The 103,713-nt window shown below is 39.1% G+C and overlaps 1 protein-coding gene across 1 annotated transcript; it reads left to right on the top strand.

Moving 5' to 3' along the window:
* The first annotated feature begins 18,785 nt into the window (after positions 1-18,785).
* rock1 (Rho-associated, coiled-coil containing protein kinase 1) lies at positions 18,786-96,695 on the top strand. The gene is made up of 33 exons (XM_002934134.5): positions 18,786-20,176; positions 50,864-50,945; positions 54,312-54,412; positions 56,761-56,898; positions 59,341-59,516; positions 60,882-60,966; positions 61,613-61,757; positions 62,889-63,027; positions 64,165-64,256; positions 66,974-67,133; positions 67,219-67,285; positions 67,582-67,670; positions 68,719-68,767; positions 71,164-71,299; positions 74,224-74,315; positions 75,312-75,558; positions 76,503-76,609; positions 77,503-77,653; positions 78,283-78,443; positions 79,279-79,463; positions 79,702-79,771; positions 80,582-80,685; positions 82,843-83,008; positions 83,713-83,806; positions 84,088-84,173; positions 84,751-84,939; positions 85,901-86,066; positions 90,368-90,438; positions 90,673-90,761; positions 91,795-91,873; positions 92,309-92,570; positions 93,027-93,234; positions 94,093-96,695. The coding sequence occupies exons 1-33, from the start codon at positions 20,084-20,086 to the stop codon at positions 94,094-94,096; spliced, it is 4,083 nt and encodes a 1,360-aa protein (XP_002934180.3). The 5' UTR covers positions 18,786-20,083; the 3' UTR covers positions 94,097-96,695.
* Positions 96,696-103,713: the final 7,018 nt, after the last annotated feature.

Raw genomic sequence — 103,713 nt, 5'->3', positions numbered from 1 at the left:
TGATTAGGGGGTGGCTTCATCATCATCTAGGACTCAGTGTGGAGTATGTTGTGAATGGGGGGGGCTGAGGTGGCTGCTCTGGACACTGGGCCTGGGTGCAGACACACAGTGGGTTTTGTAAAACCTGGAAACACGTAAGCAGCCAGGCCCTAATATGTGGCGAGGCTACAAAGGCTAGGGTGGCACAAATTAGGGGCAGCATGCCGCCCCGCCACACCAAAATTTTGCTCCCTTTGTGGTGAACGGGGGCGACTTCTGGGCGCCCGGCCATACACACACCGATAATATTGTCGAGCCGCCATAGACACACCGAATATCATACGAAACGAGGTTTTGTACGATATTCGGTGTGTGTATGGCGGCTCGATGACACAACCGATATATCAAAAGGCTGCGGATATCGCCCGACTCAATCGGTCAGGTTAAAAGGATTGATTGGGCGCCATTGAAGGCGCTTGATGATCTAATCGGATGAAAAGTGTCACTTTTTTTCCAGAACCTGATTACTTGTGAAGTAACGCATGCAGAGCAAAAAAAACAAAGCGATTTACATGGGACTATGGATAGCTGTAAATGAGCGTAATAATGTTTGGGGGCTTTTGTTGTCATCTAATACATTCAGAAGGAATACTTAACCAACAGATAAGTTATATAATAAATGACCTATTAAATAATTTAACCCAGCAGAAATATACATATCAGTTAATACTGCCCTTTTACGTTTTCCCCCTTGACCCACCCGTTTGTCAGGTTCTGACTACATGACAAGAATCAATGCAGGTTCTGCAACTGTAACAGGAGGAAGTATAAAAGATTCAGCTCTGTGCATTTATTGGCTGATGTAACCTGGCATGTATTTGTGCACTTGGTTTGTGTGTGAGCACAGTGCCATGTATGAGTCAGAGCAGTGGCGTAGCGAGGGGGGTGCCGAGGGGGCCATGGCCCCGGGCGGCGTATCAGAAGGGGCGGCGGCGGCTCCTTCTCTCTTACAGGCAACAGGCGCTTTTATAAGGTTGCGCCCGTGCGTATGACGTCACACGTCAGCGACGAGGCGCAACCTTATAGAAGCGCCTGTTGCCTGTAAGAGAGAAGGAGCCGCCGCCGATGGTCTGTTGGGGGTATGTACTATGGGGGAAATTGGGGGCACTGTGTGGGGGCTACTGTCTATGGGGAAATTGGTGGCACTTTCCATGGGGGGGGGGCCAGGTCTTTGTGGGGTATTGTGTATGGGGGCACTTCCTATTGGGGGCACTGTGTATGGGGCAATTGGGGCTCTGTGTATGAGGGCACTTTCTATTGGGGGGCAAGGTCTTTGGGGGGTATTGTCTATGGGGACACTGTATGGGGCAATTGGGGCACTGTGTATGGGGGCACTTCCTATTGGGGGCACTTTGTATGGGGCAATTGGGGGCACTGTTTATGGGGGCACTGTGTATGGGGGTACTTTCTATTGGGGGAACTGTGTATGGGGCAATTGGGGCACTGTGTATGGGGGCACTTTCTGTGGGGGGGGGCAAGGTCTTTGGGGGGTACTGTCTATGGGGGAACTGTGTATGGGGAAATTGGGGCACTGTGTATGGGGGCACTTCCTATTGGGGGCACTGTCTAAGGGCAATTGGGGGCACTGTGTGGAGGGGGCTGTCTATGGGGACACTGTGTATGGGGCAATTGGAGGCACTGTCTATGGGGAAATTGGGGCACTTTCTATGGGCAATTGGAGGCAATGTGTGTGGGGGGCACTGTGTATGGGGCAATTGGGGGCACTGTGTATGGGGGTACTGTCTATGGGGCAGTCGTATGGGGGGACCGTGGCCAGAATAGCGTTAGGGGGGCCTGGCCAGCATAGTGTTAGGGGGCACTGTGGTAGGGTGACCCTAATACTTTTTATGTCTGTGTGTCCTGTACTGATGGGAGGGGCCCCGTGATTTCTGATGGCGGCCCTGCCATCATGGGCAGCCACGGACGCACAGCTGAATCCACTTTTGACAATTATGACATGCGCACCGCATTTCAAATTCAATCAAAAAAAATAAAAAATTTAATGCTGCTTTTTTTATTTTGTCTATTTTTTTTAAGAATAACTAAATAGAGGGGCGGCAAATTTCCGGTCGGCCCCAGGCGACGAAAGCCCACGCTACGCCACTGAGCCAGAGCTTTATTACAATGGCAGTGTATCATTAAAAGTATTTTTCACAAAAAGTATGTATTTATATGAAAATGTGGGATATGTCCATGTGGATATTTGTTAGTGACCAATGTTACACCGTAAAGGGATAGTGTCTTTTTACACATTTATCAGAAACATTAATTAATGTACACATGTATGGGGCAGTTTCATCCTCCATCTGACTTTTTGGTGTTCCATAATCTTAGGAATAAATTGTCTTTAATCTGAAAGCAGTGGGAAAGTAAACTGATGCATTTACCATGGAGGGCCAGTAACACCAAAAAGGTTTCATATTCATTTAAAAATATTGTACTGTTATGCATTACTTTCAGGAGCTATTATATAATGTAGATAAATACAAAGTTGCAATTGGCTTTAGTTTATATTTTTAATTGCTGACATATAAACAGAAAGCAGATTCAATGCAAAGTTATTTACTCTTAATATATTTATATGCTACTTTTATTTCAAACCAGACCCCCCCCCCCCATTTGTATTCATTTCCTAGTCTGTCATTCAACCTTCTTTCATTTGCAAGAATAAATGGGGCCCTAACAAAGAAATAATAGTTTAGATTTCTTGGAGAAAAAAAATCAATTGCAAATATTTTTTTAGAATACCACTGTGTACATCCTACAAAAAGAGTTTTTCAAGGTAAACTGTCTATTTTAACAGTAACATGTAGTGCAGTGCTAGAAAATGCCACAAGATGTCCACATAAGGAAGCTTAATTATCTATTACCTGACCTCTCTCAGAAACTCATTTATTACTTCCCCGGTGTTACTGGTCTTTTAAAAATGAAAGGTTACCATACAAAAAAATTTTGTTGGCAGTATTATTGTTACATTTAACTATAAAGTGCCAGCTTATTCTGCAGAGTTGTAAATGAGGGTACATCTGGCACAGACAAACCAATATAGTAGGTAATCTGAGCTGTGCTTGGAAGAGCTTACAGTATCTAAAATTTAATAGGTTAGTGTGTAGGTATGGCAGAAGAGCTAAGTTTTAAAGGAAAATTTAAACTCTAGGGTAAGCAATGTCTGACATGGTCTAATGAATTCCACAGGTAGAAAGTGTTCTTAATACGTCCTAAAGACTTGTTAGGAGGTTACTAGAGAAAAGGAATGTGTAAAACTATTGTTTTTTTTACTTATTTGTATATATAACTGTTATTAAAAGCAGTGTTTGCCTGTCCTTTTCTATTCCCTGCCCTGGCATTTGAAACAATGTAACACAATGCAACAGACTGACTGACCTGCCTTGCTGGAGGAGGCACTTGCAACATTGTTTAAAAAGTAACAACCTGAAGTTCAACAAATACTGCTTTCTATAGCAATTACATTTACAAATAACTTTTAAAGCACTAATAATTTTGAGTAAATTGATATTGGAAAGCTGCTTGTAATTATTTTCTTTTATTAGGTCAAAAAAATATTTTTGGGGTTGACAAAATTTGATATGAGAACATATATACCTACTTATATGTAGCCCATCTAGGGATTTTCAAAAAGGTGCAGAGGTAATACTATGGGTATTGGTTTTATTGTACCAAGGGAAAAGCAAGTAACTGGCAGGCCAATAAGCAAGAGGCTGCAATAGTCTAGGTGGGGGATTATTAGTAACTGGACCAGTGTAATACTGTATGAAGAATGAGAGTGAATCAAATATCTGTCCACACAGCAAACTTGTGAACTGGAATGAATGATAGTGTTGTTTACAGTGACCAACAGGGTGGGAGTATATAACAGAGAGGCAGCTGGATGCCTGCAATATGACAGAAGATGATCATTTGAGTGTCTGTAGTAAAAATAAAGTACTGGAAGATAGAGCAGCTGATGAGTTTGCCAACAGATGCAGCATATAGTGAGAAGAATAGGGGTCCAGCAACTTGTACAATCACAACAAAGAGTACTGCATTTGTGCCTCGATATACAGTACATTCAGACCAGGATCAGTGCACTTGCCTCACATAAAAGAACAGGGAATTAACCTTTATCTGAAATACTTATTTGCTCGTAGTAAAACGCTGTTTCATGAGGTTTTTGTATCATTTAGGCTAATGTCCCATAGGGAAATTAGTGGTTCGCAAAAAATCTCTGATATTGCAGGCGACTAATCCCAAATGCCTTCCCATTGGCAATAATGTGAACCGCCAGTAGACAGGCAAACACATTGCTTAGTCACCTGAATTTTTCTCGCTAAGAATATTAGGCTTAGCTATGCTAGCTCTGGTTAAGGGTGAAGACACACAGAGCTACTAGTAGTAGCTACTTGTCGTGGCTACTAAAATAGACAACGCTGATCATTTACTGACCAAGAAATGTCTAATAGACAGTCTAAAAGACAGAAAGGTTGGGCCCCATTCAATATGTGCTAGCAATTTAATAAATACTGGGTATGCACCAGCTATGCACAGTATAGGACTTGCCCACATAATGGCACAGGGAGAACTACAGAAGCAGGCAGCCATCACTATTTGCTACATGTAACTAAAACTATTATTTCTTGTCTAATTTATATTGGGTACAAGGCCATTTACATGGAAATGTATCCCTGAATGCCTCTGACACCTCCCCTAACCTAGAGGTACCTTCAGAAAAAGAATATCATGCTGTATGGGTTCTGATTGTGCAAGGGGAACCTGCCATTCTGGGTAAACCACTCAGAATGCTGGGAAATATATTATAAATGAGCAATATTTGTGCAACTTTGTGTTTATCAACTTTGTGCATTATTCACTTCTCATATAGTGTCAAACACAACTGGCAATTAAACCTGTACAGGAACACCAGCCTGGCAGTCTTTGGACTCATTTAAAGGGGAACTGTCATGAAAAATGTTTTTATAATATTGAAAGTATAAAGTATAGACAAACAATATGACAATTTATAGCTTTTAAAAATTTAGCAGTTACAAAGTTATGACTAATTATTAATGCAGCCTCCCATCTCCTACCCTCCAGAAACTCTGGCTCCCTGGTGTGTTAGTGAAGCAGAAATGTGTGAGTGACAGAATACAGTGAAAGCTGATTTGCTGTGGCATGTCATGAGGCCACACCTCTCAGCAGCAAACATGTGCAAAGGGAAAGTAAAGGAATGGAGTCGGGCTGAGCTAGGTGCTGATGAAGCTGCATTTGTACAAAGGCCCGGGCCTAGGACAGCATAAACTTAGGGGCGAAATGCTTGCGCGCGGGAAGGGGGGTCAGGGGTACACCTGAAGTTGAAATCCGGCGCTGTTTGTACATATAACAGTAAAGCAGCTTTATATCCACATATACACAGCACTTCAGGCTCTTTTGCATTCTGTTTTTTTGCTGCCCACCAGCAGGCTTAGATCCATTGCCAGTCACCCTCCTGCAATTTACACACACAGATACAAATCTTACTTCAATTGCCAGATACAGGGGTAAAAAAAGAGAGTATAAGAGATTTCCTCCATACCAGTGACCGTGAGAGATCAATTGCAACAATATTACAGACCTCTCTGCAGAGGTAACTGTATGTGTACAGGCACATAGATTTCTGTATGTTGGATTCACACCTCTCTATGTCTCTGTCAGAGCTCTCCTGTAGACTAACTAGCCAAGCTTTCAGGCTTCTTGATTAGCCAGCTAAGTCTAATCAGTCCCACTTGGTCAGCCTGTAGCAATTACTCTGCTATAGCCAGTCCATGTATTCTTAAGGCTACTGCCACACACGCTGAAAAGTCTCACATTTTTTGGTGGATATCAGCTACATGTGCATGCATCCAAGCGTATTCAATGTTTTCAGGTGCAGGCACAGGTAGGAGGATTTTCATATATAGGGGTGTATTCTCAGCAAGCGTTTTTCAGTTTGCCAAAAATATGCTACGTCTGGGATTAGCCTAAGAAATGGCTATATATTCTGCTATCAATTAGCTTGCATACATATAAAGAGTGACTACAATTTTATTGCACAAACAGTAAATTGTTTTACAAGAATAAAATTCCCTAAAGTTATTGTTTCATTACAACTCCCAGTATCACCTACCAGCTCACTTAGCATGTATGTTTCAAATTACTAGGCCTTTGTTGCAAATAACTAGATTGCTGCTGCTCAAAAAAGCAAGTGATATGTGGCTTCTTTCATGTTTTTCTCATAAATTGGGTTGAGTTTTTAGACCTTCTTCAATGTCTTTTCCAGGTTTTCTATCAGATAGGGTCTGGTCAGTACACAGAACCGCCTGTCAGAACTGAGCCAAGTTAAGCAGGTTCCCATCCATGACAGTTCCCCTTTAATGATGCACACAGCAGATTCAGTGGGGCTGTACAACACAGTCAATGGCATTCCAGTAGGAACAGGGATAACTGGGAACTACAGTTAAAAATTATGTACCAATTTTTTAATAATAAAGTTCATCTTCACTAGCCCCCACTCAACAATATGTCTCTATAGAAGCACCTTTATGTCCCTTGGTGAATACATACCGATGATGTACTTGATATAACTGTCTTGCAACTCATGCATGTAGAAAGACAGATTGTAAAGTAAGAATAGGGTAAAGTTACTTGATTATTTTTCGAAACAAAACAAATTTTTTTTATTAATTACACTAATAAAGTTTCTTATTTTAATTTTCACAATATGAATAAATAATGATACCTTCCTTTAAACTGAACTGAATCGGTAAATGAGGAGGGGTATTTTTGTAATAGGAACAATAATATGCGATATATGGGGACTGTATCAATTAAGGTACTGGGCTATTAATTCTCCTTCTTCCTACACCTTGGCTCAGTGCGGCCTTCACTTATGATTGATTAACAGATCTTACATGTACATTAACAATTGTGACATATAAGAGGCACTTATGATTAATTCAGCAGTATTACAGGTTCATTAGCAATTGTGTGAAGTATGGAGAAAGCCTCTTTTGTCTAACATATACCCCTCTGGCATTAAACACAATAAACCTGCAATAGCTCTTATTAAAGATAAGTGCTAACAAAACACACAATAGAATTGTATCACGCCCATAAATTAAAGCTACTGAGGTAGCAAATATCAGCATGGTATGAATAAGTATCATGGCAGGGAGCATAGTATTTACCTAAGGATCACAAAACGTATACATAGCTTACTTGTATGACTTTTTAGCAATCCCACGATAAGAGGAAAGTAAGATGCCAGTCATCAGATAGTTAATGCTTTCACTATACTTGGCATCAGGGAAAAACTGCAGATTCTACTACACAACATTTTCACAGATATCTATATAACCATTGATTTGTTGTAAGATTATTAAAAGTGGTACAGATTTATGGGAGGAGAGGAGATTATTAAAAAAGCACTGGTACTACACCTAGAATATGCAGTGCAGGTTTGGTCTCCAGTGCTCCAAAGGGATAGTACTGAAGATAGAGAAAATATAGAGGAGAGAAGAAAGACTAAGCTGAGGGTTTGGAAGGTTGAAGTTATGAAGAATGACTAACCAAGCTGGGATTGTTTACTATAGAAAAGCGAATAAGAAGGTAATACATATACAATATGTATTGTAAGGAAACCATACAATAAATTTCCTGATGCATTATTCAACAATAAATCTTTCCAGCAGACACAAGGGCATCCACTGAGATTAGTAGAAAGTAGGTTCCATCTCAAAGTGGATATAAAGGAAAAAATCCTTTTGTGGGTTATTTAGACCAAATTAAATACATTTGCAATATAAACCCATTAAACATTCTCTACCATTTTTAAAAAGCCTTTGTATTTCGCATCTTATCCTATTTGCCTAAACTGAGCTCTGATCACAGTTTCTGAAAACCTACACGGCCAGTGGCCATCCTGATGTGAAAAAAGCAGGGGACTGCACTGTACCAGACTTGAAAAAAAAAAAAAAAAAAGCAGGGACTGTCCTAGATCAGACTTGAAAAAAAGCACAGGAGTTTGATTACTGGATTGTCATTGGTCAGTTGCTGATAAGAGCAAATCAGGCACAGATAAGGCAGGAAAATCTGAGCAGAGAGTGAAATAAGCCCAATCCTCATTCAGCTGCAGACAGAAGGAATACAGAAGGAATCCAGTTAGCTGTGTTTTAAATGCTTTGCAATCTTTTTTTTGAACAAATCTGTTATAGTGCTTTCCCATCTTAGGGCAGTGGCACATGGGGAGATTAGTTGCCTGCGACAAATCTTAACAATTGCAGGCGACTAATCTCCCCAACATACCATCCCACCGGCAAGAATGTAAATCGTTGGTGGGGTGGCAGACTCAGCGCCCAAAATTTCCTTGTGAGGCAACTTCGGGCAACCAAAGTTATGTGCATACCATCCCACTGGCAATTTACTTTCTTGGCGGTGGGATGGCATGTTGGGGAGATTAGTCGCCCGCATCCCCTTCAAGGTATGAAAAGGGTTTCTTACAGGAAGAGATGTGAGTTGCGGTGTTTTCTTTCTTTACATTAATTAGCTTCAAGAAAGCGATGGATGCCTTTGTAGAAACTACTAAAATGAACTAAGAACGAGTTGATCCAGGGACTGGTCAAATTGCCCTCTGGGGGTCTGTAAGGCATTTTTCCACCCTCTGTGGCAAATTGCAGATGGCTTTAGATTATCAGCTTCCTCTGGATTAACTAGCAGTTAAGCAGGTTTTATTTTGCCAAAAGGTTGAATGTGCTGGACCTGTTTTTTCAACTTAAAAGTACTATGTTAACTATGTAAACTATGCATCTTTCCTGCACAGATACAAAATCACTAAAAGTCATTGTCTTTTTATGCCACTATAGAAATCACACTTGCTAATGTACATGTGAACTTTCTTATCCTGTTCAGGTGCAGTGCAATGTGAACATTTCAGATAGAAATTGCCATTTTTTACGCACAAAATTGAATTTTTTTTCAGAACAAATTTTAACAGGCTTAATACAACTTTTAGGGGATGTAGATTTTGCCTAGAACTGATAACTGATTGCAGCACAAATAAAATACAAACAAAAAAATTACTTTGGCACAAATCTAACATGCAGAGAGACAGAATTTCTGGTGATTTACATCTGATACAGAACAGGTTTAACCACAGGTGTGCCATTACCCTTACACTAAATTAGAAATATGTTTATTATAAATAATAAATAGATAAAATTAACACAAACAGAATACTGGCACCGCACCAAACAGAACCATGAAAGCATCATTCTTGTTGGATGCACTAGAAAGCAAAGTACAAGTAAAGGTGGCCACACACGTGGCGATTTTCGATCTTTCGTGCGACCATCGGTCGCACAAAAGATCGGTCAATCTGCCACTAACGTTCAGGGCTGAAATGGCAGATAAGGAGGTAGAAACAATAGGATTTCTACCTCCTTCTGCTGATTCAGCCCTAAAGGCAGATTTTGCTCAGGCGCCTTCTATGGCGCCCGATCAAAATCTTTTAACCCACCCGATCGGCGAGTTGACCGATATCAGCAGCCTCCTGCGATATTGGACGACTCGCCGACTTGCCATACACGCACTAAATATCGTACGAAACGAGGTTCCGTACAATAGTATCGGTGCGTGTATTGGCAGCTAAAGACTTCAGTGTTCAACATTAACATCTAACCTCACAAATACTCTTCAGGCTACTGAAAGCCAATCTAACTAAATACATTCCAACATCTATTGGCCCTCCCCTTGTTTTGGAAGTGTTGGATAGGCAGGTGTCTGAATACTTTTGTCAAATACCTCCTAGTATGTATTTTAGAGGAGAAAGAAAGTTTAAATAATTGTGAGTGTCAGAAAACTAGGAGAGAAACTGGGGCCATGTACTTCTAAATGAGCAACACAGAATCTTCTTCCCGCTGGGTATGCATTTGCAGTAGAAAGAAAAAACAAACTTGATGCACATGCACAGCACGGGATTTCTTCTGGCGGCCCGCAATCCCTCCCCTGCGTGTACACCCCCCCCCCCGCAAACGAGCACGTGCATGCTCCAAAGTTAAAACTTCCATACGGAGCGGGAGTGGGGAGAGGTCCCCATTGCTCCGTATGTGAGCAAAATTTGTGGGATTAACTGCCCCCCTCCTTTGTTCACACTTCTGATTTAGGCTGTAATCCCCTTTATCGTTTACACCTTTTGGTCCCTGCATTGTTCAAAATTTAGGCTGACTGTGCCACATTGTTCACACCTCAAACTGTCATTGTATGAACTGCCTGTCCTATGCTGCCTGTGTGGATGTCATACTCTGCCTGCCCTACGCTGTCTGTGTGTACCATATTTTGTCTGCCTTATGCTGCGTGTGTGCCATTCTCTGCCTGTGTGCCATACTCTGCTTACCCTATGCTGCCTGTGAATACCATACTCTGTCTCCCCTCCGCTGCCTGTCTGTGCCATACTCTGCCTGCCCTATTCTGCCTGTGTGTACCATACTCTGCCTGCCCCCCGCTACCTGTGTGCCATACTAACCCTACCCTGTGCTGCCTATGGGAGGTAAACCTGGTAGGGGTTTGTTAGCATTAGGAAATAGTTATTATATTATAGTCATATATATGATGTAATTATGTGCTGGGGGTTGTTGTGCCCTGGGTTTTTGCTGCTCTACCACCATTAATGTGGGTGTGGTCTTAAAAGCTCTTGTGATAACATGGGTGTGGTTTGAAGTGTAGTTTAAAAAGCAGGAGTGTCAAAACTGGCTTCCAGTATCGACCCTCCACTATGTAGACCAGAAAAATTCCGGCGCTCAGTACCACAGAAGTTGGAAAAACGGTGTTCTACATATGAGATAAGTAACTATAATCACTGGAGGGTACCCAACATTTGACACCTGTTGTGCCTTAACAGGGTACGATTGTAAAAATTCTGATTTGATATAAACTTCATCTAATGTAAATAAAAAGTGTTCTACATATGAGATAAGTAACTAAAATCACTGGGGGGGGGGGGTTACCCAACATTTGACAACTGTTATGATTTAACCCTTCTTTTCCTTTTTTTTATTTTGTCATCATTAGATATAGTTTTCACCGCATCCCAGTATTAATTACAAATTATTTAATATAATCACCATTAAAACCAGGTTCCATTTCCTTAGTATGTCAACCTATGCATTTATAATATATTTTTTTTGCCTAGGTAAGGCCTAGCCTTATGGCTTGACTAGGCCTAGGACAACTTCTACGGACTTCTATAGAAACTTGCAAGCTTTCAGATGACAAATTTTTACATTTGAGTTTTCAGGGGTTTTTTTTGCACCTAAATATCAGTCATGCAGCTTTAGCTCCTGTTCATCACAAATACATCTACAGTATGTCTATGAAGGTTTTCATTTACCCATGTCATAGTATATCTAGAAGTAAATCTCAAGTCCAGTTGCTCTAGATTTACTTCTACTAGATACAGTGGCTTGCAAAAGTATTCGGCCCCCTTGAACTTTTCCACATTTTGTCACATTACAGCCACAAACATGAATCAATTTTATTGGAATTCCACGTGAAAGACCAATACAAAGTGGTGTACATGTGAGAAGTGGAAGGAAAATCATACATGATTCCAAACATTTTTTACAAATAAATAACTGCAAAGTGGGGTGTGCGTAATTATTCAGCCCCCTGAGTCAATACTTTGTAGAAGCACCTTTTGCTGCAATTACAGCTGCAAGTCTTTTAGGGTATGTCTCTACCAGCTTTGCACATCTACAGACTGAAATCCTTGCCCATTCTTCTTTGCAAAACAGCTCCAGCTCAGTCAGATTAGATGGACAGCGTTTGTGAACAGCAGTTTTCAGATCTTGCCACAGATTCTCAATTGGATTTAGATCTGGACTTTGATTGGGCCATTCTAACACATGGATATGTTTTGTTTTAAACCATTCCATTGTTGCCCTAGCTTTATGTTTAGGGTCGTTGTCCTGCTGGAAGGTGAACCTCCGCCCCAGTCTCAAGTCTTTTGCAGACTCCAAGAGGTTTTCTTCCAAGATTGCCCTGTATTTGGCTCCATCCATCTTCCCATCAACTCTGACCAGCTTCCCTGCCCCTGCTGAAGAGAAGCACCCCCAGAGCATGATGCTGCCACCACCATATTTGACAGTGGGGATGGTGTGTTCAGAGTGATGTGCAGTGTTAGTTTTCCGCCACACATAGGGGCACATTTACTAAGCCACGAACTGGCCGAATGCGTCCGATTGCGTTTTTTTCGTAATGATCAGTATTTTGCGATTTTTTCGGAAAATTATCGCGACTTTTTCGTTACCAATACGATTTGCGCGTAAAAACGCAAGTTTTTCGTAGCCATTCCGAAAGTTGCGCAAAATCTACCGATTTTTTCGTAGCGTTAATACTTGTGCGAAATGTCGAGTACGAAAGATTCGGATTCATTCAAGCTTCAGTAGGGTGACTTTTCTTGGACCAGGTTGGAGCTGCAGGGTGGCTTCCAAAATCATGCTAAGGACCTGATTCACTAAAGTGCGATAAAAATTTAAAAACGGAAAATAATTTGCGCGCGATTCACCATAGTATTATCGCGTGCGAAAAATCGCAATTTTCGCATGGGTTATTTCTCGCGCAAGTTTTAGCGCATGCGTTAATTTCCGCACTGAAAAGAATACGATCGCATGATTCACTCTAACTTTTGCGCGCTAAATATCGCATTCGGCTATGCGAAAATTAACTCCTACTACAGGCAGGCGAAAAATTATAGAAAAGTACAGTAAATGAGTTTTTGGCAATAAAATATGGACTTACAGTGTTATTTATTCAAGTATGTGTCTTTTTACTCAATTTTACTAAAGTCTTGGCATGTATGGAATTTCGCTACTAATATACAGTACTATAGCGGTGAATATGTTGTCGCCAAAATATACAGTACTGTAGCGGCGAATATTTTTTTCGTGCAAAATACATTACTATGCATATTTTGGCGATTTTTTTTACGCGATTTTGTAATCTCGCGAATTGCGGACATTTTGTGGCGATTTTGTAATCTCGTGACATGTGCGACTTCGGGCCATTTTGTGTCATTCAGCCTGGAGGCAGCAAAGGTGAGGATGCCTGGGGTTTCAGACTTGCTACCAGGGGAGAGGCGCTATATAATCAGCGTGCTCCTGCGTGCAGGATATGACCAGCCAACGCCGGGGGACATAGGGATCCACGAGAGGAAGAGGGCAATCCTGGCTGAGCTAAGAGAGGGTTTGCTCGCCAGGTTTGCCCTTGATGTGGGCCCCCACCAGCTCCGGCGGCTGTGGTCCGACCTTAAGCGCAGGAGCCCAGAACTGGTCGCTGAAATTAGAGAAGGTAATTATTGTACTTTATTATGCTGTTACAGTATACGTTCAGTAAAAGATTTAGCAAGTAATTTGAACTAAAGGTACAAATGTAAGAAATGTCAGGGATGATGAAAGTAACATAGTAACATAGTAAGTTGGGTTGAAAAAAGACATACGTCCATCACGTTCAACCATAATGCCAGTGAGGAACTGAAACGTTGGTCACAATAAACCTCTGAATATTATTTCACATATTTGTGACTCCTTGTCAAAATCCTGTGTGTGCTGTCACCCCATGCCTGTCTAGATTTTGTTTTGCCACAGGCACCCAGGTATTATTGTTCCTTATGGTGTGCAGCTTCCCAGCACTTCCTATTGTATATATATATATATATACACATCTATTGTCAAATACATATGCATAAATGAGTTTAAAGCAGGGGGGAAGCAGCAGGGAGCGGCCCATAGTGTGAGTCATTTGGGGGAAGGGCCACGAATGTTTTAGGGGGCCCTGGCTAACAATGTTTGTGTGTCCTTTGTATTGATGTGAGGGTTCACAGGGGGAGGGGCCATTGGGGCGTGGGAGGAGGGGGGCCCAAAAAATGTTGTTGTGAGGGGCCCCGTTATTTATGATGGTGTATGAATGTATATATATATATAATATATTACACAAAATAACATCTTGCAATACTATTTCACAGAACTTCAGCTGGCGCCTCCTCCCCAGGCCCAACCCCAGGCCCTCCAGCCTCTACCGGCCCCAGCGGCCCATCCACCGTCCCCCGAGGCCCAACTATTGGCCCCAGGACCCAGCCAGGCCCCAGAGGCCCCAGCCAGGCCCCCGAGGCCCATCCACCGTCCCCCGAGGCCCAACTATTGGCCCCAGAGGCCCGAGGACCCAGCCAGGCCCCAGAGGCCCCAGCCAGGCCCCAAGACCCAGCCAGGCCCCAGACTCAGATGAGGCGGAGGAGGCCGCCGAGGCCGAGGAGGCCATGGACACCCCCCCTTTACTCCTCTCCCAGTTTGTCCCCGAGTTCCCCTCCCAGCCCCCAGGTTCTCCTGCTGACGAGGGAAGATCACGGTCCATGCAGGAGGACCTGGACAATGTGAGGGCTGAGGTGGCCCAGCTCCGGGGGGAAGTTGCTGAACTGAGGAGGGAAGTCACCGAACTCAAGGGCAGCAAGCCCTAAGTTTCCCCCCCCCCCTTTTTTTATTTTATAAGTAAAAGTTTTTAGTTTTATACTTTTGAACTGAGTAATGTCTCATTATTTATCCTTCATTGATATGGTATTCTATACTTTCATGTAGTTTCTCCTACACTCTTACATTTATCAGTAACACATCAATATGCTATATGGGTTAAATGTTTGCAAATATTCTGGCAACAATTTTGTCTTGAGGCCATTTTGCTGAATAGTAAAACTTGCGTTAATAAGTAGCGTATTTTCTGGCGAGTGTGATAACTGCCAATCCAATGTTTTGTTGCCAGAATAATTGCAATATTATATTTGTCCCCGTTTAATAAAGTGCCCATAACATATTTGCCATTTATTCTGTGTCTAAAATCTCTAACTTAATTTAAGCCACTTTAGCAAACGGACCCCTAAGTATTTGGCTAAATATTCTTAAATGCCCCCCCCCCCGCCCATTTTATTATCTCTAGCACTTCTTTTTTTTTCTTACTTAGATTTTTATAATTTTGGGGGGTTTTTTTGCAAATAAACTTTTATACAGCACCTCTTTAGCACTCTGTGCTCTCCCAGGGCAAAATGTCGCCATTTTTATGCTGCCGATTGTCGCGTTTTTCATGTAATAGGTTTGTTGCGACAATTATTGCATGAAATACCGCGCGTAAAAAAGCGCGAGTATGCTTATAGTGAATCGTGCGAAAAATCCCCAAAATTAAGACGCGGTAAAATTTTTACCGCACGTTATAAATAGCGCACGTTTTATCGCACTTTAGTGAATCAGGCCCTGGGCCTGATTCACTAAAATGCGATAAAACGTGCGCTATTCTTATTGTGCGCTAAAATTTTTACCGCCTCTTAATTTTGGCAATTTTTCGCACGATTCACTATAAGCATACTCGCGCTTTTTTACGCACGATATTGCATGCGTTATTTAACTCGCAAAGACTATTTCAATGCGGTATTTGCTGGTACATGTGCTAAATTACGCACACGAATAGTCGCCGCATATGAATGGTAGCTTAGAAATAGTGTATAAAGATTGCCGCTGCATATAAATGGTGTATATAAATATTAGCCACATATAAATGGTATCATATAAATAGTAGATGCTTATAAATAGTAGCCACTAGTGATGAGCAAATGTGTTCTGGAATATCCAAGGCTATTGTGATACTAATATCTACAGTTAGTACTAGTGGTTGTATTTATAGTTTATGTATGTGAGTATAGATTGGTAGGTGTGGGTTAGGTGTGCTGGGTTTACTTGGATGGGTTGAACTTGATGGACACAGGTCTTTTTTCAACCCTATGTAACTATGTAACTATGTAACTATCTTTGGTGAAAAATTAGCAAATCTTTCTTTAGATCCCCGAAACGGCAAAAATGTTGTGCGGGCAAAAAAATTGTTGCCCGTGACTATTATTTTTTGACGTGCGGTGAATTTTTGCGTTGCGAATTTTTTCATGCGTTTTGCCATTGGCAGATTGTTTTGCAAAACAATGAATGAAATGAAAAAATCTGCCGTGAAAAAATTCAACGCACGTGCAAAAATTCGCTGCAAATCCATGCCTGGCAAAACATTTCATCACTTGTAGCCAAATATAAATAGTCGCGCAAATGAACGCACGCCATGTTAGCCATACACGCCAATACTGTACACGCCAAAATTACTGTATTAAAAATGACCATTTCCCTGCAAACTGGCGGCTGCGTTACTCTGGGGGAAACACATACTTGAATAAATAACACTGTAAGTCCATATTTTATTGCAAAAAACTCATTTACTGCACTTTTCTATAATTTTTCGCCTGCCTGTAGTAGGTGTTAATTTTCGCATAGCCGAATGCGATATTTAGCGCGCAAAAGTTATAGTGAATCATGCGATCGTATTCTTTTCAGCGCGGAAATTAACGCATAACGGTAAAACTAGCGCGAGAAATAACCCATGCGAAAATGGCGATTTTTCGCACGCGATAATACTATGGTGAATCGCGCGCAAATTTACCGCGCAAAAGCGTGCGATAATTTTTAACGCACTTTAGTGAATCAGGCGCCAGGTTGGAGCTGCAGAGTGCCATTGAGTCCTATGGGAGGCTTCCAAAATCATGCTAAGTCTGAAAGTTTCGCCCGCCGCTTACGAGCGCTCAATACGAAAAAGGCGCAACAAGATACGAGCGCATCGTAACGGCTACGAAAAACTCGCGTTTTTTCGCGCAAATCGTATTGGTAACGAAAAAGTCGCGACAATTTCCGAAAAGTCGTAAAGGCGCCGAAAAAATCGCAAAAAATACGAAAAAGTCGGAAAATGTTCGTTTTCCAATCGGATTTTTCCAATTCGGATTCGAAATCGTGTCTTAGTAAATCAGCCCCATAGCGTTTTGCATTTTGGCCAAAAAGTTCCATTTTGGTCTCATCTGACCAGAGCACCTTCTTCCACATGTTTGCTGTGTCCCCCACATGGCTTGTGGCAAACTGCAAATGGGACTTCTTATGGTTTTCTGTTAACAATGGCTTTCTTCTTGCCACTCTTCCGTAAGGCCAACTTTGTGCAGTGCACAACTAATAGTTGTCCTATGGACAGATTCCCCCACCTGAGCTGTAGATCTCTGTAGCTCGTCCAGAGTCACCATGGGCCTCTTGGCTGCATTTCTGATCAGCGCTCTCCTTGTTCGGCCTGTGAGTTTAGGTGGACGGCCTTGTCTTGGTAGGTTTACACTTGTGCCATACTCCTTCCATTTCTGAATGATCGCTTGAACAGTGCTCCGTGGGATGTTCAAGGCTTTGGAAATCTTTTTGTAGCCTAAGCCTGCTTTAAATTTCTCAATAACTTTATCCCTGACCTGTCTGGTGTGTTCTTTGGACTTCATGGTGTTGTTGCTCCCAATATTCTCTTAAACACCCTCTGAGGCCATCACAGAGCAGCTGTATTTGTACTGACATTAGATTACACACAGGGGCACTCTATTTAGTCATTAGCACTCATCAGGCAATGTCTATGGGCAACTGACTGCACTCAGACCAAAGGGGGCTGAATAATTACGCACACCCCACTTTGCAGTTATTTATTTGTAAAAAATGTTTGGAATCATGTATGATTTTCATTCCACTTCTCATGTGTACACCACTTTGTATTGGTCTTTCACGTGGAATTCCAATAAAATTGATTCATGTTTGTGGCTGTAATGTGACAAAATGTGGAAAAGTTAAAGGGGGCCAAATACTTTTGCAAGCCACTGTACATCTACAATATTTCCTTTTCTAAGTAAATGCCACTTTAAATGGTAAGATGTGTTGCCCGCAGCTAAATCTGGCAAAAAAAATCTCTCCAGAATGCTTTCCTCTCAGCGATATAGTGAATTGCTGGTGGAAAAATATATCTGTATATGTTTTGCCACCGGTGATTCACTTTATTGCCAGCGTAGGCCCAACCATATGTTTTGTACCCTTACTGAAGCTGATAAGTAACAATAAAATTAAAAACGATAACATCCACAATGTTGAAATGTTACATCAGCGCTGGGAACGATTGTGAAAATTCTGATTTAATATAATCAATCTTAAACTCTGCTGCCAGGATCCTCCTGCTCTCTCCTAAGAGGGATCCTGCTCAGCCTCAATTAAGCTCACTAGCATGGCTGCCTGTCAAACAAAGGATAGCTTACAAAATCCTTCTGCTGACATTCAAAGCCCTTCACTCCTCTGCTCCTCACTACATTTCTTCACTGGTCTCCCTACATGTTCCTGGTCGTCTCCTCCGCTCCTCTCAGAGCCTCCGTCTTTTTACACCATCCACACCCACTGCGCTCTCCCGTCTTAAACCTTTCTATCTCGCTGCTCCTTACCTCTGGAACTCTATCCCTGAATCCCTCCGTAGGGAAAACTCACCCACTCTCTTTAAGAAAAAACTCAGCTGTTACCTTCTGGAGCACTAAAACATTATTTTGCCCAGTCCTGCGCTTAAGGGCAAATGCCCATACCTGATGCACTCTTACCTTCCAATGTGTGCCTGTATGTTACCCAACCACTCAGATTGTAAGCTCTACAGGGCAGGGACCTCCTTCCTACTGTGTCTCATACCACATGGCACTTATATAAATATATATGTATTTATTATATCACTCGTCCTCCCTGTGTGTAATTTTGTATTCTGTAAGACTGTACAGCGCTGCGTACCCTTGTGGCGCTTTATAAATAAAGTTTTACATACGCTTCATTTATTAGGTGACTTAACATAGTTTATATTATCTGTTGGTTAAGTATTTGGGGGTATAGTTTTCCTTTAATTGGGCTGCTGAGGGGTTTTGGCCATCTATGTACAAATGTACTTGAAATGTCAGGGCCTATTCTGAAGCCCAGTTCAGACCTGCTCTTCTACCACTTTTCCCATTTTTTCTAGCAAAGTTTCCCTTTTGTTCTAGGCTTTCCCTATTTTATTCGGATTTCCTCCCATACGGCGGATTAGTTGCTGCTAAGAAAGCAGGGCAAGCCTCATGTAATGAAAGGTTGCAGCTACCGGCTCATTCCCTTTTCACGCTGCCGCCCAACTCTGTGACACTCCTTTCTTCCCGCCCGTCACGCTTCCGTTCCAGCAGCCAGGCCCAGGTGGCTGAAACATTACCACCTTTTCCTGCCGAATTGAGCGTTCATTGAAAACTTGTGAGCTACTGCACGCAGCAGATTGAAGCCGTGTGGCGACTCTATAGAGAAACGTGCGTTCCGAATTAGTCGCTCGCACAAGTGTTCCAGTCAGCGCAATACTGATTTCTAATGTAGAAGATCCGAGCGGCGGTTATATGTTTTTGCTCTTAGTTGGTTAGTATGGTAGTGACCGGCACTTTTCTTCCTGACTCTGCTTCCGAGATTTCGTCGGCTCCGCCTTTCTGCCTCCCCCGCAGCTACTCCTAAGTTTTGGCGCCTGCGCAAAGCAGCGCAGCTTCCTTCCAACCGCCAGTGTCTGTTTGAACAGGAAGGCGGACATGTTTGTAGAGATTCTGTGAGCCAGGGCGATCGGTGCCGCAACGCTGTACAGTAAAGGAAATACCAAGATTTCTTTCAGGCCCTGTACAACGTGAGGCGGGGGAAAGAGCGTGGCAAGAGCTGGTGGCAGTGCAGGCCTAAGGAGACATGATGAGGCGGCGGGGAGGCCAGTGAGAAGGAGAAGAAGGAGGGGGCACAGATCACACTAGGGGGTGCTGCTTGCGGGTGACAGGGCTCTCTGAATTAAGGCCGGAGCTGTCACGGAGCGCTATTTCAGCTGTCACCTGCTTTGCGTTCTTCTCGCAGCTCTCGGGGTGTGACTATCCCCGGGGCGGGGAGGGGTTGGCCCAGGCCTGTGTTTATGTGTCCGGAGGCCCTAGGAGAGGATGCCGGGGCCCATCACACCACACAGCCGGGCCATGAAGCGGGGGTGAGGGACGCACGGACATTAATCTCAGTAATAGGAGGGAGGATCGGGGAGAGATACGCACATAGATACATATACGGGCGCACCCACATATAGTGCCCCCCTGGCACAGCCCATTCTCACCATGTCTACAGGGGACAACTTCGAGTCCCGCTGCGGGAGGATTGATGGCATCTTACGAGATCCCAAGTCTGAGGTTAACACCGACTGTCTGCTGGTGAGTGTCTTCAGCCCAATAAGTTCAGCTTGTGCCAGTGCTACTGAACTACAACTCGGAATGAGGGACGGGTTAGGGTAGGATAGAGAGGGCATTTATTACTAGGCATTAGCAGTGTCCCAGCTGCAGCCCTTGTTAAACTCCCACTCCCAGTTCAGAAGCAAGCTAAAGGTCTACGGGTCATTCACATTCCCCCACAAAGAAATTCCATTAGCAGGCCTTGCCATTTCTTCCTCTGTGGCGTCTGGGAGTTGTAGTACAACAGCAACTGAGAAGCAGTCAATGGAATTTACTGTTTGTATTATATGGCAACCACAATGGAGCAATAAGCAGTGTTTGTGTGTTGGTTATCCAGGACCAGGTTGTGTAAGTCTGTTGGACTGCTAGAACTGGTGTATGGCCATGTGTAGCTTCACAAGCTGTAAATGTAACCGGGTTGGATCCCATTTTGCCTTTTCCATTAAGTTGCACATGAATTTTTGCAGATGCTGTCAGCTGGTTTATTCTTGCAAGGATTTCATTGTTAATCATGGTTTCGTTGTTAATCAGGGGAGAGAAGGTATTTGGACCTGCCTACTTGTACTGGGGATATCTGTCCCATAAGGCTTATGATGTGGGGCATCTTTAATTTAGCATAGAAGAACCAGACACTAGAGGACAAATTTCTGACCAAAATCTGCCTGTCATCTCTAGCCATCTCTATCTGTAGGAATCTCTAAGGCCTAATACATTTGGGGTATTTTGTATGCCCTGTATTCCACTGGAAAACAGTGGCTAAATGCCCTGCTCCACCTGTCACTGCTTGGGAAGTTTGTTTACTATTAAGCGCTCTCAGCTGATGCGCACGGTGCTATGGGGACTAGTAATGTGTGGTTCAAAAAACTTTGATCCATGTGAACAGTGTTCCCCATCAAGCCTGCCATAATGATTTATATACCTGCATCCAACCTGCTCTGACATCACTGGGGGTGGATCTGAGCATGTAAATAACAGTGGCAATCAGTTTCTCAGGAGTGGGGTTGGGACAGGGCAGGAAAGAAGCTGGGCCACCAGTGATCCCCAACCAGTGGCTCGGGAGCATCATGTTGCTCACCACCCTCTTGCCCATTTTTACATTTCTGGCTTGGAGGCAAGTTTGGAAGCACAGAGCCTCCACATGGGGCTACAAAATAGCCAATCACAGTCCTCATTTGACATCCCCAAATAACTTTTTTCACGCTTGTGTGACTCACTAACACTTTTTACATCTGAGTGTGGCTCACGAGTAATAAAGGTTGGAGATCCCTGGTTTAAACTCTCCTTTTCCATGGTTTTAGGGGCAACTCGTTTATCATTAATATTAACCTCTGTGCACATACAATAACTTGATTTTTTTTTTTGTAAAGTGGTCTGCTAGCCTGAGCAAAATTACATGCAGTGACAGACTAAGGCGTTTAGTCCACCACTGCTAGATATCAGTGGCTTTCCAACTGCCCCATGTTCCGTTAGCCCTAAGGGCTGTGGCACATGGGGAGATTAGTCACGGGCAACTAATCTCCCCGAAATTCCACCCCACTGGCTAAAATGTAAATTGCCAGTGGATGGCATATGAGGTGCCGCGATCGATTTCAGGAAATCGCCACGTATGCCATCCCACCGGCGATTTACATATTAACCGGTGGGATGGCATTTTGGGAGATTGGTCGCCTGCGACAAGGGAGATTTGTCCTGCGGCGACTAATCTCCCCGTGTGTCACAACTCTAAGAAGATGAGTGGTGATTTGCTTATCATTCTATTGGGGATGGTCAGGCCAGTGTTGCAGCATGTTGCTTCTTCATAGGTCACTGTCATGGCGTTGTAGCATGTTACTTTCAGACACATCCAGTTCATATGCGTAATGGTGGCACTTATTATGCCTTATCAGTGTACTTGGCCTGAAAGAATCTGATGAATGTTTGCACTGTCATATGGTTGAAAACAGCAGCAATAAAAACGGCCCCTCTTCCTCTGTCACCACTACTAATGTTAAACAAGCACAGAATTAGCCCTAGCAAATCCTGGTGTGGATGGGTGTAATGTAGTCAGTAGTCTTTCCCAAATGTTGCTTGAACTATAACACATAAATAAACTGCAGGAAGAAGGTGCCTTTATTTTGGTCACAAAACAACGTTTTACCATATTTTGTGCTTCATCAAAGAAATTGTGCTGCTGTTGATTTGGCTGCTTTACTACTGCTAACGTTATTGAATCAAAAGTTTGTTTCTGGAGCACATAGAGTGGTGACAGACATACCTCTGCTTGCGTTAGTGTTGTCTAAATGCACGTGTGATTTAGGCTTTATGATCATGTACCATGACCACCAACCTCATTCCATTTTAAGATTCTTGTTACTCCCACTCTTCTTTCTGCAGTAGCTTATTAATATAATCTGTTTAGAATGTCAGTCACAGCTGGGAAGCTAGAGTTGGGTGACCAACAAATACCTATATTTAAATACTCCTATCAAAGGAAATAGAGTATTCATGGGTTGTGATAAATGAGGTGTCATTAGCGAGGTGACATTGATGATGTTGGCATCCACTTAGTGATAACAGAGCTGTAATGGAGGTAAACACTTGAGTTTTTCCTTGCGCTATACTTTGGGTACAGCTTTACCCACCAGTATTTTGAGTCTGTTACCATAGTTACAGCTTCCAGCCCACCTCACCAGTTGTTAAAACTTGGGGCGGGGGGTGCTGTTGTAGTGCAGCAACTGCTTTAGGGCCAAAGCATGAACATCTCTAAACCAAAGCCTTTCTGTGCAGTCCATAGTCATCTCATATGTGTTCAGCTCGTTGATTCTAAAGATTTATAATACTAATAATTATGGTTAACTGCAGTTGTCTAGACAAACTTTTTAAAGGTGAGGCCATACTTACAATCCTTCTTAAAATCCACATTTATTTTCTTTATTCTGTCCTGAATGGGTATTATTCCTTTTGTGTTGTTTGCAGTATACGTTAAACTTTCAACAATAGTAATTACAGTAAATAATGTAGCACTTGCACCAATTTTTTTTTTTTGTTGTAATCTCTGACATTACTCTTAATAGTGCCCAAAACATATCTTTCTCCCTATTTTCAGTCTGTTTCCATTTCCAAAGCTGGCCATACACGCACCGATAAAATTGCACCAAACATAGTTTAGTATGATTTTCGGACCGTGTGTGGCTCCGAATTATTACCATGGTGATCGGTCATTTAGCTCAGTGCTGTCCAACTGGCGGCCCGCGACCCCCCTCTGTGTGGCCCCCCACCTGTCTGGCTGCTTTGATGGCTTACTCTTGTGTAAGCTTTAAATGGTATCAGTACTGTGATTAACTGCCCCCCCTGCATGGTTCTCACCTCAGATTCAGGCTGTAATCAGGCTGTATTGTTTAAATATGTAATTCCCTGTGTTGTTCACACCTGTTAAACCCCTGCAGTGTTCACACCTTATGCTCAGGCTGTAATCACCCCCATTGTTCCCCTGTTCACACCTCAGGAGCAGTAGAAACCCACAAATAATCCCTGCACACTACAAAAAGAACATATACTGAGGTGGTACTGCAATTAAAAAGTTTTTTAATATATAGTTATTGTGCAGACTGTAGGAGCAGTGCCAGCATTGTGTCACTGTAGGCTGCCTGTGTGTGCCATACACACAGGCATCATAGGGCAAGCAGAGTATGGCATACACAGGCAGGGTAGGGAAGGCAGAGTATGGCACACACAGGCAGAGTATGGCACAAACCATCCAAGAATGGCAAACACAGTGAAAGTATGGCATACGCAGGCAGGGTAGGGAAGGCAGAGTATGGCACACACAGGCAGGGTAGGGCAGGCAGAGTATGGCACACACAGGCCAAGTATGGCACAAACCAGCCAAGTATGGCACACAGGCAGGGTAGGGAAGGCAGAGTATGGCACACACAGGCAGGGTAGGGAAGGCAGAGTATGGCACACACAGGCAGGGTAGGGAAGGCAGAGTATGGCACACACAGGCAGAGTATGGCACAAACCAGCCAAGAATGGCAAACACAGTGAAAGTATGGCACACGCAGGAAGGGTAGGGAAGGCAGAGTATGGCACACACAGGCAGGGTAGGGAAGGCAGAGTATGGCACACACAAGAAGGGTAGGGAAGGCAGAGTATGGCACACACAGGCAGGGTAGGGCAGGCAGAGTATGGCAGGTTTTTGCTGTACTACAACCATTAATATGGGTATGGTCTGTGATAACATGGGTGTGGTTTCAAAAAGGGGAGTGGTCAAAACTGGCTTCCATTATCGGCCCTCCACCACGTAGGTCGGAAAAATTCCGGCCCTCGGTACAACAGAAGTTGGACAGCACTGATTTAGCTGATTGGCCAGGTTAGAAAATTTAGGTCGGAAAACAATAAAATCTGTGCATGTATTGTGTATCTGATGATATCCTTGGGGGACCTACAATGCATTTACAGGAAATCACTTTTGTACGATTGCTGTCTGCCAACTATTTCATGTTCAGAACATCCTCTGATGTGGCTTTATCCTACAATTTCAATCTGAATTTTAGTTTTAGATTGTTGCATTTAAACATAAGATCGATATCCTAGACTAAAGTCTGAACATGTATGGCCACCTTTTCAAAGCTCTAAACTGCAGTTCAGATCAGTCACTTCCTGATTTAGTGTGAAGCTCTGCCCCCTTTGAAGATGGTCAAAGCGTTGTCTCCTGTGCATGCCTAACAGCGCTGGTCAAGGAGCCAGCCTGCGCTAGCAGCTCTTTTTCCAAGCATGCTCCTGTTTGTCTACAAGATTCATACACATCCTGTGCAGGAAAGAAGGACATGCACGTCTGCTGCACAGTGCGCATTTATTACATTGCCTGCGTGTACCCTTGAAGGGTGGTGGGAACCTGCTTCTTACAGGGTACCATGAAGCTTAGCAGTGGACAGAGACTCCTGCTCCTATGCTGGATGATTTTAAATATGGCAGCTATGATAGGAAAAGAGTGGAGAAGCGCCATGTATAAATTAATATGCTTGGTAGTGGATTATATCATTTTAACCTATTGTGTGCTGTACTATAGTGGCTGAAGTAACATAGGTAGATTCTACTGGGCAGATCACCTGCTTTAAGCAGCTGCTGTTTTTTTTACACAGGCAGAGGAAATCTGAATGTCATTCGCTCTTACATGTGACCCCATTGATAAAAATGGCGTCGGCCTGTGTGTAGCAACACTGAGCGGATATCAGTGTGAACATAAAAGTTAGGTGCCAAAATTCACTTAGGGGCTGATTTACTAAGACACGAATTCGAATCTGAATTGGAAAAATTCAGATTGGAAAACGAACATTTTGTGACTTTTTCGCATTTTTTGCGATTTTTTTCGGCGCCTTTACGACTTTTCTGAAATTGTCGCGACTTTTTCGTAACCAATACGATTTGCGCGAAAAACGCGAGTTTTTCGTAGCCATTACGACTTGCGCGAAAAACGCGAGTTTTTCGTAGCCATTACGATTCGCTCGTATCTTGTCGCGACTTTTTCGTATTGAGCGCTCATAAGCGGCGGGCGAAACTTTCAGACTTAGCATGATTTTGGAAGCCTTCCATAGGACTCAATGGCACCCTGCAGCTCCAACCTGGCCCAAGAAAAGTCACCATACTGAAGCTTGAATGAATCCAAATGTTTCGTACTCGGCACGAAAGCTGCGAAAAAGTCGCGACTTTTCGCGCAAGTTTTAATGCTACGAAAAAATCGCAACATTTTGCGCAACTTTCGGAATGGCTACGAAAAAGGCGCGACTTTTCACGCAAGTTTTAACGCTACGAAAAAATCGCAACATTTTGCGCAACTTTCGGAATGGCTACGAAAAAGGCGCGACAATTTTCCGAAAAATTGCAAATACCGATCATTACGAAAAAAACGCAATCGGACGCATTCGGCCCGTTCGTGGGTAAGTAAATGTGCCCCTTAGTGTTGCTCCACACAGGTTGATGCTATGCCTGTCGGAGAGGCTACATGAAACAGCAGATGATAGCTGATCTTCACACTTCGAATTCACGGATCTTCGAATTACGGGAAGGCCATCTCCCATAGACTCCATATTAATTAAATAATTCATTTTAAAAAATATTTTATTTTCCCTCTGTGATACTAAAACAGGGATATAATTAACCCTTATTGGAGGCAAAACAATGCTGCCGGCTGAATTCTCTGGATGTGCAGGGGAGCCAGCGGCTCTCGGCACACTGCACTGTAGGACAGGAGCCAATCAGCAGCTAGGCTGACCTGATAGGGAACTGAAGCCTGTCCTTGCTTGTGTGGGTGCAAGGCTGTGATTGGCTCTCCCCCTGCTACTGTGCTTCTGGCAGGGACTGTTAGTGCACGCCCGCCCTTCATTACCAACACAGACAGAGAACTGATAGGATCTATAGGGAGCTCCAATAAAGGGCCATTTTTACAGACAGGATTAATGTTTAGCCCAAAGTGAAACCAGCATCATATATTATTCATAATTGCCTACAGGGTTAGGGTTTTTCTCATTTATCCAATATGTCTCTTTAAACCCTTGGATATAGATACTACTTTGCAGTTTATATGAATCTTTGTTTCATTTTGTATCCTGCAAGTATACAGGTCCTATGGCATCGGAGGTGCTGCAGGAAGATCTACCAGTAGCCTGTGACATTCTCATGCAACTTATTGCTACAGCTAAAATGATTGAATTGGTACACAGCAATATTAGTACAAATCATTTCTAATTTCTATTTGATGCTCTGTGTAAGGTCACTTCTATGCAAGTGACCTCACTTTAAAAATCTGAAATATTAAGGCTTTTTTGCTGCGTAAAGCTGTTGCTCATATTGATCTCAACACACCTCCCATTAAATAAAGGTCCCCATACACGAGCAGATCCGCTCGCTTGGCGATGTTGCCAAGCGAGCGGATCTTCACCCGATATCCCCACCTACGGGTGGGCGATATAGAGGAGCGTTTAGGTACAAAAAAAAAATAATTAGATCGGATTATGTGGGCGGCAGTGGGGCAGTCGGTTCGGGGACCGCATCAACGAGCCGATGCGGTCCCCGATCTGACTGAATTTTCTAACCTGGCTGATTGATATCTGGCCAATTTTAGGGTCGGGTAGGCCCCTCGTTTCTGCCCCTATGCGGGCCGATAAGCTGCCGAATCGGTCCAAGGGACCGACATCGGCAGCTACTATCAGCTTGTGTATGGGGACCATAAGCCATTGGAGGTAGACAATTATTGCAAAATATATGTATATGTCAAGTGAGGATCTTTCACAACCGTCTGGCCCTTACACATACAGTGGTGTGAAAAACTATTTGCCCCCTTCCTGATTTCTTATTCTTTTGCATGTTTGTCACACAAAATGTTTCTGATCATCAAACACATTTAACTATTAGTCAAAGATAACCAAAATAAACACAAAATGCAGTTTTTAAATGAGGGTTTTTATTATTAAGGGAGAAAAAAAAATCCAAACCTACATGGCCCTGTGTGAAAAAGTAATTGCCCCCTGAACCTAATAACTGGTTGGGCCACCCTTAGCAGCAATAACTGCAATCAAGCGTTTGAGATAACTTGCAACAAGTCTTTTACAGCGCTCTGGAGGAATTTTGGCCCACTCATCTTTGCAGAATTATTGTAATTCAGCTTTATTTGAGGGTTTTCTAGCATGAACCGCCTTTTTAAGGTCATGCCACAACATCTCAATAGGATTCAGGTCAGGACTTTGACTAGGCCACTCCAAAGTCTTCATTTTGTTTTTCTTTAGCCATTCAGAGGTGGATTTGCTGGTGTGTTTTGGGTCATTGTCCTGCTGCAGCACCCAAGATCGCTTCAGCTTGAGTTGACGAACAGATGGCCGGACATTCTCCTTCAGGATTTTTTGGTAGACAGTAGAATTCATGGTTCCATCTATCACAGCAAGCTTTCCAGGTCCTGAAGCAGCAAAACAACCCCAGACCATCACACTACCACCACCATATTTTACTGTTGGTATGATGTTCTTTTTCTGAAATGCTGTGTTACTTTTACGCCAGATGTAACGGGACACGCACCTTCCAAAAAGTTCAACTTTTGTCTCGTCGGTCCACAAGGTATTTTCCCAAAAGTCTTGGCAATCATTGAGATGTTTTTTAGCAAAATTGAGACAAGCCTTAATGTTCTTTTTGCTTAAAAGTGGTTTGCACCTTGGAAATCTGCCATGCAGGCCGTTTTTGCCCAGTCTCTTTCTTATGGTGCGTCGTGAACACTGACCTTAATTGAGGCAAGTGAGGCCTGCAGTTCTTTAGATGTTGTCCTGGGGTCTTTTGTGGCCTCTCGGATGAGTTGTCTCTGCGCTCTTGGGGTAATTTTGGTCGGCCGGCCACTCCTGGGAAGGTTCACCACTGTTCCATGTTTTTGCCATTTGTGGATAATGGCTCTCACTGTGGTTCGCTGGAGTCTCAAAGCTTTAGAAATGGCTTTATAACCTTTACCAGACTGATAGATCTCAATTACTTTTGCTCTCATTTGTTCCTGAATTTCTTTGGATCTTGGCATGATGTCTAGCTTTTGAGGTGCTTTTGGTCTACTTCTCTGTGTCAGGTAGCTCCTATTTAAGTGATTTCTTGATTGGCACAGGTGTGGCAGTAATCAGGCCTGGGGGTGACTACAGAAATTGATATTGAAATTGAAAATTGAAATTGCTAAACCACAGTTAAGTTATTTTTTAACAAGGGGGGCAATCACTTTTTCACACAGGGCCATGTAGATTTGGAGTTTTTTTTCTCCCTTAATAACGTAAACCTTCATTTAAAAACTGCATTTTGTGTTCAATTATGTTATCTTTGACTAATAGTTAATGGTTTTTGATGAGCAGAAACATTTAAGTGTGACAAACATGCAAAAGAATAAGAAATCAGGAAGGGGGCAAATAGTTTTTCACACCACTGTAAGTTCTTAACTGCCTTCCCCTGTGGTTCATCTTTCATGCATTCCACCTCAGAGGATCGCATGAAGAAACAAAGCCTCTACTTTCCAATCCCTGTGCACTCATTGAAGTGCTGGCAAGCGCAGAACACAGGTGGAACATAACTTGATGCCCACAATGTCCCTTCTCCTTTCCCTCATATTATTGAAATACTGTATTGGTTTCAGTTCTCCTCCAACGAAGACCTCCGTTCCTACAGTGCATTGAATATCCCATTAACATACCTGAGAATAAGGAGAGTCCAAGGAATTGTGGCAATTGGAGTCATTACAGATGCATTAAAATCATTAAAAATGTTAAAAATTAAGTTGCTTTAATGCATTAATAAAGTTATTATTTTGTTGGGTGCCCCCCTAAATTGCACCTATCACCCTCTAATTGTTTAACCTACCAGATGTGCAGGTTAATAGGACCTGCATTCCAGCTGGGGAAAACAATAGTTTAAAAAAATAAATAAAAAAATACTGCCCCTGCCATTGCTAGGCTGCCCACACTGCAAGGAGCTCCCAGTGCGGGCAGCCATGTTGGTTTCAACATATGCGCTTAATGAGCACGGCTCCCTACTTGCTTATAATGTGCATGAGCTTGATGTAGTAGCGGTGGATGCAGTTCACCCCCCTACGTTAAACGCATGCACATAATAAGCGAGTTGTGGCACTTGCATGCACATAATGAGCGAGTGTCACAACACTCCCTTCTGGTGTGGGCTGCCTAGGGCTGCCTATTTTTTTTTCTTGTTTTAAAAGCTATTGTTTCCCCCAACCAGAGTGTTTGCTCTGTTAGCCCGAACCTTTGGTGAGGAAACAGTTTTACTATGACAGGCGCCCTTTATGTGTTAGAAGAATTAGTCATATTCAGAGTAAAAACATACACACATTAATATTTGCAGTATTAACATTAAAAGACCTTTAACTTGTATTTCTTTGATTATTGCACAATAAGATGATGAAAGAGTGAACGGAAGTATATTACTGTAAGAGAGAACACTAAAGCAGACACAGACCATGACAATGTGATTTATCATTTTAATGGATTTGATGTTATCACTTGGAAGGCATAAAATAATCAAACAAATAACAAATAATAAACAAATGCTGAGCATACAAATGTTCTATATGGGAGTGTGTTAAAAGTTGCAAAGTAACAAACTATTTGGAAATTTTCTTAGTTAAAGATTAAGGCCTCTCAGATTTGGTATTTGTTTACTGGCTGAAATGTAACTACCACTCTTAAATGCCATCCACCTGTCGCTACTCTCACAGGACTGATTTCTACCTGTAAGTGCTGCACAGTGCATTTTTGAGTCAACATTCATTGAGTGTGTGCACAGTGATTGGCAGATGACAGTTTAATCACTGCTTAAAGGACATGTCAACCCGAAAAATAATTTTTTGCCTAATAAAAGAAAACATAATTCTATATTAATTCCTATATCAATTTATTAAAAATTATTAGTGCTTTAAAAGTTATTTGTAAATGTAATTGCTACAGAAAGCAGCATTTGCTGAACTCCTGGTTGTCACTTATTAAACAAGGCTGCAAGTGCCAGGCTCCTCTTACAAGACATGTCTGTAAAATCTGCTGCCATGTGTTACATTGTTTCACACACTAGCGCCCCAGGGGTACCTGCAGCAAGCACTTTCTTCTGTTGTCAAAATCCCTGGCACATGAGCAGTAGAGTGAGTAGCCGACTCGCTACTCGCAGGTACCCCGGGCTGTTGCGGTTTTCTCCTAACTGGGGCACTAGCCTGGGGTAAAAGGTAAGCGATTAAAGGAGAAGGAAAGGCTAATAAAAAGGAGTTCATCTCAAGCTGCAGGCATACCTTCAGTTGTCTCAATAAGTCTCCCCATATTTCACCTGTTCAGATGATCAGAAGCCAAACCGGAAGAAAAAGCGCTGAGCTGTGTAAAGAATGTTCCCATAATGCCTCACTTCTGCACCTGCTCAGTTTGTAAGACTGTGAGTCAGCTTCCTGCTGATTGGCTCAGATCCACATTCCTAAGGGGTGGGGGGAGTGAGGTCTTAGCATTCTTAAGGGAGGGCAGAGCAGGAGAGGGGAGAGAGCAGAGAGCTGCGTGTCTCTGGCACATGAATTACAGACACAACAAATGTTTTGACAGAGAAGTCAGTGCAGCGTTTCTGTGAGTGGTTATGGCTGTTTTTACATAGACCTTTTTGATAAAGCTTACTTAGTTTTTACCTTTCTTTCTCCTTTTAAGTCACTGGAAGGTGCCTAACATTTTGGCACCCCCTAGTGACTTAGCCTTTCCTTCTCCTTTAAGTGTATACCATGCAACCTAGTAAGAATACATTTCTTGTTTCATTGTGCATAGGGCAGTGGCATATCTGTGTTTAATATTAATCTTAAAGGAACAGTAACACCAAAAAATTAAAGTGTATAAAACTAACTAAAATATAATGTGCTGCTGCCCTGCACTGGTAAAAGTTGTGTGTTTACTTCAGAAAGTCTACTATAGTTTATATAAATAAGCTGCTGTGTAGCCATGGGGGCAGCCATTCAAAGGAGAAAAGGCACAGGCACATAGCAGATAACAGATAAAACACCATTGTATTCTACAGAGCTTATCTGTTATCTGCTATGTAACCTGTGCCTTTTCTCCTTTTTTCCAGCTTGAATGGCTGCCCCCATGGCTACACAGCAGCTTATTATATAAATTATAGTAGGGTTACTGTAGCAAACATACCAATTTTACCAGTGCAGGGCAACAGTACATTATATTTTTATTAATTTAAAGCTCTTTTATTTTTTGGTGTTACTGTTCCTTTAAAGGAAAGGCTAAGTCGCTTGGGGGTGCCAAAATGTTAGGCACCCCCAAGTGACTTCAGTCGCCTACCTTGTACCCCGGGTTGGTGCCCCTGTTAGGAGAAAACAAGACTTCTCGGTTAAAGTTCAGCTTTTCACTCTACTGCGCATGCGCGCGCAAGCGAACACGGAAGGAAGAAGCGCTGCAGCTACCCCGCTATCGCAGCTATCACTGTTGTAGATTGTTTTATTTTATTAGACTAATGGAGGGAGGGAAGGTCTGGTAGTTTAATGTAGTTTTTTATTCTACATATGTGGCACAGTCTCCAAAATCATTGTTTCTCATAGATTTTAATGGCATACATCATGGTTTAGTTCCAGTCAGTTCTGATGCTTTTAGGCTACTGCCAAAGGGTTAGATCATCTTTAAATTAGCTCTTATCTTGTAAATCCTCTTATGAGAAACCAAAACAAGCCTGAACAAGTTGCCAAGGGTATGTGACAGCTCAGAACACATTGTCCCAGCAAAGACTAAGGGCAGTGGCACATAGGGAGATTAGTCGCCCACAATAAATCTTCACTATTGCTGGTGACTAATCTCCCCTACATGCCTTCTCACCAGCAAGAATGTAAATCGCTGGTGAGATGGCATATGCCTTGCTTCGATTTTCCGAAGTTGCAAGGAAACTTTGGGCTACTTTGGTAAACCAAAGCAACACTAAGGCTAATGTCCCATGGAGCCAGTTAGTTGCCCGCGATAGAAGTCTGCTACCGCGGGCGACTAACCACTCTGAAATGCCTTTCCACTGGCAACAATAGGAGTCGGTGGTGGAAAGGCCTATGCATCACTTCGGAAAGCCGAATCGGTGTGGAGGCCTTTCCACTACTGACTCCTATTGTTGCCACTGGAAATGCATTTTGGAGTAGTTCGTCGACTGCAATAGATCTCTGCTAACTTGCTCTGTGGGACAGTAGTCTTAGGCTGATGCCACACAGGGCTGATTCTCAGCTTGCAGAAAAATGGGGCAATCAGCCCCTAACCTGACATGGGAACTATTGTGTCTGCTCAGGTGCAGACATATGTAGCGGATAAATGCTCTGAAATGCAGTGTTTCAGTGCTGATATCCGCTTGCTTGTGCCTTCACCCGGCATGGCACAATGGTTCTGGGTGCTGGCAGTGAAGCAGGCTGGTGCCAGTGTAGGGGTTGATTCTTGGCATGTGGGTTTTCCACAGGTTGAGAATTGACTCCGTGTGGCATTATGCTAAACAAATGAGATATTGCAGAGGCATTAGTCTACGCAGAGACCTAGGTGCCCATTCATTAAAGTACGAATGCGAATCACGAAATACAATTCTTTTCGTTTCAATCTGGAAATTTCGGAACTTTCGTAGTTGTGACAAATCTGATTTTGTTGCACGAAAATCCGATTTTGTGGCACAAATTGTTGCAAAGTACGAAAAAGCTGTGAAAATTTACGAAAAGTTGCAAAAAATATGCACAGTATGAAAAAATAAAATTTTTTTGCAATCAGAAACAATCGTACTTTGATAAATGTGCCCCTAAGGGGTATATTTATTATGCTGTGTAAAAAGTTGTGTGAAACATTACCAGCGATGTTGCTCATAACAGCCAATCAGATGCTTTGCATTGGTTTTCTAACTGTTGAAATCTAATTGCTGATTGGTTGCCCTGGGCAACATCACTGGTAATACTTCACTCCCCTTTTTGCCTTTTTTGCCTGCCCTGAAATTGCCTCCCATGTGGGTGGAAACATCCCTTCATACATGCTCATTAAAGCCCTTTTGATCTGATTATAATGGTAATGATTGTTTTGTCCCAGATATTTTGTTGCCCAGGCAGTATTAATTTAACCAAAATGTGCCTTGAAATGCCCTTCTTGGTGCCTTCCTACTTGCACATCTGTTGATGTCCTAGGCTTGTCTGTGCAGTAGCCTAGCTGTCTGTGAACATAGCAGCTTGGTCTCTTTTACTGGTGTAGTTTTACCATAGACTCCTTCAAATCACGCAATGACACTCTGTCTTGACCATTACTGTTCTCAGATGAAAATCTTAAAATGACCCAAACCACCTGTGATGCTTCCCTTGCCAATATATAGCAAAACATACTGCTTGAGGCAGACAGGTGCTCTGCTGGCATATTACATCCATCTGATAATGTTTCTGCCAATTGGCAACCACCTGCACTACTGCTGTTAATGTTTTTTTTTGACAGTTTTTGTTAAAATCCTTGGACGACATACGATACAACACTGCTGCAAAGGCTTTAGGCAGCAAAGAAACCAGGACCTCTCAGCATTCTTATCATTTCCTTGTACAGCAACAATACCTTGGAATTCATGGCCACCTAGAATTCATAAGGCTATGGCACATGGGGCATTTTCTTCTCCAGCCACTTCAATTACTTTTTTTGACACTGTCAGTGCAGGTGCTTCTTCACCTCAACAGACACATTTGTAGCTTAAAGGTGTCCATACACAGGCTGATAAAAGCAGCCAGTGGACTAAGTCAGCAGCTTATGGGTCTGTATAGGGCCCTCCGATAGACCTACCCAACCAATATCTGGCCACAACTCGGGCAGATATAAAAATCTTGTTGGGGAGGGGACCACATTGATGACCTGTATCCCTGCCATTTTTATCAGATTGAGGGTCAAGATAGGGTCAACCCAATATTGGCCACCTCAGGATCACCATATAAGGGAAATATCTGATAGTTTGATAACTTCGTAAGTAGAGTTTTTTAAAGCTGGCCATATACGCACCGATATCATTGTACAAAATGAGGTTTTGTACAATATTCTGTGCGTGTATGGCAGATCGACAAGAAGATCTATGGTCGTAGGAAAGGTCATAATTGTAAGGTGTATGGCCACCCTTACACAGCAATGGGATTGACTGTAGACTGCTTCATCCCTCCAAAGCCAAGTGCTGGGATGGAGGGCTCCCTATGCAGGAGAATTTTGCTTAGCATAGAAAATTATCCCCTGAACTTCCCTCATTGCACTGGGATTTGCTGGAGAATGAGATCAGATAAGAAAATAAGGGCAGTGTGGGCTGGGCTGCTAATGCCAGGAAGGGGCTGTACATGTTACAGGTAATGCAGTAGGACCGTTATAGAATTCTAAGGGAAACATCCTTAATGTCCATAGGCATGTTTCCCAGTTAGTACAGTCTAATTAAACAGAATGTAACTTCTCCTTCTACTGTTAGCACCATAACTTTTAATTAAGCAGTTAAGTAGCAGTGTATTTACAGTAGGTGTGTGTTCTCTTCCTCTTCAAAAGGGAAATATTTTTTAGTTGATGTCTGCAATAGTTAAGTAAAGAAGAAATGCAATGAGTCCCTAACAGACCTCATCAAGAACAGTAAGTTTGTTGTCTCTGGGGAGATGCATGTGTTTATAAATAGCATAATGGGAAGCACATGAATTGGTGCAGATTAGTTTTCCTTCTTGCTCTCTGGATTCTTTGTTAGAAAAGGCTTTGTAGATTATTCTGACTCTAATACAGTTTTGTAAGCTGGGACAAGACATTAATAAAGTGAACAGATTTTCAGGATTTCATTTTTAGCAGTTATTTTGTAACTGAATCTAAAAAAAAAAAAACTTAAGCAACACAAGTACTAGTATCTGTTATTAAATCAACTGAACATTTGTCATATTAACAGCTGATAGTATTAAAATATTGGAAGAATATATTTTTGCAAGGGTCTTAACCTATGGCTAAGAACCCATCTGAGATCTATCGTGGGCTACTAACCGCTCAGAAATTACTTTCTGCACCCTGCTTCCCCCTCTGTTTTTTGTATTTTTATGTTAAATTGAAAAATGCAAAAATAAAAACTTTAAAAAAAAAAAAATGACTTTCCGGGAAAGCCCTTTACATTGCTTCCGTATTTAGAAGTCGTGCAAAGTTTCCTTCTGCGGGCAATTTTGCGCGGCTTCAGAAAACAAAGTGATGTGAACTCCTATTGTTTCTGGTGGAAACCCATTTCGGGGCGGTTAGACGTCCGTGATAGCAAAGATCTATCACAGGCGACTGAACCACTCTGTGGGTCCATACACTAAAGGTGGCCACACGTGGCGATCTGCGATCTTTCGTGCGACCATCGATCGCACGAAAGATAGTCAGACCCGCCACTAACCTTCAGGGCTGAAACGGCAGATAAGGAGGTAGAAACAATAGGATTTCTACCTCCTTCTGCCGATTCAGCCCCGACGGCAGATTTTGCTCAGGCGCCTTCTATGGCGCCCGATCAAAATCTTTTGACCTGGCCGATCGGCGAGTCGACTGATAGCAGCCTCCTGTGATAACAGCCGACTTGCCATACACGCACCGAATATCGTACGAAACAAGGTTTCGTACGATATTATCGGTGCGTGTATGGCCAGCTTAAGGGTTCTGTGAGGATTTAACCGTGTGGCCGTATAGCCTAAACTTTGTTTTATTGGGTAGAAAGTGGAAAGAATGTTGATTATCGTTCTCCATTAATTGTTCTTTGGTGGGCTGCATACTGAATATAAATGTTATCTTCAGGGAGCCAATATATTACTCTCATGCACTTTCATATCTCTAATTGTGGGGAAAAATGCTTTGTGACGTAAGGGTGGAATATGTAGAAACCTGCTATTTGTTAACACTAGCAAACGTCACAGGATGTGGGTATAAGCTCTAGTGGAGCGAGGCAATGCCTTTACTGCGTCTCAGTGCTTTTCTATAGCATGTTTCGATGGGTGTGTAATTTCAGAAGAATCACTGCATTAAAAACATTACATTTTAAGGAGTTTTATTTTTAAATGGAGATGATGAGCATGGGGATTATGGACTATATAACCTTACTCGACAGGCTTTGTGCAGACTTAGGAGTGTAATGTATTCTAGTTTAATTCAGATTTTATAGGCTATAATATTTGTAGGTGGGTGTGTAGATTTGGATCAGAAGCTATAAATAAGAATATAAAAATGCAAACAAAGCTCATTCATAAAATTCAGGATGTTAGGAAGCGAATTGGGGTATAAACTGAAGGCTAAATAGGGTGTAACTGGGTTGGATGCTTATTTACTGTCCTAAGTATTTTCAAAGTCGGATAAGATAAGTTATGGCAGTGATTTCATATACAGGTGTGGGATCCCTTATCTGGAAACCCGTTATCCAGAAAGCTCCGAATTATGGAATGCCTGTCTCCCTAGACTCCATTTTAATCAAATAATTCAGAATTTTGAAACTGATTTCCTTTTTCTCTGTAGTAATAAAACAGTACCTTGTAATTGATCCCAACTAAGATATAATTAATCCTCATTGGATGCAAAACAATTCCATAGGGCATTCTGGATAATGGGTCCTATACCTGTACAAGAATTGAACCTTGAAAGGAACATGTCTAAAAACCAAAATTTGTTCAAATTTTTTAAAATTTGTTTTAAAGGAACAGTAAAACTAAAAAATAAGTGTTTTAATGTAATTAAAATATAATGTACTGTTAAAAGTTGTGCATTTGCTACAAAATAACTTCTATAGTTTATATAAATAAGCTGCTGTGTAGCCACGGGGGCAGCCATTCAAGCTGGGAAAAAGGAGAGATGGCACAGGTTACATAGCCGATAACAGATAAGCTCTGTAGAATACAATGGCATTTTATCTGTTATCTGCTGTGTAACCTGTGCCTTTTCTCCTTTGAATGGCTGCCCCATGGCTATATAGCAGCTTTGTATGTATAAGACTATAGTAGGTTTCTGTAGCAAACACACCAGTTTTATCAGTGAACTGCAACAGTACATTATATTGTGATTACTTTTATACACTTTTTCACAAGTTTCTTTAAAGGGGAAGGAATGGCTAAGTCACTTGGGGGTGCTAAAATGTTAAGCACCCCCAAGTGACTTGAATCGCTTACCTCGTACCCCGGCTGGTGCCCCTATTAGGAGAAAACCGCACCAGCCCGGGGCACCTGGGGCGATTCGCTTCCTCCTTCCGCCTCCCTTTCCCCTGGACTCCGAGTCCGGCGCATGCGCAGTAGAGTGAAAGAGCCGACTTCTCTGTTAAAGTTCGGCTTTTCACTCTACTGCGCATGCGCGCGCAGCGAAAGAGGAAGCGATCGCTGCTACCCCGGGCTGGTGCTGTTCTCTCCATACAGGGGCACCAGCCCGGGGTAGAAGGTAAGCGATCTAAGTCACTTGGGGGAGCCTAACATTTTGGCACCCCCAAGTGACTTAGCCTTTCCTTCTTCTTTAAACTGTTTTATTGGCTACAGAAATCTGCATTTATGGCTGGTTTGTAAAATATAAGCTAGTTTAAAATGTGCAGTCACTTGATTCACTTTCTTATTTGCCAGTAGAATCAGTACCTTCTGCCATTTGTGAACTTTGCTCAGAGATACCTTTTGTGTATACCTATGCTGGACTAGATTCACCAAAAGAAATGCTTTGACTCTAAAAATCTGGTTGCTAAGGTTCAGTTTGCTATAGCAGCCTGCTCTGGTTTGAATACAACACTGGAAAAACTGCTTACAAGTATATTTGTAGGCAGTTAAGGTTCAGTAGTGATGGCATATCATTGGTTTTTCTAATGAGTCAGTATGCCTTTAAGTCAGATCGGGTAACTTCCTTATACAGATTTAAGCTATAGGCGTAATGGTTGTATACACTGTTGCAGAGGCTTTAAAGTGCATTAGTTAACTTGAATTCATTTTATGTGTTTAACAGAATGTTGCTATTTGCTATTCTGAATTGTTTCTGCATATTTGAATCTTTATAGGCCTTCCACATGTAACATTAAATCTTGTTTTCCATGGGAATTAGTCATATTTTGTTTTTAGTAAGATTATACACCAGTGATGTGCTTTGGGAACATTGTACATCATTACCTGTCACAACTACCAAACACACTCACTAACCTTTAATATCAACAGGAGCCAATTAAGCTGTTTTTGAAGTGTAGGAAGAAACCGGTGTAACCAGTGTAGACCAATACAGACACAGGAAGATCTAAGTGCAAATAATCTTCCAGTTTTGCATGTAGCCGTTTCCCCCCCTCTAAGGATGAAGACACACGGGGCAATTAGTTGCGACAACTAATTGGCACAGCGAAATGTCTTTGTGATTAGTCTTCGCGACAGACTTAGTTAAAAGTCGCGGCAACTAATCGCTCCATGTGTCTTCGCCCTACATTTTAGGTTTTTCTGCAGGTTCACAAAGAATTTTTCAGTGTTCCTTACTCTATGGTGGTGTAAGCCATTGTCAAATGTGACAAAAAGAAATTAGCAGTATCACACGTAAAATATTTGGTGCACAAAAATTCATTATAACACACAAAATTACAGCGGTATCCTAGTGCTTTAAAGGAACAGTAACACCAAAAAATGAAAGAGCTTTAAAGTAATAAAAATATAATGCACTGTTGCCCTGCACTGGTAAAACTGGTGTGTTTGCTACAGTAACACTACTATAATTTATATAATAAGCTGCTGTGTAGCCACGGGGGCAGCCATTCAAGCTGGAAAAAAGGAGAAAAGGCACAGGTTACATAGCAGATAACAGATAAATTCTGTAGAATACAATAGTGTTTCATCTGTTATCTGCTATGTGCCTGTGCCTTTTCTCCTTTGAATGGCTGCCCCCATGGCTACATAGCAGCTTATTTATATAAATTATAGTAGACTTTCTGAAGTAAACACACAACTTTTACTAGTGCAGGGCAGCAGCACATTATATTTTAGTTACTTTTATACACTTTCATTTTTTGGTGTTACTGTTCCTTTAAGGTGCCTGAGCTGGTCTCTCCTAAAATGTTTCTTGCCTTTGGTCACTTCATCAGATCTATGATTTGTTTAGGGTCTGCAGCAGTATTTTGCACATTTGCTAGATGGCTTTCTCCTAAATGTTACTGCTTGTAACATGTAGCATGATTTTTAGCTTTTTATTGCAATAGCATTTAGAAAAGCAGACAGTTTTTCTCTTGAATTGTAGTAGTTTTGCTATGGGCAGAATAAATCTTTGCATGGAAAAACATTGCAGGGAAATGTATGTCCCACCAGGTCACAATACTGCAAAAAATGCTGCATTTTGGAAAATACTTTAAATTTTATGTATTAGGGATGCACTGAACCCTCTGATAATCAGCCTAATCCTCCTCAAGGGATTCACCTGAATACCAAATCCACTGTGCTGCTAAAAATTCCCAGCGCAGAAAAGGAAAAACCCAGGGCCTGCGCAAACCGTGACCCCAAATTGTGCTAGTGAAGCTGGATTCAGTATGGCCAGGCTCTTGTACTCTGCTGAATCCTGCTAAAGGCTAAGATTTGGTTGAATCCCAAACCAAATCCAGGATTCGGTGCATTCCTAGAATTTATCCCCTTGCCTTTACCTCTAAAGAGGTAAGAATACTGTATTGCAGTCTCTCTCATATACAGTGGAGGTTCTTCGTAAGGCTTTGGAAAAATGCAGATACCAGCTCTATGTGCATTTAGAATTCAATCAAATAGCTGCAACTAAATGAAGTAGAAGCCACTGGACTAGTAAAGGACCACGTCACTGAGCCATTGCGGTCAACTCTCCTGACAATATTTGACTTCTGATTGACATCTGGACGGTTTTCTATCGGCATACCTTTCAGATTGCCCTATACATGGGCAGATAAGCTACTGAATCAGCAGCCTGTATATGGCCACCATAAGAAAGCTTGCAATTAGTCCTTTTTTTTATTTTTTGTATCTTTAACTATTTACCTAGTCTATTCTTTAAACTTAAGTCCTGAAATTTTAGCTGCTATGTGCATTTCTATTAACCAGGATCAGTTAGCTTCATAGGAGAGAAACTATAAAAGAAAGGTAACCACTTTAAATTAACAGAAGCTACAAAACTGAACACTCTCATTTGATCTGTGTTTTGGATGCTCTGGTAAGTTTCCCTGACAGCCAAACAGCGTTTTCAGTTGTAGTCTGGTAATAGGCTTAATAGGAAAGGTAATAATCCAAGAAACCTACAAAATAATGAAGACCAGTTGGATAAGATGCTTAGCATAGCTCCATCTATAACATTCTTAAAGTTTAATGTAAAGGTTACCATTCCTATTTACCCCCAATTTATTAAAATAAAAAAAATGTAATGAAAGCCCATTTAGTGATGAAACATAGGCATTTATATATATGGTAACATAGTTATTTAGGGTTGCAAAAAGACCTAAGTCCATCAAACTCAAACCCTTTCAAGTGAACCCAGCACACCAATACTGACCTATCTATGCACTCGCATACATAAAACATAAATACCAATATCAATACTAACTGTAGATTTTAGTATCCCAATAGCCTTGGGTATTATGCTTGTTCAAGAACTCATCCAAGCCCCTCTTATGGCATTAACAGAATCTGCCATTACAACATCACTAGGAAGGGCATTCCCCAACCTCACTGCCTTCACCGTGAAAAACCACCTATGCTGCTTCAAATGAAAGTTCTCTTCCTCCAATCTAAAGGGGGGCCTCTGGTGCGCTGATCCTTTTTATGGGAAAAAAGAACATCCCCCATCTGCCTATAATCCCATCTAATGTACTTGTACAGAGTAATCATGTCCCCTGGCAAGCGCTTTTTTTTCCAGAGAAAACAACCCCAACCATGACAGTCTCACCTCATAGTTTAAATCCATCCCCTTTTACTAGTTTAGTTGCACGTGTCTGCACTCTCTCCAGCTCATTAATATCCTTCTTAAGGACGAGCCCAAAACTGCACCGCATACTCAAGGTGAGGCCTTACCAGGGACCTATAAATAGGCAAAATTATGTTTTCATCCGTTGAGTCAATTCCCTTTTTTATACAAGACAGCAATATATTTGCTTTAGTAGCCACAGAATGACACTGCCTGGAACTTGTTATCTACAAAAAAAAACAGATCCTTCTGAATTAAGGATACCTCCAACACACTACCATACACATTACCATACCATTTAGTGTATAAATCACATTTATATTATTCCTACCAAAGTGCATAACCTAATTTTCCATTTTGCTGCCCTGTTTTTCAATTTTCTCAAATCATCAGCAAAAATAAAAAAAGTACTATCTATGCCCACCTGCATTACTAAACAAGTTAAAAAGCAAAGGACCAAGGACAGACCCCTGCGGTACTCCACTAACAACACTGGCCAATTAGAAAATGTTCCATTTACCACCGCTTTTTGTAATCTATCCTTTAGCCATTTTTCTATCCAAGTACAAATATTATGTTCCAGGCCAATATTCCTCAATTTTATGATTAACTTTGTGCGGTACTGTATCAAACGCTTTAGCTAAATCTAGGTAGATGACATCCACTGCCATTCCAGCATTAAGGTTCCTGCTCACCTCATAAAAGACAATTAAATTAGTCAAGATCTGTTACGCATAAAACCATGCTGGCACAAACTTAATAGTATTGTGATTTGCAATGTATTCAAGGACCATATTCCTTATTACCCCTTCCTAAAGCTTTCCTACTACTGATGTCAAACCAACAGGCTTATAGTTTTCAGGCTGAGAATGAGGTTTAGCAATCACTGAGCTAAGCTCATATAACACACTGACATATACAGTATATACATATATTATCTATATTGTTTTTATGCAACCAAAACTTGCCACCAAGCCAGAAATAAAAAAAAAAAAAACCACCTGCTTTGTGGACACTGGGAGCAACATGCAAGAGGTTGGTGTGCAACATGGGATCACTGATCTAGTATATATACTGTGTGTGTTTTATTCATTCATACTAGGAATCAATGGCAACATTATCTTCAGTCCCACTCACGTCAGTTTTTCCTGGTTGAAGAGAATTTTTACAGAATTCTCCTTGTTAAGTTTTCATCTGCGTCTGTGTTCCTAAGCATGTCCTCTTTTTCTCTCAACACAGAAGCAGCAGTGTTCCATTATGTAAATACAAATCTGTTCCTTTCATTGTGTAGTTTTATCAGTTAAAAACATACACAGGCAGATTTCAGCTGCAAATTTGGGTCCTCAAGACCGACTCAACAGCTTATCTACCTGTGCATGGGGCCCTCCAACAGGCCTCTCTGATCAATATCCGGCCAAAAAATTGACCCGATGTTGATCCCGTGGGCTTGATTTTTCATCGGATGGGGGACTGCATCAACTCATTGATGCAGTCTTTAAGTCTGATGTCTTTAGCTCTTAATTCTAACCCATGGATATTTCAACTGCTCCTTCAGCTGACTTCCAGCTGAGAACAGCGGCAGTCAAATTGCCCCTCATTGTTTGTCGTGGCTCTTAGGGCTCTGGCACACGACAAATCTCCCTGTTCGCAGGCGACTAATCTCCCCGGATTGCCATCCCACTGGCGAAAATGTAAGTCGCTGGTGGGATGGTAGTTCGGGGAGATTAGTCGCCCGCGAACAGGGAGATTTGTTGCGGGCGGCTAATCTCCCCATGTGCCAGAGCCCTTAAGAGCCATTATTTGTTAGCATTAGCAGTGGTGGCAAGGAACGGGCATTTTGACTGCTGTTTTTTTTGAAGAACTATTAAAACTGCCCACTGTGAAACTGGAAATGGCACAAATGTAGGCTTCATGTGGCAACATTTGAGGGTGGCTAAAAGTTGCAAATGAGACCCGTTATGCACATACAAATACTCACATTTTAGGCTCTTCTGTAGGTCAGTGCTGGTCAAATAGGCCCAAGTAAATAGCTTCTCCAAGAATCCGTGACCCTTTCAAACAAACGCTACATTTGTTAGACATTATCTATCTATTGCAACCAGCTAAACAAAATCTCATTGGTTGTCATTTTCTTAAACGAGCATGGGACCTATTATCCAAAATGCTTGTAACCTGTGGCTTTCCGGATAGGGGTTCTTTAAATATAGTATGGTGATCCATATTATAGAATGTTTAAATTATTTTTAGTAGACAAAATATGGTGATCCATATTATGGAAAGATCCCCTAGGGTTATTTTGTTTCCACTTAGGATTATTCATATATTAGTTGGGATCAAGTACAAGGTACTGTTTAATTACTAGAAAAAGTAAATAATTTTTAAAAATGTTAGTTATTTATTTATAATGGAGTCTATGGGAAATGGTCTTCCCATAATTGGGAAAAAAAAAAATTTTTGTTTGAAGGTTTTTGGATAACTGATCCCATACCCATAGTTGCATTCAGACATTCAGAATAGTTAGGTTTTATTCATGAATATACTTGACAATTATTATTATTATTATTAACATTTATTTATAAAGCGCCAACATATTCCGCAGCGCTGAATATGGTTTTATACAAACTCTAAGAGGCAGATCAACGTTCATAGTTTAATTTTTAACGCAATTTTTTTTGTGTTGAAACCCACAAACTTGAATTGTAACATCAAATCTTCAGCTTCAAAAAAAGTGTTTGATTTTAATCAAATCTTCAGCTTCAAAAAAAGTGTTTGATTTTAAGTTAGAAAAAGTATACAAACCTAATGTAAGAGCCGTGGCAGACGGTGAGATTAGTCGACGCGCGACAAATCTCCCTTGTCGCAGGCGACTAATCTCCCCGAAATGCCATCCCACCAGCTAGAATGTAAATCGCTGGTGGGATGGCATACGCAACGCCAAAGTCGCTGAAGTTTCCTCTCAAGCCAACTTCTGCGATTTCGGCAAATTGCCACGCCGCGTATGCCATCCCACCGGCATGAGTGCACATTTAGAACTTGCTAAATTATCCTCAACCTTGTTTGTAAAACTTACTCTCATCACATATTCGACAATAAATAATATACTGTGCTTTTCCTTTTGATCTACATACACCTGTTACTGTTAAAAATCACTTCTGTGTGTTGCTGTTTGCTTTGTTACCTGTTTATTTATATAAAGAGAACTCCCAATGTTGTGAGTCATTGAGCACAGATAGCCTGTAGTTGCAGCTATGTAGCAAAGATATGATTTACTTTCCAGACATTTGTTTATGTATTGGGCTTACTCACAGACATATATAAACGTGGTTTGCTCAAAGAAAACTATATTATTTTTAGTGGCATCCACACTGCTACTTTTAGGCTTTGGTATGTCCTATTTTTAGCCCTCACGCATATTTTCCTGCTGCCATTGTGTGTTGCTTATCCACCCCTTCACATTTTTTAAATGACCGATCTATTTCTAGTTTTAAATTTTAAAGAGGCAGGAAAACGCAAAAAAAAAATTTTTTTATATCATAAGAGTTTACGCATCCTCCCTTGCGGTGTATATGTTATTGAGAGGACCTATCCACATCAATAATAGTGACAAAATGGTGGTATCTGCACCAGCTTTAAAAACACCTTTCTGGACATATTTAAGTTGTTGTGGGTTTTTTTTTTATATATACTTAAATTTTTTTTACTCTTTTGTTTCTGAGAAACCAATTAGCAGGTACCTCCCCATCCCCCCCCACGGCCAGGCATGAAATTATGCCCCATTTGCCCTTAGGATATTTTTATCCACTGGTTTTTCAGCAAAAACTGTTTAACACCTATATAGTTGTGTTTTATTGTTCACCTAATGTTCTTTCTTTGTGTATAGCAACACTGATTGAATAGGTGATGCTGTATTACCTGATCGCCCTTTTTTTACTTGGTTATTATATAGGGCTGATTCATGCAATATACCCATATAAAATAATTGACTGAGGCAATACATCCTGAATGTTTTTACCTGGCACAAAATGTTTCAGGTTATAGCTAAAGGTTGTTTATCTGGCTTTGTATTTAAGAGCATGTTTATCAGATTTGTCAAGCAAAGGTAAAACATGTAGGATGGTAGTAATGTGGGGCCCTGCACTGACTCTGCAGCATGGAGAGCAGATGAACCTGACTAATTATTATCTCGGCAGGCACTCTGAGGGTATAACTGCAATCCTGGCTTTGTAAAATCAAATAATTTTTATCCAACAGTAATTGTACTAGGTGCCTAATGCATTTTGTGCTACACTAAGCGCCTAATCATAGATGCTGTGATTATCAGATGGTAAAAATACCTTTCTCTGCAAAAATCTCTTTTAAAAAACCGAACAAAAAAACTAAACTTCAAGTTAAAGTTTGCTTTAAAGTATTTTCATTTTTTTGAGAATTACTTTGTTAAATGCACTACTGTGTTTTCAACTTTCAGCCCTTAGGCTAGTGCCTCACAGGGCTGATTCTCTGCCTGTGTTTATCCACAGGTCGAGAATGCGCCTGATGCTCAAAGAAAGCTTTTGGTTGTGCCTGCACCCGGAGCCATTGCATTGGCCTGGGTGCAGGCACACACATATTGGAATTTGGGCAGTTTCAGGCAGAAATATGCTGCATGTGCTTGCACCTGGGTGGATTCACTGCTTGCAGGCACAAATTAAAGATTTTGAAAGCAGCGGAGCTGATTCTCAGCAAGCGTTTTTTCTCCACTTGCCGAGAATCAGCCCTGTGTGGCATAGCCTTTAGGCAGGTAACTTGTGAGACCCTCACTCTTTGCTGAACTCTTAACTTGAGTCACCTTAATTTCAGTGTTGTATGGCCTAAAATCATTCTGTGTTTAGCATTTGTTGAAAAAAAAATAAATGTGATTTTGTAAAGCCAGAAAAAGGATTGTGCATAGTCTCCAGTTATACTTGATTGCTGCTAAAAGGTCCTGCTGCTGTCCAAGTTCATGAACCAAAAGTGACTTGAAAGGGCACTTAAAACCAAACAAAAAGTGTTTAATGTGCATGTAAAGTTTGTGTGAAGACACACAGAGCTACTAGTAGCAACTACTTGCCATTGCTACTAAACAAATGACAATGCTTATCATTTACTGATAATTGTCTCTACGTGTGTTTTAGGGCTCTGGCACACGGGGGAGATTAGTCGCCCGCGATTAACTCCCTGTTCGCGGGCGACTAATCTCCCCGAGTTGCCTACCCCTGCCATCCCACCGGCGAACATGTAAGTCGCCGGCGGGATGGCAGACGCGGCAGCGCGATTTCGCGCAAATCCGGCGATTCCCTGAAATTGCCCCGCCGCGTCTGCCATCCCGCCGGCGACTTACATGTTCGCCGGTGGGATGGCAGGGGTAGGCAACTCGGGGAGATTAGTCGCCCGCGAACAGGGAGTTAATCGCGGGCGACTAATCTCCCCCGTGTGCCAGAGCCCTTAGGAGAGGCAATTCTCAGTACTTTCTATGGCAGGGAATTTTCGGGAGTTTAGTAGCCTTGAAAAAGTAGAGGCTACTAGTGGCCCAGTGTGTCTTCACCCAAACAGGAGTCAGATGTCTCTTGATAGATCTACAGAATAAAAACCATTCTTATATAACTGTAAAAGAACATATGGCATTTTGTCTCTGTTGAGAAATTATTGCTAATTGCAACAGAGATCTCAAATAATACCTGAATGGCAGATTGCAGGATTGGCCTTTTGCAAACTAATGAAAATGCTGAAAGTAACATTTTTGCCACCAGTGTGGTGACCAGGATTTCCTGCGGATGACAAAATGCCCCCTGTGCCATTGCACCATGCATAACGAATAGGAAAAGTGTTACTTGTATATGTAAGGTTTACATTTTCATCACCTTATTCCTTGCAAGGAACCTATTTTAATTGTGTATTTATGTAAGAGACAAAACTTCATCTGAAAAAAACATTCAAGGATGAATGAAATAGTCACCTAAAGTAGTAAAAGATGTAAAATTGTACAATTCTAGCATGGCTTTGCAAAGCACAAACCTGTAAACTAATTACTTCTTAGATATGGGGTTCTCTTCTATTACATGCAAGACAACTAGCTGAATATATACAATATATATATATATACTATTAAAACTTGGTAAAACTTGGGCATCATTTTTTTTTAAAAAAGTTATTCTTAAAAAGGTGATAATTTCATGTGATGGCTGTGTGTTAATGTTTTACCTTGCCAATGTTTATATCTAATTAAAAGTATTGGAAAAATGCATACAGATGCCAATATATGTTGGTCTTGTAGGATTATCCAAATTTCTATACTACATGACAAGTAGATAACTAACCCCTATATTCTTGTTATCAGCAGTGGATGCAGGCAGGAGTGCTGCTGCAGTTAGGTGAGTTGAGAAACTCACTTTAGGCAGCAGCAACCTGTATGTTATTGGGGGGGTGGCAAAAGCCACTCCTGGTAACTTCAAGAGCGAAATTACGATTTTATCTGAATTTCGGCTCTTCTAGTGCTATTGCACTCTCTGCACTAGCGAAGCAGCCCCTCCTTGCACTGGTCCATTGCTCTGAATGATAAGTGTGGGGGCATGGGTGGTGGCAGCTGAAAGCTGCCTCAGGGCAGCCAAGGGGACAGAAACACCCCTGGATGGGAACATTGCTTTTATCCATACCTTAGCAGAAAGCGTGCTGAGTGTGTGTACAATTTAAGAAATGACATTGTGTGTTTATGTAATATCTGGGGGCAGGCAGACAAGAGAAGGCATGCAAGAGGCCTGTCTTTGCAGATAGAAGGCAGGGGATTGGCTCAAATGCTGAGCATGCAGCACATGGTCACTACATCTCTGTTAATGTTCTCTGCTGGTATTAATGACCCCTGGAACAATTGTGTCCCATGAGACACTAGTTCCCACACTATGCTTGTTTGCCAATCAGGGGGTTAAATGAAAACAAAAGGCTACAGACAAGTCAACCTCCTTCCACAGGCCTCTCTCCCTAGCTGTACCACTGGGGACTTATGAATCACCATCTATCAATTTTCCTGGTTGAATGCAGCAGGGTTGGCAAACAACATCCCGCGTTGCTTTGGGTCCTCTTCACTGCGATCACCTGCGTATCTTACAATGTGTGCTATTGGTTTATAGCATTGCTGGCAAAAGTCCAGGATCCAAAACAACCCCCCCACCTCCATACCTGCTCTCTACCTATTGGATTGAGCTACAAGGTTGGTGGCCACCATGTTAAGCTTAGTCTTCTCTGGTTTATGGCCTCCCGACAGTCATTGGCGAGCAGGAGTGTGCACACTGGTAGCCAATATAGTTTTTTGTGAGCATGCTCGGTGAACGCTGTCAGGGGAAGACTGACACTTATGTCACCCAACCAAAGATGGCGACCGCCAACCCTATTGCACACCTTTTCTCTGGGTAATAGTACATGAAAGTGGTGGAATTTGACACATCACTGCTACCTACAGGTAGAAATAGCTGAATTAAATGGGGACAGACTTTCTTGCTAAAATAGAATTTAAAAATGATGCAGATTTCAGGGTAAACGAGAACCTGTTAAGTCTGCTAAAAAGAAAAGAACCATGGATTTAATATTCATCTTTAAGGGCTCTGGCACACGGGGAGATTAGTCGTCCTCGACAAATCTCCCTGTTCGCGGGCGACTAATCTCCCTGAATTGCCATCCCACCGGCGACAATGTAAGTCACCGGTGGGATGGCACACGCTGTGCAGGCGATTTCGGCAAATCGCCGAAGTTGCCTCGCGAGGCTTCTAAACAGTGTGCAGAACTGTTACAACTAGACCTCCAAGAGACTTGAACTTGTTGCTACCAAAAGTATTTATACTAACTTTTGTGTGGGAATTTGACACAGTAAAACTCTTGCTTTTCGAGGTCCAATACAAAGAAGCACCTACTTTTTCCCTCGGATTTTATATATCCTAGAAATTATGTCGTTTTGACGCAGTTCCCCGGAAAACATGAAACTAGGGTCCTAATGCATTTCAGTATTCACAGAAATGAATACAGTGTAAACTGACTAAAACATATTATTGTTGTGCCTGGTGTTCATGGACAACAATTGTTCCTCTTTGGGCCTATGGCACAGCAGGCATTTGCTCTGACGAAAGACAAACAACTGTTACCTTTTGGGCTGTCTGCCAGCCACAGATTACCACTGTCAGTTATCACTCATCATGTGTGTTTTTGTGCTGAAATCCTTTCACTGCTTGGACCAAGGAAGTAGCCACTACAGTCTGAGCATTTCTCCTAGCAACACTGGTGTGTTATGTGCTTTAAATGTTTTCCTTAAAGTGATACTGGTGTTAAAAAATATACTCTTCAAAATATTAATGTACATAAAAAGTTACCTATAGGTCATGCTGATTGTTTTTCTGATCTGTAATTGTTACTTCAAGTTCCTAAACCTGACCTGTTTTGCCAACCTGACTGTCCTTTCCCAGCCTGTCAGTTATAGCTTCTAATGCTAACAGGCTCCTCTGCACAAATATGGCACCCCCTCATAGAGGAATATAGGGAATCAGATAGGTAATATAAAGCACTGGGCAAATACTTTTAAGATAAATTACAAATAGCCTGCAAAGACAATGTTATGGTAGATGTAAAAAAGTTAAGCTTCTGGTGTCTCTTTAAGTTGGCTATACATGGACTAATATATAAGCTGCCCCCCAGGCTCCTCCAGAGTAGGTTGGCAGCTTTTTGGCTCAAGTACAAGGGACCTCCTTACTGCCTGCCTACATAGCATCTTAATAAAAAAATCTGTAAGATATTGCATATTGACTGTGGGAAAACGTACGTGGCACTTGATTTTTGCCTCACAAGGAAAATTTGGCCCCTTTGTTAAAATAAAGCGCTGCATATATTTTCCCCACTCGCAATAATGCAAATTGCCAGTGGGAAAATATTTGCACTTCAGTCGCCCGCAGTAGTGATGATATTATTTTTAAGTTATAACTCTATCCGTGTCTGCAACTACTTGTAAATTGTAATAGTTAAAAACCTTCATTATTTTGGATTCTTTATTTTTCACCAATGATGGATTTGGTTTCAAGTAGACATTGTAGTTTATACATTTATTTGAATGCCAAGTCTTCCACAGGAATAAATCTAAACGAACAACCTAATCTGAACTCAAAGGTTTGTATATAGTATATTCAAATCTGAGCCTCGTTGAAAAAGCAACATCTGTTGGGTAAAATGCCCATACATACATGAACATTGAAACTAATGATTTGTTCTTTTCACCTTTCTTTTTCAGGATGGATTGGATGCTATGGTGTATGATTTAGATTTTCCTGCCATGAGAAAAAATAAGAACATTGACAACTTCTTAAACCGTTGTAAGTAATTGTATTTTTAACATGAATCGAATTATTAAAAAAAAAAGTTTAAAAACATAGGGAATGGATTTAAAAAGATATTGCTCACAATTAAAATAAAAATGATTTATTCCAGAAAGCTCCGATTTTCACTCCAGATGAAGGTTTCTGTGTGAGACCGAAACGTCGAGTAATAAACCTTTCTATTTTTGCATTTTGCTCTCAATTCTTTAAATCCTAGGAGTGCTGTCCTTGTTCCAGTGCATTATTTTTGTACTAGCACCCAGGTCACATACTGGAACAAGGACAGCACTGCTAGGATTTAAAGAATTATGAACAAAATGTAAATGCAAAAATGGAAAGGTTTATTACTCAGCGTTTTGGTCTCACACAGAAACCTTTACCTTTCAGTGCATCTTTTGGTACTAGCACCCAGGTACAGACCTAAGTTCCAAAAGATTTCAGCACTCCCACGAATCCTCAATCAAATGACCCAGGTGCTACCCACTCGGCATACTCACACAAATTCCCATATAGGCAGGTGCACACTGGGAACATTTACAACAAAAATTACTTTTATTGATCCATAAAACTAGGTTGACGGTCTCCTTCTAAGACCTTTTTCAAGTCCAGTATATATACTGGAACAAGGACAGCACTGCTGAATTATGAACAAAATGTAAATGCAAAAATGGAAAGGTTTATTACTCGACGTTTTGGTCTCGCACAGAAGCCTGCACCTTCCAGTGCATCTTTGGTACTAGCACCCAGGTTTTTTTTTTGCTGCAAATGGTGTGCACGCTTTGAACTATTTTATATATATAAATAATTATACCTCATTTTTAAACTCTCTGATTTTACAAAAGCTACACACAGGTGTGGTGTCTTTTTTTTGCTGCAAATAGTGTGCAGGCTTTGAACTATTTTATATATATATATATATATATATATATATATATATATATATATATATATAAGCATAACAGAGTGACAGCACTCACGGGTTTTCACAAAGATAATCAAAAAGATAACAAAATTGCTAGATGCAAATAGTGAGGTTTTATTGGACCTACGTTTCAGTTCCCTACTGGAACCTTCGTCAGGGATTGACGAAGGTTCCAGTAGGGAACTGAAACGTAGGTCCAATAAAACCTCACTATTTGCATCTAGCAATTTTGTTATCTTTTTGATTATCTTTGTGAAAACCTGTGAGTGCTGTCACTCTGTTATGCTTATTGTATTCCTTGCTCTGGCACCCGGGCATCATAATAAATAATTATACCTCACTTTTAAACCCTCTGATTTTACAAAAGCTACACACAGGTGTGGTGTCTAGTGAGTAATTAAATACATAGCGTTTCAAATAGCAAATAATTTTAATTGAACAACATGTATTAATTGTTAACCCCTTGGTGTAACTTCATAAGCTGCACTGAATACGAACTGCCCTGAGTTTTTTTTCTAATTTACTAATTGTTTTTACTTTCTAAAGAAATTAGAATGTTAAAACATTAACAGATATGTGTTCACAAAAGTAATTTTGGAATTAATGTGTTCTATATCTATTTTTAAGTTTTTTGCAAAAAAAGGTGTAAAGAAATGTGTTTTTAGGTTTTAGTTCCTTTAAGTGAATCTTTGTTGAGGTTAGTTAGTAATTTAGAACATGTGGGCACAGTTTGCTTCAGGGCACCCACACCCTAGAAAGGGGACAACCATTTATGGTCTTTGGAATATCATACAATGAATTTGTCAAAATATTTGAAGCTTTCGCATAGCCCAGTGACTAAATGCAATGTTGTTAGTCATATGATTCTGTCCCCCCCAAAGAACAGGCTGCATTTAGGAATAACTTCCTAAACTGGTTGAATCTTATCTGCTAATTATTGTATTTTTAAGGTTTTCCCAGCATGTTTTTTTTAATTTTATTGATATTTATACTTTTTCTCAGTCTAAATCAGTACTGTCCAACTGATGACCCGCGGGCCGCATGTGGCCCTCCACCCCCCTCTGTGTGCCCCCCCACCTGTCTGGCTGCTTTGATGGTTTATTTTTGTGTTGGCTTTAAATGGTATCAGTACTGAGATTAACAGGCCCCCTGCATGGTTATCACCTCAGATTCAGGCTGTAATCCCCCTGTATTGTTTAAAAATGTAATCCCCTGTGTTGTTCACACCTTTTAAACTCTGCATTGTTCACCCCCTGCAGTGTTCACACCTCAGGCTCACGCTGTAATCACCCACATTGTTCACCTCTTCACACCTGGACTGCCTGGACCAGGCTGCCTGTGTATAGGCAGCATAGGGTAGGCAGCGTATGGCACATAGGCAGCATAGGGCAGGGAGGGTATGGCACACACAGGCAGCATAGGACAGGCAGAGTATAGCACACACAGGCAGCATAGTACAGGCAGAGTGCTGCCTGTGTGTGCCATACTCTGCCTGTCCTATGCTTCCTGTGTGTGCCATACTCTGCCTACCCTATGCTGCCTGTGGGAGGTGAACCTGGCAGGGGTTTGTTCTGGGAGTTTGTTAGCAGTTGGAAATAGCCATTAAATGGTCCCTAAGGTGTGTAATTATATGCTGGGGGTTGCTGTGCTATCCACAGGGGAGGAGGAGGCATATGGATTTAAGGGTGTGTCTTAATAGGACATAATATAATTCTTTAACATATGAATGATGGTTGATATCCCTACAGCGACCATTGTGATAAAATGGGTGTGGTTTAAAATGGGTGTGGTTTAAAATGGGGGAGTGGCCAAAACTGGCTTCCATTAGCGGCCCTCCACCATGTCCGCGAGAGAAATGCCGGCCCTCTGCACCGCAGAAGTTGGACAGCACTGGTCTAAATGATTTACAGATTTATAACAGATAAATTAGTTTAAATGAGTTTGAGAAAGGAGTTAAAAGAATTTGTATTCAGATTGAGTCATCAATTAAACACTTACAATACAGATTAGTTGCTATTTCCTGAAGGAAAGAATCAGATATGATTACTTTGTTAGGACTGTCTTTTCTGTTTTAGAGCTGTTGTCTGTTTCTAGAATACTAGCATTTTGAAATGTTTCCATGCAATCTCATGCCAATGTTGACCCCAATGGATTAAAATAGCATTTTTTTCGTCCATGACCAAATTTGGAATCGAAGAATCTGCCCATTGGGAGTTTGTAAATCACTCTAGTTTATACAGTGACAGGTTTATATAAATAATTACTGTGATTCCCATTGCATGTTTTAAATTAAAATCTGGGTTCCAAATGTAATAATAAGAAGTGGAGTATATTGCCAGTGTGCATCTGGTCTAAGATTAAATACGCCTTTGTAACTTAAATCTGACACCTCCAGTTTTTTTGGGGTTTTTTTTTCATTTTTTTTTTCTGTTTTTGTCTAGACAAAGACACAATGAGTAAAGTTCGAGATTTACGTATGAAAGCTGATGATTATGAAGTGGTAAAAGTGATTGGCAGAGGAGCGTTTGGTGAAGTTCAGTTGGTAAGTTTTTCAATGTTCTTTGATACTAGTATTGTAATGACATAGGTTGCTAAGGATAAAGACTGAAATTCAGCAGGAAATAAACAGATAAGTTTACTGCTACAATAGTAGCCTTTCATTTTACTTAGTCTAATAGTATGCATTTTGTTTCCTCAAAGACACCCCCAACCTTTTATATTTAAAAAAAAAAAAAAAAATCATGTATATTGTTAAAATGAACTATGCAACACTTTGGTTACTGATTTTTTTTTTTTTTTTTTTCATTTGCCTGTTATATTTTGTGTCTGTACTAACAAAAACCTGAAATGCCATCCGGTATCTAGAATCAATGCAACTCTTGGCCAAAAGTGGTATGCCCATTTTTTCTGTTGCTCAGCTTGTCCAAGCAGACAGCCCAAATGATCAGAGCAGCAGGAAATGGAGAGTAGTTGCCATACAATGGCAGATATAGTGAATTGGCAGATTACAAAGATTTTCAAACATGCCTGTTTGGCAAACTGGCCAATATTATTAGTAAATGGGTATCAGTGTTGATTATCAAGCCACTATAGACATAGCAAATTGTATTGATATGTGTATAGTCAAGTTAAAACATCAGGCTTAGTAAAACCTTAATGGGGTGCTGTTGAGCATTTTACAGGTCATGGACCAATTATTTATAATTCAACATGCTTGATCTACAGATTATTCAGGACATCAATGGAGGCATTGCATAGACTTGGGAGGAATTAGAAATGGGTGATGAAGCCATATCTGGCCCATAAGCCTCTAGTTGGATAACACTAATAGAATCTTTGGGAAAAAATATAACTGTATTTAGTAATTCACATCATTTTTGGCCTTACAGTCTGATTTCCCACAAAACACACACCCACATGGTTAGTTGTAGGAGGATTCTGGAGCATCTGGATTCAATTTACACAAACTGTAGACAAAAATGTTGTGCCCTGCTCTGAACCAAAGCAGTGTGAGGAATCAGTACTGCCCCAATGTCACCTTCCTTGTGACTTTCTCTAGCTTCAGCTCACTCAATGACTCAAATCAGTAATACTGGTGACCAGAAAGTAGATTTTTGTTTCATTCCCAAGATTTTATGCTAATGCTAGCTTTACAATTTTTATATAACAATATAACAATTTTTTATTATACTAGTTCATAGTATATAATTTAATTACTACATATATAATGTAAATGTCATTGTTATTAATATTGTTACATTATAAAATATAATACAGCTCACCATAATACAAAATCAATGGGAGACCAGGTGGCCCTGTTCAGCACAGCCCGTGGCCCGGTGGTTGGGGACCCCTGCGATAGACGATGTTTGTTCTGACTTAGAGACATATTTCCAATTTGGGCCAAAACACAAAGAATAGAAGTTGCTACTTGTTGCTGACATTGTTTTTTTTTCTTTCTTTTATGAGCATGACAGATTGCCTGTTCTATAAAAAAAAACATTACCAACATTTCCTCACATTTACTCTCACACAGTCTTCCTGTGTGACAACATTATGCAATATATTGAATCTTATTATACCCTTATATAACATACTAAGTTCCCAAGCTTTTTTGAAAATAGATCCCATATCTGTATTGCAGTATTTCACTTCTTAATACTGTTTTCTCTTACTGTTTTTCCTATTTGTCCAAGGAAGTTCTCACCACTTTTATTTATTGTAATATACATATGCATAATCAAGTTGTTACATATATACATACTTACATATACTTCCTCCAATGTACAGTTTATATATCGGTAAAAATAAACTATTGCGGTTACAATACATTGTATTCAGTTGATCATCAAAATAAACATTTAAAGATAGGACTGTTTAAATGCAAATAGATTTCTGATATTTTGAAGCTTTTTGGATAATAGGTTCAGTCCCACACAAGTGCTGCAGGCACTCTGAATTATAGAAAGTATGATGTTGCTATTGATTTTTAATTAAAATGGCACAGAAAAGTTCTGCATCACTTTTAAAGCCTTTCCTGTGCAGTTAGTTAGTTTTCTTGCCCCTTCTTACAGCAATTTTGACCACCTACTGCAGTGCATAACCTGTCAGTTTATGAGTTCATTGCAAAGATCCAATAGGATGTATATCATTTATTACGTGTTCCCCCAGATTTTTTGCACTTCAGCATAATTTTTACATGCGGAACTAAAGGGTTACTGATTGGTAAGTAGCCAAAGACTGCAGGCAGGGCAAAGGCTGTTCTACTAAAATAACAGCACAGGCTATAAGTCATTTAAGGAACAGGAAAGTGTCACCTTAAGTATGTTATTCCACATTTTTTAATGAAGTATGAGCTTAACTGAATCATATTTTTTTTTCTTTTACAAGGTAAGACATAAATCATCAAGGAAGGTCTACGCAATGAAGCTGTTGAGCAAGCTGGAAATGATAAAGCGATCGGACTCTGCATTTTTTTGGGAAGAACGGGATATCATGGCTTTTGCCAATAGCCCATGGGTTGTGCAGGTATTATAGCCAGTATTTTCTATGTGCAGTGATTATCTTTTCAAGTTTTTTTTAGTCTTCTTAAAAATAAACCAACACCACAGAAAATGCTTTTATACAACTACCTTATAATTATAAAGTTCACCACTGCACTTATAGCAATTAAATAAATGCTTTTTTTTATTAGCATTAAAAAAATACCAATGGCAAAGTACCAGACATCTTAATTGAATAAGGTAAAGATGTAATCTGTATTGGTCATTTGTGCACCACATAAAAATCAGGCCTATCAATAATTTACCTAGGTGCAATGCCACTACCCTCTGAGCCAACAGTAAATCAAGAACAATAAATCCTAAACTGTAACAGTAATGAGTTATGCTCTGAGTGTAAATATGACATCATGTTAACCGTTATTGACATATTATATGAAGATTGCATTATTGCTGCTTAATCGGATAACGACATAGTATATAGAGGTGAGACAGGACACATAACCCCCATGCTCTACTCGTATCCAGCACCAAGGATATTCAAGCTGATTCACATTTTTCCTTAACTCGGTTTTCCAGGGGTAGAGAAACGAATGGCAAATTATTATGCATGTTATGGCAAAATTACTGTCATAATATACACATATTCATTCAATGTTCAAAAGGGGTGTTTTGAATTCTTAAAATGAATATAGAATATACCAGTTTTACCTCCTACAGTTGTAATGGTGCCCGAGAACATAAGACTTAAATTATCTTTGACTCCTCTTTAAGAAAACAAACAAACCTAAAGTAACAGTAACTAGCTGTCAAAACGGCTAATTTATAGTTTTCTCAAATTGTTTTTTTTGGGTTTCAGTCATGAAAATCTGTATGTGCTTTGTATGGTTTGATGCTGCTAGAAACCAGATTTTCTTAATGTTGTTCCTTAGCTGTTATGTGAGAACATGTGGGAAACTGAGTGTTGTGAATTTTTAAATAAATGCTATATTTGGAAATAAGCTGGCAAAAGAATTTTGACATAGGTTATGTTGCATTGATTTGGATTTAACTGGATAGCTACTTTTGCAAGATATTGATTTTGGACACATTTAGGAATTTATTCTGTCTGGCCCTGCACTTTAAAAATTGGTTATTCTTACAACTGGGTTTTCAGTTTACGGTGGTTTCTTGCATATTAAAGAATGTGTTTACATAGTTTCATTTATACATCTTTATATTTTTATATAAACATCTGTATTTCTATATACAGGTATTATAAAAAAAAAAAAAAAAACTTTTAGGATAACTATATTTTTTAGGCTATGTAGATTCTCATTCATCCAGGTCATGATATACAGTATCTAGTAGAATTAAGTCTAAAGCAACTGGACTTTTCGGAGTTTTTCTTGAAAATGTTTCACTGCTTATCCTAATGGCTTCTTCAGTTCAAATGACTGGTAGGGAAATCCCCGGCATTTAAACATTTGAGGGTAGTACTGAACTGAAGAAGCCACTCGGATGAGTGGTGAAATGTTTTTAAGAAAAAACTCAGAAAATCCGTTTTTTTTAGACTTAATTCTACTAGATACTATATATATATTTTTTTTTAGCTATAGGTTCTTTATTGTATCAGAAAAATCAGTTTTTATTGTATTATAAAGATCAGAGTTGGCAGCTAGCGGCATCCCATGTCTTTGCTAAGTTAGACACCTGACTTTTTTCATTAGTTGGGTGGGTTTGTTGAGGTAATATACTGTGGTTAATTAATGACACAGGTATGGGTGGTTTTAAAATAATTAATGGAATTCAGGAGTAGGGGGGGTTAGAGTGATCATACTTGGGAAAGGAGAAGCACATAACACTGTTTAAAATGTGTTAAATTGCAAAATGAAAAAAGTCTGCAGGTCTTAAAATCTCTTTTTATATGGTATGACATGTAGCTTTAATTCCTTAAATATGCAACCACCTATACTTAAATGTTTCAGCAACTCATTGCTGTGCTGTGATCCTGTAGCCTTCCAGATAAATATATAGTGATATACATCACACCTGCAAATGACTTATGTGATGTACATATACTACTGAACGAAAGCATGTATCCCACGGAATGTAAGCTGTTCCTAAATGCTTCCCAAATGAATGAATCCCACATGTATGTGAGTGGCACACTGCTGAACATAAATAAGGCAAAAGTTCTTTATGGACATCACTTTTTGCTAGGGGCACATGAGGGGTCTTCCTCTAATTTTCATATGGGTATTGGACCACAGCCACAAAAAGAAAATTACATCCCATATTTGATTTCAGGAGTTATGAATTATATGTGTATAAATATATATATATATATTATTAATGCTAATATTGAATGATGAATAATAAAGAAATGGTTACCCTTCTCTTATATTCAGTTGTTAAAATCTGCTGATATGACCTCACATGTTTCAGATAAAAGTACATTTTAACATGTTTATTGTTTTCTTATCCTCAGTTATTCTATGCTTTTCAAGATGACCGTTATCTTTATATGGTTATGGAGTACATGCCAGGGGGAGATCTTGTAAATTTAATGAGTAATTATGATGTGCCGGAGAAATGGGCCCGGTTTTATACCGCCGAAGTTGTTTTAGCCTTAGATGCCATTCACTCAATGGGCTTCATTCACAGGTATGACTGATATTCATAAACAGCAGTACTTTAATTATACACAAGGTGTATCTGAAGAACAGTTACTTCTGACATTTATTCCTGGTTTTCAAAACATACAAAAATATTGTTTTCCTCCAGCTCAGTAATGTAACTTTTTAAGGGCTTAGGAAGTGCAGATGTATAAAAATAGAGTCCTGAAACAACAGATTTCCCTTGTGAGTTAGAATTCTTAACTGGTTTGTAATGACGCAAGAAGGAAGCATGTGTTATAATGAAACGAGGAAGGCTTTGCTGCTTACCAGGAACTGAAGATTTCAGCACAAATCTGATAGCTAGTGAGAAAAGGGTAAATACAGGGAAAATATTCATAATAATCAAAAGCTGTGAGGCATGGCTGGAAGATATAGTTTGTGTCCTGAAATGAAATAAACAAAAATGCCCTAAAGCAGGGCTGTCCCCCCTTACCCCTCAAAGTGCCATAGAAAAATAGAGAAATAATCGGGCAATACAGTAATTTGGACAGCACTGCCCTAAAACACTTACTTAAAATGTTAAATCAGAAGTAAACCCCCTGCAGGACATTTTGTATATTTGTGTACTTATCGCCTTGTCCACTCTGCACTAAAAGCACTCCCAGAGACATCATTACTCCAATAACTGATCTCAAAAAGCAGAGCTGCACATTCGGGTTTGGCTGTGTCATTTTTGGTGTCTAGCATCTTGACTCTGATCAGTATATTTTATCAATATTGACCGTTTTGGCTTGGCTTACTGAGCTGCTATTCTAAAGCACCAGAAATAGGAATATTCAAGTTTAAACTTGAAGAAAAAAGTAAAAAATAAAAAAATACAAAGCAACAGGAGTCAGTATAACTGGTGTACTATCCAAGATCAGCTGAACTGAAAAAAGTTTGGAAAGTGAATTTACCCTTTCAGGCATTTAAGGCATGGTTGTTCACAAAAAGCTATTATAAAATATTCATTTGGAGATAATGGTTTGGATAGGTTTTGGTCTTTAAGAAATGTTTTTTTTTTTTTTTTTGGAGTATAGGTTTATCTTTTGCGTAATAATTTTCACTATACTATATAAGGCCCCATGTGTGCGCAAGATATACCTGCAATTCCAGTGGAACTTGGACACTTTCATACTGTATTAGCTCTGTTGGAAGAAGCTGCAGCATATAGCACAATTTGCATAAGGTTTGCTTTAGAAATGAAAATGGAATTCGTATACCTAAATCAATTGCCATTTTGAACAACTTGTTACATCCAGGTTCTATAGCTTTGAAAACAAATATTTCTAATTGCTGTTCTTTTTTATCTGTTAATTGGCGTTATATTTATATATATATATATATATATATATATAATTTATTTTTGCAGAGACGTGAAGCCTGATAATATGCTGCTGGATAAGTCTGGACATCTAAAATTAGCTGATTTCGGTACATGTATGAAGATGAACAGGGTGTGTTTATATATTTATAAATATATATATTTTTCTTTTTTTGATAGATTTATTGTTAAATTTACTATTCATATCCAGATTGTCTAAAAGTATGAATACACATATGGCACAGTTCTTAAAACAGCTCTGAAATGTATATTGTTAAAATAAGTCAATACATTTCCATTCTAACCCACTAAGGCTACTTTATAATAATAGTGGTTTGCATAACCTGATGCCTAAGAGGTCACTTCGTAGCTGGGCCAAAATTTAACTATAACTAAATATATTATCAAAATAAGTATATGATATTAAAACCAGGAAACCAGAGTGAAATACATTTATGTTCTATTATGATTTCCTTATTTTATTACATGTAATGATTTTGCTGATGTATATAGTGTTTCTTGAGTATGCAATGTGGAAAATGTATTGTTATTAGTATTAATTTGTAATAGTGACAAGATAGTCTGCATTACTATACAGTAGATTTAGGTTTATGCATGTCTTTTTCATCTCTGGGCTTTCCTCTGCTATGGGGCTCCTGACTGCAGTACCCTGCCTGATAATGGCCCTGATCACTTGTCAGAGACCTCAGAACAAGACTTGTGGTATAAGATTAACAACCAGATTTACCCACTATGACTTTGTGCTTTCTGGCTCACAGGAAGGAATGGTACGATGTGACACTGCTGTTGGGACACCTGATTACATTTCCCCAGAAGTGTTGAAATCCCAAGGAGGTGATGGTTACTATGGACGAGAATGTGATTGGTGGTCAGTTGGTGTCTTTTTATATGAAATGCTTGTTGGTGAGTAAAAAAAAAAATATAATTTCTGGTATTATCAAATTACTTGCATATCACCTCTGATATCTTTATATTCTAAAATAATGTTTTTTTTGTTTGTTTTTATATGGTATGGTGTCTTTAACTATGCTTAATGATTTCATTTGCATCACAAAACTATTTCTGATGACACTACCAAGCACCATTTATAGGGATCTATAAGAAAGGGAATCTTTAAGAACCACTGACATTACAAGATGCTTTGTGGCCAATAGCTGATTAAACTCTCTGACCTTGGTGGGGTGGAAATGATCACTAGAAGACTTGGTGCATAACCTAGTGTCTTATCTAATACTTGGGTGTCTGCCATATAACAAAGATTAGGCTGTTTTAACACAGCAGTCACATCTCTCATTAGCCATAATATGAGAAACTTCTTGGCAAGTCTGCTGTTTCAGATGCAGTCTAAGTCTGAAGTGTCTAATGAAGAAAATCATAACCCTGCTGATGTAAATGGAAAATAAATGCTAAATATGGCCTACTTGCCATTTATTTGTCCATACATGTGCACTAAACTTTGGCACTGATTATTCTGTTCAGACAGAATTGTTTATACTCATATTTCTATTTATTGCACATTACACTTCATTGAAATATTCCCACTGAGCCCAAACCTTAGCATATATTAAATGCCTGCATTGCTTTACCAATAATCAAACCTGATGCTTAAACTTAGCTGTTAGCTAAGCTTTCACATTTTTTGCTGTCATTGTTAAATGATCCCCAGGCATCCTCAATATTCATTGATGGATTTCCCAAAATCTGTGGTATCTTTGTGTTAATTGGCTGTCTAAAAAACAGGGCCATTGTACAAATGGTGTACCAAATCAGTGTAATAAATGTTAAGTCTTTCATATAATGGCTGACTGATCCTGATTTGTCTTGTGAGACCTTTGGTTGTTTGCAAGAAAGGAACTGGTAAAAGTCATAAATAAAACATTTTTTAAATAAATATCCACCACTTTATAACACCATAAAAATAAAATTAAAAAAAAAAAACATAACACACACTGTTTTCTACAGCATTTTGAGTTTCAGAATAAAAATATGTGCTTCATTACACTAAAATGAATTTGGTCTGTCTTCATCAACTAGGAGATACGCCCTTTTATGCTGACTCACTAGTTGGGACATACAGCAAAATAATGAATCATAAGAATTCGCTCACATTTCCGGAGGATAGCGATATCTCCAAAGAAGCAAAAAACCTGATATGTGCATTCCTTACTGACAGGTAACACCTTTAAAACATAAAGGCTTTTCTTAAATCCATATTGGCAGATTAGCCATTTTAGTTTATGTTTTTTTCTAACTCTTAAAGGGACGGTAAAACAAAAATGAGTGTATCAAAGGAATTAAAATTTTATATACTGTTGCTCTGCACTGGTAAAAGTTTGTTCTTGCTTCAGAATTTTTTGGTGTAACTATTCCTTTAAACCAGCAGTGCTTTCACCAAACTGTTGCCATACTTTTAAAAACTTGTACGATATAGTGCTACAGTTTTTTTGTTTGTTTTTTTGTGGAAAGGACTCTTGCCATGAAACATAGAATAGCTTTAGACTATTATCCTTCCTCCTCTATACTTATATATTTGACATTATTTCTTTAAACAGGTAATATTCTCCTGGCATCTGCCATATTCGGTCCATCTGGTAGATTGCCACATAGTGTAGGGGGATTTATGACTCCAGAGAATAAGAGTCTAATGGTGGTGACACCACTCATGCTGATGTATGACTATACACTTAGGGATTATAGGCTTGTGTGAGGCTGCTTGTACATGCAAATCCATCTTGTTGAACTCCCATCCATTAGTTAATGTGCTAATGTTGCTTCCAAAGATGAAACTTAGCAGAGCGATTTCCAGCCAAGGAACAGTTGGGTTTTTTTCCACTTCATGCTTCATGACTTTCCATTTCTGTAAATTTGTGTGATCTCCCAATTTAAAGTTGAACTGTTGTTTCTCATAGATGTTTCAACTTCACTAGCAGTTGTTTGGGGAAGCTCTAGCAGAGTAAGGCCATTTTATGATAATGAAAGTCACTGGAACTTATCTAGTAACAGTTGGATTTGCTTTCTGTAGTCTTCCTGCAGTTGACCAAGTTACTGATGGTTATGGGTTACTGGACATGTACAAATATGCCAATGAGCTAAAGACCTTGACCAAGGACTTTGTGCAGCTCTTTTCTTCCATTGTTTGTTGCTGAATATTACATGACTGTGTGCTAAATTATAGTATGTATTTTCTTGTGAATTGTGAATGTTTATGTCCTATGCATTGAACATTTCAGTCCCGATGGGGACCTTTCTAAGATCCTGTTTTGATGCAAGCAAAAAACAAGTGAGAACTTTTGTTTGGCCTACTTTGTAGGGAAGTCAGGCTTGGAAGAAACGGGGTGGAAGAAATTAAACGACATCCTTTTTTCAAGAATGATCAATGGGCATGGGAAACTCTTCGAGACAGTAAGTATTTTTGTTTGTGGAAATTAGTTTTCTAGTTTAAATTTTTTTTTTTAATATTTGATTTAACTGTACAGGCTGACAGACCTTGGATGAAACCAGTTTAGAGCTACAGTGCCAAATCTAACATAATATATCTGTAATAATAAGTCAAATTAACTGGACTTGCTGTGTTTTTCCTGAAGATGTTAAGCCAGTCATCCGACTGTTCAAGTCATTCTGAATTGAGAAAGCCAAAGATCTTCCTGGAATAAATTCCCTGGAATGTTGTAGGTAGAGTTCTCCTGACCAGAGAAGCTGGCCTTTCTGTGCTGTGCCATATACTGGTGTAACTGTTGTTTGGTTACTCTAACATACAAGTCAGAGAACTCCTCACTGCATTGCATACACAACATTACATACACAACATTACTCTTCTTATGCTTTGGTATTGAGTCTTTTGGGTGAACCAGTTGCTGCCTCAGTGTATTTCTGGGTTTAAAGCATACAGGGATGCTTTCAGCTACATATGGGAGGACCAAGTTCTTTTGCCTTTAAATTTTCCACCTTCACCAGTAGTTTTGGTGTTACTGCTTCTTTTTCTACTGGTTTTAACAAAGGCCCAATCTGGATACCCACATGTCTTAAGGGCCCCTCTGAGATGTTCCAACTCTTTCACCTCAGCTTCTGGGGATCTTGTCTTCTCTGTGATGTAGGGCTCTGATAACCCCAAATTTGTGATCTAGTGGGTGGAGGGAGTCAAACAGCAGATACTGGTCCATGTGGTTTGGTTTCCTGTAGACCTCTATTTCCAGCTTTCCACCCTCTCTGACTCTTAGCAAGCAGTACAAAAAAACAGTGTGTTATCTTGCACTACTTGGAGACACAATATGGATATCAGGGTGCTTATTGAAAGCCAGCCAGTGGAAGTATATAGAATTTCGAGGAAGCAGTGCTTATTATCAGTTGTGCAACCTTACTAGATGAACTCTGCTATCTTCTGTTGCCCATGGGGATGGCTGTCAGGTTATGCTAAGAGCTGTACATGGATAACAGATGAAGGACTGATGTTTTGCCACCCCCATCCATGAGTCGATATACTCTGCGCTGACATTCGTCTCCCCCGTGTCATCTAATGTTATAGCAAAACGCAGCAGCAACACTAGGTACATAGGTGGAGAAAAACTGAGAGCAACAGGGAGCCCATTCTGGCTATTAGGCAGAATATTCCTGATAAAAAAGAATTAGGATTAGGCCTCAGGATTAGTAAGGAAAATATTAGAAGGGATAGATAGGTAGATCCTCCTTGATCTATTACATATAAGACATCCTCCCCCGTGTCTGCCCGTCCGCGTTCGCATGTGCGTGCATACGCAGATCCACACGGGTGAGAAGAATGTTAGCGCAGCGTATATCGACTCGAGTATTAGCCGAGGCTGAGTTTTTCAGCACATTTTTTGTGCTGGAAACCTCGGCTTATACTCGAGTATATACGGTACTTGCCCTGTGTTAAGCTTTGTTCTGTTGCCAAGGGTGTTCTCTTTAAGCAACTGTTTTCTCACTGTTTCAACTTCCTTTGCATACCATGACCTGGATGAATGAAAATCTGAAAATCTTCACAAACATATTTCTAAAATATTATGATGCATATAAATTGGCCATTTGGATAAATTCCTCCTCCCCTTCCATGGTTATTTAGTTTGGCAATATTTTATTTAAGCCAGTTTTGTGCTCCAGAGATCCGTTGGGCTGTTTTTTTTTAATCCAGCTGTGTGGATAACCTTTACCAAGTATTCCACCCCCAATAATTCATTGCTATTTAAAAAGATACACCAAGAAAAAACCTGACAGGTTGAAAAGGGACAGTCAGGTTGGTTAAACAGTCAGGTTTAGGATCTTCAAGTAACAATTGCTTGCAAAAACAAAACTATTGGCAAAAAGTGATCAACATGACCTATAAGTAACTTAATGTATATTAATATTTTGAAGGGTAGTTTTTCAGTCTAAGTATCACTATAACTTACATAATTACTTCTCCCTGACACAAAGTAAATTATGCAATCCTTATGCTGACAAATCTGGTCACAATTTGTGTCTGATTTAAAAAAACACATAATCACAATTATAAAGAGATGCTAAAAGTAGAGAACTGGAGGAACAGGAAATAAATCTTTGATAAAGAATACACAGATTTGAGGTCAGACTGACTAAATCATACTATCAGAAAATATGAAATTGATGCCCAGTCTAAGCTTTATTGTATAAAGCCAAATTCAGTGAATGCAGTTATTGCATGTTGGAGCTTGTCAGAAGATTTAGAGTTTTACTACTGTTAGGTATTGCCAGTTCATTTTAGAATTTTTGCATATTTAAGTAGGGCATCGATGTGATATGCCTACAGGCAAATAACCTTGTCTGAACAGCTCCGTTGTGAATCAACCCATCATGCTGTTTGTGATGTGCTTGCTGTGGTTGCCCTTTCTAACAGTTGCATTAAGTCTAAACATACTTTAGTACTTGAAAACAAAATCTCAAGATGGAAGACTGCTGTAATACACAGGGAATGGGCTCTAATCCGTGTCCATATCCCTGCTTCCTTTTCATGGAAAGTTGAGTCCTGCCAGTACATTAATGGTGCATTCAGAGGAGAATTTTATGTAAGTTCAAACCAAAAAATGTTAAAACCTAAATAGAAACAAAATTAAAATGGCTGTTTCGTTTTGTTCCCTCTATTTGTGTAGCTGTAGCCCCAGTTGTTCCTGATCTAACTAGTGATATTGACACAAGCAATTTTGATGACTTAGAGGAAGATAAAGGTGATGAAGAAACATTTCCAATACCTAAAGCTTTTGTTGGCAACCAACTACCCTTTGTAGGATTTACTTACTACAGTAATAGACAGTAAGTAGTGTGCATATTCCTCTTTAAAACTATACTGAAAGCAAATAAAATATTTGTCTCATTATCACAAAACTATACTTTTTAGGTACTTAGATGATCCTTCAGCAAATCCCAATGACAACAGAAGCAGCTCCACAGTAGACAAAAACCTGGTAGGTTACTTGATGCTAGAATGTTCTAGTTATGTGTAAAACACTAAATAAATTAATAGTGTGGCAATAATAATAATTAATAATGACATTTATTAAGCATGCTGGTAAACAAACCTATCATTTGCTATGCTGGAAATTAGAACTCTTGCATGGTAAAGGTAACAGACTATTAAGACGGGCAGGACAAGCTGCTCATAGAATATGTGTGTATCATTATGTTGTGCTGTAAAGAGCCTTTTCCTTATAACTTCAAAACAAACTGCAGCTAATACCCAATTTCACTGAAATTGTTTTAGGTTGAAAACCTACAGAAGAATATCTATCAACTTGAGGAACAGCTGCATAATGAAATGCAGTTAAAGGACGAGATGGAGCAAAAGTGCAGGTGAATACAACATAAGAAGTTCATTTCATTTCACCCTTTAAAAATGTAAAGCAACAAATATGGCTGGTATCTTCACTAAAATGGAAAAATTCTTAAAGGGAAAATAGCCATATTGTCATTAGAAATAATTTATTTTGCAGGCGGGGGGCACATATTCCAGTGGTTAAACATATAGACACTGAAGCCATTGTCTTTAGTACTACCAGTCATGGGTTTCTATGTATACAGGGTAGTGACTGCTTGTTTTACAATTTTATCCAAACTGCCCAACTAAAATCTGGTTAAGTGTGAATTTTAGAGTGATTAAGCAAATATGATACATATTGCACATTTGAGAGCAGCCTAAGCTAGTGATACTGGCTCATGGAGCACTTTATGCAACCTCATCTGGCAGTGGGCTTTTGTTTAAGATCATATCCTCTTATCAAGCTTAAGATCAACTTCCCATTTTTGTGCCTAAAGATCTGGTGTCCCCTTTACTGAGACTGATTAATTCTCTGTTTGTGAACATGTATTGGCCTGGACTGGTAATCTGTCCGTTCTGGTAAATGCCAGAGGCTGCTGTAAGATGCAATAGACAGTGACTATTTAGTGGGCAGGTGGACGGCTTTTTGGGCCTCTGTGTATATGAAATGCCTATTTTGAATCTCAGTCCAGGCCTGCACATATTTTGTTATTTTCAAAGGTAACTCATATTGATCTACTAGAGCATCCTGATCAAATGGCCCTCTAAGATCAGCATTCATGGATCCTAATAAAGTTTCTCTCTGGCCACCTAGTGAGCTAGATAGTCATACTAATTTGTCAGATTGCTAAAGAAATCCTTTGCCCTGCAACTTTTCTTCTGACATTTAGGTTGAAATTTTGTGCTGCTTGTTAATACAGAGAGAAGTTGAGAAGACGCAACCAATATTTGTTTATAACATATAGAGGCCTTATTTCTAAGTGGCTGGGGCTTTAGAAAAAAACTATTTACTGCTCCTTGCATGCATTAAAAATGCATTAGCCCTAGCAGTTGTGTCAATAATTTTGTTTTCTTCTCTTTTAGAATGTCAAATATAAAGTTAGACAAAATAATGAAGGAACTGGATGAAGAGGTAAACGTTATTGACTTATAATAGATGTTACTGAAACATGCCTTTAATTTTCATGCATCCAAAATTAAAATAAAGCTATAGTAATTTCATTTAAACTAGCCTTTTAGCAAACTGTGGATATGCTGTTTTTGAATTGGATTTAGACCTTTGTCTACAGTTAATTTATATCATCAGTGATTTATTACAGTGGGTTTGCTGCTAGCATGCCTGTCAGCCATATAACTTGTTGATAAAATAAAGAGGGTCTTGTGCACGACTGTATATAATTGGATGGTAGATAGTTTACAATTTAAACAGTGCCTCAAAATAAACACAAATTTATATAATATTGAAAGAAAGAATCTGATCTGGCACTCAGCACTTGCCTCCTGTTACTGATTTAATGATGTGTGAGATTATTGTGGTGCCACAACTCCATCGTCAGCTTGAGGGACACAGTAACAGTGGGGTATAGCTGATACCACTAGGAGACAGGACACAACAAGAGTAAAAAACTAATCCCTGTACCCAGTACCAGCACCCAGTACGAGGAGACATTTGGGTGGAAGTTCCATTAAACATGGGCGGAATCCACATGGAAACAAGACTGAAAGTTCCTTCGGATGCGAACAATTACTTACTACCACAGCCACTTCCTCCTCATACTTATAGAGAACATTAACGTGCTGGAATCTCTGCTTGCTAAGAACACACCTCTCCTGGTTCCAGATGCATCTTCTTTGAAAGATTCTATGGTTAAGAAGATGGAAGGATTGTTTATGGCTTCAGGCTCTGCTCTTTGCCCTATCCTCACCATGGCCTGTGTCATCAGGGCAACCCCAGTTCTGGACTCAATTTTTTCTGGGGCTCCACGCCACAAACTGTCCCAGTGGGTTACCCAGATCAAGGAAGAAAATAATTACATCTGCGAGGTTTCTCTTGGCGCTGCCCAGGTGTTTAGTCGCACTACGGCATTTTGGTCGCTGCCTGCCGGTCTCTCTGGATCAAATTATAGTCTGATTTATCCTCAAAGAAGTCCTTGACCTGTCTGCCTTTCAAGGGAAAACTTCTCTATGGCCCTGAGCTAAACAAAATTAGCATTCAGGCCAAAAGGGTTGGAAAGGAAGGGGTTAAATTTTTATTTTATTTTATTCTGTCTGCTAGTGGCACCAGCTATACCCCAGTGTTTCTGTCCCCCCCAAGCATCTTAAGAGAAAGCGAGTACACAAAATCTCATTTTCTTGGTGTCACTGGTCTGCTGAATGGTCATTATAGTTAAGAATATATTATAATGCGTTATTTGTTAAGAATGTATTAATACTGTATTGATAAAAAATAATAGCATATTTTAACTTAGCCAGTTTTCCTGCTGCCATCATTTCAGTCCTGCTGTTAGTTGTGGCACTATATGAATTTTTTTTTTTTTTTTTTAAACAAAAAAAAACTCTTCCACATTCAGCCCAGGGGAGGGTGATTGGTGAGATCACTTGGGATTTTAAAACTGATCCGGTCTACTATTAGGGATACAGGGCATAATGTAGTTGAGCCCTGTGGCAGGTCCCTGATAGATGCAAAAGTGTGATTTTTGGGTCACAAGTGGTAGGACTTGCTGCCAACAGGTGTAGTTTGGATGGATGAAGGGTGGCATTTATGGCATAATGGTGTGTGGCCAGGGTGGATCAGGGGTGTGAGTGTGTATGGTAAATGAAGATAAAAAAAAATTATTAAATGTTAGTGTGTTTTTAACTGTGCTAGATTATTTTAAGGGACACTAAGGATAAGATTAACATTCGATAGTCCCATCCGTAACTAAACATTGCAAACAACTTTTGTAAACTTTAAAGAAGAACTATTGAAAAGTGGCCCTATTTAAAATCCTGTGCTAAAAAACCAGTGCAGCAGAGTAACTAGGGGCAATCTTCCATCTATTAGAAAATGCTTTGGGTCTCACTGCCATCATGGACGGTGTGCAGTTGAAGCTGATTCCTGACTGCCCATGCTCCTGTAGGGTCTGTATTGGCAATAAGACCTGAAGCATTTTCTAATGGATGGAAGATGGCACCTAAGTACTCTGCTGTGCTGCTCTGCTTTGTGCAAGAAACATATGTTTTGTGTTTATGTGGGACATCCTCTTGAGTGTGTTAAACTGCACGATTAACAACCTATATTCCTTCCAGTCAAGTCTTCTAGTTGTGACATGATTGTACTCCGTTGTTCAACATCAATGCAAATACATATATAACGTAATTTATGATGTGTTTCTCTTGTTACATGTTTTGGTCAAGCGCTACTGGCCTCTGACTTCATCTTTTAGCTTAAAAATAAGATCAGGTTTAAACATCTTACTCATGTGCATTTTATGGAAGAATAATTATTTTGTTACATAAAACACAAACTTTCATGGTTCATAAATCTAGGGAAATCAAAGAAAAAACTTGGAATCGCTGGTGGCTCAGACTGAGAAGGAAAAAATTATGCTGCAACATCGGATAAATGAATACCAAAGAAAGGCAGAACAGGAGAGTGAAAAACGGAGGAATGTGGAAAATGAAGGCAAGTTATTGAGGGTAGCCATGACTGCAAGAATTTGTTTCTAAACATAGTGTTTCCATATACCTAATTTTGTAAGACACATTAATTGTATCACTTGAGTATGCACATGTGGACCTGATTTGGATACACATCTAAAAGGGAGCATCTGTACCCTTGTATGTGTTGGGGGCAGCTTTGGTGCAAGATAGAAAGAACTCATTCATGGATTAAAACTGCTCCAGTATCGAAAGAAAATTCTGCTACTTTTTTAACAATTCTTTTATTGAACAATCGCAGGATATATTGTTACATATATAACATAATGTCAGTAGTACAGGATGTTACATTTTAACACTAAAATATAACAAACTACATAACAGTGACGTCTTATTTCATACTGTTCCATGTCAGTTTCAAGTACTTATTGAGAATATCAAGGTTATTACTTATTACGCTGGTGTATTGAGAATCGTTTAGTTGTTTGGGGGAGTTTCAGAAGTGTGTTACATTGTTTTCAACTAACTGTGTTAGCTGCTCCCAAAACAGTTAAATTCTAGGACATTCCCATATGTGTATATATTTTGCAGGAGTATGTTGACACTTGGGGCTTTCCTGGCTTAAAGTGGGGTTCATGTTATGTAGCCTTTGTGTGGTGAGATACACCCTATGTAAGTAGTTTAATTGTTTCATCCTGTCCTTACTACTAATATTTCCTTCAAAAGTGGATTCTAATATATCCTCCTAGTGCTCCAGTGTAATCTGTGGGATATCCGGTTTAAATTCCTTATAAACTAAATCTGCAAAGTTTTTTCGCTTCATAATTACAGACCGACAGAGCAGCCATGTTTGTTCCCCTCTTCCGGGTTTTAATCTTGTGTTGTGCCCACATCTGCGGATCTGGTAACATTTTAAAGTGTTTTAAATGGGGGTTACACCATAGTGAGGTATATTCTAAATGCCATCTTAAATAAGTTTACGCATTATATAAGAGAGAGAGAGGAAGGTTTTAAAGAAAATACTCTTTATAAATAGGATTCTAGTTCTGTTCAGCTACATAAATTGAGGGCATTTTGCATGTGTAAGCTTACTACCTTGTTCTTGTGAGACTGGTCATTTGAAATTTTTATGCTGTGTGTCTAGTAAAATTCTTTGTATAAACTGCATTGCCATTTAATGCATATTCATCTATTCGCTTATAAGTTATTATGTATATAGCTAATAAACGGGTGGATCCAGACCTTGCAGAGCCCCTGTGCAAGTCTACAGTTTTTGTTAATAATTGCCCCAACATGCAGTTTTAACATCCTGGGGTCTTTGAGCCACCCTGGAGTGGCAATCTATTCTGGAAAATGCTAAAGGGGCTGCTCTAATATGCCATAGACTAAGACTTTTTATAAGACCCATGTGGGGTCTCATTGGGCCTCCTATATTTGAAATGCCAGGACTAGTTTTGAATCTCTGTCCAGATTGCTTTGGCCCTGTTCACGGTTTCCTTAAAGCAATTCATTCCCAGCTCACAGTATTTCTTCTTTATTTTTAATTGACCGTGGTCTTTACTATTGCTGAAGACCTTTCCTTCAGGTTAGGGATTCTTGTAGTCTGTATAAAATATCTTGACTATTTCAGTATTATGGCCACCTCACACGAATTTATAAATGCAAATATGTGTTTTTCTTTTTTTTTGCTTGTTATGTCAGGATTAACATGACAAAAATAAGATATACTTTATAATAAGAGCATCACCTTATATTGTCAGTGTGACTAAGTAAACAGTGAGGCTTACTTAGGGTTTATAGAATAAAGTCAAATACACCTATTTGTTTATTTTTGTTTTTAGTAAAGGCCACACACCTGGCGGTTTTCAATCTTTCATGCGACCGATGGTACGGTGGAAGATAGTTCCAACCCTCCACAGACGTTCAGGGATGAATCCTCAGATATGGAGGTAGAAACAATTGGATTTCTACCTCCTTCTGTTGATTCAGCCCTGAAGGCATATTTTGCTGTGGCGCCTTCAATGGTGCCCGATCAAAATCTTTTAACCCACCCGATCGGCGAGTCGACCGATATCAGCAGCCTTCTGCGATATCGGTCGCCTTGCCAAGTCGCCATACACGCACTGAATATCGTACGACATTATCGGTGCGTGTATGGCCATCTTAAAACCCTTCGACTGCCTCTGGCACTATCAAGTGGCTTTAAGCAGAGTACTGGGATTCTCACTCATAAACCTAAGGCTTAGATCAGTGATCCCCAACCAGTCGCTCAGGGGCAACATGTTGCTCACCAACCCCTTGGATGTTGCTCACCAACCCCTTGGATGTTGCTCACCAACCCCTTGGATGTTGCTCACCAACCCCTTGCATGTTGCTCACCAACCCCTTGCATGTTGCTCACCAACCCCTTGCATGTTGCTCACCAACCCCTTGCATGTTGCTCACCAACCCCTTGCATGTTGCTCACCAACCCCTTGCATGTTGCTCTCCAAACCAGGTAGTTATTTTTTAATTCCTGACTTAGTGGTATAGAGGCTACATAATAGCGAACCATAGCCCTTATTTGACACCTCCATGAACTTTTATGATGCTTGTGTTGCTCTTCAAGTCTTTTTACATTTGACTGTGGCTCACAAACAAGAAAGGTTGGGGAGCCCTGGCATAGAGGATAGACAAGTGCCCATGTCTTGCGCAATTTAGGTCTTTCCCTATCATATACAAAATCTTTTTATAATATCTCTCCTACTAGGGCCCACACTTTTATCTAGTAACCCAGAGTTCAGCATTTGTTCATGATGTGGGGTTAGTGCATTGTGGTCATCCACACACGTTGCAAAATTACATCAATATTCAACCTGTTGTGAATATTTAGGTCTTGTATACATATTTAAACAAATAAGTGCTATTGCGTCTAGTAATTATTTTATATCCCTTTTTTTGTATGTTTAGTGTCTACTTTAAAGGACCAGCTAGAAGACTTTAAGAAAATAAGCCAGACTTCTCATATTACAAATGAAAAGATAGCACAACTACAAAAACAAGTAAGTAAGGGTGTGGCTATAAATTCATTTAATATGTGTCCAGTACATTATACTTATTTTCCTATAAATTTAAAGCACGGACAGAGTGCTTCTATTTCTTTTCTCCCCCCTATATACTTCACCTTAGTATCATATTGTCTGACTACACCGTCCTAATTTTAAAAAAGTGTCCGTATCAGTTTATCTGTACAATGCTGTCTGATATTCTCCCAATGCCTTATCTTTTTCTGGTAGCTTGTTTTCCTGCACTGTAACCTGTGTTACACCTCCAGTTCCAAAGCATCAAAAGCACATCACATCTTTTATACATTTTCAGATTTTGTTAGTAATATGTGGGCTTACAACTTTTGTATTGAATACATTTCCAGTTGCATTAGACAGTTCTAAAACAGCGCTAAACAACAAAAGTAGAATCTTTATGCAAAAATCACAACCAACCTTTGGAAGTATTAGTAAAATATGTCTCTGCAAGATACAAGTAAGGGAGGATTTTGAAAATTGTATCCCCTAGAAGTGAAATTCTAGTTTGTCAAAACATGATATGGCTACTAAAAGCCACTCACTTTCTTGTTGCGCAAATGACCTGATATTTTGACCTCCTACTTTGGTACGTTTTCATAATTTTGGCAGGTTTACTATAGTTACCCCCCCCCCCCCCTCTATTTGCTTCATTCCTACTATAGGGTGCAGTCTTCCTTACAACATTATATTGCTTCTGCAGCAGAAATGCTTTTTTTTTTTTTTTTTTTAATATGTGGATAGGGTGAGTAAAAGCTAATTATCACCGAAGGACTGTAATTTGTTAGGTACTCCACATGAGCAGAATTGCAAAACTTTTTGGCTAGAGCCTTTGCTCTTCTATTAGTTTTCTGAGAAGGGCACACAAACTTCTGCTCTTTTGTGCATGTGTTTGTATATATGTATAGATGTTTTATTACATTTCATATTATGTAGTTTACAGAAGCAAACAAGCTAATAATAAGGTTTTTTTTTCAGTTGGAAGAAGCAAATGATTTGCTAAGGACTGAATCAGATACTGCAGTAAGACTTCGAAAGAGTCAAACAGAGATGAGCAAGACTGTGAGCCAGTTAGAAGCCCTTAACAGGGAGCTACAAGATAGATGCAGATTATTAGAAAGTTCTAAATCACAGGTGGAGAAAGATTATTTCCACTTACAAGCAGCCTTGGATTCAGAGCGCAGGGACAGAAGTCAAGGATCTGAAATGATTGGTGATCTGCAAGGTAAAGAAATATATGCAAATATAGTGGGGATTAACTGCTATTTACATTTTTCTAATGCTAGATTGATTACAATTATTTGAGAAAATGGTAATATTGTTAAATGGATCTTGTTTTTACTTTTTTAATGCATACCCTAAAGTAATTTTATGAGTATTTTAGTCACGTAGGGAGTCAGCATCCATTTGCCTGCTGGCACTATAACAAATAAAGAACAATAATAAAATGCAAGCCACAGGGCTAATATCCTTATAAATTAGAGGACACAGTGCCTTTCTCTTGACTGGAAACGGTAAGTGAAATGTCACCACCAGTGAATTTGCCTTTCCTTGTCTTTAAGGTTTTAACATCAGAATGATCATGCATTACAAATTAAAGACAATTTGTAATCATTTGTTTGTTCTGACACCAGCAAAAATAGAAATAGAAATATTTGGTTGCAGCACAGAGCAACAACTAGGAGCTAAAGCTTTTTTCACAAGTATTTTATACAAAATTCACCGACAGTTTTTTTTTAATTTTTAAACCAGCAAAAACAGTTTATGTAGTGAATAATGTACCCCCTTCTGTAGTTCATAAACATATTAAAAGTCACAGAGGAATTACTTGACCATATAATAGCTTTTATACAGACCAGTTAAATTTTAGACGTGTGTATACGCTGTTTTGCTGTTATAAATTTGCCATTACAGTGTTCTTCCTTTAATAATGTGTGCAAATGTTAGGGATGCACAAATCTAGGAATTGTCCCAATCCTAGCACTTTTTGCAGGAAATATTTCTGAACCTTCACAGTTTCTTTAATAAAGCTCCGGACAACTTGTTTGAATACACAAATGAGGATTTGTATTTGGTTCAGTATTTGGCTGAATCTAAAATTATAGATTTGGTGCATTCATAATCATACTTTTATATTATAATGAACATATTTTCTATTGTTGTTAATAGCTCGAATGGCATCCTTACAAGAAGAGTTAAAACATGTAAAAAATAACCTTGAAATGGCTGAATCAGAAAGAAAACGGGCACAGGATTTACTTAATAATTCTGAAAAGGTAATATTTGTTGTTGCATATGTTCATGAAACAATTACAGGGATCTTCACACTCCAAACAGTCTTTTCTTGCATAATGAAAGGAAATACAACCACTACACATTTAAGTCCTCAGGAATGTAAGAAGCAAACTGTAGCAGATAGCACATATATGCCGCCTCTTTGAATAGCTGAGATCAAAACTCATCATGTGTCAAAACCCCAAATTTCTGTGCAGTTTTTTTTTTTTAATTAAAAACAGTTACTTGTAAATTAATGTTAAATTAATAGTAGTGATGTTGGATACTGACGGTTCCTTTCTGTTTTCTGGTTCTGCCTCTCTAACAACATAGAAAAACTTAACTCTACTCCAGGTCTAATAGCCACCTGGCTTCTGCTACATTCTTTTAGAACCAGAACTACCGGCATCAGTAGGAGTTGCTGGTGGAAAGGCCTTTGCATTTCTTTGGTTTGCTGCAGCTTACTGACATAAATGTGAAGCTTGTGGTTTGCTTTGTGTAAATGAATTTTTGGACAATAATTTTCTTGTTTAATGACAAGTCAGAAGTTTTGGGGGGCAGTGATTAAATCTTACTTTGTTTCATTTGCTAACTGCACAGTGGTACAATGGAGATCAGAAAACTGAAGCAAGAGATAATCTTTTAGGCACATATATGAAAAGAATAAACATGCACATAGATATTGATGTGAGGTAGCATTGAAATTAATCTGAATGTGTATTTAAGGAGATTAGAATCATTGTACTGCAGGTAGATAGCTAGGCATAGAAAATGTCAACATATAATATTGAAATTAAATTGTGTGAAATGTCTGAAAAACAAATGTATGTGTCATGCATATTTAAATGTGTTTATATTAGTATTGTAAAATTTCATAACATGCATTTTTTTACAGGAAAAAAATAATCTAGAAATTGACTTGAATTACCAGCTAAAAACATTGCAGCAGATGCTTGAGCAGGAGATTAATGAGCATAAGGTAACCAAGGCAAGGTTAAGTGACAGACACCAGTCGTTTGAAGAGGAAAAGTCAGTTGCTATGTGTGGTAAGTGGTTCAGTACAGGTATGGGACCCATTATCCAGAATGCTTGGGACCTGGGGTTTTCCTACCTAAAGTCTGCTAGAAACATAATTTAACAGTAGTTAAACCCAATAGGATTGTTTTGCCTCCAATAAGGATTAATTATATCTTAGTTGGAATCAAGTACAAGGTACTGTTTTATTATTACAGAGAAAAAGGATATCCTATTTAAGAATGTGAATTATTTGATTAAAATGGAGCCTATGGGAGATGTTTGGTCCTTGTGAGCTGGATAATGATATTACCAGTGCACAGATCATATTACTGAACAACAGACCTCTGTTTATGTATGCTCTGTTAATCAAATTATTTTACCTTGCAAGTGGCTGATAGATGCTAACAATTTTACCTTACCTGAATGATCATAATAGAAATACGGCCTTACATGTACGGCCCATTATAAGCAATCCACACTATCAGTATATGGACTGAATGGTCAGATAGCATACACTAATGGACAGTGTATGGTCACTTTAAACCTGTTGTAGTCTAAGATTATTTCAGTGAAGTGATCAAAAATAGATGCTCTTTAGTTCCTCCCCTGCTTTGATCTTGTAAATTAAATTTTTGGTTGTTTTGTTGCCTGCTTTCAGAAATGGAAATGAAAGTGAAGGGAGAAAGAGCAGCAAAAGAGAAAGCAGAGAATCGGCGTGTAGAGATAGAGAAGCAGTGTTCAATGCTTGAATTTGACCTTAAGCAGTCTCGACAAAAAATGGAGCACTTTACTCAGCAAAGAGAGAGACTGGAAGAGGAGGTGAGAATATACAGTGCCTTATAAACATATTCAGATGCTTGTCCTTTTTATTTTTCTCACTAACAAGTCTGATGATATTTTTATTTCTGCTTTTAGCAGACCACTTAACTCAGTAGCTGTTTAACTGTGCTTAGTACAGTGGTTTAACAATCCTAGTGTGGTCTGCACAGCAGAGATAGTCAGACAGGTAAACTGTTTCAGAGTATCTTTCCTTACAGGCTACAAACACCTAGGAGGTTGATCTTACCTGCTGATATTAATGATATTTCCCCCTATAGTCTCTCTGTCCTTGCACACCCCAAGGTGTCTGTCTTTTTTACCACTGGCTTTTTGTAGGGAAACTTAACATCGCTTGAGGGCGATGGGAGACAATTATGAAGATTTTTTTCAGTGAACCGTAAAACATTGTTGTGAATGATTTGAAAAAAGGTGGCCATAAATGGGCCAATAAAAGCTGCCCTTTCTGTTCCTCCAGACAAAGTTGTCAGCTAATTGGCCCATGTATTGCCTTCTTGACCAAATAATGGACAGGTATGTATTGGACATGTTAGAAAATGTTGTCAGGCAACGACTGCATTGGTGAGATGATGTGGTCCTCTCTCTAGCCCCCATTATGATCACCCCAGTTTCACCAAGAGTATCTGTAATGATCCAATGGTTTTGTGACCTCTCTAACCAAATGTATCTGACTGTGTTTGTTCTGCTTTAGGCTTATCATTGTTTTGCCATTGACATTAAAAATTGAGGCAGTCCTAAAATTAAGACTAGGTGCATTTTACAACATGAACATGGCTGGTGTGAACTAAATGTGCTTTTTTTATCCTATTATTGTTAGGTAAAGCAACTAACATTGCAGCTGGAGCATGAGACAAAGAAAAGGATTGTGACACAGAATGAACTGAATCAGCATGCAGGTCTAGTGGATACTTTGAAGGGTTCTGAAAAACAGTTAAAGCAAGAAATAAATACATTATTGGAAGCTAAAAGGCTGTTGGAGTTTGAACTTGGGCAGCTAACAAAGTATGTACTTTATGTAAATTATTATGCATTGATTGTGTATGGTAAAAATTGGATTAGTGTGTGGTGACTGTATGCTTTCAGGAATAATTATCCATTAACATTACTTATTAACTATTTTGAACTAATATTTTTGTGCGTGTGAGAGAATGTTTACTGGATTTATAATATGTTTATTGTTTGATTGTATTCTTTTTGTAAATGAAATCATCAATCTTTACTGCAATTTTATTTTTTGTAGGCAGTACAGAGGTAATGAGGGCCAAATGCGGGAGCTCCAGGATCAACTTGAAGCAGAGCAGTACTTTTCTGTAAGTAGAACTTATTCTTTCACTATAGAGGTATCTTTATAATAATGAATCCATTAGTCTTCTGACTCTACCACTCTATCCACAACTGAACTAATGCATAAAACTTATAAAACCATTTATGTAAGGATGTACTTTTTATTTGTTTTATGGTTTCCACAATTCAAACGGAATCCAACCTAATTTCAATAAATTATTGCTTACAGGAGATTAAAAACAGGGATCACAACAGATCCAGTGTGATTTATTAATCAATCATGCTTAGCTGCTAGGATACAAGTTATAATCTAGTTTCTATAGTAAATGCAGTCATCAGATTTGGGAATGATGTTAAATTTTGTAAATTTTAAATATAATAAAAAAAAAGTTTTGCTAATTTCTTCTTCTAGTACTCAGTGATGATAAAGTTATCTGCCCTCTTCCTAACCTCCCTTTGTATTGCATATTTGTTACACTGAATCATTTTTGATCTTTAAATAAAATGTCATACTGGATAGGGAACCTGAGTAAATGCTTAATAATGTTCCTTAAATAGATGCAGTAAAAACCCAAGTTATGTAACAACCATATCATCCATGTAATAATGTAACTGCATTATTGACTCCATAGTGACTCAAACAACTGACCAAATGTAATTGATAATTGGACTCGGTCTGTTTTCTTCATGGTCTGCTGCCAGTGTCCTTTCCTTATGTTTTCTTTTCTGGATGATGAATTTTAAACTTGGCATATACTATGGTTATCCATATCTTTCTTTAAACATTATGGTAAGTATTTGTTTTTAATAAAACATCTTTTCCTTTTGTTTGGCAGACACTTTACAAAACTCAGGTCAGGGAGCTGAAAGAAGAAGTTGAAGAGAAGACTAAACACAGTCATGAGCTTGAGAAGAGGGTGCATGAACTTTACAATGATAAGTATGTTCATTTGCTTACAAGAGATGGTTTTAACTCTTCAGTACAGAAATATTTCATAATTGGTTTTAGATGGAATCTGTTGTCTCAGAAGTATAAATATAGAAGCTTATATTCCAGTTTACAATACCATTGGCTTTAAGACTTAGCTGTGACTGAAGCATTGAATTCTCATATGGTACTAGTATATCCTCATAATATCATTATACTCTGAGGGCACTCCTTTTTTTAAATCAATACTAATAAGTCCTCGTAGAAGTACTCATACTAATTGTGTGAGAATGTTATTGCCTGTTGCAAAACATTTAAGTGGATTGGCTACTTGTTGCTACAAAGCAATTCAATTACAGACCAGTGAAACAAGTGCAAAGCCGTATTGCATTTTACCAGTTATGTACTTACACTGGCTTTCATAAGCAACCATTGCCAGTTTGAGCATGCACACATTGTCACTCCAAGACTAAAGGATGCTAGAAAAGTTTCTCATCTTGCATAGTTACCATGTTTTTTCTTATTGGCCTATATGAATTAGAAACAAGACAGCGTTACCAATAGGAGTATGCACAGAGATTTCGGCTAACTGTAAAGACAAGAATGCTGAGGCATTTCTTTTGTGTTATATATGTATTTTTTAAGTGTCTTTTAAGTGTCTTCACTCCAATGTTAATCAGTTCATGTGACGGGGTGCTTAGTCAAATAAATTAAATAAAAAATGCTTTCAGACTGGCACACCCTGTTTAAAATTCAAATTTCTTTATTGCGAGCACATTGCACAAGAATTCTGACGTTTCGGTCCTCATTGGACCTTTCTCAAGGATATTTCTAGTGACATTTGACCAAACTTAAATACAAAAAACAATATGCGATTTTATATGCTGTTTTTAGTGCACTATTTATAGCTGAATTATTTATGTAATGCCATTTGTGGAACATTGGATTATACATGATTTATATATGTGGAAAAATTGTTCATAGAGGCACTAATGTGTGATTATATGAAAAACACTGATATACTCACTATACACACACACAATGATTGGTTGATTGTATAATTGTCTTATGAATGGGATTGGGCATTCACTGTTTGTTTTTTGTATTTATGTTTGGTCAATCACTGGTTAGGCCCCCATGCACTTTGCGTAAGTGACCGAGAAACTGGCATGCAAAATAGGACCATGCACCTTATGTTACTTAAAGGCAACAAATACTGCACAGTTATGGGCATGGGAGTTAGGTTGGGGCTTAAACATGGACCACTTTCAGTGCTCCCAGGAGCCACAAACAAAAACTTTGTGCGGTTATACTCATCTGGCTGCATGTAATGGACCATGTTGCCTGGCTGTACCTTATAGACCAACATTTAGCCAATGGGTACAAGGGCTCTTCCTTTTGCTGAAACCTACTTGCAGGAGAACCAAAATTACGGGAATTACAAACCACTGAGGCATAGGACACAGTAATGAGAACCCCAAAAAGAAAAGGAAATGAAGAGAATAAGTACTTATGTAGAATAAATAGAACAATATCAAAATAAAAAATTAATGCAAACATCTGTAAGTAACGGTTCAAACAAAGCAATTAAATGATAATGTTTAATTAAGTCTACGAGGTACAACAGTATCAAGTTTGTAAATCCAACGAGTTTCTATCTGTGCCAACTCCCTATTAACCGCTTCTTGGCAGGGTTGGTTGAAAATCAATAACCATACGTTTAAAAGTTGGCAGAAAAGTGTCTGGCAACTGGTTGCACTGCTGTTCATTACTCCAGAGCATTACAAATAATGGACTGGAGATTCCCAATATGGTCTCTTAGGATGTTTATTGTCTTGCCCACATAATAGAGGCCACAGGGGTACACAATGATATATACGACATAAGAAAACGTACATGTAAGTCTTTGTAGAATCTCATACATTTTTCCTGTCACGCCAATAGCCTATCATGGGTTTTCAAGCCTGGTGTAGAGATAAAGTCTCGTGCATATTGATCATGGCCCAATTTTCTTTTTTCTGTATATATAAAAAAAATCTAAAATAAATTGCATCTTTTCATGTAGTGAAATATTCTTATATATGAAAGCTACTTGAACTACAGCTGTAGCTCTCTTCATTATACTAGACATGGAAACTAAACTAATCAAAGGTGTCTGTGATTCTCTAGGGATACTCTGACAGCACAGTTGGATCTGGCAGAAACTAAAGCTGAATCAGAACAGCTTGCCAGGACCCTCTTGGAAGAACAGTATTTTGAAGTCAACCAAGAGAATAAAAAACTGTCTGCAAGAAGTTGGCAAGATAATACAGAGAAGGACCATACCATTCGCAAGGTAAAAAACTGGTTGTGACAACTTTTTTTTTTTTTCATCCACTGTATGAAATTAAAAATGCAAGATAATTAAAAAAAATAAATAAATACAATGCAGGTAATATCCTCAGTTGCCGTTGAGTGGAATACATGCTCATAGGGAATGTAACACATCAATATTAATGCCTGTGTTACACCAGGAGATTAGTAGGTGCTACTTGAAGCTGTCTGAAATGAATACTGGACTATTTGTCCCACAGAAGAATCTGAAATGAATGATTCTATACAGCCCTTAATAACAGCAACTAATTTGCTAATTATGTGACTTTAGCCTTAAAAATGCAATTATTGTGAATCTGTCAGTATCGGAAATTAGCAATTTATAGTAATAAGTCTAATTCCTGATATGAATAAATGCAAGGCATTGGACTTTTAATAATGAATTTTGACAATCCCCCTTATAAATTTTAGAACCTCACTATACCTGCACTGGCCAACTCAATTTTTCATGTTTGCTAAATGATATCCGTTTAACAGATATTAGCTAGGAAATATGATTATTTTGCCCTCATATGTAGCATTAGTGTGCCAGATCAGTTGAAGGCAGAACTGGATTATCCCTTTATTTGTCTTTAATATTAGGTTTACATGTGTTTGCTAATTTGTGCTTTTGATCTAATATATTATAAAAAAAAAAAATAACCTATTCTCTTATGTTTATTTCAGTTGGAAGAAACAAATAGCACCTTAACCAAAGATGTTCAGACTCTAACAAAAGCAAATGAAGAGCTCAGTGAAAAAGCTAGAAAGCTTGAACAAGGTATCATACTAACAGTGACAGGATTTGTTCTTCTTGCTGATTGGGAGATGCTGTATATGTGTTGTTCTAAGATGTGTTTTTATATTTAGCTTAAATTTCCTAAGCAAAAATATTGTATTAAAAAAAAAAAAAACTCTGCTCTTTCATTACTGAATTTGTTTTCTGTTCACACATGGGCCATTTTTATAGCAACTTTCTGCACGTGTATGATGATTGAGTAGATGTGATATGAATAAAATACAAACCTTAAAGCAAAATTCCCTTTTCTATTTATCCAACAGAATATAAGGAGAAAGAAGAGGAAATTTATAACTTAAGGAATTCATATGAAAAGGCTATTAACACTGAAAAAACACTGAAAACACAGGTAACCACTGATTATTTGCATGTTAACCCTTTTTCTGTCAGTCATAGGTACTACATCATGGGCAGGGGATCCTGCCAACACTGTTGTTCCTACATTTTCAGATTTAAGGTAACACTGTGGCAAACACTTTGCTTAGCAACATGCTTTTTCTGTCCCTCTATATTATACTTAAACCTTCCAGATTGCTGGGAGTGAGGACCATAAAGATAAATGTTATAGGAATGAAAAGGAGATAGGAAAGTAGAGAAACAAAGAAGAGGAGGGGAACGGTACGGACAATGGAGGGAGGAAGAGGACCAGGGGCCGACGACTATAGGGCCTCCTTAGTCGTCGGCCCCAAGGTGCTAGGGTGCATTTGGAGAATGATACAGGAGAGACAGTACTACAGCAGCTTCATCTCATGTAAACATGCATTTACAGAGGAGAAAAGTTCTGTGCTTATAAGAAGCTCTTTCTAATGCTTTATAGCCTATGTAAGAGTAGATAAATAAATCTTGAATCCCTTCTCTATTTTTTTTATATCAATATATTAATAACTTAAATTTTTAAATTTGTTTTCCTTTTGAACCTATTTCAGGCTGTGAACAAACTTGCTGAAATTATGAATCGGAAGGACTTCAAACTGGATAGAAAGAAAGCTAACACACAAGACTTGAGGAAGAAAGAAAAAGAAAACCGAAAGCTTCAACTTGATCTTAACCAAGAGAAAGAGAAGTATAACCAGATGGTTGCAAAGTACCAGAAAGAGCTGGATGAGACTCTGATGGTAAGAATTTGCATGCACTAAGTACAACTATGAGATTCAAATTACAGGGTGGTTTAGATTTTTTATTTTTAAGTTTTTCTTTATTGGTTTTTACATTTTATACACATAAACATACTAGATCAGACAATAAGAAGAGTTAGAGAGAGCATAGGGTTAGAAGTAGAGTGATAGAGTGAGGAGAAAAAAAAGATGGGCTATGCCTATAAGATCACTTATTGAACATATGTAAATAACCACTTTATCACATTCATAGAGTAGATCTAAAGATGTTTTGGTGTAATGGGGGCAATAAGAGGATAGGTGCCTCTCGGATATCCATTTTTTTTGCAGACAGTATTGTCATTTTTGATTGACTTTCCTGACGAATATGGGAGTTAAGCTCTGGGAAACTGCTCTGTCTTACATAAGTGGATTGCTGCACTGCAAAAACATGTAAGCTGCAGCTTGTTTCCAACACAGTTCCATGAGCAGAATACCAGAATCACTGTGTTCTTATAGGGAATTTTATCTACAATTTGAACATCCTCTTTAAAATGCTACCTTTTTACCTGTAGGTTCAGATTCCTTTGAACTTACCAGGTACAAGGTATTTAAACTGTTAGCTCTGGAGTTTTAACATTCAATTCTTATTATAATAGCACTGTATAGGGATATTATTAGAATGTCATATTGCTATTTTACATGTTGCTTATAATATGTTGTCTTTTGTTATAGAAGCATTTTTATTTGGCATAGTTCTAATCTTAAAGCCCAGAGTACTTTTGTATTGCTCTGAATTAGTTAAGCTAGGGTTGCCCAGTAGAGGTAACTACATTACCACTGTGAGGATGAATAGAGAAGAATAATCTAGAATTTCTGTTAATATCATAAGGATGCTTACTGCACTGCCAAGTTTCTTCAAGATTTTGCATTTTTATTTGTCAAGAAAAGGCAGTAAAACTTGATGTTGTTTGGTTTGTAGCAATTGACTGAAGAAAGTAATTACAAAAATGAGCTTCAGATGCAGTTGGACAGCAAAGAAAGTGATATTGAGCAGTTGCGCGCCAGGCTGGCAGACCTACAGCTACGTATGGACTCAACCAGCGTTGCTAGCCTACAACCAGATGATACTGATGGCATAATAGGTGGTGAGTACAGCTTTGTTGGTATGAGTGATCTCCTAGCAATTTTCTGATTCAGTCATATCTTTGGAATCTGTTATAAATAAGTTAGCCTTAGATTACAGCTAAACCTAAAAAATTTGGCAGGCAGTCATCCCCTCCTACAAACAACTTTCACCGATCAACACATCCTCCACATAGCAATAGTTACCAATCAAGAACAATAAGAAATTGTTCTCCTTCTTCCCCTTACACACATTCTTTATTTTGATCACAGTAATTATGTTGTCACCCACATAACACTTTCTATTTTTTTCCTTCCACACCTCAAAACTGCACTCACTCTCCACTCTGGCCCACTTCTTCACTGAACTGCTCTTGGTGTACACTCTCTTCAACATCACCTCTTTAAATTCCCTTTTACCAGCTTAATGCTAGATTCTCCATAAGCCATTGTTGTTAAATATTTCGAGGTGAGTTTTTTAATTAATAGCACATACAGCACAGACAGAGTGTGACAATAGTGACTGGCTGAAAGTGCTGTGCTGGGCCTTTTACAAAGAAATCCTGTTATGTAGTCCTGGTATAGGACTTTATAAATAATATATGAAGCTGGTTTTACTTTGGGCTAAAAATTTATACTATCTGTAAAAATGGCCCCTTTATTGGAGTTCCCTATAGATCCTCTCAGGTCCTTGACCATGTTTCAAATGAGGGGTGGGCGTGTCCTAACTGTCCCTGCCAGAAGCACAGTAGCAGTGGGATAGCCAATCACAGCCCTGCAGTCACACAAGCAAAGACAGGTGTCAGATCCCTGTCATGTCAGCCTAGCTGCTGATTGGCTCATATCTTAGTGTTGTGCGCTGAGTGCCACCTGGCTCTCCCCTGCACAACCTGAGAAAGGAGGCAGCAGGAAGTGGAACAGATGGGCAGGACTAGTGAGGTTTTGGGGGAATTTCTCAATAAATCATCCTGCCCAAAACACTACTTTATTTTGGACACAGTCCTTCTGTATTTATAGGATTATAATACACTGGTACATTTTTAATTTTTACATATGTCGCGTTTAAAACTGACCCTATGGGAAATAGCTTCCTGTAATTTGGAGCTTTAAAGGATCCCACACCTTATATTATTGTAAAAACCAGTCCCTTGCCTTAAGCCTGAAAATGGTAAACTCGTGCATGGTAGAGAAGTGTTACAGGCCAATAATTTCTTGGATTATTATTATTATTGATTATTATTTAAAATGTAATGAGTATTTTTAGATTGTATAGGACTTTATTTTGGATTGTGTTCACATTATATTACTGTCACCATAGAAGCTTTACTTTCCCTTTTCTAAATGTATTTTAACACTGCCGTAGGAATGTTTAGAATATAAGTTACACTTGTGTCCTGTTATGTAATAAATCACAGGAATGCGAGAGCTCTTATATACCATATTTGTGTGGGTATGTTTACATCTAGTGATATGAATTTTGGCTAAAATAAATTCAAATTGAGCAAATGTGTATTTATATTATACATGTTTATTACATTTAGCTGCCCTTGTGTTTTACTGTATGGGCACACTTGCTTAGGGTTGAAAGAATTGCCTGAAAACACTTGAACTGTTGTTCAAAAGCTAGTGTGGCTATATAAATTGGCAGCAAAACCAGCAAACCTACACTGGTGATAGATAAGTAGATGACTGTTAGCACTCAGCACTTGCAAAGGCAGGTCAGCTGTGCCAAAGAAGGATGGCTGCCAGTTAGAGCCAACTCTGTAGCCTGGCTTTCTCATGGAGAAACTTATATAATAAGCATGCATATAATACATTACAAAGATTCTAAGCAGAACGTTAGTTTTTAATACAATATATTATAATAATACATTTAGTTGATATGGTAAATAAAAGATAATAGTATGTAAATAGACACATTTTTTGGCAGAACTATATTCTTCATTCAGATTTTTTTCTTCAATTTAACAGTGAAACTTGTACTGTAATTAATCATAACTGTCCTAACAACATACACCATTTAATGAGTATAAGAATCGTAATATATGGATCTGTTGATTACAAAAAGTTTTATCATTCTTAAACTTGTGATTGAAAGTGCCTGTTAAACATACCCTATCATTATATAGCTCTAGGAAAGTTGCCTACATGTTGTGCTCTTTTTATATTATATTTTTATAGACTTTGGGCCCGATTCACTAAAGTCCGAAATAAGGAGTGCCATTTATAGCATGCGTTAAAAATCTTATCACTTCTTATTTTTCGCTCGATTCACTAAAAGGACACTTGTCATAATTAAGAAGCGATGTTCTTGGCGTTATTTATCTTGCGACGACATATTTTCAAGCAATATATTACGCAGCGCACAACATATTACGCAGTACGTTGTTTGAAAATATGTCGTCGCAAGATAAATAACGCCAAGAACATCGCTTCTTAATTATGACAAGTGTCCTTTTAGTGAATCGAGCGAAAAATAAGAAGTGATAAGATTTTTAACGCATGCTATAAATAGCACTCCTTATTTTGGACTTTAGTGAATCGGGCCCTTTGTGTTTCTCTAAGCTTTGTCTTACTTCTGGGTTTCTGTTGCTATATAGGGTTCAGAGATTCAGAAAGGAATTTCTTGTGACTGCAGTTTATCTAACAAATTAGCTTTTTGTTTTTTGTTGCTAGTATTTCTTTTCAAGAAACAGTAAGTAAATACTGTCTGTAAGACTTATTTTGGGGGAAGGGTTGTGAGAGCTATAACAAAGCAGGCAAAATAACTGATGTTTTTCTACCACCAACTATGATGTAAATTTAATCATATAAATATTTTACTCAAAGGCCGGTCTGTTAGGTTTTTATTTTGTAATAATACTTAAATGGTATTTTTGACTGTTACAAACTGACTGAAAAGGATGTTTACATTAGTATTTTAATGTTTTACACAGTATATCACCCTTTTAGTGTCTAATAGAGTGGCCTGATTGATAATGGAAAGGGGCGAGGGAAAGACATATAGGATGTATTATCTGAAATATGAGAATAACATTTCACATATTTTTCTTTTCAAAGACAATATTGAATTTATGACTGGTTATCTTTTTCTCTAAAGAAAGTGATAAAAATGCAGTGAACAGTTTTTAGTAGGTTTAAGGAATGGTGCTTCAGATTATCTCAAAGTCTTATCCATAAAAGCCTTGTCTCCAAGAATTTTGGCTAATAGATCCTATACCACCAACAAAACAGCAGGCACTCATGATTCCCATGGTATTCATAAATGCCTCCTGTTTTGTCTGTGGTATGATCCTTCTGTTGCTGTAGGTCTGGGGCACGTGCAACTGGACCCCTCATGTACTGTGGTTAGATATACTTAAATATTTCAGTAATAGATCCCATACCAGTATTAAAATAATGCTTCTTTAACACTGTCCCCATCAGGGTGAACCCGTATAGTAAGTAACTATAGGTTTCTATACTAGCTAAATGGGAAGTCTTCAAAGCTTTGATTGCTAAACAAACTGCTAAAGTTCCAGCTCTTCCAGAAAAAGTAACCTAGAAGTAAAAGGAAAGAAGAGTTTTACAGAAGAACTTTAAACATACTATATAGAAATTAGAGAAGAGCGTAACTTGGAGGCAACTTCCCAAGAGTTCAATGCAATATATTTGGAGGTGTCAGTGTCTCTTAATGTTGCTAGCTCTTGGAATTGGCAATCCTACTATCCCAAAATATTCTTTTTTTGGCTAGCAATCAGTGTTCTTACTGGATCTTCATTTCGTAGGTGTGTTCTTGTGTGTTATTGCAGTGCTTCTTATTCATACTAGGAATTGACTCATTAGTAATCTGGTTCTATATGAAGTCTGAATACATCTAGTTCTGCAGCAACCTTCAAATGATCTGCATTTCTGATTCGCTCTAAATAAAATGTTTGTCTTTTATTCTCCGTCTAGTCGAGTCTTCCTGCATTCCTTATTTATTTCTCTCCTATTATTGTCCTCTGTGAGTAAATGGAACACACATTTCCTGCCTGTTATATGTTGACCAGTTTTCATTAGCTTGTTGCATCTCTGCTTTTGTTACTTCATTTGAAATGATTTTCATTTGTATTCAATGTCAACTTATTTTTTTTTTCTTGGCTTGTTTTTAAAATAGACATGTTCAATTTGCATCATTCTGAGCAACGTTTTGTATACAGGCATGAAGTGCTGAGAATCAACCTTTTTCTCTGGTTTATTCTCTGCTATGCATTTTCATTGTGCATGGTTTTTCTTATTGCTTTATTTTGCACTTGTTGGATGGAAATATAGAACATTCAGTATAATATCTTTTTCCATTCAGAATCAAGAATTGAAGGCTGGCTCTCTATACCAAACCGAGGAAACATTAAAAGATATGGATGGAAGAAGCAGGTAATTGCTTATTTATAAAAAGGAGAATAGAAAATTCCACCAGAACTTCAAGCCGTCTTCATGACTGCTACTATGGTTTCTCATACAGTAATGTTTTTAACCCTTGGGAGTACAAATGCCAATACAGCTTTGGTAGTGTTATTTGTAATGTTATTTGTAATGTTATGTGCGTTAAAAAATTATTTTACTACTATTGCATGGCCAGTAAAGTATCTTACTTTCTTCTTGTTTTAGTATGTTGTGGTGAGCAGTAAAAAGATTCTGTTTTACAATGATGAACAGAATAAGGAACAATCAAGCCCATCCATGGTGCTTGACATAGAGTAAGTATTGATGGCAACACTTAACTGTCATCAGAATGAATACAGTTATTTATTTGCTGTACAACTATTCATTCTTGCCAGGCTTAGTCCAGAGGAGAAGTATATTTCAATATATATTAGAAGATTATATTTCCCTTTTAAATGTTGAAATAAGATAGTCAAAAGGGAACAAAGACAGGGCAATAAAAAAGAAGTGGAAAAACCAGAGGAAGAAACTAGAGGCAGATGTATGTGGGTTAAAAGGATAGGAGAGATATGGGGGACAACGCTAGAATGGGTTTTTAAATAATGGGAAGAGCAGATGGAACGTTCAGGTTTGTGATGTGGAATGATGACTTTAAAACAAGAGGAGAAATGGCCCTGGGGGCAGCAGTAAAACAAAATGAGAAAATAAAGAGAGGAGGAAGTAAAAACTGAAATAAAGAGAAAAGGGTAGAAACAATGAAATGGGGACAGATGGAGAGAAAGGCAGGCATAGGAGTACAGGTTAATAAAATAAAAACAAAACAGAAAAATAGCAGAAGAGTGAAAAACAGACCAGAATTAACAGAAGTATGGAACTTGTATGTATGGGTACTGCCATGCCAATCAACATACATATGTAGGGACAGAAGGCAGGCACCGCCCATGTTCATGTGCCAGAAAAATAAACATTCGGCGACCACAATTTTGAGCAATAGGCAGGGTCATTACAGTTACCATTATTGTCTATAGGAGGGTATTTTCCAGTATTATGCTGCCTGCCTTTCAGATACAAATCATGCAGTGGCACTCAAGTCAGTGTCAGTTTGAAATAAACCATAAATGTAACTCGTAGAATCCCCTTCTACAACATTTGTTGCAAAGTTTTGATTTGGTTTATGCACATTGGCAATTATATTTTTGCTGTACTTTGTTTGTTCAGTTTACTGCAGTCTGATGCAGAAAATATGCAAATATATTTACAAACACAAAATATATATTTTTTATCATTCAATAGTATGTTGCATAAATGATCCTAACAAATAATTCACAAAAACTGTGTCTGTTGCAGTAAGCTTTTCCATGTCCGTGCTGTTACACAAGGGGATGTTTACAGAGCCAATACAGAAGAGATACCTAGGATATTTCAGGTAACCTGCAGCCATCACCTTGTAATGTGACTAACAGTACTTTGTTTCCTTTTCATAGTAATTTTAATCATTAAGTATCATACAGTATTTTACATACTTTAGAATAAGGTAATTTATACCTGTTAAAAAGGTATATTTATATAGGGCCAATAATGCTGAAAACCCTTGATTTGTATATATTACTTCTGTAGCATGTTCAAAAAAATAAAAATGTGCAGTTCTAAATTTTTATACACCGTGTGACTGGAGAGCTATGTAGATATCTGACTCCTATTTTATCATCTTAACCTCTGTATTCTTAATAGGTGTTATATATATATATATATATATATATATATAGTAGGGTGCTTTTGGAATTAATGGGGGGAGGGGGCGCAGAGGATTAATTAAGGTTTTTATTAAGTTTAAACATTGTTTTGTTTTTTATTCTACCAGATACTGTATGCCAATGAGGGGGAATGTAGGAAAGATGTGGAACTGGAGCCAGTTCAACAAACAGAGAAGACAAATTTCCTCAATCACAAAGGCCATGAGTTTATTCCAACACTTTACCACTTTCCAGCAAATTGTGAGGCCTGTGCCAAACCCTTGTGGCATGTTTTTAAGCCCCCTCCAGCACTTGAATGCCGAAGATGCCATGTCAAATGTCATAAAGATCACTTGGATAAAAAGGAGGAATTGATCTCCCCCTGCAAAGGTATGCCATGGGAATGACATCTACTAAAGCACTACTATAGCAACAGTTAATTTCTTATTTCACTACTATTGTGCCTGCTCCTGTATTTATTACATTACACATCTAGAATGTGCAGTTTTGGGAAAATCGGGCATTTTGACAGCAATGTATTGTGAAGTTACAAGATAGTGCCTTGTATTAATGTACTTTTAGTATCTAAGTGACAACTCATACTTTTAACAGGATTCTGTTATAATTTTCATGGTATACTTTTTATGTCTAAATGACACAGTTTACATAGCTAATAATTTACTCTACCATTTGAAATCTTATTCTTGAACCAACAAATGTATTTTGTTTAATTTGTAATATTGGTGAGTAGGCAGTTATCTCAGTGCATTGTGCCTGAGTCTGAGCTTTCAGAAGGAGCCATGCAAATCCATGTGAATAATAAAGGTCTCTCTTTCTAATATATAGTGAGCTATGATGTAACTTCTGCAAGAGATATGCTTTTGCTGGCATGCACTCAGGAAGAACAGACAAAATGGGTGTCCCATCTAGTAAAGAAAATCCCCAAAACCCCTCCCCCAACATTAGTTCGTGGAAATCAGAGAACAATGTCTACTAGATCATCAACAAACCAGTCCTTTCGAAAGCCTGCAAAAACTTCATCTGGAAAAGCCAGGTATGCTTTGTGTGCTTTCATCATTCTGTGTAAAAGATTCCTAGGAACTACCATGTCACTACCATAACAAATATTTTAATGGACTTTGAATAAAATCTAATTAAAGCTGTCTAAGTTAGAGATGCAATTTGGCTAGGAGACTTAATTCGTTCTTTTCATCACTCAGGCTTTATCGGGCCTCTTTATTTTTTATATTCAAATGAAATATTTCCTGAACTAGAAAAAGGTGTTTTGGCCCCAGGAGTCCTTGTTTTCAATTAGGGGAGACTAATCAATATCCAGTGCATTCTGACCAAACAAATGCCTGCATTTTGTTATGATGCAACAATTTTTGACATTTTACATCGTACCCAAGTGATATCTAAATAGTAAGTTTGAATTATACCAGTGGGTGAGGGCAGCACTGGGTCATAGATGCAGTCCTTTTACAACAGTCATTTGACCACTGGCTTTGGGGCAAAATGGTTGGATTTGGCCCATTACCTGGGTGGCACATTGGACAAAGATGTGCTCTCTGACAACTTTTCCAGACAAGAAAATATCTAGTATATGGATAGCAATAGGAATTGTGGCTAATCACAACAAGTTTTGCAGATAAGAGTATATATTCCCAGTAACTCACTCACAGAAGATTATATAGTTTTAATTATACAGCCCAGAGTCACAATTTAATTAGTTTAGTGTTTGACCAATTCTTTCAAGAAGGGTTTAGCATTTCCACAAACCTTAGTCTATAACTTTGTTTTCTATATATGAAAAGGGAGAGAGAGAGTAAATAAAGGTATGTGAATATGTCTGCAATTGTATGCCCATTTTCTCCTGCAAAATAAAGACTAACCATTTCCACTTTGTTCTCAGCTAATAGTGCTTCCCCAACATGTGGTGCCTTGGCTGCTTCTTCGTAAGAGTGGTGCAAAGAGACTGAAATTCACAGAGATCACAGGCTTCAGGGCTAAAATGCAGTTCTACTTCCCCTTGCTTTGGCACAAAGAATGCTGTGAGGGTCTTTTATTGCGGGTTTGCCTAAAGGTAGATTTAGATGAGTTATTACTATGTAATGCAATTAAAACAAGGCTTAGCTACATATATATATATATATTCATATATATATTTATTATATTAAAATCACTATCAATCAGAAGTTGGTTTGGATAATCTACAGAAGCCTGTCTGTGATGATGGAATGCAGTTTTGCATAAACACACAATGGAGAGTATTTAACATAACTAAGCTGCAATGTATGTCACGGGCCAAGCACACAGAGCAGTACCTCAAGATGAGAAGAACAGAGATTTCTTCATAGTTTCTTGGTGTTTTTTTTTAAAGACTTTACCTTTCTTTTGGAAGAAGCTAAGTGACCCTTGAACTTTGAACTATATGTAGTGCCTTTGCTGTTCAGTACAGTCTTCGCTGGTCAGTACAGTCTTATTGCAGAGCAACATAGAGGGGGTGAGATACAAGCTCCTCTCAGGATCTGCAGTTGGTCATCATGGTGAAAGGTCAAGACTTTGTTTTTTTGTTTTTTTTTAACTATGCATTTTATTTTTTGCCAAGCCATATTGATTTGAGTTTTATACATAGAGGCATTAGAAACTAACAGTAAAAGACCATTTTATGAGTGTTTTGGGTACATCATTTTGTTTATTTTGTAATGTATTGCCTTACAGGTTTTTAATGATAAAAAACATTAAGTTAACAAACGTAAACAAAAAGTATGCACTGTATGAAATTGTAAATTATTGTTAGAACACTTTTATTGGGTATCCCCTGCCCTTCTTATTCTGTGCCTTCATTCAGATTCGTTCTTTTACTGCCATGCTTTTAGCAGCAGAAGACATTGTTTTCTGCAAATTATTCTTCCCTCCAGGCAAGTTTTATTGGTCGAAATGTATTGCATTCCAATAGAAAAAGGGATATACTAGGCTAAAAGAATTGTACAGAGAAAAATGTGTTAGGTGGTGTGTCTTGAGAAAATGCACAGCAAATAATCCTCCTGAATGGATGTGAAATATATTTAAATGTCATTTATGCCATGTATGCGCTTTTTTCCCTCACCAACAATTGAAAGACATATCATGCGATTATGTACAATCGCTGATTAAAACTACCTGCTATTTTTTTTTGTTTCTTATATATATATAATAGAAATCTGCAAGGCTTACAAGTTATTCCAGCAGACGTTTGGCATTTTTATGAACACTTCATAATATAGTGAATCATAAAATCTTTTGCTAATAAGCAGAGACCACTGATTCTGTATATTTATGTGTGTGTGTGTGTGTATATTGTTTGTGTCTCATATATATATATATATATATATATATATATATATATATATATATATATATATATATATAGACACTACCATGAAATATAAGGATATTAGAAATTGCCAAGGAATTCAGTGACCATGGGTTTTATTATCCTTCTATTTTTTGCAAAGGTAGTAATATTTATTTTAATACACAAGTATTAAATATGATTTAAGTGATTGGGTGTTTTAATCCCATTTTTGTCTCCTGTTATGTATGTGTTTAGTTTTTGTTTTGTTTTTTTGTCAGCTTTGTTTTTGCTATGCTGCCAGAGCAGTGTCAGCTGACAGTGTTTAAAGGGGAACTATTGTGACAATGAAAATGTAATTTTAAGCTTCATCTTATGCAAATAAGGTTAAAGATATGTACTATTCCCCTCTCAGGAATCTGTAAATGTAGAGACAAGATTACCAAGGGGGGTATAATTAAGAGTAACTTTCCACAAACAGTACATGATTTTTAACTTGATAAAAATTTAATTTTTAGAAAGTTTATATACCATAAGCTGAAACTTATTTTAAATTTCTATAAGAATTCCCTTGATTAGTTAGAGAAATGTTAAAATAAGCCTTTTAAATGTTTCTACAGATGGAAAATTTATTTTGTAGATTTTTTTTTAAATGGGATTTTATATACGTGTGTATTTTTCTATACATGTATGTATGTGTGCATATATATATATATATATGTGTGTGTGTAAATGTATATGTGTATATATATATATATATATATATATATGTGTGTGTGTATATACACACACACACATACATGCACACACAAATATATACATGTTTATACACATAATGTGTGTATACACACACACACTCACATATACATAAATAGGCCAGCCATGTTTTCCCTTTTGTTTATTTTTTATTTTATTTTTTACCAAATACCTCTTGAGTAATTTATACTGGCTTTGCAGTTTGTGTAATAATTAAAATTAGACAAAGAGCACTGGAAAACTGGTTTCGTCTGAAGGCAATATGCATGTTTCAAGTGGTATTGAAATACGCACTGATGGATATGTAATAATAAACATATCTGTTATTAATATGCTAATGACTGTGTTATCATTTGAAATGAAATAAAGCCTATTTATGGAACCACTGTTTCCAAATAAAGTACACTGTTTGAATTACTTGTAAATGTAGAATTACTGCTTTGTTGTCTTTTTGCATTATGATAAAAGTTGTTGTGTTTTATGATGTGTCCTACACAACGGCTTCCTATACATGCACATTATTATGCTGTCTGCTGAGATTACCACCTTAGGCCACTCACACTGCCTATGGGTTACACTAGAAAGGTCTTGCTACAGCACAACATACTGTATATGTATGTTCTTTGTCCAAAAGGTGCTCTCTAAACTACAAACTTCATCATATGAATAATAAATGTAATGTAAGAACTTCTATTTTACATAAAGAGTAATGAAATCATGTTGGCCTTGTGAGTGCGTTCACTTGCAGTCAAGAACAGGTTAAAGGCCAGTAAGTATAATGATATCAAATAAATGCATAGCTTTACTCGGCTGTATAACAATGTATTGGAGGGTTTTTTAGGCTGTGCAGTTAACGTTAACTAAACCAAATGTTACAAGACTATGAGGCAGATTTATCAACATTCTTATTTTATTGGTTTTGGAGGTTTTTGAAACTGCGAATAAACTCATTTCCACTAACAAAAACACACATTTCTTAAAAGATCCCAATTGAAAAAGCACAAACATATTAAAATGCAAAACAAAAGAATATAAAAAAACTCTAAAACCACAAATTAGAATTGTTACAATTTGCCTAGGGTAGTGCTGTTCAACTTCTGTGGTACTGAGGGCCAGAATTTATCTAGCCTACACAGTGGAGGGCCAATAAATGAAGCCAGTTTAAACCAATTCCCTTTTTTAAACCACACCCATGTTATCACAAGAGCTTTTAAGACCATACCCACATTAATGGTGGTAGAGCAGAAAAACCCAAACAGTTGGTGTAGGGATATCGCCCATCATTCATATGTGAAAGAATTATATAATATCATATTGAGACACACCCTTAAATGCATATGCCTCCTCCTCCCCTGTGGATAGCACAGCAACCCCCAGCATATAATTAAACATCTTCAAGACCACATAATGACTATTTCCAAATGCTAAAAAACGCCTGCCGAGTTCACCTCCAACAGGCAGGCAAAGTACTGCCTGTGTGTGCCATACGCTGCCTATGCTACCCTAACTATGTGTACCATGTTCTGCCTACCCTATGCTGCCAGAAGATACAGTGATACAATTCTAGCACTGTCTGAGGTGTGAACAATATGGGGGCTAACAGTCTAATGCAGGGGTGAACAAGGCAGGGACTAAAAGGTGTGAACAGTACAGGAATTATATGTTTAAACAATACAGGGGATTACATCCTGAATCTGAGGTGTGAACAATGCAGGGGGCCAGTTAATCTCAGTACTGATACCATTTAAAAGGTAAGAAGTAACAGCACCCAGGCAGGGGGGGGGAGGGCATGGATGGCCAGTTGGACATCATTGGCCTAAGGCATCTCCTGTTGACTTCTATATGACCTTGCATATGACACAAATTCAATAACTCCCCCCCCCCCAATAACTAGCCAGTGTTTTGTAGAATGTTGTTCCCTGCAGAGTTCTAGTTAAAGCTAGATACATACACCGATATATCTCATCAGACAGGGACCACATTAACAGGGTCCTGGTTCCACTGCATGCTCTGATTGTTGGCCCGTGCCAGAAATCAGATAACCCCAATTTGGCCCAGCATATGGCTGGTCTAATCAGGCTTGTTCAGTGGTCTCTTCAAGAGTAAGGATCTTATATAAGAGTTCTGAGATGGGATCTTTAAAGGACATGTAAACCCCACACATAACAATTTAATCCGTGAACAGCCTCTTTGAAATCTTTCAATACCTGCCATACTGGTTGCCCAGAGGTTAAAAGTAAGGCTGCAACATCTCCTTCATCACTTAGATTTTCTTCTCCTCCTCTAACCCACTTGGACCCGCCCCCCTCGGGAATTTGCTTTGGCTTGTGGGCATGCTCAGTTGTTCAGTCTAGCAGCCAGTGAAGAGACGGCATTGCTGGTTCCCATAGAAACTCAGCTCTAGCTGTCGGCTTCAATATTTTTCTCCCAACCAACCCTCCTGAGCTCAGCTCAAACAAAGCAAAACTTTCATCAGAGACAGTTCTGCCTGGGTGAGCCTCTATTCTTGATGAAATGTATGCTGAATAAAGGGAGGTGTGTGTGTATGCTGTTTGCAGATTTAAATGTATCTGATATATATATATCAGAGGAAAAATGGCCACCAGGTAAAAGCTGCTACAGTGGTGTGAAAAACTATTTGCCCCCTTCCTGATTTCTTATTCTTTTGCATGTTTGTCACACAAAATGTTTCTGATCATCAAACACATTTAACTATTAGTCAAAGATAACACAAGTGAACACAAAATGCAGTTTTTAAATGAGGGTTTTTATTATTTAGGGAGAAAAAAAATCCAAACCTACATGGCCCTGTGTGAAAAAGTAATTGCCCCCTGAACCTAATAACTGGTTGGGCCACCCTTAGCAGCAATAACTGCAATCAAGCGTTTGCGATAACTTGCAACGAGTCTTTTACAGAGCTCTGGAGGAATTTTGGCCCACTCATCTTTGCAGAATTGTTGTAATTCAGCTTTATTTGAGGGTTTTCTAGCATGAACTGCCTTTTTAAGGTCATGCCACAACATCTCAATAGGATTCAGGTCAGGACTTTGACTAGGCCACTCCAAAGTCTTCATTTTGTTTTTCTTCAGCCATTCAGAGGTGGATTTGCTGGTGTGTTTTGGGTCATTGTCCTGCTGCAGCACCCAAGATCGCTTCAGCTTGAGTTGACGAACAGATGGCCGGACATTCTCCTTCAGGATTTTTTGGTAGACAGTAGAATTCATGGTTCCATCTATCACAGCAAGCCTTCCAGGTCCTGAAGCAGCAAAACAACCCCAGACCATCACACTACCACCACCATATTTTACTGTTGGTATGATGTTCTTTTTATGAAATGCTGTGTTACTTTTACGCCAGATGTAACGGGACACGCACCTTCCAAAAAGTTCAACTTTTGTCTCGTCGGTCCACAAGGTATTTTCCCAAAAGTCTTGGCAATCATTGAGATGTTTTTTAGCAAAATTGAGACGAGCCTTAATGTTCTTTTTGCTTAAAAGTGGTTTCCGCCTTGGAAATCTGCCATGCAGGCCGTTTTTGCCCAGTCTCTTTCTTATGGTGGAGTCGTGAACACTGACCTTAATTGAGGCAAGTGAGGCCTGCAGTTCTTTAATGTTCCTGGGGTCTTTTGTGGCCTCTCCGATGAGTTGTCTCTGCGCTCTTGGGGTAATTTTGGTTGGCCGGCCACTCCTGGGAAGGTTCACCACTGTTCCATGTTTTTGCCATTTGTGGATAATGGCTCTCACTGTGGTTCGCTGGAGTCCCAAAGCTTTAGAAATGGCTTTATAACCTTTACCAGACTGATAGATCTCAATTACTTTTGTTCTCATTTGTTCCTCAATTTCTTTGAAACTTGGCATGATGTCTAGCTTTTGAGGTGCTTTTGGTCTACTTCTCTGTGTCAGGTAGCTCCTATTTAAGTGATTTCTTGATTGAAACAGGTGTGGCAGTAATCAGGCCTGGGGGTGACTACAGAAATTGAACTCAGGTGTGATAAACCACAGTTAAGTTATTTTTTAACAAGGGGGGCAATCACTTTTTCACACAGGGCCATGTAGATTTGGAGTTTTTTTTCTCCCTTAATAACGTAAACCTTCATTTAAAAACTGCATTTTGTGTTCAATTATGTTATCTTTGACTAATAGTTAAATGTTTCTGCTCATCAAAAACCGTTAAGTGTTACAAACATGCAAAAGAATAAGAAATCAGGAAGGGGGCAAATAGTTTTTCACATCATCATGATGCCATTTGGGTGGGGGAGCCGTGCCCAACTGATATACATTGTAGGTAAATGTAGGCTTTACATGTCCTTTAAGGTTTTTGAAGGGGTGCTAACCCCAAGTTTAAACTTGTTGCAGCTTTTTAATGGCAATCTAAAGAAACATGCTCATGTAAGAACAAAAAAAAAAGAACAAAAACAATTACATAGCAAGCATCTTTATTATGAAGTACAAATGGGGTGGCCCTATCTGTGGACGCCCATGCCCCAAGCGCAGCTTCTTCCATGAAGCAGTGCTGTGTTGACAATAGACATAGGTTAATAAGTGGGGAGGGGCTTTAAGAAATCAGAGAGCTTAATGATTGTTGTTTTTAGAGAAATTTGATACATGACTGTTTAGCTGGCCAAACACGCACCGATAATATCGTACGAAACATTGTTTTGTACGATATTCGGTGCGTGTATGGCAAGTTGGCGAGGCGACAGATATTGCAGGAGGCTCACCGATCGGGTGGGTTAAAAGATTTTAGGCGCCTGAGCAAAATCTACCTTCAGGGCTGAAACGGCAGAAGGAGGTAGAAATCCTATTGTTTCTACCTCCATATCTGCCGTTTCAGCCCTGAACGTTAGTGGTGCATTGGAACGATCTTTTGTGCAACCGATAGACGCACAAAAGATCGAAAATCGCTATGTGTGTGGCCACCTTTAGGGGCAATGATACATTTCATCACACATGCTTAATCTCCTCCAGCATTGGCAACAAACATTGCCAAAAACACCTGTGCATTTGTGTTCATGTGACTAGCTGATGGTATAAAGTTTGAATTAAGTGCCAGAAATTGCATTTCCCAGCACCTAAATGTTCTACTGCCAGCGACTGGCACCAATGCAATGTTCTTCCTGCATTGGAGGAGATTAAACCTTGGCTACCATGTGTATTTGACCTGAAATGGGTCACTTTAAAAATCTTTTTGATTCACTCAACTCAGTAAGCTCATTCATTAGAACAGAATAAAAAGCAGTGCTGTACAGGCTCTCTTAACTGTATTTATGTCTTTAAACCAAACTATAAGTCTCTATGTGCTTCCTATGTTGTAAAACCCTTGCTTACCCTGCACAACAAAGGATATTAAAACACTAGCATGAACTAAAATTTCACAGTTAACACTGACATACTGGAGTTTGGCTCAGTATTAAGCAATAAAACCTGTAGGTAACAAAGAAGCAAATGGGTGAGGGGTGCAGCACAGAAGATATAAAACTTAATGGATGCCCCGACATGGCACAGGTGGGCTACACAGTCCACATCTAAATCAGCATAAGCTTCTTCCTTTCATAGAGCAGAAGTGCCAGCAGGTCAACACAAAACCTGCAGTGGCTAAGAAAATAAGACATAGGTGAGACTTTGGGTGGATCATGGGTAAATCTAAAAGCAAAGCCCCCACCCCTTTGGTGTCTGATCTATAACGCCATCAAAAGGGAGACAGACAGACAGACAGACATGGTTTAGTTCAGATAATAAAGTGGAGGTTGAGGTCAGGCAAGGCTGGATGCTGGTTAGTAAAATCCAGTGTCTGATTGGCCCACCAGGATACCAGGAAAACTCCCGATGGGCCCAGGTGTCAGTAGGACCTCTGGCCTCTATTTAGCTTAATTCATAGTCATTCCCTGTTTCTGTATGGCAGTGGTTCTCAACCTTCCTAAGGGCTCTGGCACACGGGGGAGATTAGTCGCCCACGATTAACTCCCTGTTCGCGGGCGACTAATCTCGCGAGTCTTTTTCGGCGATTTGCGCGAAATCGCGCCGCCGCCGCGTCTGCCATCCCGCCGGCGACTTACATGTTCGCCGGTGGGATGGCAGGGGTAGGCAACTCGGGGAGATTAGTCGCCCGCGAACAGGGAGTTAATCGCGGGCGACTAATCTCCCCCGTGTGCCAGAGCCCTAATGCTGCGACCCTTTAACACAGTTCCTCATGTTGTTGTGACCCCCAACCATAAAATTATTCCTAACACCATCAGAAATATGTGTTTTCCTATGGTCTTAGGCGACCCCCAAAAGGATCCCAACCCACAGTTTAAGAACCACTGCTGTATGGGAACAAGGAAGTGTGATAGATGGAAGAATAGAGTATGTAGAGAAAAGAGACTAGAATAATAATATGTTTGAGGGAGGAGAGGAGGAATTAAAGTTTTGAGAGTGGGCCCCTGCCATCTCAGTCCAACACTGGTAAAATCTTATGAGCAGCGCATTCTCATAGCGAACAAAGCGAAAATTGGTTTTGTGCTTTAATTGACCGGAATAAGACTTAACTTTTATTACAATTAAAACCGCAAAATATTTATCAACACAGTGCTTAGTGACAGTCGTTATAGGCTTAATTAAAACCAAATAGTAATCCAAAACATGTCCAAAGTGTGAATTACCTTAATTAGTACGTGCAAACATTACCTGAAGGACACGTTAAGAGTAGGGGCTACTGTGTAGGAGTCAGCAACAAATGCTTATGTAGCTTATATTGTAGAGGTAGAAATAGCTTAACTGCAGCCAGTACTTATAGTTTTAACACTCAGATTCGTAACCCTTATGTAAACAGTCACATCACAATAAATATATAAATAGGACTAGGTGCATGGAAGGGAAAGACAGAGGATAAGGGTAGCCAGAGGAAACACATATAGCACAATTCACAAGCCAATGCATGATATATAATTACATACACGGGGAAATCATGCGCTCGTGTTTTTGCTAATCGATCTCAATTCAGGCCAGTTTGGCAGCGATTCGCTAATTGAGGTAATTCACACTTTGGACATGTTTTGGATTACTATTTTGTTTTAATTAAGCCTATAACGACTGTCACTAAGCACTGTGTTGATTTTACGGTTTTAATTGTAATAAAAGTTAAGTCTTAACCCGGTCAGTTAAAGCACAAAACCAATTTTCGCTTTGTTCGCTGTTGTAGTTATGGGTGGGAGACACCCTGTGCTAGTCTGACATGTTGTACGTTTAGGTGTTCTGAGTATCTTCTTTTTTGTTCTCCAGCGCATTCTGATCCTAGTTTTATTCTGTAACCCAGTCATTAAATGGGTTAAAAATTAGTGTAAAGTTCAAATTTACTAGGAGAAGCTTTTCCCATCTCCACAGAAAGATTTAGGTAGCCATTCCTTGTAGATTGTAAGCTCTTTTGGGCAGGGCCCTCTTCACCTCTTGTATCGGTTATTGATTG

Source organism: Xenopus tropicalis, chromosome 6 (assembly GCF_000004195.4).
Source record: "Xenopus tropicalis strain Nigerian chromosome 6, UCB_Xtro_10.0, whole genome shotgun sequence".
NCBI classification, from domain to species: Eukaryota; Metazoa; Chordata; class Amphibia; order Anura; family Pipidae; genus Xenopus; species Xenopus tropicalis.
The sequence above is the reverse complement of the archived record's forward strand: the minus strand, read 5'-3'. Positions and strand labels throughout refer to the sequence as shown.

Coding starts and splice junctions, on each gene's coding strand:
- rock1 (XM_002934134.5), top strand. CDS start 20,084: ATGTCTACAGGGGACAACTTCGAGTCCCGCTGCGGGAGGATTGATGGC. Junction 78,444..79,278: donor GAGAGAGACTGGAAGAGGAG/GTGAGAATATAC, acceptor TATTATTGTTAG/GTAAAGCAACTAACATTGCA. Junction 79,464..79,701: donor GAACTTGGGCAGCTAACAAA/GTATGTACTTTA, acceptor TATTTTTTGTAG/GCAGTACAGAGGTAATGAGG.